This window comes from Chaetodon auriga, chromosome 11 (assembly GCF_051107435.1).
Source record: "Chaetodon auriga isolate fChaAug3 chromosome 11, fChaAug3.hap1, whole genome shotgun sequence".
NCBI lineage: Eukaryota > Metazoa > Chordata > Actinopteri > Chaetodontiformes > Chaetodontidae > Chaetodon > Chaetodon auriga.
In genome coordinates this window covers 9,372,621-9,502,247 of record NC_135084.1, presented here as the reverse complement: position 1 = coordinate 9,502,247, position 129,627 = coordinate 9,372,621, and the positions used below count along the sequence as shown (strand labels likewise).

The window sequence follows — 129,627 nt, the reverse complement described above, 5'->3', positions numbered from 1 at the left end:
CACGCCCACAGCTGACTCACATGTCCTTTCACCCATTCTGATCTGATCACCCTATGTAACTAGCTATTAATCTAGTTAGCCAGACATGCTAACATTTGCTCACTTTTGCTATTGCATTTTTGTGTTTGGACGGGGTAAGAACACATCAAAGTGTCACTTTCATACAGCGATAAACACACCACCTCACCACCACCATCAGACCTGCCGTGCCCTGTTATTGGTGCTAAGCTATGATTGGACAGTCGCTGTCTGCCGGTGGAGGGGTTTGGTAAATGGTCAGTTGGATAGTCTTTGGCAGTTATTTGTTCAGGCAGCGTGGAACTTTTCTACATTGAATAAATAACTCACTCAATAAATGGAGTGAAAGAAGATTTGCCAGCGAGCCGAGGCAAATTGGTTTGTTTCCAATACAAATTGATTCATTTTAAGATTTTTCATGTGTCACTTTGCTCACACAGGCAGGAGTCCGTCTGCCTCTGCCTTCAAAGTAATGAAGAAAATAAACAATAAAAGAAAGACAGAAAAATTCATTAAGCATCTGAAAATGACATGCAAATGCAAGTAATGCTGTTCCACTCCCTGTTTGAATTCTCTGGATTTATGAGGAATATTTCATGACTGAATATGAATGATTTCAGGAAAGTGTGTGTATCAGAGGATTGGGGTCTGGGATTGGGTTTGTTTATTTGATTCCCTGCTGAGCTGTTATGTTGTCTGACAGGTACATGTACAAACTCTCTGAACCATGGGAGAATCATGGATCGTGTTGCAGATTTCCCTCTTGCACAGACCGCTTCAACCAACACCACAGACACCACTAATGAATGCAAATTGAGCTTTTTTTTGTGTTCATGCTTTTCAAATCCACAGAGATTTCTGTGTGCGCCTCTGAAACTGACATGCTATGTGCGAGCGACTGCATATCAGTTCTGGTCATCGCGTCAGTGAAGTTAACCCTTCTGTCCAGTTTCTGTCCAGAGGAGCAAAACGGGACACTGAATTCACCGACGTCTGCAAGTGGCCTTTTATTCAACTCTTTCCAGTGGTTTTAGGAGCTCATTCAAATTCATTTTGCACATTACTCAACAGCTGAATAAATCCAACCAAGCAACAAAACTGGGAGGAAGTTCCGCTGGAATTAATAAGCATTTTAAATCATTTAATTGCAAGTCTCCCCACTTCAAAATCTGCATATTTCTCTGTCAAACCAGGAACAACAGAGCAGACTGTGCAGAGACAGGAGGAGACAGCCTGCCATATTCTTTTCCTGTGGTCTCATCCTGATGTTGAAAATCACACTTCATTACAAACACTGCCGGTGGGAGCTGCAGTCTCCTCAGAAACAGACCTATTTCCAGCACTTATGGCTGTATGAGAAATCATGGGAGGATTGGAGGAAATGCAGCCAGAGATGCAAGCACATGTCTGTTTTCATCCTTATTTAGATATGTGGCTGACATGCTGGCCCTTTCAGGAATTACACACGGAAAAACTGCGAGCTGCTCTGAAGAGACGGGAGTTTGAGAAGTGCAAGGTGTGTGTGCAACACGTGTCTGTGCAAGTGCAGAGAGAGATTTACTGATCCTGCAGGGACCCAGTCAGAAATATTACTCATTTACACATTTAATCATTCAGACTTAACTTGGAATAATTAGCCTGCATGCCATCTATTTGAGCACTAAGACCCCTGAGGAAAAAATAACAGAAAGCCACATTAGAATATATTTAAATCTCTGAAGATTCAAGCATCTGATATCTAATGTGCCTTAATAACGAGAGAGTCTGTAAGTACTGTGAACCACTGGGACCGGACTGATAGGGGAAGTTTTTTGATGACAATACAGTACTAAGTTGAAGGCCGCTGAAGAACAGGACTATTTAATAGCACCACTGTAACAAAGATAAGCTCTGACCACCACACTCCAACTGTGGAAGAACATACATCACAGCAGTGATTGAACCAGTCTGTGTTTCATGTCTCATTTTCTTGCAGCTCTCTCTCAGGACAATATGGCACACAGTAAGTCATGTATTTCTGAGTTTCAGTAGTTTGGAATAAACCAGGGAAGTATTGGGCAGTTAGCATAAAACAATGCTAGTGACCTCATTTGAACTGACCAAAACCAACAAACTCAAACAAAAGTGGCCATAAGAAGCTCTACACTGTAGTGTATCATGCAGACACGGCCATAGCTACCACTGAGGACACCGAGATCATGTCTTTGTAATTGAATTGTAATTTGTAATTTGTAACTGAAGATAGTGTAGGTCTTGATTTGCAGTTCAGCGTCTGATTTCACCTGCTGGTATCACCACTGCAACACTAAACCAACGTACTGCATGTGATCAGGCCATATGATGCTTTAAGTATATCCCCCATTCTAGCATTTTTACATGATTTCATGTACTTTCTGATACATATAGAGTGGCTGTGGGCTACATATGTACTTATAAAACAAACTGGCACAACATCCAGCTAACTTCCATTTACATTTGATAAGGAGTCCCAATTTACTCTGAGTGATCCACAGTGAACACATTTTAGATGGGTTTGATTAAAAGACAAATATTTCTGAATAAGGACACTGTGTATTTAATCCCAGTTAGAAGTATAACAAGTGCTCATGTCAGACTGCTCTAAAATGGTTTTCTCCAAGGCAATCTCTTTAAAAGCTTAAGCTTGCTTCTCTGCCCAAAAACCACCAGAGTAATAAGATCAAAGCCAAGAGGAACTCTGTGTGACACACCATCAAATCTCTTTAAGAAGATTTACAGTCCCCACGTTTCCCCGTGCAACGTCACTGTCAAGCCTTAAACAACACTTGTGACAGTGTTTTAGAAAACTGTTTTGTTTCGAGCAGAGAGATTCTTTGTGCTGCTATCTCAAGTGTATTATCAAGAGGAATGGGATACCCTTTTTTTTAGCAGCAGTGTAACCAGCAGCGGAAGCTACAGAGAATTGATTATTACTTCGATGTCCAAGCAGGAAAAACATATTGATAGTAATTCCTCCAGGGAGAGCTCCTCCATTTAGTGCACTTCCTCCATGAAACCCAGACACTGCTTCAACCTTGTAACATCCCCAAGGGACGTGGCTGTCACTGAAAAGCTGAAATATCATGCCAGCTCTGCCATCCTTCCCACTTAGTCTCAAAAACAGGCAGGTACCACACCAGAGGGAGACGGGATCAATAGATCTGATGGATGGAGCTGGCTGCTTTTAGGAGAGGGACTGGGGGATGGAGGGAAGGGGAGAGGAGTAATGAGAGCTCCTGTGAGCGATGGGGAGGGCTTTGCCAAGGGAGGCTGGGCGCGTGGCCCTCTTTCCTTTCACTTGAGCTGCCAGGCTGGCCTAATGAGACTTTGAGGAGCTCCTGTCCTGGGGAGGGAGGTGGCGATGTGAGATGCTGCTTCTCAGCAGCTGTCAGTCTGTCCAGACCAGCTTGCATCCACAGAGAGCGAGGAGCACAAGATACGACATGCCAATGCAGTATGTGAAGCTGTAGCCACTCGGTGCTTCAGGTGGAAAACAGCCCTGATTCATGTTTAAAGCAGCTGATAGTATCATGATTGGATATGAAAGGGGCATCCTCCAAAGGCTCAGTCGGTCACAAGCGAGGGTGGAGCGAGGTTCACCGCTTTGTGAACACATGATTGTGTAAAGGATGAAACTACATGGACTCAGGAACACTTTGTAAAACTGTGGTTGAACCAGTTAATATAAACTGAAGCAATGAGTTTGTGCGATCCTGTCCCTCAGTTGTTGTTAGTCCGCCTGCGTCCGTCTGCTTGCAGTCATATCTGATCAGGGCCCCACGAGTTTTACATTTTACATAACCAGCTGCTTTGCTATCATCTGAATTGAAAACTAAATCTAAATAGTTTTCTGTAGTTTTTATCTTTCTCAATAACAAATTTTATTTGACGTCCTCCATCCTGATCAAGGCTTCATGAATAGACTCTTTACTACCTGAAACAGCCTGTGTCTTGTGTTCATGCTTTTATTATGTAGATAACAAACCCGAACACTGAACACAGACAGTAGTTACTTCATTTTTATTTACTTTTACATTATATTTTCACTAAAGGAACCAGAAAGCACCATGTCTGGTAGGCTGGCCCAGCCAACATGATCGAATCCAAACATCATTTCAAAATCTTTGTCCAAGTATCAGCACCTAGCTGCTCTGCCTCCAAATGCCCAAAACAATTTACTAGTGCAGGTTTAAGGACTGGGATTTTGAACCACTTTATCATGTAGGAAGTAACCCATGGGGGGTTTTTGAGTGTCTATATTAATGCTGCTGTTTTTCATTGCAAACTGAATGCCCTAAAGATTTCTCTATTATCCCTCACAAATAAATATAAGTATTTTGTTCAGAATTTATTTGTAGTGAAACCGACTGTGGTCAGACAGCAGCGCCTTAAAGGGACACTCCACCCAAAATCAATCTGTAGTATCAAACATTAAAGTATCACTTTAAGGCTAGTTCACAGCTCACACTGCCGACTTTAAAAATAATGTATTATTATTATTATATATTATCATACAACTAAACAAACATGCCAAATTGAATGACAAATAAAATATCATTGCAGGTTTTACAGACTGCTTCTAAGGATTCAAGAAAGAAACTCCATCCCATCAGAGCTGGACCGCACTGATATATTGATGAATACATCATCAGCGTAATGGCCATTTTATTACATTGTGTAATAATACTCACATGTGACTATTCTGCCATATTGTCAGATAGCTGCTCTGCTGACCTCAGTGACCTGGTATTAATGTCATTAATGCGGTCTTTTTACATAACAGATTAGTGGGTTGACCCTTACTTGACACCTCATTCGATTTATGTTGCCTATCCAGCTGAAAGGGGTCAATGTCTGGGTCATACTGATCTGACACTGGAGAATGAAAATGCCTTCATGGTAACAGGACATAACACTGGTGTGAATGAAAGTATTCAGTTAAATTGTTACCAACGCACAGTTTTAAGTTTGTGTAATAAACACTTAACTCATGCACATATGCCATACCATATATACATATATATATACACACACACACACACACACACACACACACAGAAAATTCTGTATATTTGACAAGAGCCCAACACACTATTTATAGAAATTTAGCCTTGAGACGTGCAACATTTTAATAAATGTGTCAAGAGCAGCTATATGGGCCCTCTTAAACTTTCCATCCTTTTCAGCGCGAACACAGTAACGCAACAAGCAGATGATGAAGAGCAGCCCAAGGACATTAGTGCCATTTGGAATTTAAAATGGATGCAGGGTGAAAAAGAGAGGAAGAAATGGAGAATGACAGAGAAAACAGATAGCGACGTGAGTATTCCTGTAGGGCAGGATGTATATCTATAAAAGATGCAGGCTGTAACACACATCTGAGAATAGATGCCTGTTGGAATATGCAGCGCTGCTCCACCAACAGCACAAAGTAGTTCTGAAATGTTTTTCTGTTTCACAGGAACACTTGTTCCTGGATGTATTATTAATCATAGTGTACAGCTACAAATGTTTGGAATCACAGCTGCCCACATGTGCGTGACAATCATCCAGTATGAATTATCCAAATAAAACTGAAGTGCTAAACCTCGGTCAGCAGACTTACGGCTGCAGGAGATCAGATACCTTTAAATGGAAACATCAATATTCATCACACAGCTTGAGAGTGGATTAAAGCTGCATATTGTGTCATGACATCAAGAAAGGTGCAGCAATCAAGTTAAAAAAAATGTGTGTGTGTGTGTGTGTGTGTGTGTGTGTGTGTGTGTTTGTTCAGGATTGTCCGGGATGCTGGATTTCTCAAACTGACTTTAGATCTGTCTGATGTTTGGAGATTTGAGCTCACTGACACGAGGGCTCTGAATATTTACAGAAAAGTCTTTGCTCTGACTTTACCTCAGGCAGAAACTCTGTTTGACAAGGCGATCTCAGGCACTGAATTTAGTTTGGAGGTAGTTTTTTCTTTCCCTTTGGGATACAAGAAGAACTTTTAAATCTCAGTTTGTGTCTCAAAAACTGAATAAAGGACCTCAAATAGTATAAAACTAAAAGAAAATCATTGGAGGCATCAAACCAGGTTTATTTACCTAATTTAGTCAAGTTCAGTTGAATCATTAGGAGTGTTTTTTTTTTTTTTTTCCTGCAGTGGCTCCTCATCATGTATTAGTTTGCTCCAATAACTTCCACATGTATAAATAGCCACAGAGGCAATGAAATGAAAGAAAGACTGACTGCTATTATGATCTGTTAAAATTGTTGCAAGAGGTGGAAGCCTTGTGCCTGAAGGATATCAATTGATTAAAACAGCACTTAACATGTACAGATTACGTCTGATACATACATCCCAACTCATGTCATACACCCTAATGCACATCCTAAACCACCTTAATCTGAATCTACCCCAGTTTAACCTCGTGGTCACACACTGGATCGTAAACTGCTTACATGTCACAATTACAGATTAATCCAGGTGTTTATGGATATTTGATTGTAACACCAAGACCTTTATTACCCATCTTTTTTTTTATCCAGCTTTAAGCTCTGGGCACACTCATTAAGAAAAAGCAATAACATATTACATGCAGCATCCAAGAGAGACATTAAACAGAATTTGAATACACATCAAAAGGCGAACAACGAACAGAACAATAGAAGGGATGAAAAGAAAATGTGCAATTCATTGCAAACAGGACCATTTAAGACAAGATAACATTCACAACAACATGTTCATATGTTGTTATGAATGTTTGTCTGTAATTAACTAATCATTTTGTGCTATGTTTAGTATGAGGAAATTAACCACAAAAAATGTACTGTTTCACAGTTCAGATGAAATGGGCCTTTTATGATACATTCTCTAGTTTCAGTGTGGATCTCATCACTTGCCATTGAGCTGCTTGGCATCATAGCATGCATGTAAGAGATGCATGCCCATATACGGGAATGTTGTGTGTGTCTAGATGTAGTTTGTAGAGCAGCTTGAGGCTCTCTGGAGTCTAATATCGCTCTGTTGGTCAGTTCATGTTCTGCTCAGGATGATGAGGCTTTTCATCTACTGCCAGCATCCACTTCAACCAGTACTCTGGTTTGAGACCAAATACCTGCAAAACCAATGCCATTTCCATGAGCCTCAGCTATACTGCATATATTAGAATGGTACCACTCTACAGTAAGATGGTGAACAAGGTGAACATTGCACCTGATAAACATCAGCATGTTAGCATTTTCATTGTGGGCAGCTTAGCTTAGTGAGTTTAGCATTTAGCATCACAGCGCTGGCAGTGTGGCTGTACACTCTGTACACCTACTCCTGTAAAATGTTCACTACAAAATAAGAACAAAGTTTTGTGCCACAGTGGCAGAAGACATGACCAGACAACAGAATAACGATGTTTATGTCTAGAATTTAAAAAAAAAAAGAAAAAGAAGAGGAAGACAGTTCCTCAGCATTCCAGGGCTGTGTGCTTTCTTTTATTACTTCAAATTACATTTTTCTGTTCATACTACAATAGAGGTAACTAGGTTATGTTTATCCTTTTGAGAATCCCAAAACATAAATATTTCTGCCTCATCTATCTTCCAAAAAATGAATGGTTCATTGAAACAACTACAAAAGCTTGGATGAGCTCTTACTGGCTGAAAACAAAATCAAATGACCTCAGTTTGACCCTCCTCCAAATATCTGCACCAGCATGAAAAAATAAAAAAATACAAACTGCATTTTGTGCTCACTGACCTTGTCCGGTCTGGAACATCATGCAACATTATGAATTAAGACCACAGCAGTTTCAAGGGCAGAACAAGCAAACAGCCAACATGCAGTGGCACTATGAGTCCAGGTCTTTGAGGTTTATTAATATACTGCTGGCAGATTAATAATATACTGCTGCTGAGGGACAGTGGAGGGAGCCGCCATTTTCTGCTCTGCAGCCGGTCCTCTGCACAGCCATGAGGTCACTTTGTTGTGTCTCCCCAGGAGGTTTCCTGAAGCAGTCATTCCTCCTGCAGTGTAGGAAGTGAACTTGAGGAGCCCTTTGTAAACACCCAGGGGAATCTGTCTCTGTGTGACCCTGAGGTCGTCAACATGGTGGGAACGGCTATGACTGAACTCTTCCTCTGAAAAATCAGGCATCCTATTTTCATTTCATTTTATATTGTTGCTTGTATATCTTCCAGTGGGCTTAATTTGTTACAAAGTGAATGGGGAAAGGCATTTTTAATTGAAAATGTGTAAAAAACTATTTCAGGCAAAGACACACACACACACACACATGTGCCGTTCATTATTCAGACGGAATCTAATTAATTTCACACCCAAAAGAAGTTGTATCTGATTTGGGAATTATGTGCAATGGGAAAAATGGTCAAATTGCAGCTTCTGTGTTGTTTTTCTCATTTAGTCATGCAGCATATGTACAAATGCTGTATAGAAATCAATTGAACCCTCCAGCATTCATGACCTGTCAGCCCCAGTGAACATCTTGTTATTGGTGATAAGGAAATCCAGGAAAAGAGCATGAACAGTCGCCTTGGGAGTCTTCACTATGCTTCCTCTCCTTTGTTTTTGTTGCCATGGCGCTGGCTCATCCAGTCCTCACATTTCTCCCTGGTATTTCACAGTCCAGAAAGTGTTACTATTACTCATGCTCTTTAAGGCCTCCCCTCTGCATGTCCCTGTGCAGCCTCCAGTGTAGCAGCCCCATCAGCACCAGCATGCCATCTGCAGGCACAAGACTCAGAGCAAACCCACTGGGTTTATCTGTCACTGAGCAGACTGCAGGACAGGTGAGGTGGTGAGGTGAAAAATAACCTTCTGGCTGGTTGCTCTGAAGAGCCAGAAAAAGAGGAACCCCCTTGAGAAAAGAGACTGAATTGAAAAAGAGAGCAGTATCTTCTTTTTGATGGGTGCTCTCATTTCAATGGCCTGCTGCTCGTGTGTGTAATGTTTTTGACTAAACAATCAAGGAAGCTTTGATAGCTCATTGTGTGAAGGCTCCCTTACTGGGTCAACAATAAGACTCTGTGATCTCTGATACTGATGCCACGCATGCAGAGGAAATGATTCAGTGAAACAGTACATTTTTCAGTTCTAGCTATTTTTCCTCTCTATTCATGCATAAATGCATTAAATGCCGTAATGAGGAAATTAGATATGGGGTTTGGCAGCACCTGTAAGGTAAAATGTGATGAGAAAATGGTTTGCTGCTAAAAAGGTGTCCCGTTACTGCCATCCACAGCCGTGGCAGCTTTGCCAAAAATAGTCTTGTCGTCTCCTTCCATCCATCAGCGATGTGGTTGACTGCCTCGCTATAAGCAATTACCGCTCCAATTGGGCTTAATGACACTGGGAGGGAGGCAGATCTGCAGCTTGGGGAGCAGCTATGTGCTATTTATAAATCTTTTGAAAAGACACCTGACGCTGCTCCATCAAAGCTGTAGGGCTCCAGCGAGAGTACCTTGATCCTGTTTGCCAGCCAGTGATTGGCTCAGGTGTGTCTCTACCATACCATGACCTACTTCTGTAGCTGGTGGACCTGAACATGCATGGAGTCAACCAACAGGGGGACAGTATCGCTGTCATCATTTTTTTCTGCAGCATCACTCTGAAGATCATTTCTGTGTCATGCTGATGACACACTTCAGGGACGGGCACTCGCCTGCTGTTCCTCTGGGCTTGATCAGGTTTTTCACCAGTAGTCCGTGCAAACCGAATTTAAATTCATCCAGTGTTGAGTCCTGCTTAAATTGCATTCAGCTAATTATTCTCCTGTTAAGGATATTCCCTGTGTCGGGATGTGTCATCCATCTTTATCCGTCACAGCTTGCCCCAGTGTGGTAGCACATGACAGCTTCAGCATGAGAATCCACAGTCTGATTGATATCTCCATTGGCATTCCCACTCTGGCACAATGGAAATGAGTGACAGCACATGCAGAACGTCTCTCAGTGTTTCTGCATGCTACATTAGCTACTACCAGTGGAGGTTTGGCCAGATGCACAGAGCTTCTTCCTCTCCATGCACGGGGCGCATTTTGGCTGTTACACTACCTTTAGCATGACCATACTTGCACTTGTATTTTCAGGAATATGCTCTGTGACAGGAGGTGTGATGAATCAGCCAGCTGGGGTCTAAACAATGTGCTTCTTATGCTGTGGGTTTGAGTCCTTATCATCGCACTCTCTCTCTTCTTTCATGGTGCTGCAGTTCATTCAGTAGTGTAGAAACTGAGAGCAGCTGATTCAACTCGATGCTATTTTTTAAGGCTCAAAATTCTTTTTATGGTAATGGTCTATCATGTTGAATTAAAGCTGCAACAATCAGCTTTTTATTTTAACAAATGATCTGATTACTGTATGTATCTGGACGGGGTCAACTTTCAGTTCTTTGTTTTGGTTTTACAGGCTGCATCTTAAATGTTTTGGTTCACTCTCACCGACCTCATTCCCAGCAGCAGCAGCAGGCAGAAAGCTTTGATAAACCCACTGGAAGGAGGGTGAATATTGGAGTTGTGTTCATCAGGTGACCAGAAACACAACGCCTAATGAATGCTGATGTTACTCTGTATCTGCTGCATGTGTGCATAAGAGTTTGTTCACCATAAAAGGTTAATATGTCAATATTTTATATCATAGTTTGCATCTGCTGCCCTTGATTCAGTGACTGCACAATTCAGTGGTAAGATAAGTGTGTGCGTTGCAAAGATACTCTTCTGATGTTTTCCTTATACAGTATAACAATGATTTCATGGAAATCATATCATTAAAGAAAAAAAGCGCAAGAGTAGATGTACATTTTCACAATACTGTAATTCTATTGTAGCTATGTGACTTCTGTACTTGTAATTATTCAGTCAATCATCAAATCTAGTCAACTGCCAGCCATGACCTACCGTGTCCATGGAAACAGGAAAAATATTTGATAATGCAGTGAGAATTAATACTGTATAAAAAATTATTTCCCAGAGGCCTGCAGTAATTTAGCTCCCTCCAGTTTGGAGAGGCTAAGCTGTCAGCAGACAGTGATCCTTTAAACATCTGTAATTAGCTTGTAAGCATGAAAAACAGCAGAAGTACAGACGAGGTCGAGCTGGATCATCTATCATCATATGGAAATGATTATGAAACATGTCTAAAGAAACTGTCTCCCTTTGAAAACAGTGAGGCTGATGTTTCTTGCACATGTTAATCATTATCATATCAGGAAAATGCAGATTCTTGCCTGACCATTAAGACCACAACAGACCGCAGATTGCAGCTTTTCCAATATGCTCAGAGGACTGTTGCTTTTCTTTCACACTTCCAGTTCACACACTCCAATTCTCTTTGCCAATTACACATTGCATTTCACCCACACACTTTATCTGGAATCAACTGCCAACCGGCCACACTGCTACGTTATTATCAGTCCAGTGTATTTCATCTAAATGCAGTCACATTCAGTGGAAAGGCATGAGACACATGATTTGGAGGACCCGTTATGTGAAATACCAGCGCGATGACACTGTGGCATTTAGCTAGAAAGACGAGTGCAGCTGTGGAAAGCTTCTTACAGTAAGTCTTAGCTGGCTGCAGCCCCAGCCATCAGGGGAACAGGAGCCGTATCTGATTGGTCATAAAGACATTGAATCAAGGCAATAGGAAATAAAGAGACTGTTTACAAATGTCAGGCTGGTCCTGCCACACTTGTAAAAGATAACATTACGGAGCTCAAAGAACACCCGACTCCCACAAGTGGAAGATAATGGAAGGTGACTCTTACAAATGTGAAGAGGTGGCCTTTTCAGAAGGCATTTCATCAAGCGTGGCCGTGGCCGCGCTGATTGCCCAACTTGCTAGTTCATGCCAAATGTAATTTTTTGTCTATGTGGAGGTCAAATGGCACTGCCAGTAAACAATCCAGATATACATAAGACTGATATTCATTACACAGTGATTCTCTCCCTGTGCCAAAAGGAATGCTTGGAAATGTGGTTCTTTGTTGGACTAAAAATACACTCCACATTTAGGGGAGACGTAAGATGATGGATGTCTCAAGAACCAACACAGACAGCATTTTGCTCATATAGTCCCTGTCTCGCTGCAGTGCATTCACACACAGAACACAGAGTGAAATCCTCAGCACTTTTCAAGTCACTGGCAGGCTTTCACATGGACTTCATTTGAGCAATATGAAACATAACCATGTAATGCATTTACCAAATGTTGACATCTTATTTTTGACATTTGTAATCAGTCTATATTTTTTGCCACACAGCTCTTTTGGCTCGACATCATTGCTATTACTACCATAACGTGTGCAGGCTAATTACCTTAGAGTGAGGTCCTGACAGTGCTGCTGTATTGCCGCTCCAGACAACAAGCCAAGACTGCAAACTAGCCTGTGCCAGTGGAGCAGCGTCTTCGTGTTTTTGGGACTTCCCAGTCACAGTCATGCTGTAGCTTTAGATAGGTAAATAGGTAAGTAAATGCATGGGTGTCTTGTATTTGCTTGCAGTTCCAGACAAGGCCAACCAAGATGATTTTGGATTCTTGTCAAACTCTACTGAGCAAGTACCATGACAGACTCATGACTTGCTATAGTGACACTTTTTTTCATACCTGAATCAGTTGATATTTTGGCCACTTGATCGCAGTGCAATAAGCTGTAAACAGGATATGTTATCACCATATTATCCCCTTATAAGTTATTATGTATAGCAAAGACCGCCTTACTTACACGTCATGCAGATGTACTGTATACTTTTGGTCTTCATCATCTCCTGAGGGGAATATTTGGCTTTTTAGCTGCTAAATGCTAAGTTTGTCGCTGGTTTGGTGCTGGGCTGGTACAGCAGTTCCTGATATGTTTCTTACTCCTCCCTTGTAATTACCTCAAATGTGTCCATCATATAAAACACCACAAAATAAACCTTCAACATGACCATTCCTCCATCTCGCCTCATTCTTGTCTCTGTCTGTGTTGCAGACTCAGAGAATAACAGCTGCTAATGCACTGACCTCTCAACCTGTGCTCCTGCAGACCATTGAGAGAGGCCATCCGCCGCTCTGGCCCCCGGACAGAGCAGCGGATGGAACTCCATCCGACTCAGAAAAAAGCATTTTCTTTCAGTGGAGGAACATGACTACTCATAAGAGAGCTCACTTTTTTTGTAGCTGAGTGAATCATTTTCCATTTCCTCTGGGAGTTAGTCATTGTGGTGAGTGTGCAGTGTGGAGCTCACTGAATCAGGATGAAATTAGTTTCAGCATAAATTGGGAGTTAGTGCAACACCAGGTGCTAAAACCTGCTATAATCGGTGAAAAGGCAATTCGTTTGATTGACATGAATGCTTGGTATGTTCTTTCTGTCTCCTCTTGTCACGCTGTTTGTGGATTAGTCCTGAGGCAGAAACTGTACTCCCTGTGACCTGTTAACACAGCAGAAGGTCAGTGCAGCACTGGTGGCAATGGCAACACTTTTGTATTGTTGCTCAACACGTTCCCCAGGGCAGGTAGGCGTGAAGAAGGAAGCCGGTATGATATATAGTCTATCCTGATTCTGCTGACAACTCTTGGTGTTTGTCCCGTAATACAGTGTATACTGTATCTATGTTTGGTCCCACAAGGCAGTGTGTCAAGCATTTATTACAGTATAGTCTCTAGAGTGAGCTTCACTGTGTGGATTTAAAGCTGCCATGTACAAAATTGTCTTTGTCAAGTCCCCTCAGTACTATAAGTCTTTAATGTTATCGAAATGGCTAAATAAGCACCCACACTAGCCACTATCTGAATTTGAATTTACAAAAGCACATTATAATCCATATAATCCATTCTCACGACAGAGACTAACAAACATTTTGACAGTAAAAGAAAAATTAAAGTGACAGACAGCTCAAATGAACCAGCAAATGTCATGTCTTTTCCAGACGGGCAGAAGATTCCAGCAGATGGTCTCTTTATGTTCAGCATGTGCACAATCACTGCGACTTTCTTCTTGCTCAGTGGTTTCCCTGCTGAACACAACTTGCCTGATTCGAACATTGGGAAGTCAATGTGTATCATTCACATTCATCAGTGACAACGGCGGTTTGGAGGCGAGGTCAGCTCAGCGGCAATTTAAGCCAGTCCAAAGTCAATTTTCTTCACAATCCAAAGCTTTTGCCACAAAAACATTTTGTTCTTGTTCTGAAGACACATTGAGAAAGTGTGCTCTACTTTTGCTATGACAGACAGTTTAAATTCAAAAATTTGAATTGAATGAATGAACGGAAACTCACTTCACTTCAGCCCCTTTAAAGACCTTATCAGAATTACAGCAATTGGTACTTAAATGTAACAGGTGACAAAAAGGCCAAGCAGACAAGAAAAACCTCTCAGACAGCTTTAAGTTGCATATTATTGAACAGCTGTTTTTCATACTTTGCTGAATTTTCTTGAAGATCCAGCACTTGTTTGAATGTAGTGATCTGGAACATGGAGGGATACTTTGACTGCAGAGTATCGAATCCAACCTGAACCTCACATCATCGCGCTTGAATACCACAAATACTGTGTAAGTACTTTAAGTGGGTCAATGTGTGCGGGACAAAACATCAGGATATGCTTGAATGAACTATGTAGCACAAAGGATTGTTTAAGCACATTTGAAGGGGTGGAAATAGTCAAAAATTGGATGCAGACTTGTTAACATGTTTGTCAGCACATAAAGTTCATCTCATCCTAACTTTCGTGACTGCACAGTGAAATTTGCATCTTGTGAAACCTTGAGCTCAAGCAAAAGTGTTTATACCTTTTTCAAATGCTGGCTCAGTTCCTCTGGAAAGTGAAGTGTTGAGGGAGAGAACGTGAATGGAGGCAGGCGCAGGTGAAGAAAACAGAACAGAAAGTGGTTGAGTGCAATTAAAAAGAAAAATAGCTGACAGAGTTAGTTTAGTTTTATCGTGCTCTGTCAGGGTTTTTCTTGCAACGGTAGGTGCCCGGTCTTCTGGGTTTGGGGGCAGCCTTGTTTCTGGCTGAGGGACGGTGATGGAGGCAAGCAGATGGAGGATTATAGCTGGCCTAATTGCCTCTGCCCTGCAAACACAGCCCCATCTGCTGAAAGGGGATCCTTGAGGCTTTCTCCTCCTCAGCAGAAGCCAGAGTTCTCCAGCGCTGCCATTGTCTGGATATGACTGATGTGGCCGTCTCTGACCTTCACCTCTTACTGATCCAGCCAGTATCTCTTGATTCCAAACAATAGATTTGCTTACCACGGCAGAATGATTCATTGTGATATCATAATGGAGCACAAGAGATACAAAGTCAATGTAAATCTCTATCTAATATTAATTCTGCAGCTGTGCAATACGGCACATTACGAAAGGTAGATTTAGACACTGAATTCTTCAAGTGTTGCAGCTAAAACATTCAGAGTGACAGCAGATCTGCTGTCAGAACACGTCAACATATTAACTCACTGTTGCTGGAAGCATTTGTGGCTTCTAGGATACCGCATCTTGGCTCAAATCCAAAGATTAATACCGCTCTCATGTCTGTAGCATAAATATGTAGCCACCGCCAGCAGCTGGTTAGCTTAGCGTAAAGACTGGAACCGGTTCTGTCGGAAGGTAACAAAATCCTCCAACCAGCACCTCTAAAGGTGCAGTCACTTCCTGGAGTCTCTGCTGGTTGCCTGGCAACCTCATCATGATGATAAGACCTCAGGTGTATCAAATGTATTTCTCAAAATATCAAACTTTTTCTTTAAATAGCTCATGTTTGATCACTTTGCATGATGCAAAAGTCCAGTCAGCCAGCTGATTTGGATAGATTATTATGTAAATGCAGAATATTTACGGCGTTAATGTTTGTTGTCTGGGCGCTGACCTCAACACTTCATTTGCTGAAGGGGAAATATTGTCTGTGTTCACCTGCATGTAAGACATGTATGTGTGAGCATGACTTTGTGACATGGCAAAATAAGGAGATGGTGGGAGCTGTGTCTGTACAGTAATTCACCTTTTCAAAAGAACAATATTTGCACATTTACAGATTCTGGATATTCTAGTAAAATAGAATGGATGTGATTTTTAACTATGGAATTGAGCTTTTTTGTGGAAAAACCATTTCAGCCACAAATCATTCATTCGAACTGAATCTTTCTATGTCTTAAAACACGTCTGGAGGGAATGTTCTGAAGTTAACTTGAGTTGGTGAAGTATAATCTCATTTCGTGTAACTTCAGAGGGAGCACCACACCTGAACCATGAACATCCGGCTCGCCACTGTGAGCAGCAGTCTGTCCATGCTGGCCCAAGGCTCTGTGTTGTGCGTGTATACATCTATATATGTGTGTGTGTGTGTGTGTGTGTGTGTGTGTGTGTGTGTGTGTGAGACAGTGACACTTTGAGGGCTTTCATCAGTAAAGCCTGTCTGCTGAGCAAATCTAGGGCTTTCCTCCTCCCTGAGCCTTTTGGGCTTCGGTCTCTCTCCCTTTCTCCATTCTCCTTCTGTGTGTGTGTGTGTGTGTGTGTGTGTGTGTGTGTGTGTGTGTGTGTGCCCATATCAGGGAAAACTATTATCAAAAAACCCTTTGAGAAACATATGGTGCTCCAATTTTGCTACAGATACCTCCTGCTCTTGTTCCGTATGGTGATTTGCCTCAGGGTTGAACAGTGGCAATGCTATTGTCCTGTGAAATTGCTAAAGGCATCTGATTTAGAGGTGATTAGTGGTGCCTTGGGAGGGGAGGATTGCCTCGTGTTCTACCCTGTGGACATACAGGCTTCATGGGGAAAAGTAGCATAGAGGGAGGATTTGGGGCCACATTTTATTGAGTTTGAGATAAAGGCAACTGTGACCAAGACAGACAATTTTGTAGCCCTAAAGCATCCTGAGGAACAAAATCTAAACACAAAAGCGGTTTTAAAGGATTGTGTCGAATTAAAAAGCCGCTGACATATTCGTCTTAACCGTACTTTTGCTCCAGCGTGGACAGTAGATTTCCTGGGGGGAACGGAGGGGTCATGAGCTCATAGACTGATGCACAATGGACCACTTCACTAAAGGCCAGACCATAAAGAAGCACTCGGGTGTGGATGATGACGGAAGAGGAGAGGAGGAACAAGGGAGCTGTCCCACTGCAACGTACTTGAAGCCCTGGAGTCCTCCCGCTGCTGCATTTTCATATGAGGCAGCACTTTGACAAAACTGTACAAGAACAAGCAGACACGGACTGACCTACATACAAGAACCATTATCATCTGAGCAAACACTGTGACTCTCAACAAGGACGGATTTTTATCAAGTCTTGTAAAGCAAATGAACTCCGGTCCCTGGCACACTGATTGCATTTAAGTGAATGATAGAGGCGAATGCCCAACTGAAGAACATTTGAATAAAATGGCTGACATGTCCATGTGAGCCCCACATGTGATACTGATGTGCTGAATTCTGAGCCTGGGGGCCCATAGAAGTTTGTACATACAGTGTGTCTGACCATGTGGCTCACTAATGGGGCCAAGGTGGGCTACACGTGGGTCTTCCAGAGCCCTACATGGCCCCCCTCCTGTGACTTACTGAGCTTACTTTAGCAACAATGAGCCAGTTTTAAACAAGTTATTTACTCAATGTGGGTGGATTAAAACCTAGCATTGTCCAATCAAAAGCAATGAGTGATGTAAACAGGAATTCTCTCTGCAGTAGTATCAACAATAGCTGTGGGCAGGTTTCAAGTCAGATGTGTTGACGATACCTCCTCACTCTAAAGGGGTCATGCAGTCTATTGGCAAGCTAACGTTAGCTTTGTCATTTGTTTCAGTTATCTATGTAACGGTTGCAGCTGTTGTGTGGTGTAAATGTTCAGTAAAAACTGATCTTTATATAAGAGCTAGCTCATGTGGTGCAACCTACTTTAATTCAGTGTTGTCTAAATCTCCACTTAAATTACAACTTGGCAAAATTTGAAATTACAAGGACTTGGTTTGACCAATTTGAACATTTACGGGCCGCAAGTGGTTATGTCGTTTACTATATAGGTTAAACATGAATTGCTGCAGATTGCTGGGTCACTTGTGCCCCTAATCCCACCTCATGACATTTGGGCAACAAATTGGCCTCATTTGGGTCTCCAAAATGTCAAGGGGTGGTGGTTGTCTACTGTCTAACCAGACTCAGAAAACACTGCTGATTACTTATGATAAACTAGAAGTGCTTTTTCCTGTTTTTTTTTTTTTTTTTTTTTGTGTGTTTCAGTTTCTGCATTGCAACCTAATTCATAAGAGCTGCTATAGCTCTGGCTAGCCAGTAGGCATCATCAGAGAGAAAGGTTCTGGACTCAGATCAGCTTTGACACTCTGACACCAGGCTGCTAATCTCCATGTGTCGGAAGCATCAAAGGAGAATGTCCAAGGTTATTCTCACAGAGCTGTGCTTGACGCGGCTAAAGGCTATGGTTTATCTGGGGTGCTCTCCGCGATGACATACTGTGTTATGAAAGCGAGATCAAAAGAATTTGTCAATCTGAAGTGTCACTATTGTCCCCCGAGGATTAATGCCACACAAGGTCTGACACAGTTAACAAAATGTATTATACCACGTTCACCACAGACACACAAATAACACCCACAGATTTCTGCTGTTCTGCAGTAAAACCAGACAGGTCAGTCCTTGCTGATGAAAAGGAGATGATCACATGGTGCATTTAAACAGTGCCATGTGATGGAAAGATCAATGGAGCTGTGCCCACTAGAGTTGGATTTTTGCTGTGCATTAATGACGCTCGACAAGAAAGACAAAACCCACCAGAGGGCACAGTTTAATCAATTAAATCATTTTAGAAATCTTGAGACTTTTAAAATCGCAGCTCAGGTATCAGACGTCACATTGTCTGATATGAAACAATAAAAGTGTCACTTAGAAGTAACTGATTTCATTGAGGCGAAAGCTGCATTTAAACTGACACTGATCAAATCTTCTATATGTAAAATGCCTTGTAACACTTTTCCTTCTGAAATGTAAGCTTTGTGTTGAGTCAAAGAAAAGATAAGATAAGATAAAGCTTTATTAATCAGGCGTTACAGGCAGCAGCAGTTAATTGCATTTCACGTTTAGAGAGAATTAAGACCTAAAGATACAATACAAGACAGTGCAGTACAAACACAAACAGGGCCTGAGAATACTGACACAGCAGAATAAACCAGTGTGTCAGACTGGGAGCACTGGGCACAGTGTCCAAGGAGCAGATCAGACGGTGCTGGCCATCACACCAGAAGGGGTCACTCTGCCACCACCGCTGCTCTGTTACTTTGTGCGGACTGATTTGAAAACCACCATGTAGACACTGAACAAGCTTAAATTCATACTCATTCACATGAGGGCAGAATGGGTTTGGTGTGAGCGCTGTTAATGCTTTTACATCCAGGAGAACATTTTTCATTTTTCTACCAATCTGAGTTTTGATCAAAATGACTGAAGATTTCAAAATTCCAACATCTGTCCAGATGCTTAACCAAGACGTACAGCACAGATCTATATTAGCACAGGTGTCACTGGCAAAATGGAGCACCACATGTTTTTCCAAGGCTTTGAGATAATAGTTTTCTGTATCCTCTCTTCTTTTGATCTCTCTCTCTCTCTCTCTCTCTCTCTCTCTCTCTCTCTCTCTCTCACACACACACACACACACACACACACACACACACACATTGTCTCTCAAGCACAAAAGCACTCACTCACTGATATTCCAATCATTTCTCTTGCGATTGCTCTGCACTTGGCTGCACCTGCTCCATCGTCCTCTCTGCTTTTTCCTACCTGGGGGGAAGGTGAGTGACGAGGCTTGGGCAGAGAAGAAGGCTCTGATTTGTATTAATTTGTGGCCGATCTCTGGAGAGAGAACAGAGAGAAAGCAACCATGCGCCTCCTCACCCCACATCCCCCCCCCCCCCCCCCCCCCCCCCCACTCCGCCATCACAACCGCTGCTGCTCTAAAACAGAAACAGGAACCATCCAATCAATCCAGGTTTCCCCAAAGGCTTGTCCAATCAAACCAAGACCTGACACAGAAATTAATCACTTCACCATCTCTTAACAATTGATAGCACCAAGCTGTGCATGGAGCTGTCAAAGGAAGTGCATGTGGCGAGGCGCATGCATGAGTGCAATTGGACTCTTCACCCCTCAACCTCACCCACACACTCCCCCACTTCACACACACCAGTTGCGGACATTTTAAATTCTCTTTCATTTAAATGTTAATTCCCGTTTATCATGACTTTGTTAATATTCTGCTAACACGTTCTGTTAACACTGTACTCACCAAGTCAATATTGCTACAATCAAGCTTGAGAGGCTAAAAAACACAAGTGTTCAGATGATCAGATGCGAACAAACCAACAGGTTTCCAGATGATCTAAACCACTTTATGTGAAGATAAAACCATAAGCAAGCACCGAAACTTCAGTAAAAGTTCAAGTAAACCAGTTCAGCAAGCACCTTGGTTTGTAAATGCTGGGCAATAATTAGGGATCTCCTAAGCCCATCCTAAGGATTGGTATTGAGGTTTAGTACAAAAAACGCCACAAGTGATGACACATTTGGAACTTAAGGCTTGTAAGCCCGCCCCTGGTGTGCTGTCTATGCTCTACAATGAACTTGGTGAGTGCAGTGTTTATTTATCATACATTATTACTGAGTTAGATTTGATGGAACAGGTTCTGCTCTCAGGGGAAGGTTCATCAGGGACTCTTAAAGACTTAATGGTACAGTTTCAGAGAGAGCAGCAAACATACACAAACATTATGGCTTAGCAAGACAACACTACAGAGCCTCATATCACTCATGGTGGAGGAGACGGCAGTGTTGGCATTACAAATCAGCAGAGAACTGACCATTTTGAGGCCTCCTTGTACAATTGTATGAACGTGACTGGATGTAATGTGGTAGCCAGCAGGTGATGAATCAGTCAGCCAATGATACTGAGCATTAATGGATACCAAACAGCTGGCATGAGCTTGAGCGCTCTGCCTGAACTAACACAACCATTCAAAACTGATAATTGATAAACAGTAAGTTCAGTTCATAGTAAACCACAATTACCCTCATTTGGCAAAAATCCCTCTGCCATCCAAGCCTCATGGTAGATGGAGCTTACAAAGAATGAGCATAGTATATATTGTAAGTACAACAAGACTGTACAAGACAAGAGTCTACAGCCCTGCTGGCAGCTCTGTGATCTGTAAGCTACTTAGACACAGCACTTAAATGTTAATGGTATCACACATTTTTACACGCTGGTGCTTAGCATATAATGCTTACCATGTTCACCATTTTAATTTAGCATGTTCGCATGCATCGTTTGAGACATAGCACCAAAAGCACATCCAAGGCTGAGGCTTTGATCAGATTTCTGAAAAAAAAAAAAAAACCTAAAACAACAACAACAAAAAACTTAAATGCTTCCATTTTACCTTCATGAATGCAGATCTTCAAAGAGACTTTGATCACAGTGTGGTCTTTCCAAACAGGAGACAGGATAAAGGATAATGTTACAAACTAAACACTCCTCACCCCTCCACACACACACACACACACAAATCATCATCATCACTGACCATTCCATACATTATTGCAATACCATGTGTTGCTCTGCTAAGGAGCGAAGGTAATTGTGCTCGGGAACAGCTCAAAGGGTAATTGCGCGTGGTGTGCAGGGTGTCCACAGACAGCCCCGCAGGCACCAGAGGGGGTTTGGAGAGTTAGGGGAGGACTGATCAGAGCTTTGAGGCTGCTTCAGATCTCCTCTTCATCACCAACACACCCTGCTGGCATTTGACACCCTGTGAATCTGCAAGTTGACCTGCTCCAAATCTTCCTGATGCTCTTTGGTTGTGAGGAAGGAGCCTCCTGCGAGCGCTCGACTCATTAATCTGACGGTGGTCTTTCTCCTGTAACGGCAGCATCAGTTCGGTGCTGTTGCCGAGCAAGCGTGAAGCTGTTTGCTCTTAACATAACTCCGTCAGTAAGGGCAGCGGGCTCGATGACATCAGCTCTGGACTCAGATGAAAGCTTGATGAAACGCGGCAGCTAAATCTGTCCCTGTGAGGGATTAGCCTCCTGACAGGAGGACTCAGTTACACCTTCTCAGCATCAACATGGAGAGGGATCCGGGTGGAGGTGTCCCTATCCATAATCCAGTGGCACGCTGTTGCTGATGTTTTTCTGACCTACATGCATAGATAAGTTTATGATCTGCATTCATTTCAGCCTGACTGTGAAATGCTTTTGCCCTTGCTCCTCCTGACTGACAGTCTGATTACACCGGCCATCTTTGTGTGGGTGGACAGCACTCATTTTGATGTGAGCGCAGGTGAAATTACTGCCTGCCCGTCTGCTTTCTGTTCCTTTCCACCTTATGAGAAAATCTCTTGGCTCCGGGGAATGTGAATCTCCAAACCTCTTTAACGATCCGTCAGGAGCCGATCCTTTTGAGGGAAGCTGTTTATCACTTGTTTGTGTTTTGTTTGAAAAGATGGAGATGAATTGCAGGCTTACAGGAAGGCACATACCAGTCACAATTCAAAGAGACAAAACCCACTTACAAACTCACACAAGTAAGACTGACTACAATGCCAGGTGGCTCTCAAAAGGTAGTTGTTGGGGTTCTTTGATGGCCAGGTGCTGAAACAATAACAGCATACAGTGTATCTCATACAACCAAATCCAAAATTGAAGGTGCAAAATGGAAATAAAAACAGACTGGCACGATTCACAAGACAGTAAAACCACATATTTAATTGGAAATAGCACAAAGGCAACATATCAAATGTCGAAACTGAGGCATTTCATTTTTTTTATATCCTCATTTAGAGTTTGTTGCCAGCAACACTTTTCAAGAAAGTTGGGACAGGATCTTGTTTACCACTCTGTTGCATCACCTCTTTTTTTGACAACATTCTGTAAGCATTTGGGAACCGAGGAGGCAAATTGCTGTTAACTCTGAAAGTGGAATGTTTTTCCATTCTTGCTTGTTGTGCAATTTCAGCTGTTCAACAGTTTGAATGTTTTGGCGTTGTCTTGCTGAAATAAGAAAGACTTCCCTGAAAAAGGTGCTGTCTTTTTATGTGGTTCAGCATCAATGGAGCCTTCACAAATGTGCAGGTTAGCCATACCGTGTGCACTAATGCTCCCCCATACCATCTCAGATGCTGGCTTTTGAACTGTGCTCTGATAACAAGCCGGATGGTCCCTCTCCTCTTTTGCCTGGAGGATGCCATGTCCATGATTTCCTAAAAGAATGTAAAATTTTGACTCATTAGACCACAGGACAGTTTGCCTCAGTCCATCTGAAATGAGCTCCAGACCAGAGAAGGAGGATTTCTGGATCTGGTTAATATATATATACACGTATATACATGTATGTATGAATGTGTGCATGAATGTGCATATATATGTGTGTGTGTGTGTGTGTGTGTGTGTGTATACACACATATATATAGCTCATAGCTCATATATAGCTCATTTAAGATGGACTGAGGCAAAGTGGAAAGCTGTCCTGTGGTCTGACAAGTAAAAATTTTAAATTCTTTTTGGCAACTGGCAAAATCATAATTAATATCAATGTGACATTACATTATTTTTGGCGGACTTTGTCCAACTTACAGCAAGTGCATTCAAACTAAAGGGAATGTGTGATGAGACTCTGCAGTATCATGTAACCGGATAGTTAACGAACAGGTGCGTGTGGACACCTGGTAGAGCTGAAAGATCCTCTCTTAATACCTCAAGCTTTCTTAATTGCCTCAGATAAAGTCCTAGAAATTAAAGTGGCATTCTTTTCATAGTTGGTGTTGCTCAGAAAAGTAAACCTGCTCCACCTCCACAACAACCACTACTGGTCTTTGTCTTTTGTCACATTTAACTGTGTTTGATTGCATTTTTGTCAAGTGCCACATTTGGCTTTGATCACAGCAGTGAGCACAGTTTGGTGAGCTGAGATTTTTACTTTCACCCAAAACACTGTCACCTGTAAATGTCCAGCTAGGTCCTGTGATTGATGACACCTTTTATGTGTCCTCTGGGTCGTGTGCAGTAGTGTAATATATTTGTCATGGGCTCAGGTGCTAATTGTTTGGTAGGACCTTGGAATCACACCCAGACCTTCTACTTGGCACGGTGGATTACAGCTGACCCAAGAGGCCACAATCGACAGATTCCCTCCATCCCTCTCTGTCTCTGTGAAGGCAGCACACTCTGCCCTCATCCAGCTGAAGGACACACAGGTAAAACACATCAGTCAGGGAACAATGACACATATGGGTTAGAACTGGCAGAGCTTAAAACACCTTTATTTCACATGCTTTCTCTGTCACTGTCTTTCAGATGAGATCCATCAATAAACATTCACCCTTGCCAAAAATATCTGTCTCTTAAGCTGCTAAATACTCCACTGTGTTCACTGTGTGCAGCTCTAAAAACCCACTGAACACTGTCTGCCCAGCAGCAAACAGCCGGCAGACACAGTTATGAACTAGCTGCTGGAGGTGAGCATTTAGCAGCTAGAGAGCCAGACAGAGATTGGAAAAACCAGAGTTAAAAGAGAATGAATATTGGACTTGTATTGTCAGACGACCGGGAACATGACTCCAAATGAAGGAGAAAGTTGCTCCATAACTGCTGGATGTGCCAATAAGCAACCATTTGCCAACAAGTCAGCTTAAAAGGTGATGATATAAAAATCAGATATTGCAGGTCTAATAAATGTGTACATTCTATAAAATGAAACGAGTAAAGGAACTGTAGCTACGTCACATCACACTGTGCTACATGGCTTGTACAGAATGTGGGTGGATGATGGCCTTTGTCCTGTTTTTCCAGTCATTTCTTGAAGTTACATCCACTTTGCATTCCACACCTCAAGATTTACATCTGTTGCTTGTGTTCTGTGTCATCGTGTCATCAGGGAAAGCCACCTGACTAATGACACAAATGCAGGCGAGATTTCTTTACATATTTACCATGACAACTTTCCAGAGTTGTAAAATCCTGCCTGTGAGTATTAAAAATTGTTGTGCAGTGTTTTGCCGCCTTTAAAGACAATCTGTTACTCATCATCATTCATTTTCCATAAATATTAGCATTACCTGACCTTAATTATCCTGCCGTTGCCATGCCCAGATATTGTAGAAAGGGAGAATTATATTGTATTGGAGGAAAAACCTCTGTTTTCAAATATCAGTGTTCTTGTCTGCTGGGAACTGGACAACAGGGCAATGCAGGACATTAGGTTGCCTTGACACAGAACAAGTTCAGAAGCCTTCACTCTCACACAAACCAGCTATGGAGAAAACTTTGAAACAGCCAGCATGAATTTAAAAAAGTACCTTAGACCTTTGTTTCCCTCTGAAAGTCCAAACTCACAGTGACCAGCACATAAACATGAACATCCACCTACACCTGCTGCTCTGAGTTCAAGGTTAGTGACCTGATGTGCTGATTTTGAACCTTCCTGACCTAAATGCGATGTGACATAAAGGTGAGTGCTCATACCTGTGGGCGTCCTCAGCCATTTCTATCATCAAACCAGAACTCGACTGACAAAGCAGAAAAACAAGAGACAAAAGATTATACAAGAGAACATTTGTGACTGAAACATACTGACATGATGAATGCTCATCTTCTTCTCGTCCATCAGATACTGATCCGTTATGAGGCAATAGCTGTATTTTCAAACCTCTGTATTTATGAAACACAAGCTGGGATCACATTTTAATGAGTGGTAACTCTAAGTGATTATTCATCGGGGGCCTTGGCAGAACGTGTGCCATCCAGGAATGCACCATCACGTCAGAGCAGGAGTGCCTTTTACGATTCTCCGAACAGCTCATCCTCTTTCCATTCCTTCCATTACTGTTTTCTTTGCAGTTTTGTCTCTCTTTTCTGGTTCAAGAACACACAAGACCTGGGGTCATGGTGTTTGTGCAGACATCAGCTGATTTCTGCTCCGCCTCAGGCGGAGAGAGGAAGACAAAGAGAGGAAGAAATCTCCAGACAGACAGAGAGAGCAAAGTCATCCACTGAAACTGTAAATTGGCTCAGAGTATGAATGTTTCCTTCTATCCGGTGTCCTTGAGTGGATTGTCCGCTCCCTCCCTCCTCCGCTCCGCTCTCTCTGTCAGGCTCTTTGTGGATGTCGGCTGTAGAGGAGAAATGCCTGTGATGCCTCATCACAACATGACACTGGTGAACATGGACTGCTCTTTCCAACTGTCTTCATGAGTTACCCTCTCTCCTCCGGCCTCATTCAGCTGGCTCGGTGCTGGGGCTGCGTCTGCAGACTCTGCAGTCATTTAAAAATAGTTAGCAATGGGTGGACCCTTTTATTGGCTTCCTGCCTGCTATTTCTGACCTCATTAGATCACACTAACTACACTGTTATATAAACTCATTATGTCTTTACAGACATGAGAATGAGAATAGTAGTAGAAGCAAATCTTTAAACAAAATCTCTGCCGAACTGTGTTGTTATGGAAAGGAATAGTTCAACATTTTGGGAAATGCATGTATTTGCTGTCAGAGATCAATAGGCTACCACTGATCTTAGCACAAAAACTACAAACAGAGGAAAAAGCTAGCCTGGCTCTGTCCAGATGGAAAAAAAATCCACATTTCCAGTCTTTAAAACTCACTCACTATTGAATTATTACAGATATTGATTTAATTTCTTCAAAAAATGTGTTGTGTTAAGGCGGGATTTGGACCCAATAGCAGACATGCAGACAGGGAGTAAGGGTGAAATAGGAATTTATTGACTGGATAATGAAGGGGAGATATGGATTGAAGTCCAGAAAGCCTGGGGGGTCGAGGTTCGTGGATAGATGATCAACGGCTGTGGACTCAGGTATGCTGGAGACTGCAGGTATGCAGGAAACTCGTAGCTGAGAAGAGCATGTGAGGCATGAGGCACTGAGGTGGAGCGCACAGAGCTCAGGTGGTGTGAGTACAGCGTAGAAGACACATGGTGATAGAGGCACAGATGAAACTAGATGGTGATGGCTGTGGACTACAGGCTTGAGACAGGTGGAGGCAAGAGCCTGGGCAGCGTGGTGGCAGAGAGTCACCAAGCTCAAAGAGAAGACACAAGAGATTGAGTACTGGTAATCGACATGAAAGACTAAATATAAACTTCTACTCGCAGGTAGCAGCAAAAACAATCTGCCTATGAGTCCTCTGCAGTCCACAGTCTTTATGCTGTGCTTGATTGTGATGAGTGCCAGCTGTGTTGGAGCCAATTCCCAAGCCACCTGGTGAACCACACCCACCTCTCCACAGCACACAAGAAAATGCCAGAATTTCCCAAACCACCACAAAATGAAGTGTAAAAAACGACATATTGTGGTTGTAGCCTCACAATGATGACTCAAGCCAGAGGAAGTTACTGCGTCTGGAAAACAAATAGTCTGGCACAAACCACAACATGATGTTTTTACACTTATACACAAAAAGCTAACGCTTGGCTGCACTTCATAAATTAGTGAGCTGCAGGGGTGCAGATTTTGTTACCTTTGGACATAACCAGGCCAGCTGTTTCCCCCCAGTCTCCACTCTTTATGCTAAGCTGAGTTAGCTGCTTGCTGCACCTTCATATTAAGCGTAGATCTGAGAGTGGTATCAATCTTCTCATCCAACTCAGCAAGGAAACAATTTCAGCATATTTTCCAAAACGTTGAACTTTTCTTTCAAGCAATTTTAGTTCACTGTAGGAGGAGATTAAGCAGCAGTTATGACATGCCCTTCAGTTTGGTGCCCTTGTTTCTCATACAGACTGTCTTCAGAGCTCTGATGTCTTTCATCAAACCAACCAAAAGAATTCAACTTTCCCTGCAACTTTAATCTGCTTTATCTCATCATAGTCACCTGTAGTGACAAGCACAATAAAGCAGTGACCACACCGCTCTCAGATTGCTCCATGTGCCTTGATCTGAGAGGGAGGGAGAGAGCGAGAGAGAGAGAGAGAGAGAGAGAGAGAGAGAGAGAGAGAGGGAGAGAGGGAGAGAGGGAGAGAGAGAGAGAGAGAGAGAGGGAGAGAGTTTCCCCACTTGAAATCAGATCAGTTACACAGAATGCAGGCTAATTCTCTTACCTTCAACATACTTAAAGTGTAACAAAGCCCCCATGAGAAACCTCTAGCAAATAGATAGCAAGATATCATGTTAATCAGCCAACCAAAATTAAATCAGGATTATCCTGGCAGAGCTGTATCGCTCACACAGTAATGTTTTACTGAAGTATTTGGAAAAATGCCCAAATATGAGCAATTACGTATACACCCACTGCTCAGAAGTGACGTTAAGCCCGCAGAAGAATTTGCTAATAGGTCTGCGTGGAAGGGCTCAGACTCCGTGAAAAGCAGCTGGCAAAGACCAAGAAGTCAAGACAACTCAAGTAACCATGACCACATTTAATCAGCAGCAGGCTCTTACACAAAGACAATAAGCAGTTCATTAGAGTTACTGCTGAGCCGGTGGTTTGAAAAGGAAAACAGTCACACACCCAGGCAACAGAAAGTCAACAAGAGACTTCTGTTTGTTGGTACAGCGCTCTTTATTTTACAGTTGGTTTACCGTCAAACAGGTTACTCATGACAGTAAATCACAGATGTGTTCTGTATTTGTTATTCCAAGCAGATATAATGAAATGTACACAGACATGATAGACAGATTGATCTTTATCACAAGTCAGACCAAAGCTTGCAGGGCTTCAGACCCAACAGTGGAATGAAAATCAGTACAATAGCTGACAAAATCCTACCAATAATATAAAAAATTGTGATTTTTACGCTTGAATTCTGAATGGCTGCTCCAAAGTTGCTGCTCCCTCTCGCTGATGACCCTTCACCCTCCCATCTCTGCTTTGGAAAAATTCAAAATGGCCTGAGGAGCTCTGGGAGCTGAGCTGCACCATGTAGGAATTTGCAATATGTATGTGTGTGCCAGGCTGTATTGATTTGTATGTTGCTGCTAGCCAGACATGTCTGCCTGAATGGATAGAAAACAAAGAAATGAACCAGAATGGCCACTCATACTGTATGCCTGGCTGCCGGTTACATTTCACGCCTCTGCCGCTGTGTAAACCCAGCATCAGCTGAGCCTGGAGGGTGACAACAAGCCCCGTATCGGAGGAGAGAGTTCGTTTGCGCCCTGGCAGCAGGGTAGGTAGACAAAAAGAGACCTTTCCATTCTGCCATGACAAAAAAAAAAAAAAAAAACTCCCACTGCAGTAATTCTGCAGCTGACAGCTCTCTCACATGGAAGCAGTGTGAAAATCCAACTAAAACAAGCATGAACAGTCTGGATCAGAAGCTTATTTGCCTCTCTGCGTGTTTGCTTTCAATGAGAGATGCCATTCACACCTTTCAATTGCTATTCATTTCTGCTATCGCTCACATCTCGTCTGCACAATGCTCCGCCTTTGTGTGCTGAATTAGACCTATTGTACGTGCAAACCTTCATCCGCCTGTTTCGTGATCTCTCATCACTTTGCCTTTATGCAGACAGAGAAATTCATTTCAGCTCTTTTATTACAGTGCAACCACGCATTACCATTACCTGCCCTTTTTTATATAGCCAAATGGAATAAATGAGCACTTAGCAGCACCATAAACATGTTAACACAATGCTGACACATGGACAAACGTGAGCTCTTGATTAGAAACACTCCCGTCTTGAAGCTAACGAACACTGTTGATGTTTTAGCTCCCATACAAATAACTTGATACTAATTCTTCCATTATAACAATATTGAACGTATCCCTTTCAACCTGCGCCGGGTGCCAACATTCAAAACCTAACTCACATTTCCATTGTGAGTTTGTAATTTGGCGGTGAAGCCTCCTGGGAACTTGTTTCTGTGAGTTGCCCATGCAGGGCAGGCGCCCAGGTCTGCTGTAGTGCCAGATGGCGGTTCATTAGATCCTGTGTGTTGTGTGTTTGGTGTGAAGCGTAGGAGGAGCAGGGCGGATGTTTGTTCCCATCAACAGCCAGACTTTAAGTCTGGCTTCATCCCTTTATAATGCTTCCATGCCTCAGAGTGCCTGGCAAGCAAAGTGATACTAGAGTGGAGTGCGATTGGAGGATACGTCGCCTTTTGTTTTGCTCTCAGTTTAAGTTGTGCTCTTGCTCACTTCAAGAAGACTAGTGTTTATTTTAGCACTTCACGTGTCTTAATCCCGACATGTCAGGGGCGCAGAGAACCTCTCTGACAACAAAAACTGAGCAGTTAAACCTAAGCTGCAGGAGAACTTGAATGTAGATCACTTGAAATGTGTTGCTCATTGTTCTAGTTTAGATTTTTGACTTAAACATGAGCAAAACTCTGAGACCTGAATGAAATCATGGCGCATTTTCCTTTTGTTGATGAACTCACTGCAAATGTTTTGGAGAAAAGAGTAGTAACAACATATGGTGTTATCAATAGCAAAAGTGGAGTCATTTGGTGGACAGTGGAGAACAGTGGAGGTCTTCAAATCAAGACACAGTCATGGTTTTAAGTACAAACACACACGTATCGTTGCTGTGCAGTGCTGTGGTCTGTTGAGGCTCCAGATGATGCTTTACATCACTGGAATATTCTTTCAGTTCTTGGGAACACGCCACAGAACTAATTGGACCCAGAAAGACAAAGTAATGAACATCACCAACTGCATGACCTTGACAGTGACAACAACCCAAAAGAACACGAAGCTCAGCTGCAGAGGACAATGAGGGATGTTTTACGAGATGCATCGTAGGTGAAATAAGATACATTATTGAGCAGTTAATGATCTTTTATGTATTTTATCAGACTGTTTAGATAACAAGCACGCATGCAAGTTAAGTCAACAAGTTGTTTTCTGGGATTTAAAGAGTGGATATGAAGAGCGTGAGTGCCAATGCTCCCGAAGTGAAAATGTTTGCAGAAGTCTTGGAATATATTGAGGTGAAAGAACGTTCCTGGAAGCTGAATCTTGGCTTAAGCAGATCAATCTTTACACAACCACGGGACACACACACACACACACACACACATATATATATATAGGCATAAAATAAACACAATGATAGTTATGACAACTTTTTTTTCATTTATTCGCTGAATGGGGTAAAACCACAGCAAAACCACCTGTAAGGAGCATGTGTGGGCTGTTTGTTCATTGTCTGTGTTTGCTGTAGCTGCACAATGCACTAGCGGTGACTGACAGGAGGACGGTCGATGGCAAACAGTATGATGAGTCGTGCATGCACACACAGACGTGTCTGGCTGTCAGCCCAGGTGAATCATCTCAAACATTCAGCAAAACATATCACAAAAGCAAACTCAAAGTAATCTGAAATTTTAGAAAGCATATGCAACAACACACACGACAGTTTGGTTGAAATTTGGACGAACATCAACTCAAACAGTATTAGTGATCTGACGCTGGCTTGTTGCACACCTGGCCTGTTATATTTCAGCCTTTGGCCCTCCATGACTCTGGCAACACGCAGCTTTGCATTGTGGGTGGTGTGATAGAAACCTGACCTCGCTCCTTGCAGATGTTGTGGTTTGAGCTCCTCCAGCTGCTCGCAGACACACAGGCTGCCACAAGGCTTGCACTTGCACTTAACGCCACTCTTTCTCCTCTCCCCGGCCCATTTACGCTGTCACATGGTGTGCAGATAGATGTTGATGATTAGAGACTGCATGAGAAAGGGCACAATTACAGTAACCATGAGCTAGGGAAGAGCAGGTGCTACTATATGAAAAAAAAGAAGCATTTTTTCTGTCTGAGCGTGTGTCTGTTCTTGGCTGGAGTCTGCATCACATCCAGCTGCAGCAGAATATCCAGGCTAGAGGCCTTTTGACTGAGGAATGCAGTGGAAGGGAGGCAGATTGGTACCTGGCTTTGTTGATAAGCTGAACATTAGGAGGAGGAAAGGAACAAAAAAACCCTCTGTCTCCATCCTCAACCTCTCTGTCCTTGCATCATGTTGTCTTAGGGGCTTCCCCTCCTTCAAATCTTTATACAAAAGCTTCGTCTTACAACCACAAAACATCAAAAGCTCTGTTAGATCTCACATTTTACACATTTGTTTTTGTGCTTTGTGAAAGATACATGTTCAGCAGCCAATTCTGCTGCAAAATGTATTTTATATATTTTAATGTATTTATTTAGTGTCTTAATGGCACATTTAGACTTTATAAAAGCTTAATATACCGTGCTAATACACATACATCAGAAATATTGTCCAGATTTTCAGCAAAGGTTGACACACTTCATGTAATAATATGATTCACAGTGATGTAGAAAACTGCATTGAAACAACAGTCTACAGCCATGAGCTAAATGCTAATGCCAGCATGCTAACATCCTCAAAGCTACATTTCAAACATGCTGCATCCTTGGTAGGCTTTACTATATGTCTCACCATCTTAGTTTAGCATGTTACAATGCTAATGTTTGCTAATTGGCACTAAACCCAAAGTGCAGCTCAGGCTGATGTAAATATCTTTAGTTCTGCAGGCACTTGGTCATAAACTAAAGTATTGGTGAAATACTGACCTGGTGATGGCGCTAGAGGAAAAGATCCTGAGGGTGACATGAATGTCTGTTGCTTTTTTTCTTCTGCTAGCATTTTGATTTTAGTAATAAAGTAGCCACACCAATAACATGCAGATATAACAGGCACATTATTCAAATGACCTCCAAAGTCTTGAGCAAGATGATGTGCAGTGAGGAAGAAAGTTGCGCTAGAGAAGAGAAAAGCATGCTACTGACAGCACAGAGAGGCTGGGTGGAGGAGGGGGTGGCATGTTAAATGGAGGCATGGTAAAATTGATGGAGAAGAAGGAATCTCTCGTACCTCTGGGACCTGACAGACTGAAAGCTGACTACCTCGTCTTTGACATATGGACCACCACCAGAGCTTTGCACTTTAGTTATTACACATATAAATTACCGCGCAGCATGGTGAGCACTTGTCAAAGTGTTATGTCTCATTGGGGAACAAAGACAAATAAGTTGTGAGTAAGTAAGTAAGTAAATAACACACAAAGGCACGTCTGAGGACTGGAGCAGTGTGATTGCCAGAGATTAAAGGTCGTTCATTTTGAGATAGCTGTTGTATGTAAATACATTCAGCCTTATTGTGTTGTGCGTTATTGACTGCGTTTAATCAATACAGAATAATGGCTGGAGTCAGAGGTCAGCATTAAAATAATGTCAATAGATGAGCATGTGGAGCTGGAGTAATCTGTATGAATTTATTCTCACATGATTTTAGTCATAGTTTGTGTATCATACAGCGTGTGGGCATGATGGCATAGTGCATTTAAACCAGCTGACTTATTAGGTCAGTATTAAATTGGTAACTGTAGTTTTAAAGATGGTGTAAATAACACCTCTGCCGTTCAACAGGTTGATGAAACGAAGGTACTGAAGTTATAGAGATTGTGATAACACACTTCTTGAATGGGAGTCATATCAAAGCTACACATTCTTCTAATGGCAAATTCACTGGAGGAATCTGAGCCAAACTGATCCTTTGTCACAATGGGGTGTAATGGTGGAGCTCTGTTCCCACATTATCAACACTGAGCTGTCATTGGGAGAGGAAGAAGTGCACATTAATTTGCACTTATTGAACCAGTTAATGAACTATTCAGGAAAATACCAATATTCAGTGTTTGCTTCATTGCTCCTGGTGAACATAAAGTCCTGCCATCAAGCAGACTAATTAAAATCACAAATCAAAATCTTCTGGTTTTTATGTTTTATTAGGCTCCATAGATTAACGTTTATTACTTTTGTTGACATGCTGAATAAAGACATAAATGTCACCATCTGGCATGTGAAGCAGGAGCCTCTAATCCCTGACTCGCTTCTCTGTGAGAGACCGTGAGAAGACAGAAAAATACAGAAACCCCTCAGGTGGGGGCCATAAGAAGAAATTGTATATAAATACTGATCCAAGCAAATTTCAGACACTGGAAATACAATTACCTGATACAAAGGTCACTTCTAGCCAGGCTAGCACGGCGGCTCGGGGGGGGGGGGGGGGGGTCAGTTTTGGTTGGTTGATCAATCAACAGTTTTGGAATACAATGAAACTTTGCGTGTCTTTGGAGTCTTTGGAGGATAAAACCTCATTACTTTGGCTCTACTCTGACTTTTCATTGAGTGCCATCATCTGTACTGCCAACAAATGGCACTTTTCTGCAAACCATGGATATGTTGAATTTTTACATTTCTTTACCTTCTTGCATTCCAATTTTCAATTTTATGTTGTGACAGCAATGTGATTAGGGTCTGGGTAGGTTTAGGCACAAAACCCAACTTGGTTGTAGTTAGAAAAACATCGTTTTTTGGCTTAAACTTCCTGGTTTTGTCACCTCGAACAGCTCGAACAGAGGTCTGTTGCTTGGCAGTCGTCTCTGAAGTCTATCGGTTACCTGTTGTCGAAACATTGATATGATACAGATTTAATGTATCAGGTGGTTTTCAGAAACATGCAATGCCAGCATCTGATTCTTTAGTATTAATTTATTAATTTAATTCTAAGAGCTGCTAGCATTATACGACATTAGTATTGTTCGGTCATATGAAATTATTTAACGTACGGAAAAAGAGATCATGGACTTACTGTAAGGAACTGACCACCTGATGTGACATTTATTACTTTCTCACATCTGTTCCACAGCTCAAAAATAGAGACATCTGCTCTTTCGGATATATAACAACCCTGAGAATAAGGTGGAAAAAACTGGGAGTGCATTGAGGTATGGAACAGCCTGTAGCACTGCGCCTGAGTCCAATTTTTAGTCAAGTATTTGAAAAGGTTGCACATGCTTTTCTGCAGAGAATGAGCTTAAATCAACTCCAAATAACTGCAAATGATGACTGTGAAACCACCACAATGGGCAAGAAGCAGACTTTCAACAATACCTGCCTTCACATAATAATAGTTCTGTTCTAATTACTTGCACACGGCATGCACTCTATTTAACAGTTCGATGTGGACAGGCCAGGTTGAAGGTAAACAGAATCGCTCATTCCTGAGCTCAGCGCCGACGAGAAAGGCTCAGACACATTTTGCATTTGACCTTCCAGTGTCTCTGTATCTCCTCTCTCACACAGAGGATCAATTGCTTCTCCAGTTAAGCTTTTATTGCTGATGATGGATCAGTGGGGGTTGTTTGTTATTCGGTACTATACGCCCCCACCCTCACACCTACCACTCACCCTCCAGACATCAATATTCCCATGACCCTCTAAAACAATCCCTCCACTCAGCTGCACAGGCCAGGCCAGACTAATGCAACTTTGCATAATCAATATCTTTAAAAAAAGAAGGGATAGCCAGCCAAGAGATGTGCGTCTGAACACCTCCTAACCACCACCCACCACCCGCTCACCCACCTGAGCCTTGAGTGCCTCCGCACAGTCAGGGCTGCTTGCACTGGAAGCAGCCGATTGAGAATCGATGGCAGAACTCGCTGTTGCTCGGAGGCTGACAAGGACAACAGAAAGGACATCTTGGCAAATGAAGATAATTCAGCAGCCGTGTCTTATCTGTTTGTTCCTGTCTCTTTATCTAATTTGGCAGTGAGACAGCAGATGGAGAATACGAGGCATGAGCCTTTCTTTTATCCCCACACCAACAACACAGGAGGTTTTGACTCTCTGGGATGTGTGAGATTTCAAGCTTTGCTGCCAGCTATGACCTTTCTGCAGAATGATTTTTTCTTTTTTTTACCCTTTCTGATTTCTATTGAGGCCAGGCAGTCAGGCAAGTGCCTCATAAAATGTCGCCCTTCACTAGGTTCAGCTAAGACGGTGGTCACCTGTGACTTGACTGACAGGCAGTGACGGCCCGTGGGGACCTGGGAGGCATGTGGGGCAGAGAGACGGCTGCTTTCCCTTCCTGCCCCCCCCCCCCCCATGCCTTCCTTTTGTGTTGTGTGTGAGATGCAGCTCCCCTGTGAGTGAGAGGGAATTTCAAAGTGCCTGCTGAGGAGAGATGAGCTGCAAAGATAAGCAGTCCAGGTGAGAGAGCTAATCCTGCCGTTACGCCTCGCAGGCACACAACACAATTGAGATTTCCTAAGTGTCTGACAAGACCAAAACCAAGCCTATTGAATTTTCCTGTTTACCACCCTAAACGCTTAATACTCCAGCAGCGGTCAATAATTTATAAATTTAACTTTCTGGTAAAAATGGAAAACATGGTATCTTGATATTGAACCAAGGATTACATACAACATCTACTCTGAATAATGCATTGACAGAAAGTCTGATATTGATGAATAATTCCCTGCAATCCTTGAGGTGATTTTTTTTTTTTTACATGAATCCAACAGAAACACAAAATCTAATCCATCGTTGCCGGGAAGCTGATAGCTGAAGCCGATACTGATATTTGATATTTTGCAAGCGGTGACTGCAGGCTGACCTACACTCGCCGTCGATAGAGTCCCCCCTCCCTCTCAGCTGTGCCAGCTGTGCTCTGGGCACACTGAACCCTATTCTGGGTAACATGATCCCGACCAGGGTGGCACTCACAGCAGGGGAGCATCTGCTGTGGGACCGTGGAAGCAGGACAACTGTGTCCCAGTCACATGCTATTATGTATGATGAACACCAAATCTGTGCAGCGGTGGGTGACGGTCGCTCGAGAGCGGAGGAGAAACGCTAACGTTTATTTCTTTAAGTGCTGACACAGTCAAATATTAGAAATCAATACGGTTTACGTGACTGTGAGCGCTTCCATCTGGCTGAGTAGATTTTCAACCTACTGGATTGCATCTAACTTTACTGCATGTCAGCATATTTTGCGAGGCTAATAAAATGCCAGCATGTCATTTCAGTGTGAGACTTGTCCCATGCATATTTTTGCTGCAGCTCGTTTCCCATTTTCCTTCTCTGCTGCTGGCCCGGCCTCTGTCCACGGATATGTCTCCAGATTTCCCTGATGCCAAAGTCATTTGGCACCTCTCTTTAGTGGTCGAACTCCTGATCTTCCCCTTCACAACACACCCTGGAATCCTCCTCCATCTGAAACAGGCAACACTTTCGCCTTGTGCCAGTGTGAGCTCCCATCTGCCGTCCTGGCACCGTGCACACACATGTAGATTAACTACCTCATCTGACTGCACGCCGCTCCTGGCCAAACCCGGAGCCGGTCCACACAAGGCCGTCCAGGCATTTTTATAGGCCGCTCTAGTTTGGAATGGCCTAATGGAGAGGTCAGAACAGGCTGCCTGGTTATGTGACCTCTGGGTTCCTTCACGAAGTGGTCGGACTTTAATTGAAATTGCTTCGTAGCCTCAGATAAGCTTTGCTTGACACAGGGGTGGTGCAAAGGTTAAAAAAAAAAAATCCGGGAACTACAGCTGGCTCCATCTCCCTCAAAGGTGAGTTCAATGGGGAAAAAATATATATCCAAAAAAAGCTCTACCCACAGTTCACTGCAGCTGCATACCCACTAGCCCCTAGAGGACATGATAGATTTGACCACACTCCAGCAGCTGGGCTGGAGGTTTATGCAGGAAGTAGCAAACAAATTTAATTGTTTTTCTATCTGCACCCAAAAAAGGCTTATGATTAATTATTCAGCGAGTCCTTTAACGTCCCTGCGGTGAAAGCAACATCTGTCATTTATTTAAAGCACACCGACTCACTGAGAATCGAGTCACAAACACATTACGGTTGCATGTTTCCATCTGAAAGTCTTAGCACACCTGCCGTTCACAAAATAGGGAGCGAAAAAGTCTCTCAGAAAAGGTTGTCTTCGTGTTCACCTGCAGGAGCTCAACAGTGTTACTGTGCAAAATGAGGTCTTTGTCTTTTGTCTAAGGCTGGAGAACGGGCATCAGCTGGCTGGTGAGGACATGTACTCAACTCAGTCCATCTTCATGTTAGAGCTCACCTCTGAAATCTTTTAATGCCCACAGCTGTGGCTGTGGCCAGGTTGTCTGTTCGTCCATTCATCCATTCATCTGTCCGCCCGTCTGTCCCATTCTCTTGAAGGCAATATCTCAGGATCACCTGGAGGGAATTTCATATCTGGCACAAACGCCCGCTTGGACTCAGGGATGAACTGATCAGATTTTGGTGGCACATTGTGATCATATTTCACATTTAGTTGATACTGAACTGGTGACACTGATCTTTGGTGTCCACCTTGAAACTGTGCTGATTGTATAGATCTTATGTGCTGCTGGGTTGAAAGTGTGAGTGAAGCGTCCACGTTTTACAATTTGTAGCTTCAACATCCATATATGAAACATTATTTAATTCCTTCAAACTCTTGACAAGATATATCTGTGGACAGACATGGATATGAACTGCAACTTAACCAGTTGGTGGAGGTTACTTTTATTTCTTTCATTTGTCTGCTCAGTACATCTGAGGTCCCATGCTGACTCATTACATTTACAGTGTAATGCTTTTAATGGGCTTCCATAAGATTTGAGGACTTTCTGTTAACATATCAGGGACTTTTACAATTCTGTCATTTTGTTACTTGTTATTCAGATCCTGTTGTTGATGCACTTGGAAATTTGCTTATTAATTTTCTTACCAAGAGTTGGATGAGAAGATTCATACCACTCTCATGTCTGCACGAAAAATAGAAAGCTAGACTAAACAATTATCAGAGCATACGACTGGAAACTACCTCTGTAAAAGGTAAAACAAAGCACTTGCCAGCACCTTTTAAAAGATGTGTTATGTAAGAATTTCAGTTTGAAACATTAAAAAATTAACTAAGATTATCAACAGAATATGAAAAAAATAACTATTTTGACATTATGTCAAAGATGTCTGTGTATTGTGTTGCTGAGACATCTAGAAGTTAGCATGCTAACCAGTTAGCCCCAGCCCATCCTGTCCTGTAATAGCAGTTTGTACCTGAAGAGGCGATACTCTGATGGTATAGCTCGGGCCTCCAGAGGTGGCCGCTCACTGATGCCTGACCTCCCTCTCACTCCTCTCCCACGTCTTGCTCCCCTGTACCCTCCATCCTTCAGCAAAATCTAATATCACTGCTTTCCGTTAAGAATTCTGGTGATAAAAACATACCAAAAAACACAAACATCACTTATTTTTACAACTACATTTATTAAAAAACAAAACAAAAAAATAGAACAAAAAAACAATAAAGCAACCAGTGTCCCACCAGGGATGAGACAGTTTACGGAGAGAGACATTTTTAAAAGCATACAAACCAGCAAACTGTAATCTAGCAGCATCCAAATGTTGGAATCTCCAAAATCATCATTTATATATTTAAATATATAGTTGTTGTTGTTGTTGTTTTTTTTTGCCCTGGCAAGCTACACACTTTACAACATACACAGAGCTTTCTCTCTCCTTAGTGCAGAAAAAAAACAAAAAACAAATACCCTTAATAAAATAAACAACTTTAGGTTAAATAAGCTTAAATAATAGTGTTAAATACAAGACACTTCTGTGGCAGATATGTACAGAAATAAACACATTTGGCATTGTAAGTGTGGTTCACTGGCGCTTGCTCTAATGCTCTAGAAACCACTGCATAAGAACACGTTTTGCTGTGATAAACTACACAGACAGACACACACACACACATACACACACATTCATACATACACATAATTTCATATCAGTGAGCCACAGACAAGGCATGTGTTTATAAAAGAGAATTAAAAGCAAAGAGAAACAATCCATTTACAACCAAGAGTTTTAGGCACAGTCTCTTCCTGTTTTATAAATACATGTCAAGTACAACTGCTTCTCGACAGGAACTCTTCACGTTTGTGCTAACTTTTTTTTTTTTTTTTTTTAAACACAGTTTCGTAACTACCACTTTGTTATTGCTAAGACATTGTGACAGTGAATGGAAACTACTGACAAACGTGTGTAGGGAAAGCACCTTTAAACAACAAAATTACTGCCATGTGACCCTACATTACAACACTGAGGAAAAGAAAAAGTGGAATTCATTGAAAAGAAAAAATGGCCCAGAACACCAAACCTTGAAACTTTTGTGACTTTTGGAACCAGAAATAAAAGGGTCTCAGTTGAGCTACATTCATTTCCCCCCGACTGTACGTTTCAAGACCACCACATGTGGATTCCTCTTGGTGCAAGCAGACAGTAAGTACCACTTCATTATGTCCAGTACATTCCTCCCCTCCTCGCCTCACCCTCCCTACTTTCCTGTGTCCGTGAAGGCCGGCACAGAAACAGCTGTGTGACAGTGTGCGCAGTATGATACAGTACAGCTGAGTATACAGTACAGTAGACTGGCGGGACATACGTAGGTAGATTATATGTTGACTACAGTAAATGAGCTTTACATTCCACTACTGTAAGAAGATCCCAGGGACTCAGGCGGGGCCTTCGGGGGTTGCCTTTCTCAATTCCTCCCCAGCGCCGGAGATGGGGAGATTTCCCAAGAGTCTCGTTTGCCAGGATGGAGAAACCGTTAACGTTAGAAACAGCCCTGCGCTTCAGACAGAAGAGGATCCCAAAACTAAGGTCCAGATCAAGGTTTTAAGTCTCTCCACACAGGGCTGCACTACAGTCTCCTAAGCAGGGGCTTTTTAAAAGAGTCTTGATTACGCTGGGGGCCGGTAATGGTTTGTTTGAAAGTTTGTTTGCCTGTGGATCATCTGGGAGTCTTAAGTAGGAGTTGAGTGGGTGCCCAGGAGGAGTGAGGACCGTCTTGCTCTCTCGCCCTCTCTCTTTCTGCCGGTCTCTCTCAGGGTTTCTTGTCAATGGTGTGAAAGAACCACTCTGTGAACTTCCTGAGCTGAGCTGCCGCCGTCTGGCTCTCCTCCTGCAGTCGCATGTTATCCTGTCTCAGGTGTTGTACCTCCTCCTGCAACATCGCCTTATCCTCTTTCTCCTGAATGCACACACAAACACACACACACACATAATCAACAGCGGGCTATGAGGCAAAAATAAATGGATACACAAGAGGTTGATAAAAGCCCCGCTATTACAAGACCATCCGTCTTTCGTCAGCGCTGTGTAAATGGGAGGCATTAAGATGGCAAAGCAGCCTTTTCTCCGTTGTGATAAAAGTGCATTTCCGCTCTCCATTTTAAGCACATTAGTGGACGTGGGGAAATGCTGGGCTGGGAAACAATCAGGAAAGGAAGCAGGATATTGAATTAAGTGGATGAGTTTGTATTACATGGACCTCAGGGCCCCCATTACTCAATGTCTATTCTCCTGAGCTGAGTGACACGGACATGCACTGTTTGCCTACGTGAAAAAGGGAAGCAAAAAGGTGACGAAAACATAATCATGAATATGTAATGAGTTTGATGTGAGTGGACTTACCTTTCTGAGGTCATGCTGCAGCTGCCGAAGGATCACCTCCAACTGGTTGACTTTGCCAGTTAGTGTGGAGGGGGAGCTGCTGTTGGGGGACACAAAATAGGATATTGTTAAGACTCAATAAAGACTGATCTGTCACATAAGAAGCTGATAATGGACAATTAGCCAAGTCTGCCCCCCTTAGTTACTGCTGCTACGCATGTTGAGCTTTCTGTTCTCACATGGCAAGTGTGAAGTTTACATTGATCATGGTGGTAGATTTACCATCTAAATTGTAGGAATTTCTAAAACAATGTGTCCTTGATTTCAAACAGAAGCAGTGGACTGATTTCATCAGCTTTAGCTAGCTAGCGAATGGTAATGCTAATTCTAAAACTGTTGCCAGTTGACATTTAATGTTTCCGGTTGGTCTCTGTTAAACAGACAGGCCTATAAAACAGCAGTAAATGTGATGGTAATATACTTCACATGCTAACAGACTGAGGCTAAAGTCTGAGGGGATGTGGAAGTACAGGAGTGGCATTGTTCATGGACTGCAGTGCAGAGCTAGTTAGCCCTTGCCCCTGATCATATTTGGGCAAGCAACACAGTGGTTAGATTTACGCTGTAATGTTTGTATTGTTTCACTTTCACCAGATGAATAGATTTGAAGGTGAGAAACAACTGGCAAACGCTCTCTAACACTGTAACTCACGGTTAGATGGAGATTCTGGAGTGTAAACTTTTCCAAAGCACATAAAGAGCAGGACAAGAGGCTCAGTGTCATCTACACTCTCATATACTCTAAACAGCTTGGCTCCTTTTCTAACATTACCTATAACCTCACATAATAATATACAGTAGTTAGCTAATGACGTGCCCCTTGCCTTTGGATATAACACTCAGTCATTGTTGTACGTAGTACGCTGGCATGCAGCTTATGTTAGAGCAGATAAACATGTTGTTTATTTTATCCCTTTCAGTGTGGCTCATGAGTGTTTGGTAGAGGTTAGAAAAAAGACACCACCCTCAAAACTCTTGAGATGCTGAGTATCGCTCTTATTAGAACCTCATGCACGCCACTTCATCATGTGGAGAAATCCAAAGCTTGACAGGCCTGCTGTGCCTGGTTATGGTTGCTAAGCTACGATTGGCCAATCACTGCTGTCCAGGTTTGAGAAAACAGTCACTTTTTCACTTGCTACAGGAGCATTGGTGCTTGTGTGTCTGTGTTTGTCCGTAAAGCCTACTCTGCCTCCAGCGCTGCTCCCTCCGCCTCCACCACTCGTCTGGTCAGCTCTCTGGAGATCTGCAGAGCCTCTGCCCGCTGCATGTCCGTCATGGTACAGAAAGACGCCACGCGCTGGTCTGGAGACAGAACAGGTGACGTAACAGGTCATAATCTGGCCTTAATATCAAAAACAGGAAATGTGTTCAGCAATGCGCTTCATGGTGTCAACGTGCAACTAAAGCAGAGCAGAACAACACACTCGCATGCACACATTCCTGACAGGACAGGGTGATTCATTCATGCTTTGTATGAATGAGTGGTTCTGGTTTAAGCACTGCTGCAAAGCCACCAAAGGAGATCCTCCCATACTGAGAGATCTATAACCAGACAATAAGGAACAAGGTTTTAAACAGAGCATTTCTAGACTATCACAGATGAAGTCAGTCCCCTGGGTGTTGCTCCGGTGCCCTCGCCCCTCTGAGCTTCCTCTGACAGCTGTTTGGCTCATAATGGGCTGGATCCCAGAGAGCTGTAAGGCACCAGTCATGCTTGTTTTACCATATCAGGCCGTTAAGCTTGCTCAAAGCCCCATGGAAAACCCATACGTGGCATGTCACACTTGGGGACTGCTCAGTTTAAAAGTGCAATGCTCTTTTCATTTAGAAACCACTCTTCTCTCTCAAGCCCTTGGTCTGAGACTAAAGATAGGGGGATCTGCATATTCATAGCAAAGATTAAGGAAACCCTTCCATTAATTTAGCCACCCAAATGAAAGCTAATCCACTCAGAGACAAAAGCTGATCGAGCCTGGAGTTGGTTGTTCAGACGAGGCAGGAAAGAGAGACCAAGCTTCATTTACATATGAATGAAATTTTCCTCGTATTCGAAGGCTGCATCAGAAAGATTAAAGAGTTCTAGGAAAGCAGTGACGGGCGCAGAAAAGCAGCTTGTCATTTTTGTGTGACCCAGTGCCCAGATTTACTGGACCAACGGCTGAAAATCAAACAAAAACAGATTACACTGAAGAGAAAACACGGCAATCTATGTGAGTGACTGCACGGTGTTGTATTTATTTGTGATGGAATATTAAAAACATATCCAGTAGTTGAGCTGTCAGTGATGGCACCAAAAGCCTTTTGTTGCCGAGATTTACCAAAGCCCAATTTTTTTTCAATCTGTTTCTATTCTCAAAAGTCAGGAGGCCACAGTGTGTTTGTGGATGCCGCGAGCCAATTCAAACTGTCTTTTTGCATCATGAATACAAGCAGTCTCTCAGGATTTACACGACCATAGTCATGAATACTATAAACACTTTACATATCTGGCAACCTCTTTCTGCCCTGGCTCTAACCAGAGCTGGTTAAACATACATGGCACAGTGGCAGCCTGGTGCCGCTTTCTGCTCGGCAACAAGGTTCCAGTTTACACAGCTCTTTTCTGGGCCAGCCAGGCTGCCGTGACAACTGCCTTCTTGCTGCCAGTCAGACTTTGCATCATCTCCACTGATTCCACTCTCGTTAAATGTTATGCTGCAGGCAATGCAGCAGAAAACGTATCAAAGGAACTCTACACGGTATCCATTAATTATGACAAATGTATAGTCACATGCTACATTGCCTGCTCATTGGTCTCCGGGTCAGACGGAGTTCAAGTGGAAAAAAAAACTTACAGTTGGCATGTTACAGTTTCCATGACAAATGGGAGATAAACTGGTATGACAGCGGTCGAAAAAATACTTAAACTGGGGGAAGAAATGAAGAGGTGATGATGGAGTGGCTGAGGCGTGTCAATGCTAATTAACTGAAAAGGTCGTGACTGAGTGAAAAGACAGGTTTCAGTTTTGACAGGAACGAATCAGTCATGTTGTCTGGAAACACAACAGACTGTAAGTCCTACATTTATGGGAGCACTCAATCCCTAAATCACTTGTTCCACAGTCACTGGCCACCAAAACCCACAAACACTCTGAAGCAGCCATTCACACATTTTTTAAGAAACAACAGTCCACCTGAAAACTGCTGATTTCTAAGAAGAGAATCTGTCGCTTTAGGAAAAAATCCAACATCTTCCTGTGGACCAAATTCAGACTTAATGGACAAACGACCAAGAGAGGAGTTGAAATTACCCCAAACTATCAATCCAACACCTTAATGATACAAGGCATCGCTGTAAGAACTCTCCCTGAGTGACGACGGGCTGGTTAAAAATTTGGGTTTCAAAATTGCCCTGAGAAATGATGGCTTATTTTTCCAAGTGACAGTGTTTGATGGGAATCAAAAGCAAAAGGATTCCCACGAGTCACCCCCTACAGAACTTAGGAGACAGTAGAAGAAACGCAAACACAAAGCGCACACAAACCTGCACATGCAAGCGAGCTAGCACTTGCAGATTAAGGACACACAAACACATACACACATAAACACACGCTAAGCAGCCAGGAGGAGGGGGGAGGTTACACGAGGTGCCAGCAGCTTCAGCTAGGCTGGTTACCTTCAAAGGCTCGTGCTGCATCAACCAGGTGAGACCAGTCCAGGCCTGAGGCAGTGTCTGGGAGGGGCATGAGGCCCGGGTCGCTGAACTTGGACCTTTCCGCCAAGGAGCCGTCAGAGAACCAAAACTCATCTGCAGAGACAGGCAGGCACTCTGATCAGTGTCTAGGCCTGGCGTGAGTTTAGGGCTAATCTCTGACTCGCCCATCAGTTTGAATCAGAGCAGACAAGAGGGGTTGGGAGAGAAATGGGGGGGCGTAGAGGGGGGAAGGCAGGGGGTTAATTCAAACTAGTCATTGCTGACTAAAAGGGATGATATAACTCCAGCCTTGAATCTATGCTAAGTAGCTCCTATCCAGTCATGCGTACACCTGAGTGCAATTCTAACCTGGATGCACCAAACTAACAAATCCTCTTGAAGGTTCAAACAATTTAACTTTGAAAAAGAAAGTTCAGTAAATATATGACAGCAAACCGCCATCTCTGCATAGCACTCGCAAGGCGCTGTCTGAGGGGCGATAAATGACTTGTCAAAGTGAATGTCTTCATGTTTCAATCAATATCTCCTTTCCCTCCCCTCTGTCTCTCCCACCCTCCCTCCCCGTCAGCCCTGAAAGACAGGGAACGCAATAAACAAGGCCCCATTCTGCAGAGAGGCATTTAGAAAAGCATGAGTGGAGAAGCAGAGAAGAGACCGAGAGAGCTTGAGGTGATGCTGACACTCTCCTTTCAATTTACCCCGCATCTTGGAGCCCGAGTGATTCACTGTTTACAAAATTGGACTGTTTCAGTGAGGGAAAGAGAGAGCCCGTGTTCTCAACTATCCTTCAAAACAATCGCGAATCCATCAGGTTGACAGCAGAAGAGGCTAAAGAGAGAAACATCTTTCCAAAAGCCATTTTCTAGCTAACCGCGGCAGCCGGAGACGGATGAGGAATGGTATGGAAATGAGACAGGAGGGACGGAGAGGGAAGGCAGGCAGGGACTTATGAGTGAATGAAAAATAATGTATGACAGACACCGTGACACTCCTGATGGGAAAATAGGCATGTTCATGTCACAGATCTTAAGGACCTGCAGCAGTGCAGACAGGACACATCACACCTCTCATCACTAATGCATATTGAGTGGATGCTGGGTGAACAGTAGAAAAGGGAACGCCAGCCAGAAGTGACAGGTGTCTGCTTAATGCAGACGGAGCGGCAGGCCCCTTGCAAGTTGCATGCCGCCTCACCCAGTTCCAATTAGTTGGCTATATTCAGGAGTGTTGCTGGAGTGTGTACCAGTTGTGCTAATGATATTGGTAGGACACAAGTGGCTCTTCAAACAAGTATCTATATCCTGGCTCTTATCTGGTGCCAGAGAAGAAGAATGATAATCTAAGAGCAACATGCATGCATCTCCATCAGCCATCCTGTCTGTGAGGTATTTTAATAAGACACTGCAGAGTTATGTTGGTTTTCTTTAAAGCAGCTTTTCTGCAGTATCCTTGGTGAAGTATTACGCACATTTTTAAGAGTCTCACTGTCTGTACTTACTCCTTAGGTTGGATGCCCCCTGGTTGTGGATCATACGTGGAGGCAGCGTGCTGTGGTAAGGTGGGGTGGTGCTGAATAGGATGTCATTAGGCATGGCTTGGTCCAGCATGGAGCTGTGTGAGCTGGTGTAGGACGAACCCTTGCGGTTACTACACACACTCTCGTCTGATAGTGTCCGGTATAGGGACCGCCTTGGTGACAAACTTCCCACTGCTGACACCTGAGAACAAAAGGAGAACAATTTGTCAAGAGACAGTCAAAACAATGCAAATGTTTGAGCTGAATGACCTCCAAAACCCCACCGTTGGCCCCCTCTCTGCACCTTCCCTGTGCTTTAAATTTCCTCGGCACAGCAGGTTTACACGAGCGGGCAGCTGGGTGGGTAAGGAGGGAACACCGGAGCGCAGTGTCAGGAATCAATTACAGTCTTTGCTCTCAGGAAAATGCAGATGGATTGAACACAGCTGGAGAGTGTCTGGCAAGTGGGAAAACAGGGGACAGCGCTTGTGGAGGTGGTGACAGAGGTCACCGTGCTGAGGCAGCCAATAGTCACTGAGCCTAATGGTGAGAAACCACAGAAAGCAGAGAGGACTAAATATGGCCATTGTGACTCTTTAAGTCACAATAACTTTGCATTCACTGCCTCCATTTGGGCAAATGAGGCCTTTTGCAAAACAATGTACATTAGGGCAAGCTGCATGTTTGTCTCTGACTCCACCTAAAAGTAAACACAGCCCTCTAGAAGAGACATCTTCATCCAGGTCCACCCAAACCACCCTGTCATAAGTGTAAGGTTGACTGTCACTGCAGTTGTACGGTCGTCTAAAGAAGCTCAGAAAAAATGCAATGGCAGATTATTCTGTGGACTACGAGGACAATCATGAGTCATTTGACTTTGATGGCAGGCTGTGTTTAGACTTCAACTCTGTATTCCTTCCAATATTGTAATTAGTAGTATAATAGTGCAATTACTGCAGTTAGGTTAGCCAGCAAGTTGACCCAGATGTAGACCCCTATGCAGAAAGCCATAATGGCATTTTTGCGGAGAGGCTTGCACAGCCTTCCTTGATATACATTGTTTTGCATGATTCCCTGAATCTCTACAGCAGAGGTGGTGAGTGCAAACAGCATGGCCCATAGAGTCACAATGGCCACATCTACGGGGTATAGGCCAGGTTAAAAACAGCAGAATTTTGCTTTAATTAAACTCCAACATGAGCTACTATCCAGGGATTGGGATGAGTCCATTTAATGCAGGACTCTATTAAAAACTCTACACATCTTCTTTTGTGTGCTTGTTTACAAACCAGACAAAGACCCAATGAACACAGTTCAGTGAAGCGGTGGGTATAATGTACTTACATAAAGTGTGTCTGCTGCTTTCTGCGTGCTCTTTAGAATAGTCCTTGTATTACAAAGAATCTTATCACTTAAAGAGGCAAATGAAAGGCAATGCAGAGGTCAAAAGGCAACACAAGGTCAGGATGAATGATCACAAAGGCTGCGAGGGGTTGAAAAGCAAGGGCATCCCTGAGGGGATGTGCTCTGTGCACAGACAAGGAAGAGTACCACTGCTGGGATACTTGAGTTTCGTGACTGTGGCCAGAATTTTGTCAGAGGATCTCCTGTTTAAACACACAAAACCACAAAAGCCAATCCAATCCATCACTGTCCCTTTTAGCTTACATAAATATTGCAGGAGTGACATCAAAAGTAGCCACAAATGATATGCGGGGCAGTTGGCCAGATGGGTAAATGTCTGCCTTTGGCTTCCCAGCTGTAACCAACACTAGACAGATATCCCCACAAGCCAACACCCAGCCATCTCAATTTCAAAGACGGATTCCCCACAAATCCCATCGTGAGAATTTAACAAACATCTTGTGCGTCTTTAAATTTGAGATATATACTGGAATTCAAAGCAGCATACATACTGCCTCCGAAGAACATCTCAGAGGCTTTAACTTAACAAGGTTGTCTCTTATTGCAAGTTTTCCCACCCAACTTTACAAGATTAGACCCCATAAGGTTCTCGCTCATCAAAACAACTTTAAAAAGGATTTGCTGCTCTCTCGTATAAAGCAAAAATAGCACAGCTTTAGAACTCCAATAAATGGAGTCACGGCAAATGAAACCATTTGCAATAGGGCTTAATGTTTTTTCATAAGCCATCTATTTATTACATCTACAGCATCAAACCAGGCTCTCTGAACACATCTTGGCATTGGTTAGCTGAACCTGCTGCGCACAATATGCAGAAAATATTGTAGAAATCAAACCTGCAAGATTATGGACTATTTCAGTGTGTCTAAATCCACCTCAGCTGGCAACAGTCCTCACCTTGATTTGGGCTGCAATGTGTTTGAATTCTTTTGTACAGCAGCAACGTTCTTATCAGCCAAAGCAGCACTGAATCCACCTAGATTTTTCCTGATCTCGGTGACTTTTTTTTCCTCGGTGCCCACACTGAACAAAGACAACGACTGGCATTGTAAGCCTTTGACATGCCACTTGGGAGGATGTGTTGGACAACCACCTATTCAGATGCTTTTTTCTTTCCCACAGGAGGTTCAAAAGAGGAACGGTGTGGGAGAACAAGCTGTGAGCGGCCTTTCCTTTACGTCAGCCACACAATAGTCTGCCTGTCTGTGGAAGGGCGTCCCGGCGGACACGACGGCTGGCAAGGAAAATCTCTCTGCACCTGCTCACCCACACAATGGCATCGGGTGACTACCGGAAGTGACACATGAATTAACCTTTACCGTAGACTCTGTTTAATCACATTAGAAATTTAACAAGTCAGACTGTATGAAATTAGAAATACAACAATGATGTTTCCAACATTGTCATTATTGCAATTTGATTCCTTTACGTGCCAGCTTATGATTGAAAACATGCAGTCCCAGAGAAGCTGCTCCAAGAAAAGAACAGTATGTGTTCATTGGGATCAGATGTGCACAGTATATGGTTGGAGTGTTTGGCTCTGTGCCGTCCCTCATGCATATCTCTCCCAGATTGCTTTTCCACACACTGTATTATCACACTGAATCAGACTGGAGAGTGAGATTACAACAAAGACAGTACTTCTCTTTGAATCTGACAAGCAGCACTGTGCACCTTTACACTGGTTACTGTGCTTTCCATCTCTGTGGGAAACAAATCGCATCAAATGAAGTGAAATCGCAGTGCGGGCCTGATACACCTGCTTTCATTCTAGACAGGCACTAATGCTTCCTGGTTCTCTTTTCAGCACGACATTGTATACAGTGCAAGCCCAGTGTATGACAGGAAGACAAACTATTCACTGCACTGAGGTGCTTCATGTGAGGGACAAGGCCTGCCTGTGCCAGAGGACACGCCTGTCATTTCCGGGGATGAAGTGCATTTATATTAGAATTGAGCAGCATCCAAAAATAACTGATTTGTATGTCTCCAGGGTCTCTTCCTGGTAGATAATGGATGGGGGATGAGTGGTGGGGGATGGCGCAGGGGGAACTGAAGATGCAATTAATAGAGTCTGCAGGACCCAGGAACATCAAACATCGATGCACTCTCTGCAGCTCCCTGCCTTGAATCCATGACATCCCGACTGAGCAAACTCAGACTCCCGTTATAAATTAAATTAACCAAACACTCTGTGCTGCTCAACGGGGACTGAAAGGGCCTTGTGTCGGGAAAGACAAGCCCTATCAGCCGTGGTGCTCAGCAGCAGGGCAAGCTGATAGGCAGCACATGTTTGTCCTGCTTTTAGTTGCTTCCCAGCAAGAGGTTATCTGCTTTGATACTGGCCTTGAATGTACTATGCCTGTTGGTCAGCATGATAAGATAACTTTATGGTTTGCAGTAGATCCTTGGAACGTCATATAACCATGCTATCACCAATACTTCACAATTTCATGTTCAATTATCAAGTAATTTAGAGGTCAGTAGGTAAATCAGCCACAGTGACCTCACCTTCCGAGTCCTGTCTTCTCCTGGAGGGCTGTCGGGCAGCATCATTTTAAGGTATTCTTCTTTGGAAAGTCTCTGCAGTGATTTTCCATCCCGCTCCGCAGCCTGGAGCCGGCAGGCAGCCTCCTGTGCATACAGCTGCCTGTAGACGATACAGAGGGCACAGAAGAGCAGAGCTCATCAGACAGGGCACGAAAGCCACAAGCTGCAAGGGAGGCCTTGGGCCATTACAGCTTGGGTCCAGCTGTTTAGAAAATAAAGCCATATCATACACAGGGTTCAGGTGGATCTGTCTTTGCATGCCAACATCAGGTGCCTCCCTGCTACATGCTAGTGAGGTGAGGATAACGGCAGCTGAAGAGGGGAACTAGGGACAGAATTTATTTCCAATCCCGCCCTGTCCCATCTCACTCTGCCAACCCCATGATTAAAGAGACTGTGAAGACTGCAGCCAAGCACACTGAGAGGTAGAGGAAAGGAAAAAAGAGGGTTTTGGACAGAAATTACATCCAGAGACAAGTGCACGCCAGGGACTCAAAGGGAGTGTTCAGACAACAACAGAGGAAGACATGAGAGCAGTTAGACAGGGTTGGAGAAGGACCCAGAAGAGGTGACATGTTTTGTTTTGGTGGTGGCGGTTGTCAGTGGGGTAATCTCAGAAAACATTTACATGATTTTGGGGGTGCTTTGTGTTTAGAGTGGGGTGCAGCGAAGGGAGGAGGTGACCTGGCTAGGGAAGTTGTGTGGCTGTGAGACCTCCACTTTAAGTGAGCAGCCTGTGAGCATGACACACTGAGTGCTGTTGGCAGGGTGTTAAATGGCCGCAGGGGGATACGATACGCTACATGGCGAGACGTTGGGACAGCCTGGCTGTGATGGTTACCTAGAGACACTAGAGCTGAGAGCTGCCCTGTTTTAAGCTTTTGGCACCATGGCAACCAAGCCCTAAATACATAGACGGGTCTTGCAAACATCCGTGTGTGATTGCCAGATGCATTCCGACTGATCCATGACATCTCTGGTTCAAAAGCAACTGCCTTGTTCCAGGAAAAAGAAAAGCATTAATTGAGCTCAGTATACTGGGGGGTTTGGTGCTAAAACTACAGGAACAAATGCCTTCTTTTCCTTCTGTGTCCTGACTTAGATCTCAGCATTGATCCATGCAGACGGGAGTCCATGATCCATGATTAAAACACCACAGAGTAGATGTGGTTCAGGAGAGATAAATTAATTAATCTTGGGTGTGAAGTAGCACGAGTATCAGATATAACAGAGTTACACATGCTCAATTATATATGTGATTTTGTTAGATGTTCTTCAATATATTTTCCTCGAGGGAACTGACAGAAACATGGACTGATTCACATACTATTTTGCCAAAAATGAATGGAAACATAACTGCAGGAATTCAGAGAGTGTGCTGGATGAGGGTCTAACAGGAGGACGTGTTGGTGGACAGTACACAGCAATGGGATTCTGGAGGAGATACAGCAGAAATGTCACAGCCACTGGTGCACAGCTGGTTGTCCTCCATTCTCAGCGTGTGCCCCATGGCAGGACTCACATTTTAGATCTGCTGTGAGAGACAACTGGGACGGTGGTCTGGGACAAAGGCATGTGGGGATATGTGGGGGAGCCGGCTGGGTCAGACTGGGGCCACGGGGGTTGACTTTGACTGACTGTGTACCTTGAACGCTCAGAGAGAATGCTGAGAAGGAAGGCTAACAAGCCCTCCGCTCCTCTGGCACAAGAAGATGCAGAAGCAAGAGAGAAACAGCGCAGGGTTAGGAGCATTGTTACACATCCTGCATTACATACAGTGTTACAGCAAATGAGAAAACTTTTTAGAAAGGGGGAAGAGAAACTTCATTATGTTAGAACAATATCTGTGAGTAATATTAGCCCATTCATCATGAGGCACTGTTATGTAAGATGAAATAAAACTGCAGGAATATATAAACAAACAATGGGGAGGGTAACTGAATTACAGAGCTTTTTCATAAGTCGGCAGAAGATGACTTCAGTGCATGCGATCAATCACATGGCCCTTAAGTGGCAAATTTCACAGCCTAAATGAAATTACTTGGAAGAAAGAGCAGGGGGTTCCTTCCAGGGCAAATCTCACATTCTCTCCTCCAAAATATGCCCCGAGCCCACATGCAAACACCTTCAAACAAGCACACACACCCACACCTTCATATCCACTCACACTATCCAAGCTGTGTTTCAATTTCACCATCAATGGCTTTCTATTCTCTACGGCAAACCATTCAATTAGCAGACAGATACAGTCAGTCGTCACTGCTCATATGATGTCTGAAGAGAGTATGCGATCTCCACCTGGGTGAACGACTGCATACATTGCTCTTCCTTTGCCATATTTCTAAAGGCTATTCTGTGGCAGGTGTTCCCGGGTTACATGTGACAGCAGTGCGTTCAGTGTGGAGGGTTGTTTGGCTCCCAGCAGAGATGCTGATCTGGTAGACGCTCAGCCTGGCAGTCCACGGGGACCTGGCTTCATGGGAGCGATCAATAACCACAAGTGACATGTGCCAAGTGTATTATGTCCACAGCTTCATTGAGCTTATTTATTTTGTGGCTGTCGCCTTCAATCAAGGCCAGTTTATGCACACTGGGTGGGGGGTGGGCACTTGTATTGGAATGGGTCTGACTCTAGTGCAACAGTAAGTCTGGGGGAAACAGCTCTACAGTGAGGGAAGCAGTGCTGACAAGGCCTGTTAGTGTGATTAAAAAGTGTGTCATCTAGCTTTGCATGGTAGACAGTGCTAAACTTGAAGTGAACTAGAACTAGAAACTGCACTAACTGTGTTATGAGAGCAGTACAGGAGCGGAATATTTGGTGCTGTCATACATGTTCTCTCTTACTTTCTCTCTCTCACACACACACACACACTCACCCACACTCTGAAATGTTAGGAGGTCCCTCAGTGCTGTGGGCATCATCATCATCATCATCAGTTGTCTTCGTGCCCACTGGGCGTTTGCAATCGGACTGCGGCCGCGTCTGTCCACAGGCCTCTGAGCTGGGCCCTGGCCCCGGCTCTGGCCCTGAGCTGCTGGTCTGGGGGATGGTGTACACCTTGGAGGAGTCAGCGGACATACAGTATCTGGCACCACGGGCCAGGGGACTGCCAGAGTGGTGAGAGCCACTGACCAGACAGCAAAAAAAATATAAATAAATAAATAAAATGAAGCATAATGTAACTCAAAAGTGACAAAATGAATGACTTTCAAAAACAGATAAGGAACATGAAAGCAAAAACAAACATCAAGAATGAAGAAATGAGAGAAGCGCCAAGCAGGGTAACTCCGATGTGGTGATTTTTTAAAGCTTAAAATGATTCCTGAAAGCTCGGCTCTGCTGTCGTCTGAGACAGGATGACATCATTTCCTCTGCATTGAGTATAGTCACGCTAGTCACCCCTAACCCACATTGCAAGATGACTCACATGCAGTCTATCATGTGCGTACTCAAGCTGAACTTTGCCCTTTCAATATTTAGTCAAATATCAACTGACAAACCAGATTACAGGGTCAGTGCACTCAAATCACAAAGAAGCGTATTTTCCCACTTCCTCCAACTGGTATTTAGCCAGTTTTATTGTAGAAGAGATATCCACCACTGTGACTTCTGCTTATTTCTGGTTCTCAAAGCACAAAAAATACTTCAAAAATAAAGTGACTGCACGGCTGGATATCTTTTGGTAAGTGGGGAAATGTTTCTTATTTTGTTATCTGGGTTAACTGGTCCATGAAATGTGTTGAAATGGTCAAAGGAACGCTACATTTGCAGGGAAAAACAAGATATTTCTAAAGTTCTTAATATTTTGTTGACATTTCAGCTACAGTTTCTAAAAAAGCAGCTCGTGGATTTAAATGGGGTTAGGAGCCATTTACTTGCTTATGATTATCGTTTCAGCTTTGTGAAAATATCCTTATACTACATCCTCATTCACGTAATCTTAGATTGATGCAGGATGAATGTATCACATGTGACAGTGATGTGAAAATGAGCCACAGCACTCTGCCTGTCTTTGCTCCTTATGTTGCATCCTGTGCAGTTTTAAGAAGTCCCCTAGAACAGCATCTACTGTAGTTTCCAGTTCATCTCATCACGAATATGATGATGGACAGTTCTTGCCTTGTGTCACCTGCCTGGTTAGGATTCATCTGTTAGCTGCTCAAATGATCCATAACGCTGTCACATTTTGGTCCGAACATCTTGTTGTTTGCTGGAAAACTTTCAGCAAACACAAAACATTCTCCTAAACTACCCTGAGACATCAGAGTTGGCTTTGGCTGGAGCGACTACATACTCTGTTTCCATATTCATGACCATCTGGGCCACACCCTGCAAAGCGTGCTCCTGCTGCTTCTCTGTTTTTTCAGATGACACTGTGGTGTCAAAGACCATTACATAAAAGGTGGGAAGCATCGGAGTAGTCAAGGTGATGGCATGGGCTCTTTACTCATTTCTGAATGATATCCGGGAGTAGACAGCTCTGACGTCTCTCAAACAGGTCAATGATCTGAACAGATTGTGGTAACATAATCCTGCATGGCATAAACAAATAGATACCCATTCTATTTCATAGAGACAGACTGTGAGTAGCTCCAGGGCCAACCCTCTGTGACACCTCTCCTCTTTTCCAGATGGGGCCCAGTCTGGTGAGGGGGACTTGGACGATGGTGTGATGAAACCCCCCCATGTTGCTCCAGCCTGACAGCAGCCCCACCCACCAGCATCAGCACAGCTGGACGACTCAGGCTGTGGGTCAGGAGTGAGGGAGCACGGCTGGGTGAAAAGGTCAGCTAACAGCTAGCAACTATTCTTTTGTGCATGTGTCTTTCTCTGTGTGTGTTTAACAGAACAGATAATGGGCTGATGAGTGCAGCTGTGGTGGTGGTGTATGTGTGAATGTAAACCCACATGTTTGAACAAAGTGGATTGTGCTTCCAGCCACATACCATGAAAAGGGTGTGATTTTCAAATCAATGACCCAACACGCTAGAATTAGGCTACAGCAGAACTACTTAATTACCTTTAGAGAAGAAAGAACATCAGGGTCACCACTGACATTAGCTGAAGTACACAGTGTGGTGACTAATAAAAGGAAAAACAGCATTAAAGTTCCTGGCATTGATTAAACCCCTCAACGCATATCAGGCCATCAAAATTACATATTTAGAAGTTTGATGGGATTGGTTCCTTCGGTATGTGACGTCATGTATGAAACCCTGGCTGTCTGAATGCCCAGCCAAGGCGTTGCCTGCTGATTTCTCTCCTGACATTTCTTGCAGCATAGAAAAAAACATCCCGTGAACATGCTAACAAGGTTAAAAACTTGATTTTCACTGGAGCGGGTCTGTCATTCTTCCAAAGGATGTTCCCTCGTTTGGTGTTATGATGATGGCTTCCAACAAGTCACTCCAAAATCTCCCTTCGGTGTTAAATCGAGATCTGGTGACTAAGAAGGCCATAGAATATGATTCGTACCATGATTGATTTTCATACCATTCCCCTTGTAACCTGTATGGAAGCATTTCTTATGTTTCTCCTCTCAATCATTCATATTTTCCCTTTCATTTGTCATTCATCTCTGTCTTGACCAAAGGCAAAATTTTTGCCACCCCAAATACACCAAAACAGCAAATATGTGGAGCTACACATTTAAACTGTCTTTCAGTGAAAAGAAGTTAATAAAACACACATCCTGTACCTTGAATGGGATGAGATCTCGCTTAGGTCTCCGATGCTTCCCTCTGTCACATGACTAGACAAAATGGCGGAGGCGTAGCCCTGTGGCAGGTACAGTTTCCCATGATCGTCCTCTGACGCCCCATCCTCATGGTGCTCTGATACCCAAGGGTGTCCCTGCTCCCCCACCCTGCCCTGGATCAACACCCGGGCCCCAGGGGCCACGCAGGGATTAGTGTCGATGCCGCTGTCTGTGGATGCCCCTTTGATGTAAGTGAGGCCCAGCATCTCCGGGTCCATCAAGTCTCCAGAGCCAAAGTGCTTATCGTCGCTGTTGCTGGAGGCGTTGCTTGAGAGAGTGTTGCTACTTGAGTGGCTTGAGTTTTTATCGCCCGTCTGGTTGAAAGAGAGGGGTGAAGGAGACAGAAATACAGTCAGTCAGACAAGGTCAAACAGCAGGTGCAAATTATTCTTATGGCTGTTTTAACACGCTCGGAGCACCGGAGGGGGATGGGTTTACCCATCAGGCTGCATCACATGTTCATGTGTCCCTGACTGAGGCGACAGCTTGTTTTCTTGAGGCCCATGATACTGTTAATCTAGTTGACAGTAACAGGAAGGAATACAAACAGAATATGCAGACTGTTGCATACTGAAGTTTGGTAGTTATGTGAGAGATGTGCATGATCTGGCCCCTAAAAGACATGTGTCATATTTTTATCACCTATCAGCTGTTCATCATCAAGCTGAAAAAAACCCCACAATATATAAATAATCTTCAAACAGCCTTATAATTCAATTAGTTGACTCAAAAACTGTCCTCTAATGAAGATTAACAGCAATGTTCAATTAGAGAATTTTAAGTAAAACCTCAGGATTACGACCTGTCACGTTTTCTTCATTGTGCTATGCTTAACACTGCTAAATCATGGACACAGCTCAGATGACGTCACATTTAAAGCAGCTAGTCTGATCTGAAAAAACAAGCTGTGTGCATTAGGGAGGAGAATGGTTTAAATTTTTATCCACTGTCTGGGGTTAATGCATCATTGGCTGGAAGCACTGAAAAATGTTGTTAGTGTGCGCCAGCCTCCGGCATCAAAGGAGAAATAAAAGACAGAAGGAGAGATGGGCCAACGAAAAAAAGACAAGTGAGAGGGGAATGTAGAGAAAGGGGAAAATGAGAGGCTCAGGCACTTAATATATTCAACCTTCTAGGAAAATGTGTCCTAGAAAAGTGTGAGACAACCAGAAATGGTGATGAGATGAGACGCCCGTTAGCATGCTGATGAAGGGAAAGTGATAAGTGCAATGAGCGGAGAGAGGGGACGACATGAGGTTGAATACCCCAATTGAGCTGCCGGTTGCTGCAAAGCCCATAAACAAGGGCAATTTGACCTCGCCCCAATTCAAACACTGATGTGGGGAAAACCAGGTCTGACAGCGCAGAGTTGGAGTTAGAGCATCTACTCTAAACACAGCACAGACAGAAAACTGTTTTAAAGAGTTTTTGTGCCCTTCAAAACAAGTTGACAAGGAGTTTCTAAACACATCCATTAAATGTCACATGGGCAGCTTCTGTCAAATGGAAATTAAAGTAGGTCAGGTTTTTACCCTGGACAGCTTGTTGGGTGAGTCCTTTCCTCCTTCTCTTTGCTTCAGAGGATTCAGGATCTTTGTGGACGGGATGTGCCATTTGGCCTCTGTGGACCGAGAAGAAAAAGCTGAGTGTGGAGAAGTGCCGGCTATGAATAGACAGCATAAATCACCAGAAGCGCAGCTGATGAAAGCCCTGGGTCACATGCCTTTTAAAACATTACATTTCCAGACATTTTATGCACCTGAATCATGACTCACCTGCAGACCTGGTCCTCTCCAGGGTGGGCTCTCTCTCCCTGTGGATCTCTCCATCTACCCCCTGCATGTCCCCTGCCCGCTCATGGAGGATAGGGGAAGGACACCTGCAGAAAGAAAGAGGAGGAAAATGGGCTGTGAATTATTTTCTGCCCATAGAGTGAATTCTGTATTCTAGCCAGAGAAAGGCTTCAATAGATTCAACACAGATGTACAGCAATTAGCTCAAGATCATTTAAGGTCGAATCACTTGAGCTCATAATAGAATAAAGAAGCTGCCAGACAACGCTGACAAGAGACCTCCTTTCATTCGACTCGGCATACCAGGCATTCTCTCGCTCTTGACAAAGGGGAGAGAGCAGCAAATTTTTCAATGCGGGTCTTAATTAAACCTTAAAGAGCTAATAAAGGTTACGGCAGATGAACAGAGGCCACAGTGTCTTGTGATCTTTAGCAGTCTTGAGCTGGAGATCTGTTGGCCAGTCAGCGTGTCTGTTGTTCTGCACTGTGGCAGCTCTGACAGGGCACAGTGATCCCTGAGAGTTCAGTGCACTTTTGAGGCCTCTGACAGAAAAGCAGCAGCGTGGAGCCAAGCCTCTTGTCATGGTCCGTAACCACTTACAGACAGACATTGGTCTCTGATGGATTCTGCTCGTGTACAAGACTCAGACTGACAGATGTTAATGCGTGTGCAGTCTGAAGCCATGCTGCCCTGCGAACCGTCATATGAGAATATTGAACACTGAACGCACGAATCTACTCTGATTCATTCTGTGAAGAGGACGAAACACGTGAACTGGAAAATTATGATGACACAAAGAAATTGCTGTGGCTATAATCATGTTGACAGAAGCTACAAGCTCCTCTCACAGAATCTCAGTTTCTTTGAGGTAATTTTTGCCCCAAACTTTCTTTTCAATGGCTTTCTCCAAAATTACAGTGTAGTTTGCTAAAGAGGCACTTCAGTCGCAGTAAAATATACAAAAGGACAAGAAAGTATTCTTTATAATCACTTCCTATTATATTTAAGTGCTCATCTTTTTTTTTTAAATATTCTGAACAGATGACAGAAGATGTGCTCAAAGTTACAGCAAAGTAAAATACTGTACTAGGCTTGGATATTTAATGGCCAAATTTGCAGAGTGCCCATTTATGATTGAGGTAGTCTTTATGTTCTTCTGAATGAAATCATGAAACCAATGCTTTGGGATGACTGAATGGAAACTACAATAATAAACCTTAAATGGAAAAAATCCCCTACATGAAACTCATCATCCTCCATCATCTTCCCTCTTTTAAGCTCTGGATGTGGTATTAGACTGTGGCAGGCATAATTTTATTGTTTTGTTCAATCAAAAAAAAGAGTGACGACTGGCCAAAAGCGCACTGATGATTTGGTCATTTCATGTGGAAAAATTGCTGTCATTTTGCAAGTTCTCACAAAAAGTGCTGGGACTGATTGTAGCTGCATTCATGACTGAAAAAAACGCATATTGCTGGAGGGACTACTTAGAGGCTATTTAAAAAAAAAAAAAAAAGTAACAGTGCTGTGGTCCCGTACCCATCATATCCAGGCTGCTGGGACCAGGTGCTGCTGCCACAGGGTCCTGGATCACTGGAGGAGGACTGGTTACTGGGCGAGCTGCGGTAGTGCTGGTCTCCCTTGTTACATGAGGTGACCTGGGGGTTCTCCATATCCTGCACTGTCCTGCAGAAACAGAGAAACAGATACACAAGTGTAACACACACTGCCACGGTCAATCAGAGCAAGTGATAAATGACCACAATTTCCCAGAGGCCAGGATAACATCTCCAAACGGCTCTTTTTTCAGTCCGAAGCTGTTCATTTCAGTGAAATAAAACAAATAAAAACTGCAAATCCTCAATTATGATATGATGGTGGCTGCAAATTTTTGGCATTCTTGCTTGATAAATTAAGTTGCTCGTAAAAATAGTTAATTTTCCATCAATCCAGTAATTTCAGCACTTATCCACTGTACGGATTATTATTTGAAAACCTTTTATATTTGATGCTTAAATTAGATTTTTGACTCAAGAAGCTGAAATTTCATGACAAGCACTCCCCCCCCCACACTATTTCCCATATTAAGGACGATATTATTGGGTGTCACTCCTGTGATTGGTCCCTTGCATGTGAGCACCGTGGAAAATCTCTAAGAAAATGTGAGAACTGTCAGTAAGGGAGAAGGTGTCTTGTTCCACAAAGACAAACAGAAACAGGCATTAGTCATGGTAATAAGCCTGAGTGAGTTATCCAGATGGTGAAGCCCTGTGTGTACACAAGTAGCTTCTGAGTGTAAGAGACTACTTGAGATTTCCGCTTTGAAACACAAACTTGACTCTTCTCTTTTCACACATGACCTGTTAAAGGAAGTTTGCTCACTTACATATTTTGGCTTTGACCATTATTTTAGCCGAACCCATTCAAAGTGTATGTTGCTGCCCGACTTAATGTCAGACAAGAGGTTTCTCTGCTTACTTTTGCCTGGTCAGGAAAAACTACAGCCCAGAGGGAAAAGTAAACACTGGATTCAAGCTATGTCTGCTGCCCGGAGGCCTTCCTTTTAAACAACGCACCAAAGTAGGTTAGATGACCGGACGGAAATAAGGCTACAACAGCACAGGCAGGATGGCTTTCACATTAAGTCTCAAGCCGGTTCCAGCCAAATACACTATACTTTGATCTCTGTGTCTTCATTCTTATGTATGCCATCGTGAGTTTAGGTTTGGATCTGAAAATTCTGGTTTCAAAAGTGTGTAGTTAGATTTCACTAAACAAATCCATTAGAAGCATATCATTAAAAAAAAACACAATATGAATGTCCCTTTAGAAGGCAACAAATTGTTGGCATCAACCCTTTCTGCTTTGTCATCAGGTTTCCTTTGTCTAGACCTCCATGGGAAACTCACTAAACTGTCAGTAACTCTGTCGCAGCACACATCATGAACGCTTTGGCAGGATCGCTACATTTCCTCCACGGCTGAAGTGTTAGTCTCCTCAGCCAGGTCCAGGCACTTTAATGTGAAACAGCAGCAGCTGCTTTTTGTTCTCCTCTTCCTCCCTTCACATAATGTAAAGTTCTGGGGGGGGGGTACTGAACAAAATGTTTCTGTCTGCGCTGCAATAACAGTCGAGGCTACAGAGATTAGCAGCCGGTCTCAGTTGGCTGCAGAGTAGGTGTCATATTTTACAGTGTGAAGTCTGGATTCGGCTATATGTGTGAATGGGATGATGCTTTATCTAAGATATCAGGACTCATACGTGTCCTACAGACCAGCAGCTCTCAACCTTTTTTTTTTTGTGTCAGATGTCCACCCACAGCTCGATCAAATGAACTCAGACACCCCTTCACTGATACCACCTGTCATGTTCCAGACATTTTCATTTGAATTTACACTGGACGTTATTTAACACTATTAATTATATGGAACTGGATACTGTTTCACTTATGTTTAAGTAATAGCTAACCGTCAGTGTTTACATCAATTTGGTCAAGTCTGCATTCTTATCACTACCTCTTAAAGAGGAACTATGTTAACAGTTTATGCATTACTTTTATCAAACTATATTAATAGTATTAGCCATCATTCAGCTATCTAATTTAACCATATATCCCTTACTTTTTGCTAACTATTGCAATCTTTTATTAATTACTGAGCTGCGCCATGGTACAATCTTGCCAAGTACCCCTGGGGTACAAGCGCCCATACTGGGAATCACTGCTAGACTATATACATGTTCAATTTCTATTCTGCATGTCCACACAAGATGGAAAATATATAAATAAGTAAATAAATAAAAGCAGCTTCCTCTTTTCTAGAATATGATGCTGTATAATATTCTCCTCCTGTCTCTTTCTCCTTCCCTCTTCAGTCTATGACTCCTTCGTCCCCCTCCTCTACTCCCACTCCCTCTGGGGTGCTACATATCGTGGTCTGGGGAAGAGCTCTCTCTTTGTTTCTGCGGTAATTGGATGAGATGAGCTGAGCTGTGTCAGTGTCCCCATCACCTCCTCCTCGGCAGGGTGCAGGAAGAGGGAGGGAGCGGGGAGTAAGAGGGATACAGAGAGAGAAAGAAAGGAGCGAGGGAGAGAGGAGTGCTCATACTGCCAGGGACTCTGATTAGGCAGAGAAGGCGGCCATTATCCCAGTATAGTCAGAACAGGCAACACCAGGGGGGGTCGATGTGACACACTGGAAAGGTTATCATGACTGTAGGGGTTTCATTAGAATGAACAAATCACTGCTTTACATGGCTCAATGGAGATGTCCAAAAGAGACACAGCCTAGGACAGGAACAAAGTCTGACTGTGGCCTTATCATCTAAAGGGAGATGAAAGCGAAGCCGTGAATTCATTGGACTAAAATGCTCCAATTATATGTATGCAAATAACTGAACACAATAACAGCCCCTCAAAGTGTTACTGTGGCGCTTTTCCAAATGAGAAAGGCTGAGAGTTCAAAGATTTCATCTCAAAGGATCGGATCTTTTGAGCGTCATGATGTTTGATTGCAAGCTTTGCTCTGCCTGGCTTTCCGAAACACCTTGAGTAGAAAGCTTGACTTCCAAAAATGTCTTAAAAGCGTCACTTTGTTCATCCGTTTTGTTCCTTTTTGCACTCCCTCTTTTTTTTTTGCACCACTGTAAATAATGTTGCGGTGACTTCATCTTGATAACATTTTACTTTTTTTGCTGTCACAAAGGACAAAAGGTCAAACTTTTTAGTTCTTATCTGCACTTACTGCTTATGTGGTGAGAGTTTCCTGCTGAATAAGATGTCACTGATGCAAGCTGAGATTGTTAGCAGGTGGTCTGAACCTTTGTTTTTTGTATTTTTCTCTCTAGATTACATTCATGAAAAGTGAACATGTACAAACCCAAAAGTAGTTATTCAGGCAGATAATGGAAATCTCGCTAAAGTTCCTGCAGTGTTTCTTCATTGGTTATTGCTCAATATGATACATACAATATAATATGATATAATGATCACACTGTATTATTGTTGGCTATATTTTGATGCAACCTTGTTACCTTGCTGTCAGCTGATCACTCTATGCGTGATGCACCATCACCTTATTGCCTTTACCTACTAAACTGCTAAATGTCTCAAGACTTGATTTCAACCTGTTTGAAAAGGAGTGGGAGCTAATGACGGTTTACCTGGACCCATCTGGCAATTTCCTGTCAAAGGAGGTGCTTCGTGGGATAGCTGCCTGGTGCTGCTGGAGGATCTGCTGGCACTGCAGGCGGTCAGGACCCTGTGTGGGCGAGCCTCGGGATAGAGGCGCTCCAGCAGTTGCGGGCACCCGATGCCAGGTGGTGTTTCTCCTGAAGGGTGTCTTGTACTCGCAGGGTGTGCCCTCGCTGTCGACCTTGTACTCCACCATGGGTATGCGGTAGAGCTCGGAGCAGCCCCTGAAAGAAGGGGAGGATGGGGAAGGAAACAGAGAAGAAGGTTAAAGGTCAGACAGCCGTGATGAAAACGCGACACTAACATCGCAGTTGCACTGCAGGTTGCATTGCATACGATTATGCCTAAAATCTGAGCTCCCCTCTTCAGGCAGAACTAACTGATTTTTCCAGACATTTAGCTGCCATCGTGTTCAGCAGAGAGTTGATAACTTTGTCAGCGTCACGTTGGATGCTGCTGAGCAGGTTGTGTGCACTGGGTTCATCTGAGAAAAGCTGCACGTTGCTGCTGGAAGTGGAGTTGATGAGAGTGAGCCTAACCAATGAGCTAAAGGACGCAGAGGAGGGGAAAAGCAGAGTTGGGCGATAATTCCATGCGGATTCGTTGCCATTTGTGACCTCTTTTACCTCACGCACCTAATTTTTTCCACCAACAATATAAGAATATTGATTATTGCAGCTTTAATCTGATAAAAATCTTAAAAATGATTTAAAAGTTCCAGTAATTACTGTGGAGAACACAGCAGATTAATCCAAACCAAACTATTTTAATAACTTCCATTATTTCACAACATCATGATTTCACTTATTGTTGCGGTAGTGTGCATAAATCAACATCTGAAAATTACAATTCATTATTGATGATGTAGTGACCAATAATACTATGATTATTGCATCAGCCAATAAATCCACATTAAAATATTATAATGATTACTAGTAATTTGATAACATTATATTACACTTTTATTCAGTTTTTTGGCCATTGAAGAATCTAACAGTATTTGGCTACTGCATTATCGGCCAGGTATATTATTTTCATTTGCTACAGCAACTTATAGTGTACAACACAGCTAACCCTGATGTCCTCCGTAAAAACAGGGTGGAGGAGAAGTGTTCTTATTTTGTATTAGCATGACTACACCAAAACACACTGATGCTGTCAGAAAGATAGATAGATAGATATAGTGTGTCAACAACACACACACACGCACACACACACAGTTGCATGTGCACACCGAGGGCTTGCAGGCACATCAGAGACACTTCGAAAAACAGTGGAAAACACTTTTCCCATTTTAATAGAGCTGAAAATGTCAGCTTGCCACTTAATCAGATATGGATCTCCCCTGAGAAGTTTTTTGCTCCCTCCATCTCTATCCCATTACTGCTGACAACACTGAGGATCTCTGGGATGGACAATGCCTCTGAATGCCATTTCATGCAACATTAGTCTTTGGGTCTGGGCAGAGGCTTAGTGTGTATGTTTGGAAGGACGGGGGGGTTACAGGGTGGTGGGTCAGGGTTAAGCAGCCTGGGTGCTCTGCTAGCTCTCCGAAAGCACCTCAAGCATAACCCTAATGATTACACGGCCATCCCCCTCTAAAGTCCATTTTCCAGAATCCACTGTGGGGTGGAAAGCTGTGTATACTTTGCTGTGGTCATACATGTATACACAGTGGAGCTTGAGGAGGGTGCGATGGCTGATTGCAAAGGCTGCGGTGGAGGGGGCGAGTAATCCCTCTCAGAGACCTTTTCATCAAACTGGGCCATGGGTGGCTGGGCTGTTTACAGCTGGTCTCCCACTGGAGCTGTGGGTGTTATAAGATCTAACGAGAAGATCATCCTTCGCTTCCTCCTCCTCCACCATGTCACCCGTTCCTCACATCTGGTCGATGTCATCTGCAAGCCGGCCTCATCCATGATGAACGACTGTCGATGGTGTGCTCTACATCCTCCGTAGTTTACATTACTTATTTACTGTGTGTATGAAGCATGCATCACTGGTTTGATATATGGGACAGTGAGAGTAATGAGGGCACTACAGCATCAGAAGATCAGAAATGCCCATTAATGAAAAAGGAATGTATCTTGTTTGTTGAAGGTATGTATAAGAGGAGCTCATTGGTGGGTTAACAGATAAAATTATCATTCTACTTGCTGTCGTCGTGTAGCCTGAGCTAATTAAGTCAACGTTTTGTTCAAGTAAGAAAAAAAAAAGGATGCTAACAAGAGTGTTAAATCCTCCAGACTGTTGGTCAATTGGTTTTTTAACAGGGCTGCTAACCCACCCCTCTTTAACTCTGTTTGTGTGGTCATGCCAGGTTGCCACACATCTTTACTGCTAAATCTATCTAACAACTTGTAAACCGGAGAGGTCTCAGTGGTTGTCTCTTGCTCTGCTTTTTGCACCAGAATGACCAACTGACAAGGTAAATTTCTTGTATGATCCCAAGATTCTCCCTCAGCTCCTCTACGCTCTTGACGGGGAGTGGAAATTCCTGTCGTATTGGCCTGATGTGGAATGTGCTTCTTGTTTGTAATGTATAGGGGACTTGGACTCAATGTATATAAATCATGGAGAAACAGCAGGAAATGGGTGTTTGGTCGACAGTTAAACCTGAGCTGAAAGCTGGTGGTGGAGGAGAGGCTGTCTGACACATCCAGCCTGCCATAAGGAGAGGAGGAAGCCAAGACCTGGTGAGAAATAATACTGCTGTCTGCTTCCTCTTGATTCCACCAAGAGCTGCTGCTGCACTCTTCCAGATAAATGTGAGGGGCCATAAATTACACTAGATAAGCTTGTAGAGAAGGAGAACCCCTACAACTTAAAATAACATCCGGTTAACTTAAAATACAGCTGTGTCTCACTTACTGGTGGAAATAATTTTACAATGCATTTGCCACAACTTGATCTGACATTACCAAAATAACAGTGCTTATTTATAATATAAAGAGTTTATCTCAGTTTGGGGACAATTGGAGGTGAACAATCAGCTCCTTTAGTGACTGGTTCTTAAAGAATTACAATAGATCAGTGTGACAACAGGACCTTAGACCTCGGTCGGAGAGCTGTCACTCTAATGACATGGCCAGTGAGTGGGAGACATGCTAATCCATTCCCACTGTCAGGGGCCATGTCACAGCAAAGAGCCACAGGGGTGGTGACCTCCATCAGTCCTTTGCAGACCATTGTCAGGAGGTTCATTAAATAAAGCGTGCTGAAAAGTGTATATGATTGCAAAAAAGAGCGAGAAAAACACTTTTGCAGTGATTTCTTTGTAAACAGATCTAAAGCAAAGAACAGCTCCTGTGAAGAATGTGAGAGGATTAAGCCGAGCAATTTGTGATGCAGGTTCTCTGAGTTTTGGTTCAGTGGTGCTCTTTTTCACAGGGTGTCAGCATGGGAAGTGAGAAATCCGGCTTAACTTCAGTCCAGATGAAAATCCATGATGACAAGTCTGATGACACCTCAAAGGGAAGGTCACAAGTGGCCATCTGAGTGTCACAGGCGATACTCATTATCAGCAGGGGGGGCTGATGCAGGTTGAACCCACTTAAATTTGGGTTACTCACCATTTTAAACATAAATCTTTGTGTTTTAAACCTAAAGTGTACAAAATGTTATGATTGAAACCCCCCCACAAAGGGCTGATACTCTTACAACACAAATACTTTTTTGTTTCTGTTACTGTTTGTATGTCTAGTAGTAATCCATTTTAGTCCATTTTGTACTGATCCTTATGTTTACTCTTACATCTCTGATGACCGTATACCTAAACATACAATCACTGCCATGTTCTGTACATCGCATTCTTGTTCCAAAGAACTAATCTTTTTCATCTTTTTCTCATTAGTTTGATCCAAGGCTAACATGTTGAACTTGTTTAAAGCTTTTCAGAGTGATGATGGAAAAGCCTCTGGTATTGCACTGGACTAAAACCACATCCTTCCTCCAGTGTAAATAAATACAGCACTAGGTAAGGCTAATATTAGAGGCATATCTCCATTGGCTTAAGGCTGAGCGGGGTAAAACCGTTTAGGGCATAAACAGCTTTAGGATGTTTGTTGCAAAACAGTGCTGACACGGTGATCTAAATGTTCCTTTTTCTTCCAAAAAATAATCTTCACTAACCATATGACCTCATCAATCCTCAATGAGTCTGGAGGAATCTCAAAATCAAGACAGCTAAATGATATTATGACAATCTGAGAACAGTAGGGAGGAAACGCTCTCCTTCAAGCCCCAATATGTGCTTATGAAAACATTTTTCCTTGTCATAGTAGCAGTGTGGAGCCAGGGTGCATTGTCTGCAGGTCAGGGATTCTTGTCCATTGTTGTTAGACTAACCCCCATCTCTCTGGCCACAGGGGACTGACTGGGGCTTTTGGGCCCCTGCTGAATTCCTTTCCTTTGAGATAATAGTGAAGAAACTGGAGCACTTATTGTTGACTGCGACACTTTGGCAACTCAAAGACGCAGCAGCGAAAAGAGTCGAGGGCCCTTGAGATTCTTCACCTGACCTCTCACCTCTTGAGTTGTTGAAGCCTTGGGAGAAAATTCACAGGACCCAAGACGGAGCCTTTTGGTTCTCATGGGACGATGATGAGAAACTGTGTTTCAGTAAGACGGGGAAGTCTCCCAGTTCAGTTCAACAGCTCTGACCAGAAAAGTCTTCTACTTTAATACCTACTAATCTGCCAGATGCATCTGTTAGCAATGACATATATGGGTCAGGCTCAGTGCATTATGCATAATACTGCCCATTATGGACATGCAGCATGATATCATGCATACTTTTGGTCACAATGCAATGTAGCATGTGTATTTTTACAACCATTTTTTATTCGCCGTTTAAAGTACCTTCACAGGCTTCAGTGGTGTCAGTGAAACCAAGCCACTTTGTGCCAGATGCCACTGGCACAAATACAGTGTCAGAAGCCTCGTTTTACAGAATCTTCCATCCTGCAACCACAACCCCTGGGCACCGGACACGCGTTTGTCGGCACAGAAACAGTTTTGGAAGATGTTTGTTTTGTCTGCTTTCTGCTTCCCTGAACTGCGATTATGATTGTATCATCATGTATCATCATAGATCGTGGTAAGCGGATTAGACGTTGGTTCTGCCAGAGTGGCTGCTGTGTTGGATTCACAGACAAGGCGTGTTAGCTCACCATCTGGGGGAGCAAATATGTTACTGCTCTACTGCCAGACCAACAGAGTTGAAACACAGTTAAACACGCACCTACTTTGCAGGCTTTGACATAATGACACCCATACACACGCAGAGCTGTTTAAGAATGTTTGCCATTAATATCATTTTCCAAAAATACAGAATGCTTTCAGCAATCAACACTTTTATCGTTATTCACAGGTTTGAAATTTGAATCATTAGCAACATTAGCATTACCTGAAACGTCACAAACAGAAAACGGGATAAAGTGGAGGTATTGTCTCTGCACATAGAAGTCATTCTTCTGTGGTTATCTGCGACAAAGCGAGAACAGCCTTTGCTGGTACACAAATCTGTCAGCCTGAAGCACAACCAAAACAAAGATGTTGAAAATGCGAGTGTGAAAACATGATGGATGGTTTCACAGGACTGTCTGTCTTACACAGACAAAACAAGCAGATGTGCTTTCAGAACAAGCATTTTTCACAGACCTTCATCTCTTCCCATCACAAAAGATCATTTGAAATATGCTTCTCTCTTTTTATTACTGGAGCGATGGGCTCTCTCCATGGGTGTGTGTCTCTAAAAAGCCAAACACTCCCATCCTAATTGCTGAATAGAAGACAGGGCGAGGTTAGAAAAAAGCAATCTGCAAATGTGAGCTGTCAGACAATAGCAGCGAGAGATGAGCCATTAATCAAAATGCTCCTCTCATTATCATTAGTGAGAAGTGCTGACTGTCCGTGTCTGCGTGACTCTACAGCCCTGCTGGAGCTTTCCCTTGCAACAAAGCCACATCAATACAAAGAGAGTCTCCTCTCTAGAGAAATCAGTAGAGAACAACATCAAACCGTGTGCAACAAAAACAGTATGTAAGCATTTCTTTATGCTAATCATCTCAAACATGAGAGCAAATGTCAAGCTAATTTACCCCAGCTGCATGGAAGAACAAGGAAAAGAAACCACTCTTCTGTTATGACTTCATACATTCTTGAGGAGCACCTGCTTCTCTGTCTCACTAACCACAGCAGGACAGCCAACATTGAAAGACAACAGAAGTTTGCATACATGTTGTAAGCATCTTGGGTCTGCAGAGTTGCAAGAAAGTGTTGTTTTTTACGTAAAAATAAGAAAACAAAGTTGAGGAGTTACCTTCGTGGGGTACCGTCTTCATGAGGCTGGATTATAACCACTTTGACGCTGACAGATGTGCGCAGTAGGTCAATCATTTGTTCATGGGTGAGAGTAGCAACAGCCACCTTGCAGATCTCCACCAGTCGGCTGCCCTGCCTAAGCCCTGCCTTCCAAGCAAAGCCAAAGGGTTCCACATCGGCCACGATGCCTTCAAAGTTGACATGGAAACCGAGCTGGCCAAGGCCATTCCGACGCAAAGTCATCTCTGACGTCTCGCAACCTCTGGTGGTGATCTGGAAACAGAACCAGAATCAATTTGTTCATTACCTACAACAACATTTTGTCTTGACTGCATTGCTGAGTCATGAAAACAGCAGAATTTTGAGACATGTAAGCAGAAAAAGTTCAACACGTGAAATGGACAGTAGACTGTCAGGAATCCAAAGAACAAAACAGAAAACAAGCATGAGATGGCAGACAGAGAAAGACTGGAAATTGAGCTTAATAAGAGCCTTCTGAGCTAATACAGTATATTCTAACAGTAGCTGTCAACAGCGTACAATTTCCATCCTTCCTAATAGATGCGTGTGGGTTTTATTACAGAAGAAAAACACAAACAAGAATAATACTATTAGAGCAGAGTGAAAACGCTGTCCTGAGGCAGAGGTGCATGAGCATGTTTATTTGGCTAATTCATAAAACCTCTCCAAATGGAAGTTAATAGGAGAATACGTCTTTGAGCTAATTGATTTAGCCTCAGAGCTGCAGAGAAGCAGCCAAACCACACATGCACTGCACACACAAATACACCCCTGTCCCTGTGGACACTCTAAGTACAGTATGTCTGTGCGTAGGGAATGAGGGTCAAATTGGCCGATCAGACACGGACTTGTCCATAAAACTAAGTCTATTAACCAGAGTTAATTTCTGAAAGAGGACTTTGGAGCACAACATTTGTACATTAACACATAATCTGCATCAACTGGCAGCTGGTGAACATGCTTTATTCACATCCACAGTGAAAAAAATTATCACTCTTTTCTTGCAATTCTGGGGACTGCAGTCATACACTTGAGACTTCACCCATGAATACTTGCTGGACAGTCGCTGCTTGTCTAATTGTGTGCTTGGATGAAACTTAAAGTTGGTTCTTGTCCAATTATGTACTTGCATGCAAATTGAGTCGCTCACTGTGCTCAGCGGTGGCCTGCCTAAGCCTCTGCTTTAATGCAATTCAGGTTCAAGTGAAGTTCAAGCAACCGTCTTGCATTAGCAGCAATGTTTCAGTAAATCACGCAATGGCCAGACTGAGCAGAGAGGAAAACTTGCTACTCAGTCACTACGGTGATCTAAGTTCACCTTAGTGACTGAGCTTAAATATGTGTAGGTACAAAGTAGGACTGGATAGTTTCTTCCAGTTTTCTTGTGACACGACTGGAAAAAAAACCTCACACTACATCCCATGAGCTTTAATCACCCATCAGATTAGTCTTGGTTCAGCTGTGGGTGACTGCCTCCATTTGCCTCAGAGTGGCAGCTGGCTTCAGGGACACATTAACTCAGACTATGGCCTGTCAACACTCCACCAGATTCTCACACTGGCAGAAATCCTACCCCACTGTGTGACAGGGGACCCAAGACAACCATGATGGACCTCATAGCGAGACCCAATCCTCAAAGTTTATTAACTGAGGAGAGTACTCATCCTGTTGGTGACATTAGTTAAGTCACAATCTCTCTTTCTGCAATAAATACATGCCCGAAGACTCAGTTTTCAAAGACAGATAAAACTAGAGGAGCACTTTGGTAAGGTGACCCACAAACTAAACAATCACTTTGAATAAAACATCAAGGGCAAAAGAAATTGGGAATGTGAAGTCCAAATGTTCTCTGGGGACAAAGTCTGGAAGTAAATGGCCTGTGTACGCGGAAGGCATTGGCCTGGGTATTAGGGACCATGAATCAAACTGCCCTTTGTCAGAAATTCATTAGGCCTAAGTAATAGCTTTCTAAATGCCTTCATCAAGACCCTTTATTCAGTCCATCCTGAAAATTAATGTGCCCAGGTTCTGCTCCGAATGGCCCAAATCCATAACGGCTGAAGCTAACAGGACACTCATTATCTCATAGGAGGGATTTGTGGCCTGTAATGCTATTCTGATAAGGATGGTGACATGAAGCATGGCAAGTGAACATGTGTGTGTGTGTGTGCGTACACGTGCGCGCGCATGTTTCCATGCAGAGCCTAATGGAGTCCAACGACTGGTGACATAAAACTGCCCTGAGGAAACAACCAGTATCAGCCTCAAATCTGTTGTCAAGCAGTGTTGCTGGCGTTGATCCTCAGTGAGAGGTCTGACAGTCAGAAGCAGCTTTGACACTGATGACACCGTCTGGAGTAGCATGTTTCACAGACATGACAAAACCTTGTCATCCCATTGAACTTCAAACAACTGAGGCACAGATCAGTAAATCTAAAGCCACTCCATTCCTCTGGGATGTATGTTTGTAATCCTCATAGGATTCAATATCTGTATCCAGGGCAGTGATACAGCACAGTTTTGCTTAATGAGGCAAGAGTAGCCCTGAGCCATGGCATTACTGTCACCTGTCAATGAATCAACAACATATATAGCAATCTATTAATCATTGAAGTAGTTAAGTAAAAATGCAAAACATCGATTGAGATGTTGCTGACAAAAAAGGGATTTATTGTCATGGTATTTTGTCCTCATTTCAATTTGGGTACTTTGCCTCTTCTTCCACTCACATCTATAGCAGATGCGGCCATTTGCCCTTATTTGTAGTACAAAAAGAAACATCCAAGGTGTGCAAGACTGTATTTTGTTCAGGACACAACAACAACAAAAAAACAACAATGCATACATGGAAAAGATGGCTTGTCTAATAAAAGCTGAACACAAGGCCACCCAGCTCAGCAACACGCCGGAGAGCAGGACGTTATCACAAAGCTTTTAGCTGTGCTCCCACACTGGGCTCCTCTGTGTGTTACAGTGAGCAATCTGTTCACTCTGGTTCACATTACATCACAGGTCCGGCAGCCTGTAAATCCTCCCCATGAAACATGATTCGAGTCAACCTCTGGGACATCACAGACACCTTTGGGACAAAGTATGCACGGTCAGCTCATACCCAAATCTGCCTACTGCTGCTGCTCCACTGTCTGAGTGAGTAACACAAAGAGCCACCCACTTATTAATGCTTATTCTGAGCTTTCCCCTGCGAAATATCCCTCAGAAATCCCGTGGGTAAGTGGACAGTAAATGTGAAAGGATATTTGCATAGTGAATGAGAAAGCGATGTCCTCTGGCTAATCACAAATGCTAATATATCCTGCACTGTCCTTTCTTATGATGAGTTGAGTAGACGCTGAATGACATCCGTGTCCTTTTAAGATTAATTCTGGTAAATACTTCAGGATCGTGTGGTTATTGAGGTGATTGGGATATGCAAAACCTTGGTACTCCTGTTCACATTTACTTTAGTTCATTCGAATTTCTAATAGTTCACTGCAAAAGGTGATAATAAAAAAGGTGTAATTATCACTGCCTACTGTAATCCTAAGAAGAATGAGGTTCTTGTTCGTGTTTTTTTAGCAGGAAATGGCTTGTTACTCCCATGTTGTTGGCTGAACTGATGATATGCTGGCAAGAATCTGTAGAAAAATTTTGAAACTGTTGATGAGGTTACCAAAGGGATAAGTGGAAGAGAGTACACAGGCAGAAATAAGGTCATGCACAGCTCAGGTTTGGATTTTGGGATTCAACATCAATGTTATTTAAAGGAAACAAAGGGTTGCCTGATTCGAGGTTCGGTAAACAAATCATGGAAACCAGAAAAGGAAATGCAAGCTTACGCAGCAACACAAGGAGCGGAAACAAGGCATCGGATGCCAGACTCCAAGCTGGGGACCCAGGTGTTTTGACCTATTTTTTCTGCACTTGAAAGGTACCTAGACCCACCTGACCCCAAAAATCACACAATGTAACCAAGGCCGCCGAGTTGTGCAGATGGCTAAGGCAGAACTACAAAACGGGGATGAGAAAACTTGGCCTAAGTGGGTAGCTCTCTATAGGAGTGAAGTAGTCTGAGGCCAAGTGTCCTCTATTCTTAGTCTGTCAGACCCAAAAAATGTGTCTGTTTCCTCTCTTCCCCTTCAAAACTGGGTTGGTGTCCTGTTTAAGCTGCCTTCTCCTGCACCTGTGTCCAAATATCCGTAAAATCAAGAACGAGCAACAATCAAATCATCGCCAATCTTTCACTCCATTAAATTAACAGAGTGCTGCAGGGAGCGGCTTTGGCTTTATTTTTTTTAATGGTTTATCCAGACCAAGAGCAGGACATCATCTGTACTAGTGTGACCTTAACAGTTGACTGTACACCTCTGCTGATTCTTTGTGATGAGCCAAAGAAAGCGATCAACAGGAGGTCCATAATCCTCTCTAGACTCTATTGAATTCACTTTACGGTTTCACATTCAAGTGACACTCCCGTCTCTGTGCAACCCAAACAGGGGCAGGTAGACAGAAGAGGGGGAAGTCAGACAAACAACTAAGTTTTGGGTTCATTCTGTAAGCCACATTCTTACGATGCTGAGAAAAAAGGCAGCGAAAAAAACCACAAGGAAAGAAAATAAAAGACTGGAAGCTCAGCATATGTAGAGTTGTAACACATGAGACTTGACAGGATAGATATAGGTTAAACAAGCAACGTTTTCTGCTGACATAATGATGAAAATAAAATAAAAAGGTTTGTGGTAAGTAGTAAAGCTACAATGGCAAGAGCAATATTTGTAGAATGCATTGTTTCACCACAGAGGGACCACAAATATCTCAAAGTGAAATGCCTCACTGCACCATTTAAAGCAAAGGCAGCCATTTTCCTTCACATGCCATGCAGCTTATGTGTGAAACACAGTCAGAATAGATTTACTGGGTAATTTTGATGACAGTACTATTCCATGTTTTGTGGGAGTTGCTTATGTGTCACTTTCTAGGCACATTATACGGCTGAACTCCTTTTCAAAACATTATTAGGTACTGGGACTGAGAGTCTTACAAGAAAGTTCTCATAAGATAAGACAAGGCCATTCAATCAGTGGACAACAAAACTGCAATAGCAAGGAAATGTAAAAATCTTGTTAAAAACCTGCAAAATCCAGCACTGGGCCTAAGATAACAGCACTCAGACATCAAAAAGGAAGACACAGGGATATACGGATGCTACAAGGATCAGACGGTTCCTAATCCAGCAGATATTAAGACCACTTAAATGACAGAGACTAATACAGTTGAGTTGTTACGGATCTTACCTCTAGTCTTTGCACCATCTCCCTGATGTCTTCTCCGCAGTTGTCGTGGGCAGACAGCATGATACACTCCCCGCGCTCATAGAAGATCTTAATGCTCATAATCCCTGAGGTCCAGCCAATGACGTCACGACAAGAGCAGTTGAAGACCACATTTTTCGATTCTTCCTCGATGAGCACGATGAACTCGTTGGAAATGCCGAGCAAGCAGTCTACGTCCATCGACTGACCGAAGTCGCGGGCACGGACGCTCCAGGTGATGGCTCCCACGCTGAACAGATGTGCGTCCTTCCTGGGTTTCACCTTCTCCTTCTTCTTGGCGCCGAGGGTGATGAAGCTGAATTTGACAGCATTGTCAATAGTAGCTGTGCTGACAAAGTTCTCAGCCAGGTCCTTCAGGTACTCCTGTCGCGTACGAGTCGCCATGGCACGGAACTTCTCTGACTTGTGTGCAGCATTTTCTCCATTGATGACCTTGGCAAGCAGGAAGTCCCTGAAAACTGCTGACTTTGGGAAAGTTACAGACTTGGGAATAGGGGGGCCGAACGGAGGCACGTCTTTAGATCTGGACACAGCGACGCTGAAAAACAGGATGGAGTTAATTAATCTAATGTAGTGGTGACAGTAAAGAGGAACTAAAAGATGTGAAGAAATATTGAACTGTACGTATAATAAGCAGCCATTTGAAGAGCGTTTAAATTATATGGCTTTCAGGGAAATTATCTCTGGCGTGAAGACTGAGAGGAGCTCAGACTAATCTTGGTCTGTTCAACAAATGCTATGTTATTAACAAGAGTTGTCTTGACTTCAGAAACACTCAAGGAGAGAGTCGTAAGTCATAATTTCAAGGTGTCTCTGAAGATAATAACTGTATCATCACTGAACAGATGAAAAGAGCCTTGTGATTCCCGCACATTACTATGAAGTCATGACAGAAACCACAGAAAGCACTCAGCAGGCTATTATTATTATTTTTTTCAAATTAAGTGCTCTCAAAAGTTCATGTACAGCCATTTGGCATGAAGTCATTTATGTAAAGCACATCAAAAGATAAACACGTTCCTCCAAATTGTCTTGAGGATATGAGTGTGCTTCTTATGCCATGGTGAGGAGTGGAAACGCTTTGAGACAGCCTTGCAGGAGTGGTGCATGCTTGTTCTATTTACCTGTAGCAGACGTTATCAGTGCAGGGGTTGTGGACTTTGACGATAACAAACACATGTTGGAAATGGGAGCGGATGTTTTTTGGAGTGAAAGGAAGGGCCCCAGGCTCCTGGAATACTATGGTGACAATATCGTTGCCAATGTGCCTCTTCCTTAATAACTGTTCAAAAACAAGGGAGAAATGCAGTCAAATACATGGAGAAAAGGCATCATATGAAGGGTGAAATGTAGCAGAAGAGCTCAACAGGACACATATTTCGATTTATTTATAGGTTAGCTCTCCCTGGTTTGAAAGCATTTGAGTGGACAGGTCAAGAATATCCCCATAACATTTCAATGTCAAGTGACAAACTGCATATAATGTCTGTGCCAGCACCAGAAGCAGAACACCGAACAATTTACAGAGCTTTACACACAGCCTGCAGATGTACTGACTCATACAGCTTCATATTTTTCTTCTGAAATTTTTATGTTTGAAATCAAGATAAAGGGCTTTTTGAATGAGATAGATGCATTCGACTCGCACAATTTAAGATCTTTTGGGTGAAGGAAACATGTTCCCCCAAATACAATTTAAACTCTTTGTATCGTCGGCTTGTGTGGATTGTTAACTGCATTCTCTAGCTGCTATAGAGTTGTCAGTGAGGGTCAGCAAGAGCTTGAAACAAGCAGGATTAGAGGGTACAGAGGTGAATTGGAAAGGATGAAGGGATGAGTAGGGTCAGCTTGGTTTGGGCCTGCAGAAAGATTAACAACAGGGATTAAATTGAACTATCCCATTGCATGAAATACAATTGAAAGAGGAGAAAAGAGAAAGAACCCTGGCCAAAATCCTGCCAATCAGACGTTTTAGATGCACATGAGAGATTAGGTCTCTGCAGTGCTTCACTGTAAATCCTGCCCCTGACTTACTTACCAGCTCTGCCGGTATCTTCACTGTTATTATCTCTGCAGGGTTGTAGCTATAGCTTTTACTATGGGCTCAAAAAGTACTTCCGTACAAGGCGTGCAGAGATGGTGAACTTCTGTAATCATGGCTTTATCTGGCTGTCGTTCACCAGCGCACTACTACATCCACTTAATTCCACTTGTTAGTGCAGACAGACACAGAGGCCCATCTAATACCACGCCAGGTCCAGCCCCTGGGGATGCATTGATTAAAATCCTACTTTGGGGTATTGTTACCATGGCAATGCCCATGCTTTCAACAGATAGGTCATTACCGTGGCAAAATGGGCCTCTGGGGAAGATTGGAAGGGGCAGAGATTGAAGATATCCTAAAAGGAAGCTGCTCAGGGACCACCATTACAATCATTAGATGCTGGCTTACCACATAGAAAAGCAAACATGATGGTCTGCTAGAAGGGACAGAGTGAGTAGAATTTACTGACCTGCTGTCTGTTGTTGGGTGTGTAAGGGAGCATGGTGGACACATGAAACATCAGCTCATAGTCCTTGTAGGTGGTGTAGAGAGAGTGTGTGCCTGTGGAATCCGCTGTAACACAGACAGGACAGCGCAGGGCAGTCAAGATCTCAGGCCTCATTACAAAAGGCCATTGTATTAAATAAGCTGATGATGTAACTGGACAGAAATCAAGATTAAAGATATGTAGAGGCTGCACTCAGCAGGGTTAGAGGTGTGTGTGGGCTTGCACTTTGTAAATATTTAGTTCGATATGTGTTTTATCTTACTCTTGTTATCCAGCTGGGCTCTGTACTTGGTGAAGCCTTTGAGGCGCACCCTCTGGCCGAGCAGATCTAAAAACTCTTCCAATGCCGGTCCAGCACTCTCGTTGTTGTACATCTCTTCTTCTGTGCTCTGTCCCGCCTTGCAGTAAAGCACTCCCACCTTGTGCTGGAAGCTTAGCTGCAACAAGGAATATACACAGACACTCAGTGAGTAAGTATGATTTCCTGTCGCTGAAGTATCACACACCCCACTCACACATACTGTACATTATGCACTCAAAAGCATGCGAGAGCCCACTTTCCATCATGTCACAGCTAATGCAAAGGCCTTCATAACCCTTCTAGGAGAGAGCTTAAATCCCCTTTTGTGAAGCCAGGCTGTGAACTCTCAGGAGCTCTGAGCAGAGCATAAATCAAGCCGAGCTAATAGCTGCTACTTAAGAGCAGCTGCAGAGCAACAAGGGTGACATATAGCAGGATAGCTTTGGTTAATGGGAGACAGCTCTATAAGCTGCCAGCAATAGCGTTTTAATCCTTTCTAAAAACACTTCCTTAAGCAATACTTTCGCTTGGTAAAGTCCTCACTGTGGCAGTGAAACACAAGTAGCAGGCACTGAATGGCAGCAGCATTGATCTTTCCAACACCCCGCTTATAAAATACTTTTAATTCAGTCACTGCTCAACAAAGAGCACCTCAATGAAGATAAATGTCTTATTCACACAGAGGAGTATTCATAGACAAGCCGGTCAAATCTCACAGGTTTTCACTGCCAGCATTAATATTACACAGAAACTATAGGTCTGATACAAACTTGTCAGAGACAGAAGAAATAAAACATCCACAGTGATTCTTCTTGCACTGTGAGACAGACTGAGAGAGGCCTCTCCACCAACATGAATCTTTCATGGATTATAGCTCCCTGATGTTGGCCAAGAAAGAGAGTCACAGAGGGAAAAAATAGATGAAAAAATAGCCTCCTGCGTTCGGCACCTGTTGCCCAATATTTGCAGCTGAGGACAACATGATCTTGACCCAGGGTAAATGTGTCGATGTGGACAGAAGAGAGGGTTTCTCAGAATGTCAGAAGCCAACAAATAATCTATATGCTGAAACAAATTGGAATTGTCTTTTTCCTCCATTACAGGTTATCAGTTTCTGGTGAGCGCCCGACACTGTTGCAATGATGACTCCCTCCATCAGGCAGTCTGCTTTGAACTGAAGCTCCTGCGGTGGCGGAAAGCTATTATACCATCAAACCCAGTGGAAGTGGCATGATGTGCAATGATGTGGTCTCCTATTTTTTATCCTGCATTATATGGGCTCACTTAACCTCCTGCTCCTCTTAGCAGACTGCCTCATGGGAAGGACAATCATGTTGCCCTTTGGTACAAATTTCATGCTGCCTGAAAAAGTGCAAACCCATCGGGACACATAAAACATATACAGATGAGTAACGTTCCTCAGGTGAAGCTCATTGTGTAAACTCTGATATGTTTTTGGCGGCATCAGTTTCTGATAAGGTAGAGCAGCCATAGAAAAAAACTATAACCCATCTGACTGATCTGTGATAAGCTAAAATATTCAACTTGGTAAAAAATCTGTGTATAGGTTGCGAGAAAGCAGTAATTTGATCTCTCTTTATGTATGTTTTTCCCCTGTCCTTCTCTTGGGATCTGTCCGGAGTGGAGGGTGTCGAAAACTCTCCCCTCTCCTTCTCTTCGACAAAAAACCCCTTAAAAATGGAAAGATACTTAATGAACAGAGAGCGAAATGGGGACAACATTCCCTTATGAGAGCTCTGAGATGCACCTGAGGGATACAGCAGTGTCCTAACACAACACACACAACACTGTGACATCTGTCTGCACTGCAGTGTCCCGATGCGGCAATAATCCAAAATATGGCTGCCAAAACCTTGCTACAATCACGAGGTACCATTACACAGATATCTATCGCTGTTTTGGGTGCAGACAAGTTCAAGCCCCACAGCCGTGATATCTAAAAAGAGGAACATGGGATGTGGATGAGGGGGGAAATGAAGGGGGTAAATTCTGGTCACTACATAATGTCACCAAGTTAATCCTGAAGTTTCAATGTCATGACAAGGGACTGATTCATATAAGGGAGAGGTGATTTTTTTGGCACTGCAATAACAGCCTCAGCAGGTGGTAGATTACTCTCCTGAACTTGTGGAACAAATCTCACTTGATCCCAAATTATACTTCAGAGTTGAGCTGTCGCCGTGGGCATCGGGAGTGATTTACGGTCCTGCAAAGGCTTTACCTGTTGAATATTGGAGGGCTGCCGCAAAACTTGACTGGCAGAATGCAACTGGGCGGTGTCACATTACGATACGGAGCAGTGCGGTGAACATGTTTTTTCAGATTATGGAGGAGATAATTTGTTGAGCTTGAAATATTTAATTCTGATACAGCTTCAAGCAGTATCAGAATTAACTACGGGTACACATTTTACAGCAATGGCTTCCTTAGAAGAATGTATCATTTGTGATTTCTATCACCTAAAATCACATTTCAAATGCAGCCTAATGCTTTTCCCAGTCCATCCGCATACAGTCAGTTCACTCATCTAAAATGTGATCTAAAACACATTCACATATGCCTGCGCTCTTCTTACATCCAGGGCCATTACAGCATAGTCTGCAACACGCTTTCAGGGATATTCTTTCTGCAGAACTGATCATGAGGATATCGCAAAGGCTGCCCTGCTCCAGGATAATCTCACACACCGGGCGTCTGTTCACAGCAAAAAGAAGCCTTTTCACACACATACACACACTCAAAACACAAAAACAGAGGACTACCATCATCATCATCATCGTCCTCAGCAGTGTGCATACACATTAAACTTCTACAAATAAAGCCTTCTACATGCGGCAGAAGAAAATTATGCACTCAAACAAACAAAAACAGGCCTGTCAGACCACTCTATTTCTGAGCTGCAGTCCCTCCTTTCCAGTATTAGCTTCTTCACATAAACACATTAGAGGGGCGGTGAAAGTCCAGCTTGGTTAAAAAGAAGATTACGGGGTGCTTGACTGTTAAACATTTGCACGGCAAGCATAACATTAATGATTAAAACAGAGTGTACAAAAATACTGATGTCCAAATATAAAAAAACTGGCCTCCACTGGGCGTTTGGTTTGAGGTCTGTGAGGAAGAGTGCCAGTTGGAAGAGCTTTAAGCCCCACTTAGCCTGGGCTCTCCTCCTCTGAAAGTAGTTTCCTAGATGACTTTATTGCTTCTTTTCCCCTCAATGTGTCAGTTTCTGTCTTAAATCAAAGTCTGTATCTGCAGACAGTCTCTCACACCAAACCCAGGGGAAGCTGTACGGCAGGTGAACAAACTCCCACAGCAGCTCCTCGAGATCCGGCAGGAAGAACTTCCTGGAGCACTTACTTACAATGTTACTTTGCCATAATTGGATACACAAAGTCTGTCATCATCTTAAGTGCATTTAACTTGCTTTTCAAGAGCACACTACACTGCTCTTGTTTATGTGCGTAACACCGTCTTAATATACAAGAGGGACATAGCTGACACTTTCCATTATAAGAGCCTTTCCCCTGTCATTTGGAAGGATGGGCTCATGCTAATGAATGTAATTACACTAATAAGCTGCCCATTCTCTGATAGTAAGATAAGCAATACAGCACTTGCTAATCCCCCCACGCTCTCGCAGTTTTATTAGATGAGAAAATAAAGGCCTTAAGATCACACAATGAATCCATCTCTGACACCTGTAAATACAGAGAGCCCGTATCACTAATAGCCATTTTATTCAAACAGAGATAATGCAACATGACATCCCTTGCCATCCAGGCAGAATACCAAATTACCTGCTCTCAGATAAGTAAGTTGTCCAAGGTGAGTTACTTTAGCTTGAGTGTCCTATCAGCAGAAAATGTGTGTCAAAGCAGTCGATTCTGGCTACAGAGACAGCGGGATTCATATTGATTCTATTTAAGTGTGATATTGGCTGTCTTATGCCTCCACCCGGGAGCCTGTGTTCATCTATAATAAGCAACCCACATATGGGACAAAGGTTCGTGCTATTTGAAGTTAATCCCTCCCCTGTTTCCTTCTATAGCCGACGCAAATGTTAGAAACACAGACAGATATACCTTAAATGGAAAATCTATCATAATATCAACAGAGTCCATCATTCTCTAATTCCAAAGCATCATTCATAATACTGATATGTGGCACTAATGGCTTCAAAATGAAATGGTAAATAGAAAAAGAAAATATATGTGAGGGCAGCGAATGGGCTATGGCTTTAGCTTCAATAAACAAATGTGTGTAAAAAATGTTACACTGTTCCTTTAATAACTACTGTTCCCTATTTACAAATGTCCATGATTAAGGCACTCAACCGCAGATTGCTCCAGTGCTGCTTCATCATCATTGAGGGCACGTCAGTGTACTCACCCCCTGCTCATCCAGCTTCAGTAGCTGCTCCGGGACCTTGGGGGAGTTGAGGGCCAGCCTCAGACACTGGATATTCAGCTCAGGGATGACATATTCAAGCACTTCTTTCAGCGGCAGGCCGCGGGCCGTCCCGTGTCTCGCTGTGGATGGAATGGCATCCTCCAGGATGGCTCCACGGAGTGTGGTCAGCTGACAGAAGAGAGAGGTCAAAGTGTGTGAATCAGTGGTTGTATTCATTTGGATCTTACAGGCCACACTTTTCTTGAGCCATTATATTTTAACTTCAAAATGTTGCAAATGCAAACCAGACTTATATGCTAGCCGCTACCTGAACCAGGCATAACATGCCTTTATGTTTTATCGTGTTATTTAGAGCAGTGGCTTCAATACAGCTCCATTGAAAGGCACTGGTAGCTCATATTCTAAATAATTAAAATAGGCTAACTGAGCACTAGATGTTAAGTGGTATTTTACTATCAAGATCATTAATGTGTCGGTAAATGATAACCCAAACTGCTTCAGAACACCCACTCTGTAACCTTATGTTGTTGTTTGGAACAACACAGGCACATTTAAGCCCATAAATCACATTTCCATCTGCACAGCCTGTGGACGTGAATGTCAGCAGTCAACGGCTGTCCGACAGAGAGGCTTAAAAAGCGGTTTACTTGATAGACACAGAGAGGAAGGGAGAGTGGGCCAGAGAGGCAGAGAGCGCTCAGGCTAAATGACAAGAGTACATGCAAATAGACGCTCCAGTGGTTGGGGAGTTAAAACATTTTCTGCGTGCTACTTGCAGGGCTACCATGACCCAGATACATTGTTTTATCGTGGGAGTGGTGCTCTAAACCAAGAATGGCACTGGATATCAATGACATTTCCCTGCCTGACACATCTGTTGCACCTGAATTATTCAGTGGATGAGAACACCCAGCATCAGTCAAGGAGAGGGTTCTGTACCACCAGGGACAGTGAGACTGTGCATCTCACTTTGTGGATTAATCAGCCTGTGTGTACATGCATGCGCATATGGGTGCGTGCATGGGTGTGAGCAAGACAGGGTGGTAACACTGGCCAACTGAGTCACAACTGGCACAGGATTGCTGGACACATTAGGGTGCTAGGAGCAGATTTGGGAACGGAGAGCTGAAAGAAGCCACTTCTTGTTTTCAAGGGTACCGAGGCGTTCCTGCACTCTTGTACTGCTTGAATGAGCCCTGAGCTGAGTGACCATAACATGTTTTGCTGAATGCAATATATGAGAAATATCCTTTAAAAGCATGTTGCAGCTAGCAGACAGTTCTTTAACGATAGAAATCACGCAGGTTTCTCCTACCATGCATCCGTAATAGTTTCACGCTGATTTAAGACAAGTAGAGCAGAAAAAGTGCACATCTGTGTAGTTACCTGGCTGGTTCTGAACGTGACTCGATAGTTGAACTGCATTCCCTCTTTCTCCTTCCCATCATCCAGCTTCTCCCTGCGGATGCTGACTGCCACAGGTCCCAGATTGTCATCAAACCCAAAATAGTTCTGATGCTCTGGAGGTGAAGCAAGAAAGATTGGAAATAAACACACATTGAGAATCACAGTGCTCCGAGATGACATCGGCTTCACTGAACCAAAAAACTTGCAAAGTTGTGAAAATTGTTATTGCTACACAGAGACATGTTTTTCAGGATAACAATCTGTAACCTTCTTCCAATGTTTATCAAATCACTGCTTCAACAGAATGACGATTTCTATTATTGAGTTCAAATATTTATTCATTCATGCAAAAACTTTCTGCAGATTGATGATGTGTGAGCTGTGACCCCAATTACAGAAAGCAGCAGGGGTCCAGTGGAGATTTGAAACTGACTCACTTTGGATTAGAACCTGGCTTGTAGTGGCAGCACTAGGATTAGTTTAAGTAAATAAACAAATAGAAATACAGCCCTGAAAAGTTTGACCCACTCTGACCCATCACTGACCCAGATACTTCACACAGCGTCGTGCTTCTCACGATATAAACACACAGAGAACAAAGCATTATTGCAGGCAGGGCAGGTTTTTGTTCAGCGTGATTCAATATTAAAGGTGGATTTGGGACTAACTCAAAAAATAATAATCTTTTGCATTCTTTATTCTGAGGTGATGAATTAATGATCCTACCACATGCACACCTTTACAATGCAGACCCTCAGAACTACCAGAGAATATAGGACAGCTTGTGGGACTTTTTGTATCTGGACTCACACCAGTACAGATAAGACAGTCTGCTCCAGGGAAGCAAACACAGGCTTTGCAAACCATGCTGACAGTAAGGGATACATCACTCGCATTTCTCCTTTTGTTTTCATAGCATGTGCAGGTTGGAAGAATATATGGGGAGAGTTGATAATGTAGAGTATTTGCATCCTTTTGTGGAACATAAGCAGAAAAGTTAGTGACATTTCTGGTCATTTCTAATTTACTGACTTATTTATATGAGCTGATGGTCAAAACAAAACAAAGATTTATATCATTTAAAGAAAGGATTTTGGTGGCCGCGCCTGTTGATGTTGGTGTTCAGTTGTTTAGTACAGCCATCAATTGAACTATCTAAATCATGAATAAGCTATGTCAACGTGCACAGGAAATGTTATTTCCCCTTGTCCAACACTTTGATCTATGACAAGTTATCTCAAATACTGATGGCCAGATCTCTGGGACATTTCCTGGAGATTTTCATGGCGCTCAGACGGTCTCCTCTCCAGTGCACAATGACAAACTACAATGGGGAGATTTCCATTAAATTTCCTGGTCAGGATGCATATATCTTTGTGGACATGCAAGGAGTTTTCCTCTTCTGTCAAGATGTTAATGTGTGCAGCAAATAATAATTATTTAAATATATATATAGTAAATAATTTAATAAGCAGTTTGTCGTGAATTTATAGATTTAATAATAATAGCTTAATTTCTGGTGAGGCTTCAAGAAAAGCAGTTTTGTACTGTGGGGATTGTAATGAAAAATTTCATGGACACTAGGGGAGCTACTAGGAGGACTTCAGACTCAATTTGAAATTCATTATTACTGCCTGAATAAGACACTCAAAATATGTTGTACTTAATGAGAATTTTGTAAAGATATAGTATCATTGTAAAACATTTACTTAGTATTAGTCTAATAAAGGTCAGAGTATGTGTGTTAAAGACGTGTGTGTGTTTGCGTGTGTGTGTGTGGGCGCATGTGCACGTGTGCCTGTCTGTTTAGGACCTGGACAGGAGCAGAGCTTTGCACACAATATGCGGTGCCTTGAGCAAACACTCCCTAATCCAGACTAAAGACAGGGAGAAAGACCTGGATTCAGCCGACACCAAAAGAAAAACCTCAGCAGGGACTCAAAGCACTGACATTCGCTAACAGATTTCTGCAGACGTTTACATCTATGCCATGCAGAGCATACCATATAAAAACACTGATTCTTGTCATGGTGGCATTAACACTGGGGTATATCAGCATGAATAATGAATTAGCTGTATGTAGGTACTGCCGGGTTAACCGTCTGAGGAATGCATAGCTTCAGGGACAGTGGACTGAGGGGAAATGCTCTGTGAGGCATAAGGTCAAATGGTGGTATGAGGGCTGCCAACGCATATGAGGCCGCTAGGCAGTCGAATACCAACGGCACAGTGAGGGAGACAGTGTTGACTGTAGAGGAAAGGTTTTTGTCAACACATTTCTATAGCATGTCACTGGTACTCGTCACTTGGTGTTGACAATTTGCCAAAGGTTGAAAAATGGATGACTTTGATTGTCATATCAAATAACACCTCTTTTCCACCTTGCTGTCACTCCACTCTGCAGAAATACCTTCAAAGTTTTTGGAAAAGTTCTACACTTCATATCCTTAACTTTTACAGACTTCATTTCAGGTCACATATCTCCATGTAAAGAATGGTCTAAATAAGTCATTCTCAATGACAGGGCTGTGACCCGGTACCGGTCCGTGCAGTGCAGCGCTGGGTACTGGGCTGCAAAGATGTGATCTGACAAGAACCAATCATCCATCCATCCACAAGAGACTGGGTGAAGCAGAATAAAAGAGACATCCTCCATCTGTCGCTGATATAGATCATTCACGCTGTGACAGATAGATTGTGAATATGTGCAAATTTCTCATTGAGCGGTGAGTGTTATTTTCCATGACATTTAATAAACTTCACTTTCACACTTCTCTCCCTCTGTCAATAGCGTATTGGCACGCTCCCTGTCTCTCTCGCTCGCCCACACCAGAGCGCTTTCTGTCGCTCTCTCTCCTTCATCATGACAGATGCAAAGCTGCAAAAATACTGAGCTAATAAAGGAATGAGCTTACTTTTGAACTTTATCTTTTTATTTTGACAAGGTATTTTGCACTTGATGTTACAGTCCCTCTCCACTCCAAAATGTGTTTTTCTCGTTCATTCACTTTGATGTTTGAGCATCACTGTGTAGAATAATGTATGCAGAGTTAAAATTTAGTTAAAAGATATTCTAAGCAGATTATTTTTTATAAGTCTTAAAACTGGAGAGGATCTGTGAAACAAGACCACTCTTTGCTAGCCAGCTGCTCCCCACATCCAAAAAGGCTGAGAACTTCTGGTTTACATCAGCTGCTACTGTATATCTCAATGTTTACCCACATACGGTATGTAACCATGACCTGTGTGCAACAAAGCTTGGCCCATGCATGTGGATGAAACAGTGTGTCTATTAGGGCAGCCTGGGGAGAAAAACACATGTTGCTAAGGGAAGGAGGGCTTTAGGCAATCAATGGGCAATCGATGTTCAGCCCAGGTTGATAAAAGCTTGCCTCAAAGCGGTGACACGCGGGTATGTTTGTGAAACTGTGTGTAAGACTATGTGTCTGCTTTTATGTGTGTGTGTTTGTGGTGAAGCAGAGGCGACAACGGACTTGTCTCTCCGATAAAACACCTCATGAAAGAAGGGCAAGGGCCACATCACATACTGTGAAATAGGCATCTTCCGTAAAAGCTATAACATCCAAACGAAACTGACAGCAAGACTGGGCATTTCAATCCCACATTGGCCTGCATTACCACAGAAAGAGATTAAATAGATAAAACAACTACACCAGTTTTGGGATGAGCAGTGAGTGAGGCAACATTTCACAGTAAATGATTAACAGAGTAAGCTCAGCAGTACAGTCAAACACTGTAACAAGAGCAGACTCGTAATGGTCTCATTAACCTTGACTGGAGACATCGAGCCTCGATTGACTAATATTTTAATACAGGGAATCTTTTTGAGGAAGGTCAGGCATCCCTCAGTGTGAAAGGTGAAGCAGCTGTTTTCTGGGGAGGCTTAAGAATGGGTAACTCAATCTGCTGAGAGCAGTGAACACAGATGCACAGACAGTGGGAAAAACAGATATGTATAATGCAGTGATGGGTCAGGGTCAGCATGGTATTTCCAGCATCAGTCACATAGGTGTTTTAATGAGGGGACCTGGGACCTTGGCATAGCTTTGCTGACCCTAAAGTTTCAGAGGAGGTGTCCTGACACCCCTGCGGCCCCTGTGAGGAACAGCTGCAACACACCCTCTCGCTCACCTCTCTCTTCTCACATGACTAATCACAGCTTCTCCACAGGGTTCAGGACAATATCACAGAGAGGACATGACCGTTCCTCTCCCAAGGAAGTGAAACACACACCCTCGCACCCAACACAAGAGTGCTATTGTTCTGGCCCTTATTTCATCTGGTCCTACAAAAATAACTGGGCCGTTAAGATATCCGACCCCATGAGCAGAGGCTGTTCCATTTGGGAACTCTCACACGGCATTGTGAAAGTGTTGTTTCAAGGAAATGGATTTGGCCGGCAAAGTTTTGTAATGCTCAACACTGAGTCATTAAATCCCTCTGTATCATCATTGTTTGATCTCCTCTACTAAAAAAATCACACATTCATTGTTAGCATTCCTTACCTCTCCCATAGAAGTACTTGTGGTAGTAGTATGCTCCAAGGTCGATGTGTTCAATGATGTAGCGTTTGACTTTCTCTCTGTGGATTGGCTGGTTTTCTCGAGGCACCTCCAACACAGAGACTCCTGCATTGGTGCAGTGGGAACTTAGAGATGACTCAAAAGAGCAGCTCTCTGACACACCGCTGTAGTTGGCACTGTTGGCTCTGGAGAGCGAGATCCTCCTCTCGCCCTCACCACCAATCTCGTTGCGAAAATGTGGACAAGTCAGCACTAAGTTGTTGCTCTTCCCATCCCCCTCATCAACATCTAAGTTCTCCTTGGGGTTCAAGTCCTCCCTGCTGCCCAGTGGAGACTCAAACATGGGAACATTTCCACTGCTACATCCTGCTGCTCCACCATCTATACCTGGTCCGGGTCCAGGCCCAGCTCCACCTCCAGACAGTCCACCAGCTCCAGGCCCTATTCCAGCTGAGGCAGCTGAAGCCCCAGTTGTGGTGTTCTTCCTCTGGCTCAAGTTAGCTCTGCTTGCCACCGCCTCGCTGATGTTGAAAAGGACGCTCTGGACGTCATAGTGTGCAAAGCATTTTTGGAAGCTGAGTGGTCGTCGGTCATCCTCTATTGACAGCCTCAAGGCGTCACTCTCACTCTTTATGGTCCGCAGTTTCCTGAACAGAGACGTTTCAGATGATTCCGATTTTAGACGCCTCATGAAGGACTTCTCTCGCTCCCGGCTGTAGAGCAAGGAGCTGTCTATGTAGTCGTAGCCTGGAATGTGGACTATCTCACCCCTGGCAATCTGGGCTGCTGTCTGCAGGCTAGGGGAGAGGGAGGCATCACAGCGCAACAACTCAGGAAAACCCAGAGGCGGTATGCTACGGTGGTCCAGGGTGTCCACTCGGTAGCCCCTAAGCATGGTAAAGAAGCCATCTCCACTCAGGCCCTGACGGTCAATGGAGGACGTGCTGCCATATTCACGGTGCAGCGAGGCCCCAGTGTTTGGATTGACAGCGTTCTGGTCCATTATGTCCTCAGAGTCAATGTCACTAATGGTAACATCGCTGTTGCTGCGTTGACGGATAGGATGAAGACCCTTCAGTGGGGAGTGGCTGAGAAGATCACTCAATGTGTATTTGTCAGAGTAGTCTACCTCCAGACAGACTGCTTCGCCTTGCTCCAGTATTTCCACAGTATGCTCCTGCTGGCCATTCTGAAATACTGGTATCACACTTTGATAGTTTGGAGAAGGCCGTCCGTCCCACCCATCTTTCCTTGGTGGCCATTCTGTCACTCTGGCCCTGACGCCCATTTTAGGCATGGCTGGAGTACCATTTGTTTTGCCAGCACCTTCAGGTTTTCCCTGCATGTTGGAGGCTGGTGGTCCCATGCTACCATTTAGGGCTTTGAGTTTCCTGCCGAATAGCTCTTCTGACTGCATGGCTCTGGAGTATTCTTCTGGGCCTCCCACAATTCCCACAAGGTTTGATTTGTTATCCGTCACAGGGCTCAAAATACTCATATCCTGCTGGCAGACCCCTTGAAGAGCAGACTTTCAGGACCCTTCTTCATTACATCATGTGAGTGGAGGAGGAGCCTCTTTCCTGAGTCAATGAAGCAGGCGCCGTCATAACTCACTGAAGACGGCTGGCACGACGATCGACACACAACATTTGGATGTCAAGGACAAGTGCCTGAGGAGTGCTGAGGCACAGCGGAGTGGAGTCTTTTCTCACAGTGTGCCGCCAATGCAGAACGACAGCTGGAGGAGTCGAATCTGTAAGACAGAAACAAAAACACAGAAGAAAATGTTAGCACGCAGCAAGTGGGGTAGGGCACTTTAAAGCATTTAAAACATGGGAAGAAGCAGCCTGTATTCCTCAAAATGACTCCAAAACACGGCACATTCAGTTCAGCTATAAAAATGATCATACTGCTGACCTAAATTGTCTGTAGCCTGTTATCTTGTGATAAACTCCCACCAAGGTGTACTTAGAACTGTATTAGTTTTGGAACTATGTAGAGCACATCATTGAATATGGCTAATTAGTGTATTTGAGAGGAGCTGGTGCTATTATGGGTTTATAACAAGATAGAAGTATATCTTTGTTTCAGCCAATGCCTGACAGATGGTGGTTAACCAAATTACAGCAACAAGAGGCAGATGTTCAGCTAAAGGTTCGCATGTACCACTATCTGATCCAACCGCTCACAGCATTATCAAGCCAGCAAATTATACAGGGGGGGTACTTTTGTATATTTAATCCCAACGCCACTTTGCCTTTTTATCTGATGTCACTGGTTAGGAGCAAATTTGTCAAATGATGTACTTGGAGTGAGAGGATCATTTTTGCCAGCCTCCCACCTTGAGGGCAGACTATTTCTTATTCCTGACTGATTAAACCTCAGACACTTAGGTGACCTTTATTGGGAAAGATGTCTGGAATTGAAGGAAACAGTCATTTGCGAGAAACTCGGAGAACACACTCTCAAGCAAAAAAGTCACACTTGGCCTGCACTGAGGTTATCACAGATGACAACCGTGCCATTCGAGAAAAATTTTGCCAGCACTACTGACCAGAACAATTCTGAGAAGATTAGGGCTGTTATGGAGCAGAAGTCTGCTGATTTGAAGTCAACCTGGACAGACGGAGCAACCGCACTGAAGACAACATTAAAAGAATAACTGAAACACACAGCTGCATTTCTGAGGGTGAAGACCGCACAACCTCTCTGGAGGACAGGGTCACTGAACTTGAGCAAAGCAGGAAAATTAAAGAGGACCCAATGAGGTAAACTGGCTATGACACATATAAAACAGAAAAGTAACAATAGTCACTGAAATATGAGGTTGTACTCTACACCACGACTGTAACTTTAGAGGAGAAAGCTTGCAAGTTTACTCTTTCCCCTTGTTCAGTTTTGTTCAACCGTGGAAATAACAAACAAACAGCTGATATCAGCAGTTTTATTCATTAACCTGAACATCTGAGGACAGAGAGAAGGAGAGCGAAAACACTGTCCTTGAAAGGCAGCTTCATTCCCTCTTGGGTATTTCAGGTGTCAGATATACACACACACTGCAAACTCACATTTCCATTTTTACCCAGAAGTATTGTCCCGTTATATCAGCCATTTGTAGACTAGGCACCACAGTGGTCATATAACCTCCTTCAACTGTGCAAAACGATTTGACATGGACAATGTAATAAAGACACTAACAAACAAACACCATATTGTATACTGATGGTGAAAGCAAGCCTCCAAGAGGAAGTGAGCAACTCCAGGAAAGCCAAGCAGGCTGTTCTCCCATCGATCTCAGGCCATGCTATTAGGAGTGTTGTTGGTCCAGTGAGGGTAAGTGGCCATGGTGCTACACTGGATTCATCTCCTCAAACACTGACTTCCGATGATCACACCACACCATGTCATAACAGAGACTGTGAGTTCTCCTAAACTGACCTAAATGCTTTTTCTTGTTCTCTCAAGCTGGTGGTGTGCTTCATTTCTTCTAGTACTGCAATCATGTGAAAATCCCATGAGTTATCAAGTAAACCCTGCAGATCACAGAGAAAATGGCACTGAATTGCTAGTTTTTTTTTTTTGCTTCAGTGAAGATAAGCCCTGTTAGAACTACTCTCTTGTAAGGTTTCACTGTGGACATGATAGATAAAGTTAACCTCCGTCCACTGCCCTTTAACATGATAGCTTCTGTTTCCAGACAACTGTTTACATTTTTCTGTCATTTACCATTAAAGAGGAGGGTGAGCTATTTTGGGATGAAAATTTGGGCCACATCAAAATTAGCTACAACACACACTGGACCAAATACACATGGGATGAGTTGGGAACTTTGTGATAATAAAGTACGAGCTTTCTGCCTGGGCCAAATACAGGTTAAGGCACGCATGACCCAGATGTGTAGGAACAGACTGATAAGCATACCTTCTCAGTTAAATCTGCTGCCTAACTCATTCGCAAGCAGAAAACTGTAGTGTCACTGTATTCAACACAAGGTTTAGAGAGGACAGGAAGATACGGAGTAGTGTCATGTGAGTGCATAATGCAGCAACAAAACTGTTCTGGAAAATATGTTCATCAGTTACATTTGGGGAATGATGAATGAATATGCGCTGGGCTGGAGAGTGTTTCTTCATTGAAACAGGAACAAAGAATGACACTGAAAGCTTTTCTCCATGGAAAACATGTTTTCGGTCTTCCTGACTGGCTTGGGCAAGAGTTTCACTCTTGTAGTATGACCATGGTTAGTGGATCTGATTGGTTGAAGTTAGCCTCTGATAGACAGATGGTTCATCCAATCACCTGCCAAGTGTGTTTTTGAAAGTGCCTGCCCTTTTCCAAACAGTTTCCCTGGAAGACTTTACAGATGGTTCTGTGCAACAACCCATCTGGTGCTTCAAGTTACTACTAAGGTAGAATTCAATATATATTTTTAACAACATTAATATGATAAGCAAATGTGCAATGACATTAGAAGCATCCACTTTCGTACCATGGTATGAAACATGTATACCGCTGCAACCATAATATTCTGTCACCAAAGCAAACAAAAAGTCTTGAAAAAGTGACTGTAGGTGACTTGACATTTTCCCAGCAGCTTCTACTCTTGCTGCTGAAAATTAAATTTTGGTTTCTCCAGTCAACCAAAATCTACCTCAGGTTTCTTTCCCAGGCATGGCAGGGAGCAGAGGTGACAAAGGCAGTCTGCTGACCGACACCCAAATGTCACGCGTTGACTGAACAATTACAGCGAGTGACAGCAAAATGTGCCACCTGTGCAAACAGCTTTATCAATGGTGACACTCCAACAGAGGCTTTAACGGATGACTGAGAACAGGAAGAACAAAGAAACTGACATACTGTAATTTCAATGCATGACAACAAAACAGCATGAATGACTTTTCACAGTAGTCTGTGCTGAGCGGCTAAAAAAGATAGAGGGCTGTAATGCTGTCAACACAGCAGCGCTGTTATCACTGTCAGGAGAAAACAACATTATGTCATCGTGTGAAAAGAAGAAAAAAATGGACAAACATGAAGAAATAAAGACAACAAAAGACACCACCAGTACAAATATTCCCTATTTTAAAAGCAAAAGTCTTTTCAGTCCTGGCTGTGTTTCATAGATCGTCGCCAATCTCTTTCCCACTTGTAGTGAATTCATAGTTTAAAAAGAACAAAACAAAGCACAGAAGCAGGAGATTAGTCTGTTTATGTTCATACTGGCCAGCCTCTCCCTGTTTGCGCTGCTACACGGGGTCAGGAAAGGGTGAACTGGCTTCTATTTCACCTTGAGGACAGGACAGGATAAACCAGTGAACATGGTGGTCTGTGTTTCCCTTTCCTGCCTTCTATTAACTACTTTCCCTGCGACAGTGATTAATGAACTCAGTTGTAGCATGTCTCATTCCACATCCATCCCCCTGCACCCCCAACCAATAGAGTGCCACACACTACTTGGTCAGCAGAATCTATCTTCAGTGTGACCTGAAGGAGGCTGTTTTCTGTCCTTTCCTTTGTGGCTGTGTGTACAGGGGAGGCAGCAGATGGAGGGTGGGCGGTCTGCTTTGCTAACAGCCCTTTATTACTGGAGTAATGCATCGCCATTATGGGTGTTTAAGACACAAGGCCTGTTGAACGGGGGGAGGGATGGAGAAGGAGAGATGGGAGAAAGACAGGCCTAATTACAGTAATGAACTCATTTTCTGTCTCTGATGTTGGATAGTCTGTCTTTCATCTTGGTTCATCTAGAGAGGAGTGGCCCAGCAGTTCTCCCAGGTCTTAAAATAATCCTGACATTGTGGCCTGATTAAAGGCCCGGCAGATATTAATACGTTGTCAGAGAAGTGAACGCGATCTGTCCACCATCTTGAGATTAATAGTTATTATCACTGATAGGCCATTTCACCAGAGCCGGACACACGGCATGATGTCAGCCAAGTCTGACACTCACTTCTCATTTAGTCACTTCTATGTCTCCTACACAACTGTCACTACAATCAGAGAGGAAGTCCCTCTGGACAACACTGTGGATCATCTTTTTGTCAGAGTTTGGTTGTGGCTCTCTTGCAGTTCTCCAAATTATGCAAATGTTTACAATATTGGATGAATCAAACTGGGCAGTATGGCACTTTGCTGCTCAGCTACTTGAGTTAAGAGTGTAAAAAAATGTAAATTTGAAAAGAGATTTATGGAAATTAAGTCATAATGCAAGGATGTTCTACAAAACAGCACTGCATATATTAACACTGACACTGTATTTGATGCCAGTTGCAAACACATTTTGTGCACAACATTATTAAGATTACTCCAGTTAGAGCTGACAGCACTTATTAGGCACATAATGTATGCTCAAAAAGCAGGACCATGTCGTAAGGCCTTTAAAAAATACTCTTGAGAGGAATGTCAAATCATCTGCATGCCTGATACTAACATAAGGTTACCTTTCAAAATATCTTGTGCAGCATAAACTAGAGGAGTTGATGCTGCAAAGGTTTAGCGCGTTAAAATTGCAAAACTTCACCTAGAAGTCACAATTATGGAAGCAAAATATCAAGATTTGCATATGTTTGACCATCACAAGCACAATGTAGCTGTATGTTTCTGCCAGTGCACCCACTCTGTATGATTACAGACTATTACAATAACAGAGCAGTGTGTTATTATATTATTCAGTTCACTGGCAAAGCTGAAGCCAAAGCATCTTGTAGGTAAAAGAAGGCACATGGCCCTGAAGCGAAGCAACTGTATTCAAGCCATGTTTTTCCTTTCCTTGAATTTTCAAATTCTTCCAAAATGTGGTATCCACTACAATGCCCAGCCTAGTGCACCCCAGGCCAAAGTCAAGCATGTTTATTTAGCCCTCCAAAGCTGCAGGGTCACTCTGAGCCCTGGGGTGAACACAGACCTGTGATTATGGACAATTATCTTTAATAAACGCCGATGTAATTGAGCCACATTAATGCTCCTCTGTTCTCAGCAAGCAGGAAGTAGTAGCTGGCCTCGTCCCCAAGACACCTCGACCTCCAGAGCTGAGGCCAAGCCGTGATGCAGTCATCTCCTCCTGCAGCCAAATTAGGGTGCAATGTAGGTTAGAGGCCAAGATGATTACAGCAATTTTCCAGCTCATGGACTTCATCATATAGTGAGTCACGCAGCATTACTATGTGAAGCAAATTTACAAGTCCTGCTCTGTGCATTCACAACCCTTTTTATTTTAGTTGCTTGTCACCTGCCTTCTACTGTTTAATGTTGACAGGCTTCAGCCAGTCAGACATTTGGATGTGTCACACTGTGTTCATCATTAGCACAGAGGAAGGAAAAAATCCAAGCGGAAAGCAAACAGACCTGAAGGCACATTTGCTTATGCTTCACTGCCCGCCATTTGATTCCTCAATAAACTCACAATAAAAACAATGAATCACATTCCATGTCACATCACACTCAAATACAATCAAATTTGCGCTGCACACTGTGTTAGTGTTTCGCCCTCTGAGGAGTTGATTTAAAACAACGTGGGAGCTCTGTTTTCAATCCTCTATTGTGAGCAGCTGTTCCAACCTTGCGGTGGGAATGGGAGAGGGCTGTGCGCTTTGGTTTTGGGCAGGATAGATATTAAATTCATCACACTTGCAGTCAGAGAAGGAGGGGTGTATGACTGCAACCAGACACAGGCATCTCCAATTTGATGAAAACATTTCTGTTTCTGCTTCACTGGAGTGATTCTTTACCTTGACTGGGTTAAAGCACAGGAGAATGTGAGGTTAAGAAGAGAAATGAAAGTGCTGGAGCTGGAAGACAAAAAAAGAATGGGAGTTTTGCCAAATCTTGCTCAAAGAGATCTGTACAATTAAACCACAGACCCAATTAATTGGGCGATGGTGTCCTTGAGAGTTCATTACTGGGTCCTGGGAAAGCAGGCATACCATCTTCCCCAAGTGTCTCCATAACCAGAGAGGACACTGTGTGTGAGACTGTGTGTGTGCATGTGACCAAAGAAAACCAAATGCGTCATTCAACTTCTTCCTCTTTCATCTGCTGCTCCCACAATTCAACCTCACAACAGGGAGGAATCTCACACCAGCTGACACTCAAATTAGCACTGATGCTAAAGCCCTGCCATTAATGGCCTAAACCACCCCTTCCTGTACACAGCGATAACTCACTATAGCCTAAGAACCCAATCATCTAACTCCACCTTCTCTTATTGTGCTCAGACCACCAACTGAACACCCCGATGTGCCAATATTGCCTGCAGGGAGTAATGCTGAGATTTTAATGGCCAGTGTGAATGGAGGGTCACACCCTCAGTGGGAGGTAAGGAAACCAATGAAATGAGTTCCAGCCAGCCGCCTTATCGAGCCTGATGTGTAGAAACGAACAGCACACCATATCCAGCTTAGTTATCCTTAAAAGATTTTCACACGGATGGGAATTTAACAACCACAGATGCTAAGAATTATTTAGGTTAAGTGAGGTTGTGTAAGTAATAAGCTACAGAATTAAAAATAATACCTCGCTAGTGACGGGTGGCAATTTGACAGCATCTTCCATTAGAGAGGATATAGGGACTGTCAGTAACCATTTGCCCACTGCTCCCCCTGCATCGCACCCTCTCCTTCAGAGATTTCTATTATGAGCTCCAGTGTACTGGATTTGAAATCAGCTTTGGCCTGCCCTCAAAGGCTGCTGAATACGGCTCTGGGTGTGACTGGAGGTTTGTCCCTCTATGTAAAATTGTGGAATTTGCAGAGAAGTCACAAAGCCAGAAATCCTGATGGTGAAAGTTGAAATGAACAGATGCACAAGCTCCAGCTGCAGCTTAAAGTTACAGCTTATGTTACAAGAGGGACAAGATGATTTAGAAGCGGTCCTGCTGCTGCTTTGCAACAACAAAAAGCAGACAATGTGTTTGTTCCCTAAACCAAAGAAGGAGACAGAACAGAGAGCTTACTCCTTTCTGCCAGAGAAGGGGTGCAAATGAGGGGGCGAATGTGTGCCAGCCACTTTTATGATGTGCCAAAATGAGTGACCTATTTCAACAAAAGTAATAAACACTCCAAGTAAATAAACCTAATGTGATTTACTTCATTAACTGCATTAGAAGTGTCTTTCAAATTTTCTCAAACATTTCTATAAATACTAGACTACAGCACAGTGCCAGTAAAGCAACATGAAAGGTGAGAAGCACAGCCAAGGACCAGCTGCTTTCTACTAGTTTTGGTATAATATTTCAGTATTCAGTACAGTTTTAGCAGATCTTTGTGTGTTCATGGAACATATTCATAGGATGGATTCCTTTCAAAGTTGCCTTGAAATTATTCATCCTGGTTGTCAAATTTGCTCCATTTACCCAGTTTGGAAATAATATAAACAGCAGATTAACAAGGACCATGTGCCCCAAAGCTGGTACCTAAAATGTGGAACTGATCACACGACATCATTAACAATTTGGAGGCGCTTTAAGCATGAAAGTTATAATTGCAGGACTACACACTGCATTACAGCCCAATGAGGGCTTTTTATCGGTTGCAAACCTGCTTCATTGTTTGAGAGAACATGACATTTCTGTTTTTCAAAGTCCAGTCCCTCCATGTTTTACGACCCTGATTCCTAAAAGGTTGCGACAGAATGTGATCATCTGTTAATCCTTTTTGACATATACTCAATTGAAAACAGAACAAAGGCAATACATTTAATGTTTCACATCATCAGCTTCATTGATTTTTGTAAATATCTGCTTATTCTGAATTTGATGCAGCAACATGTTTCAAACAAGTTGGGAAAGGAGCAGCTGAAGACTGGGAGAGATGTGGAATGCTCCAAAAACACCTGTTTGGAACATTCCACAGGTAAACAGGTTCACTGGTAACAGGTGATAGTATCATGACTGGGTGTGAAAGGGGCATCCTCAAAAGGCTCAGTCGTTATATTCTGTTTCTTTTTACGTATTGCAGTGTCCTTGCTTGGAATCAGGGTTGAACTACTCATTTGTAACCTAATATCTCTTTGACGGTCTGCATATGTGCATTCTGTCCCGTTCAAGCTTAAATCTTTGAGTGAAAGCATAAAAGTGTCAAAATGACAATGGGAATGACAGCAGACCAAGAAAATACAGAAAGAACTACAAAGGAGCGGGGTGTGTGTACATTTGAGTGTGTGCTTGCGTAAAGGGAGAGGGGCCGAACGGAGGCAGTTTCTGCAGGAGAGAGAGACGATTAGAGGCCTTTTGTTTACATCTCAAAGCACACGGACCCGAGTTGACCTAACAGCAGAAGAACAATCAGCAGAAGAGATAAAAAAGGAGGTCAGACAGCAAAGAGTAAACATATACCCTCGTCGTCTCATCATTCCCTGGGTGCCAGGCCTCACTATGCACTGTGGGAAATGCCCACATTCACTAATGCCCAGTCAGTGCTCCAGGTGCACAGCCTTTTGGAGAACACAGCCTCTATCAAACAAGCACAGCAGTGTCTCCAGGAGTCTAACCTCTGGCATTAGAGCCGCTTCAAAAGAGACTCTTTTATACTCTGTCTGCATTTTGATCTATATAAAACTCAAGTAAAAATCCTTTCAGCTGTTTCACTTCTAGACTGAGAAGACCAGACGGGAATCTCTGCAGAAAGGAAGTTGCTTCATACCAGAATAATACTTCAGTACTTCCATAGCAGCCTCGGAAAACTGAATAGCTTTCCACAGATATAAGGCGGACAACAGCTGGAAGAAAAGAGGCCACAGATATATATTGTAACTGTGTGCTGAGGTTCACCGTCTGATATCTGCTCCTGTGGTCACAGAGCACACCCGAGGTCAGTGCCCTCCAACAGTAATCTCGCCACACCTCATCGGTCAACAGTGGTGCTCTCACGTGTAAAATTAAACAAAAGATAGCCGTTTGCTTTGCTGAGGACTTTGTGGTTAGGACTGCTGGTTATTTCTAGCCGTTGTCTTATCATGGAGGTAGCTTACATAGACATGAGGCTGTTTTCCTACAGCAGTACACCCCCAGAGTCTGTGCTCGCAGTAGCTCCATGTGGAATGTCTGAAGCACAGGGGTCACTCGAGATCTGACTCCACTTTACTTGGTTCAGGGAACAGTAAGTATTTACCCAACTGCAAATGGTAAACTCGTTTCATTTCCTGCACACATTCAAATCTCATAATATCTACCATATGCTACATTACAGACAAAGAAAGGGGGTCTGCCAGAAGAGTGGTTTGAAACACCATGATTGTGTATGGAAGCCAAGGAACTAGTCAAAGTAAATCTTATTATGTGTACATACCTTTCATCTCTATTTCTCTGCAAACATCAATTGGGTCTTTCAAAGTAATTGATTGCATTGTGAAGCACCACAGCATGTTTTGAAGCTCTGCATGCAAAAGCTTCAAACGCAACATTTATGTTCCTTCACTGAGGAGTGTTTTGACATGCTATATGATCACTAAATATCCACAACAGATGTTCTTTAAGTGCTTTAAAAGACCTGACTCTTATCACTTGGTTGCAACTGAGCTCATTCATCAAGTCATTTGTCACAGTATCTCTACCACAGACATAAAATGCACCTTGTGCTTCAGATATATTGTTTCTAAATTCCAATGGCAGATAATGCATTGAGATGACAGCCATCGATAAAATGAAATTACCGCTGCAGCTCTGGAATGACGACCTTTACGTGCCAAGATTAACATAATTACTAACGGCAATCCATCAACTGGGAGCTTAACAACAGCCACAGCACTGATGGTAGCTTCAAATAATCACACTGACAAGGTGTAGAGCCGAGCTATGTGGCAAAGTCACATTATGAAAAGAAAAGAATTGGAGTATCATATACTGTAAATCAGCACAATAGTGGTAGTGCTCGCTGTAGGTAGTGCAGGAGAGAGGCAGGCCTCCTCCTGGCTCCACTGAAAATGGGAGTCTCCCACCCTGATGCCCCGCCAGCTGGCTATCTGCCCAGCGCCTGCCAGGCAGCACACTGCCATTGTCCTTTAGTTGTTTCAGGGTGATCTGAGAATTAAAATAGACGGGACAACAGATTTTCCCTGTTTATATACACAGAACAGAGAACAACCACTGTGGTAAACAGAGACCCACAGCGTACCAAGTTAAAAGATTTAAGCAATGTTGTAAATCTGGCTAAGTATAACGAAGAGAGTCCCTGTTCTTATTCAAAATTGATGAATACTGACTAGTGGAATACCGTGTTATTGGAAATGCGACTAGCAGTGCTATCACGAAGCACTTAGTTGTATGTCAGCTGATATTATGTAACAACCCGCATTAATATCACACCCAAGGTACACATGCATAGTTTTAGATGTCGATCCCAGAGCCTACTGAGGTCTAGCGGACTGGAGCTCCTGTATGTTCCCAACAGAAGGAGACCGTGTTTGTTCTTGGCTGCTCCAGCGGAGCCCCACGAACAGAGAGCACTGTGCTATGGCCCTTTTCCAAAAGGGACCATCTGTCCCCCGAACTTGGCCTAGCCACACCAGCCTTCACTGCTATGGTGAGACAGAAAGAGACGTGCAGGGTTGATGTGGCCCAGCAGGCCTCCAGAATAAACCACCACCTATTTCCATCAGCACACATACCCCCTCTGCTGCTTCCCAGCAGCCCGCTGCTTGCCCCTCTACCTCCATACCAATGACAGCCTGTCAGCGGAGCACGTTCTCCCGGGAAAAGGAGAGAAAGAAAAGAGGTGGAGAGAAATGGTGAGAAGGGCGCTCTGATCTTGCAAAAAGGAAAGCTGTTAAAAGAGTTGTGAGGAGGCCAGATCGAAAGCTCTGAGAACATCCGTGCTTCTGCTCCTCTGCTGAGGTCAGTCAGAGTCCATATTGTCACATTATCACTGAGGAACAGTGCAGCAGAGGAGGGAAGAAGGTAAGCTGTGTGACACCGTGAAGACTGAGAACCTACACACTGACGTAGAGACACACACTCACGCACATCTTTCAAGGAGCAGCATTTATACACACTGACTGGCAGAATGACCTCAGAGTGTGTCAGGGCCATGGAGCATCTGTGCCTCCTCTTATTCACTTCAGCGTACTGATTTTCTTTTCAAAGTTTGTTTTTCACACTTGGCCTGGTGTCGCTGTCTGAAATCTGGGGTAAGAGAGGCCATTTGGACTCCTGGGCAGCAGCTGGAAGCCCCACAGCTGAGACTGAATAAGGTTTAATCAACTAGAGAATGTGAGGGGAACATAACTGTAGGGAGAGCAGGAGTAAGCACAGATACACAGATGAATCACTCATTTATTCACCTTGCAAGAACTTTCTGTGCAATGTCTGCCAGAGACACACACTCACAAATTCCTCTTCGTACACACCACAGGCTAGACGACTTAAGCATACTATTGTCTAAGACTTTGCTTGCTTTGTAGAATGCTTATTCTGCACAGAAATGCATCAATATGAGTTCAATATGCATTATTCAGCTGTTCCATTTTTTCCATTGCACATGGACATTACATGACAACCAGCATTAGAGATCAACAGTTGCCATGCTTACCTGATTAAGAGGGTCCTTTTTCATCAGAGCCATAAATCCTAAAGGCACAGGACACAAAGCCCTGTGAGCCACTGTGTTAATGAGCTCAATGTGTGGAAATGCTATCCAAGTGCATTAAATCCATCAGCCACTTGTTGAGAGGAAGCCGCCGCACTTCACAGCAGAAAGCCTCTACTATAAACAACTCTTCCTTCTGCTCCTTTATCCAATAACTAGTTTGGTGAGGAAATGGAGAAAGATTGAAGAAAAAGAAGAAGAGAGAGTAGAATAAGGACAAGTCTGGCAGCCATCGGGGAGTCAGTTTAACAAAATGCATACAGCTGCCCCCTAATGCACGCGGCCCTCTCCCTCCCCCTGTGACAAAGCCACCAACAGAATGAATAAGACTACAACATTAGCATATGTAAGGGAAGTAGGTGGCTGTGCTGGGTGGGGGGAGAAAGACTGCTTGGTGTTGGTGGTTGGGGGGAGGGGGTGGACCGTGACATTCAGAAGTTTTCTGGCTGACAGGAAGGACAAGGAAAAAGAGGGGGAAAGCTATTGTTCCCGGGAAAAGATGCCCAGGTCAAGCCTGTGACCTTCCAAGTTTCTTGCGATTGCTGACATTTGGAGCAGTGGAAGATGGAGGAATCCACTTATCCGTTCCCTGTCTTATGAACTACAGCCTGGTACAAAGGTCTGTCTGACAAACAGAGCCAGCAACAATGACCACCTTAAGCCCTGTGAGATAAGGGAAGAAAGACACAACCAGAGAGGGGAACTGCCCTTCTTTCAAAACTGATAATCCCTCTAGCCACATGCCATATGCTGAGCATGCATATTTTTACCTTCAGTAGAGGCCAGAGCAGCAGATAGGAGGGAGGTAGGGAGGGGAGAGGCTGCGATGGTCCTAAGAGCAGGGAAGAAAAATGCACGGAAAAGGTCCTCATCTCTGCAGGGCGCTACTCTCCGGTGCTTCACTGCAAACAGCTGTGGGTTTAAGGGCCTGCACACACCAAGCCAAAGAGCTAGCACCAACAAAGACTGACTGCAGTGTGTTTAAGTGCAGCTTTTATCAGAAGATGTGAGGGAATGCATCAAAGGCTACAGCTGACAGCAGGCTGACCACTAGCATTCATGAACGATCTGTGCCTGCATGGCAACAAATAACAAGTAAGAGGTCTATTCAAAAGTTGTGACGGGCAGTGTAAAGGTGTGCTTTGCTTTGCTATGTGTTGGCATTGTGCGTGGTCTTTTGCTCTCAGAAGACAAGAAGAGACAAAAGACAAAAAAAAAAAAAAAGACAAAAACACACGCACAGGAGAATCTGAAGGAAACTGGTGAAATCAACAACTTGAACAGCTAATGGGTGGTCAAATGTTACAGTTCCAGTTTCAACTTTTTGGCAAACATATTCTCAGTTAATTATTCTAACATTTATTGAGACTAAGGCTGTGTCCTTTTTTTGGATTACATACACATACTTCTGAGTAGCAATTTCCTCATATGCAAATGGAGGTCAGCTGACCGTCAGCTGTTTGTGGTGTTCAACTTCAGCTTTTAATGGAAGACGCCTGGGCTGTTGGGCAGTGTCAGCTGTTATTTGTTGCCGTTTGTTCATGCCACTTCTTTGAGGTCAGCTTGGTGTGCTTTGGCCCCAACACACAGATAGTGAAGCAGACTTGAGACATGTAAGGGTTTGTGGTTGAATTCTGTGAACCAGCAGGTTAAATGTGGGTGTGGAGACCAATAAAACCCTTCTAAACAACCAATGAAACAGTTGAGGAGTTGCGTAAAAAAAAACCACGTTATTCCAGAGAAGTCAACTGTCCTTGGACACATAAAGGCTAAATAAAGAACAACTTTGTACGGTAATTGAGTTTTGATGATATATCTCACAACATAATTGAGTTTCAGGGAGCTTAATTGGAAAAACACTAAACAGTGTCATTCTAACCACTTCCTGATGCTCTGTCTGTTTCTGGTTGGAGGTACGAGCATGTTAACAGCAGGAAATGACAGACTTTAATCAAGCTGAATGACTGGCAGCAAGTACAGGTCTGTGTGCCACAATCCGCTTTGATCTAGCCTCTGCAGGCAGGTTTGCAGCTTTGATTTGAGTTGAGGGGAAGGAAAGAGTTTTATTTGAAGAGTGGGAAGCCCCAGGAGGTAACACTTAGGAGTTCTTGTCACTGCATCCCAGCAAACAGACAAACTATTCATCAGCCTACACACATGTGCAGCAGGGCCTGTGGAGAAACACACAATCCCACAAGCGCTGCTCGTTTGCACATGGACGACCGGGTCTGATGGGTAATTTACATACCAAGGGTAGTCATTACACAAACGGATACACATGCAGAACGACCTACATTCACAAACACTAAAAAAAACATCTTTCACAGCTCATTTTTCAAACGCTGTGGAGAGTTTTGACTTCTTTAAAGAAACATACTGACTTCTGGGGACTCCATCATCTAACTCAATATGATAAAAGAGTTTCTTTTAATCATCTCCTGCATAATAATAAAATGAAATGAAATATACTTTTAGCGGCAGGAGATTGTTTTTCTTGTCACACTTGAGTCGTGATTTGTTTTACTCACATGGGAAGTTCCACAGAAAATGGCAATATTAAGCCAGGGACAAAGTTTCTGTTCATTCAAAGTGTTCATTTCTCTACCATTATATATTTATAGAAAAAAACTACCTTGGTTTAGAGAAAGGTTTAGCTTTATACTTGAGTTGGATATGGCTCTTGTAATTAACGTTTTGCATGCTTAAAGAAGCATATTTTGGACAATACACTTGTTTACTTAGAGTTAGATAAGATTGATGAAGAGCATATAACCGCCCTGTAGCAAGAGATGTGATAGTGAGACATAACACGTAAATTAGTGAGGCTTAGTGTCTTTAGACAGTGTCAGACTAGCTCTTTGCAGTTTCTGCTAAGCTAAGCTAACTGGCTGTAGCTTTGTATTAATTGTACAGACATGAAGGAGGTATCAATCTTCTCATCTGACTCCCTGTAAGAAAGTCAACAGGAATATTTTTCCAAATGTCCAACTGGTCATTTCAGCATTAGCATTAGGCAGAGCTTTTTACTGGGCTAACTATAAATGTGGACAAACTGTCAAAAACTGTGAAAAATATAATTCCTCACTTGCAAAGCCTGATCACAATACACGTACACTCACCATTATCCAGGAGATAGCCTGGTGTTAAATCACACGCTCTTGTATGATCTCTGCAGTGAAGCCTGTTCTTTCCAAACAGAATAGGCTTCTCTTGTCATTCTACAGTCAACCTGAAAAGACAACCAGACTCAGCATGGCAGTGTGAAAGCCACTGAGGCTTTCTTCATAATTACAGTACTAAACAAAGGAGCATAATGTGGTAAGGAACAAGGGCTTTTGCCTGATTACTTCCACCAGGGGACATTTAACAATCCACCAAGAATGAAAGGCACCTGCATCCGCTTAGATTGAGCCCTCTTTCGTGAGGGCGTGACGATAGCCAGGCATGTGATACATTTGCTGTCCAGTATTTTTAGTCCTGCTGATAATGGCATGCTGTGGTAAGACAAGTTTCTCCTTAGTTATGCAGAGAGGGAGAGAAGTTGTTTAGGGAAACGGCCTGTTCCTCCTGCAGAGAGGAAGGGAAGGAAAGCAGCTGGCAGGCAACAGGCAGACACTCCGAGTGTCACTTCTCTCCCATTCACCCCCTCCCTGTCCCCCGTCTCTCCCTCTCCCTCTCCCTCTCCCTCTCTCTCTATCTCTCTCTCTCGCTCCATCTCTGTCTCTCCGTCCATCTCTCTCTCTCTTTCTGTTTATTCTGTATCTGTTGTCTGAATTCATCAGAGAGCAAGACTCTGAGCTGCCTCCACTATCCTCCCATGCCACTCCATCAGGAGAAGAGTGAAAGAGAAGGGGGTAGTGGGCACATGAGGTGAGGGGGTGGAGAGTAAACAGTGGCTTCGCATCCCCTATGTTGTTGCTAGGCAACTTTTTTCTGCGTATGACAGCACTGAGTGACAGCAGACCTCCCTTCAGAACAAAGAGGGAGGGAGAGGAGAGGAGCAGAGAGCAGCACAGAGATGAGTGGTGATCTGGTGAATACAAGGACAGACACATTGTTGCTCAGTTTCAAGCAACACAAAGCATCATTATTAAACATTTTAGTCTTGAAAAAGGTGAACCAAGATGACGTCAGAAAAGATCTTGGAGTGAGGAACCAACAAGGGGTCGCAAGATAATCTGAGGGGTTATGAGGTAGTTGAACAGAATAAGGAAGCAGAAAAACATTTGTGCTTCTCATTTTTGCAGTTTTCTTTGAAAGAAATTGGAGAAAAAAATTATTCTTTCAAATACAAAATAGTCAAATGCAACTGGTGACAGTGGATTTTGCACTGCTTCAAGGCAGTCTGAAAAGGGTGGGTACCACAGCTTCAAAACATTGTCACTGGTGCAAACAACTTCATCTCTGCTCATAGAGAAGAGAACTTAATTTCTGCTGCTGTAATCACACTGCAGAGCAAACCGAAGAATTAATTTTTGAACACTACAGCATTGCCACTGGCACACTGAGGATGTCTTCAGTAATTAAGTGCTTATCCAAGTCTTGTTTCTATTTTGCAGCTTTGCACATGCTCTTTCATTAACTATGAACATATGATTAGGATCTGTCAGAAACTCCTGGGGCAGAGTACCAGCATCACCACCACAACCTACAAACTATACTTTGGCAAAAGTTGGCAGACACCAATAGTTCCGGCTCAGCACATTTTGTGTGCAGGACAGATGACGTGCTTCATCCACAGGGCACATAATGAGGGTTTCTGACGATTGCAGGGGCTAAAATTAGCACGTGAATAATAATCACTGGCCAGAGAGCTGCTTTTCATTGGAAGTTTGGCAGGGGAGAGTGCACTGGATGCCAGATCAGGGGTGCTGCTCTATGGATGTGTGCAGAGGGAGCAGGCAGTCAGGAAGCAAAGGAAAGTTGACACTGGAAACAATATTGTTAACAGCAGTATGGGCAGAGCTGCCAGTGTTTTTAGATGACCATGTAGGACTGCCAAATGCCTGCACCAAGGCTGGCAAGAGAAGTGGAAAACAACACAACAAACAAACAAACAAGCATTCTAACAACAGTTACCATTCATAAATGTACCAACCTGTTGACATACTGGAGGTGTGGCTAGGAAAAAGACTGTATTCAGAACACTGTACAGGATCTAGATACCAAAACAACAACAACAACAACAAGCCAAGTGAAGGCCATCTGGAGCATATGTTCCAGTGCAGCTACTTCCTGCTGTAATTAATGAAGATCTCCAAAGGGAACAGTCTGATTAAGTGAAAACTCTTCTTATTCTCCACAGGCCGTGTTTTCAGAGCTCAGAGAGAAACGGCTCCGACAGAATTCCTGAGAGCTCGGCGGCCCTGGTTTGTCATGCAGCTGGCATCTCTTTTATGGAGTCACTTTCAAAGCCCCCCACCCCCAGACACAAGTGGCATCAAAAACATCTGTTCCCTGGGCAGCTACCCACATGAGAGATTGCCCAGTCCTGACAGGATGGCCTGCAGATGTAGGCAACAACCGACATGCAAATGTACATGTAAAAGCCGAGACAGCCGCATTGTGACAGTTAAGACAACAATATAAGTTACAAAGGAGAGGAGAGAAAAAAAAAAGAAATGACAAATAGAGTGAAAGGATATGGACCGAGAAATGATGAAGAATGAAAGGAGGGAGAAAACCTGAATAACACGAGATGATATGTTATTATAGTGGAGGAAGAGGAGTGCAATAACTAGTAATTCTGAGTCATATGTCTCCTGGCTATAGTGAAGGATGTGCAGTGGTACTTTGAATCCCAGACAGAAGACCAATTTGACCCCCATCCTGTTCAAAGCAGTGCTGTTAGTAGAGGGGCCTGCAAAATGCCTGATGAAGTAGCAGTAGCACAGCTATATTAAGGCTGCTGTGTCCAGAATGTACGAGATGCCTTAAATGCCCACTCTGCTAGTGCTCAGCGCAGTGTAAAACACTATGCATCATTAAGGGAAGTACTATCCACGGCCCTGTAAAAAGAGTGCAAGTAGGGGGAGAGTGGATAGAGGGAGGCAATGGGAAATGGTCTGAGTTATTTCCATTCCCTCAGCCTGTTTATGGAAACATTACAAGAGCAAGGTTCAGTTCTCACGGAGGAGGAAAAGATTTGGGAAGTAAGAGTGAGAGACAGGGGAAAGTGAAGGAGGGAGTGGAAGAGAAAAAGGAGGAGGAACTGCTGCTTTTAGCTGTTTTCTCTGGAAAAGACCTTGCTCTGTGTGTGTCCTTCATTGTGTGATTCTCCCTCTGGCACAGGCCACAAAAGCCTCCATTTATCTATCCTGAGCATCTAGCCTTATTGAGAAAAGGCCCTGAATGGCGGGCCGCCATCACATGTGCCAGGTTGACATGGCTTTTCCCTTGTTAACACTTTAGTCTTGCACCCAGAGTGCACCCAGCACAATCTCCACCAGAGTGAGGGATTACTCCTGCCGACAAACGGGGGGTAAAAAAGAAATAGTACATCTGTTCTATATATTTGCATTTCTTTGGTCGAATCACAATGCACCACTTGACTCGATGGAAAGCGAACATTCTCAGTCAGGCGTGAGAAACCCACCCCATCAATGAGGCCTTTTTCCACCCTTTGGTTTTTTAACCGGGGCAACAGCACATCACAAGGAGCAGCTTGCACAAAACACAATCTGTCAACTTGGAGGCAGACGGAGGCCAGTTTATTCATGATTCGCACTCATCAGTTTCTATTTACTCAGTGTTCTTTGGAGTAGAAAGGGGACCAAGTGCAATTTTAGGACATTGCAATGTGCTCTATTCAGCGATCTGCAGCTCTAATTGCAGAGTGAGAGGAATTTTCTACATCTCTAGCATTGAGGCACAACAGCTGCAGCTGGCATGGCATGCGGTGGGTGTGTTTAAGGGAGGTGTGGCAGCTAAAAGGGTGTCAAAGACTAACCTCCCACTAAGAGCCACCCACACACGCGCACAGCTACGCATAAACACACACAAATGCACCCAGGGTTACATGCACAGACAGCCACATGTTCACAATCGCGAAGTATGCATTTGTCTCTATGTAAAGACGAATAATGTTAATGACATTCCAGAGCACTGGGGGAAATACTGCGCTCTAAAATTTGCTCCCCTCTCGACCGTCACTCATCAGCACATCCTTGATCTCACTGATTTAGAGAGGAGTCAGCTGCCTTAAAGAAAAAAAACACCAACACATACAGTACATACACGCATCCCAATCCTCCTGTCAGCTGGCCATCATCATCACCTGCTAAATATCATCTGTACACACACACACACACACACACACACACACACACACACACACACACACACACACACACAGAGTACATCAACCATTAAAGTGTGTTAAGGGACGAAGGGATACGAACGTCCTTTTTTTGGCTCCACATCTTCTCTCTCGTTTTATTCCCACCTCTTTACACCACCATCCTACCATCCCCCCTCCTGAATGTTAAATGGGGAAAAGTGTCCAGGGAGATGAGTGTGGACGAGAGGACCAAGAGCCAAGTGCACTGATCCAAGCTATCATTAGGGGCCCCAGTGATCGAGTGACCTTTGACCTTTAGAACTGATCAAGGCCAACGATCTGATGAGGTGCTCTTATGATGGGGCTGGGGTGGGGTGAAGAGAGAGCGCACAGAATGGGGGGTGGATGTAAAATGTCCTAACAGTCATATGGAGTGTGGTTGTAGTGCATCCTGCTGCATTTCCTCAGGGACCTCACTGGTGAATGCACACAGAAGTCCACTGACATCAATATTTATGCAATTCAGAATGACATTAAAAACCCTTTAAATGTACTTCCACCTCACTCAAGCAGAGATGAAGCAAAAGGAAGGTGTCTGTCCTTAATCACAGAGCTGGCCAGACTTTACAACAGAATACCAAATAAGCACAGATTTCCTTATACTTCACTTCCTTATCTCTAAACTGCAGCTGGCTCTGAAGAATGTCACCAAGATGGCAGCATTTAGGGAAAGCACCAGGCACTGGCAGCCGTACAGCATGCACTCAGGGTCAACAACCCAGCGAATCAAGAGGAAAGCCTTAGTTTAGGTAGACTGCAAACGCAGTGTTACTGTATATCCAGCTGGGTTTGGTAAGATGGACGACTCCCACAGGCTGTTGCTATAAATAAGATCTTAGTCAACCTGTCTTGTTAATGAGAGAGTCGAAGAGTTCTTTAGCACTTCGTCAGAGTCTGTTGGGTAATGCGTGCCTCTGACCTTGAAATACCACCTCAGAAATATGAAATACTTGAATCTTCACCATTTTTTATCGTCCCTAAGAAAGCACAGACAGGAAAGCCATTCAATTCTATATCAATAATGACCACAGTCTTCCAGTATGGGACTCCCTGGGGCAAAATCCTATCAAGGCTCATGGCTCATTGTGTGTCCTTTTCAGCATCTAGGGTGGGAAAGTGTTTGCAAACCCATGATATTCCACATTGTAAACCCACCCATGCGCATATGTTGTTGATTCTGCAGGGCAACAACAAAAACACTGAGGTGACAAAGCAATGGTGCAGCAACAGTCCATGAAGTCAACACACAGCAGCTTGGGCTAACCAGGGAACTAGCTCTGTTTGAGCAGAGGGAAACGCAAGAAGCCCCTCAGGGACTCCAGACTCAGACTGCCTTTCAGTGAAAACTAAACAAACTGGACAGGAAACAATTAACCTCCATTCATTTCACTCTTTACACTCTCCCAGAAAATGTCAAATGTCACCACCTGAGAGAAAGGATCTTCATGTGTGACCTGATGAGACTCTGTGTGTTTACATGCACTTAACTAACCTGATTATTGTTGGCTTTCTAACCTCATTTATTTAGAGTGGAGCAAATGAGAAACTGCTTCCTGGTTAGCTCAGCAGGATTTCTGCTGCAGAGACCGGACAGAAAAGAACTTGGAACTTTGAGTAAACATATTAAAGTAAATATGTTATAAAGCAAAGCCAGCAATAAGTTGGAAGCTTGCGTTGACCTCTGACCTTAGGTGTTTGTGTGCTCCGCCTAAATGCAGATTATCTTGAGACAGATGAGAACAGTGTAATTATACAGCTGCTCCTGTGGTTAGATACACAGCACCTGGCTGTGTATCCAGCAGTTGTGTCTTCATTGTGTTTTGGCTCGGGCCCACACAGCTCAGTGCTGAACTGTATGTGGCCCTGCAGTCCTGTTTACATTTCAGAGAGGTTCTGAGGGCTTCCAGTAAACATAGCCTGTGGAAGGTAAGCACTGAATGAACACAGTGTAGCTGCTAGGCACTGTAAGAATTGCTTGTACAGAGAGCTCTTGTTGGGATCCTAACACAATGTCTGGGACACTATGTTAGGGTCCTAACATAGTGTCTGGGACGCTGTTTGCTTGACTGTGTTATGTAATCTCCTTTTCCTTTGCTCCTTCTGCTTTTAAGGAAGTAAGTCCATATAAAGGCTAGCACTCAGTGTCAAATGTGCTGCCCCTCTAGCTCTGGAGCCCACAGCGTCTCACCCCCTGTGGCTAACCCCCAAACATCCACAGAAGCTTCCAATACACTTCAGTGGAGGGGAGTAGTTGATCTCCTCCATATTGACAGACAGCGCGATTATAAGAGCAAGAGGACAGAGAAAAAAATCAGGCCGCTGTCACTCTAGATCATTATCCTCCGTCAACAGCCTTTACAAACAGCATAAAAGGAAGGCTAGTCAAAATGATGTCGCAAAGAAAGAGGGGAAAAAACAAGCAAGATGGAATATACTACTCTAGCTTCGAATTAGCTCTGCTTGGCTGGGCTGCTGCTCCTTAAACACATCATGCCGCTGCTGCAGCAGCCCCAAGTACAAGGAAAGGCCAGGCTGACTGCCATCCCTGCACAGTTCAGCTCCTCTCAGCTTTAGCCTTCCCTTCCACTTTGTGTAAAAGGGTTTCCCATACACCCCAGTAACTCCAGTATCTCAAGCTTGTTTAAAATAGTCAAAGACTGCTATGCGTTTGCTCACAGAAAGTTATAAGAAAAGGCCAAAGGCAACATCATGTACAGGCATTTTTATGCTTCAGTAAGTGGATACAAGGCTACATTAATGGCTACAGTAATGTCCTGGTTTAATGGTGTGCATAATTCAAAAGTACAATCTGAAGTGAGCTACAAGACACAAAATCTTTATATTTCAAGTATATTGAAAGGAAGTAGAATGGTTATTTTAACCAAATGAAGCCCTAGAAAATGAAAAAAAAAAAAAAAAGCTTCTTGGAAGAATGCTATAATGCCTCTGATTTCTTCTAGCCCACACTTGAAAGATTTTTTACAGCTTGCTGCTGCTGTCAAAAGGAAGAATAACACAATCAGAATAATACGCTGAAGCACACAAATCTGAAATACACACTGCAATAGAAGTGCAAACGGCCAAACTTTTGTTATAGTTCTGGGATTCTCAGTATAAACCACAGATATTCTGTATACTAAACTCATTATCATCTGATTAATGGATCAGTGGAAACACAAACAAGAATAACGCCCCAATATGTTTCGTCAGCGCTTTTAAAAACACAATGACAGACTACAGACCGTGACTAGACTTTCTAATTTGTCTCATGTCAGTGGGCTGGCAACATGAAAGGAACCAACAAAAAACAGACACTTTGTCCCAACTGATGAAAGGGCTGTTTAGGAGAAAGTTCTTTCCTGTAAAAAGGCTGATAGCCAGAAAACTTGTACATTCTCATCAGCACTGTACACAGAGCAAAAAAGGCAATCTACCAACAACACAAAGCAGCCTCTGTCAAACAGCACAGAGTGGTATAATTCAATTCTCTTGTTCTTTGATCCTTATATTCTTTATAGCTTATGTAAATACTGCTTACGGAATCTGCCTTACAGTATACAGTGTAATCTCTATTGAAGCAATCCTGCTGGTCATTTAGGCTAAATTGAATTTCGACATAACCTCATGCTCATCAACAGTGTGGAAACACTGCAGTGCACTGGTGAGGTTAAGTGAAGGATACGGGCTCCAGCAGCAATGCCTCAGTGACTCACGCACGCGAACACTAAAGCTGAGCACTTTATGGCACATCTGTCATGGCTCTGCTCCATTTGACTTGTTAATTACTATCAACCTCCATCAGAAACAAGTCAGCGTACTTTTACGCTTCAAAACAACTCATCCGATGGCTATTTGCTCCTTGGCTTATGCAGGGTCAATTTGACAGCCAAGGGCACAGATGTTGGCACGGGGGGCATCGTGCAATATTGGCCTGCATTTTATGACTAGGTACCTTCAAGGACTACGTGGCTAATATTACTGATATAGATAATATGAAATACATAACCCTATGGCTGACAGGAAAATGCATAAATACACCAATAAAGGGTGAAATAAGCCCATTCATCTCATCAAACCATCAGACGCAACTCTATTTATTCATTATTTTACTGTTCTCATTGGCAGATGATTTGTTGGGGGGGGGGGGGGGGCAAGAAAGGAATTTACTGGTTAATGAACACATTGCTCTGTATTTACACATATGTTTATTGATTTCATACTACACTGGGCACCTTTACGACGGTAGTGTTCAATGAATGAATACACAGAGACACAAGAGGAAAAGTCTACAGAGGCCGTGGTGGCATGCGGTCTGGGTTCTGGCTGGATCACCCACACCCAGTCATGTCTGCCTATTCAGACAGGCCCTTTCTTTTTCGCTACAGTAGGAAGGAGGTATGCACACCAGCACTAAACCAAATCCCTTCTTATCTCCCATTGGAGGCTGGCTGCGACCACAGAGGTCAGCTGTCCCAATTGTCTGGGCCCACTGAGGGGAACACAGACTGAGTTAACCCCATGGGTCACGACTGGTCCTTGGACTCAGTGGCAATCAGGTTAATGACTGGTCAGCACTCATTCTCTCCATCGTGGCTCAGTGACAGACATGTAGACAAAACATGTAAGGAGGGTCAGCAACTTTCAGTGGCCTTTTCCCCAACATTCCTGATATGGACACTAATGAGTCCCCAAGGGAACATGAGGTGCAGACATAATTCATCTTGGCAAGACACATTTTCCTATATGCTTGACTACTGAAAATCCATAATGCATGACTATGCTGTTTTTGGAGTGGCAACGTTAAATGATTGGCTTGGTGAAACAAAGAATGATCCTGCGGTATTTGTATGTCGCCATGAATGGATAAGACATGGCTAAAATAAAGGTACTGTGCATTCACACCAGGAACAAGACTAATGGATTTAGAGCAAAGCCTGAAGGCTGTGGTTTGCCTCCATTTTGCTATTTAATGCAATGATCAAGCCGCAGGTATAAATGCACCATTATTTATTTTATCCCAATATGGATAACCGGTGGGGTGAAGCAGGCACATGGCAAAAGATAATCATTCTCAAAATCTTTGGTAATTATGACGATCACGGTTCTCAGTTATAAAATCAGATGACCCACATTTCACCATTGTGTCTGAAGATCAAAGAGATTATCTGGCGGATTAATGATTTTCTTTCAGATGGAAAACTATTTTCCAGTTACATCTATGTTGAGTGTGAGGGCTACATATGTAAGCCACTGTCATACAGTTAAGATTATATGTACCTCTGTCTGTCAATCCCGTGAGTATGATGGAGCTTAGTTCAGAAAAATAATGCAGGGTTTCAAAAGGTCATCATTAAAAGGCCCAAGCTGGTGTAAGCTGGTCATATGGTTTTGTTTTCATGACCAGAGATGCAGTAGTAATATCTAATGTGTGGACATAATTATACATCATTGTACATTCACCATCTGCACTGCAACAAAAGGGCTTCAAAACAGCTGTAATAAGGACATAGAGAAGCATACGGTCCATCATCCATGTCTCCTGATGACGTTATCAGATGCCTAATCTTTATCATAATTGGTCTAGCTACGCATGAGCCAGCAGTGATGGCACAGTCTGTGATCGCAGGGCTCAAACCTTTATTCTCCCCTCTGCCCCGGCATCCCACCTTCTCCTCAGTCCTTCAGCAGCTCGGCGAGGTTGACAGGGTCCTCACCAGCAATGACGCGGTCAGCGTTTGACTTCTGTCACTATACCATCTGCTCCATCCAGCAGCTTCCCCTCCAGCTATGACACTGCTTTTTCACTCACATGTGCCTGGCACGACAGCAAGCCGCTGGATGAGTGGCAAGAGGGTGGGATATGAAAGAGCAAAGCACATATAGCGTGTGCAAGACACAGAGGATAGGCTGGTGAAGCAGCTACTTAAACAAACAGAATTTACTAATACTATTAGCATCTACTTCTGAACAAGATAACTATGAACATGTTCAATGGATCCATTTCTTCTTTAAAACCATGTAAGATAGAATACAAGAATGTCTAAGTAAAATGCCTTTAAATTGCAAGCATAATGGTGTCTGCATCTAATCTATAGTGTCTACTACAAGGCTTGATCACACCAGTCCAGTCAGATTAACACACATCTACTAGACACAAATAAATAAACAAGCAAAGAGGCACACAAGGCCACCAATCCACATATGTCCTCAAGAAACACACCGCGGGCCATAACATCTCATTTGTGCATATCATGTGAAGAGTGGGACTATTGTGCAGTGGAGGGCTGCTGGCGTCTTCCTGCGTTTCCCTGGAATGGATGCTGACACACGCCAGTGCCTGAGCAAGCTGTTAAACATGCCGTCTTAATGCTATTACACTGATTACACATGAGAAGTTGTATCATGTGCAGTGCAGACCCTAAAATCACCTAACAAGATCCTTTGGTAACCATGTTTCAACCTTCTCCGGGGAATCATATGAAAGGTTTATTGTGACTTTTGTATCCTAGACTAATAGAAAGTATGACTGGAACTGATTGATTCTTAAGTGATCATCAATGCAATAAATCGAACTTATTGCCAAGTCTTATTTGTACCATACACATTATGAACATTGCTCAGAAAACCACCCACATCCATCACAAACAGACCCCTTGTGGAACATGGGATCAATTCATAAAAAACTTCAACCTAATGACAGCATCTGTGCTTTCCCTTACAGTGATGAGCGGGCTTAAATCCTTCCATAAATCCAGACTGCTATCAAAACAAAGGCTGATAGAAAGACGGAGAGAAAATCTGGCTCTCACAACAGGAGCAGGCAGCATGTGATCCCCTGTCTGCTGGTTGGTTGGTTTTGAAGCAACAGGATTTGGTTGGGAGGCCTAATGTGACTCCTGGCCAGCCAGTCAGCCAGCCGGCATAGACCAGACCAGGTTCCCTGATCCTTGTCACATGAATGGGGTGTGGGATCTGTTGGGAAGGGGGGCGCCACATGGTTTGGCACGCTGCTATGGTACAATGAGGAAAAATGTATCACCCCTAACAAATGTGGTCCGAACTTAAGTCCTTTGGCGTTTTTTTTTCCGTTCTACAGTCATCCAAATCATGGCTAGTCAGCACACCAGTAGCAAAGCACCGTGGGAATAACAGGGAAAGAGCAGGAGACAGTGTCAAGCACTCTGGGGGAGTGGTGTAACAAGACTGAAATCAGCCACTGCTGTTAAGCAATTACCCAAACATAAAGAAAGCCCACAAACAGCATGTGTTATGGTGGGTTATGTCTTATGGTAATATCTTTAACGGCTATTTCTGGTTCACAAACCCAACAAAACAGCTGTAACTCGAGAGGGGCGTCTCCGAGCCCACTAGGTCAGAAGACATCCTAACCAGCTCTGCAATGATAACATCTAGCTATGGCCTGTGGGCATGTCACAGGAAGCGGTTCCTCTGCCAATCCTGACAGGTGCCTTATTGTTCAGCTGAGCACACATTGTGCACATAACTTATTTTGAAAGACATATCTATCCAGCTCAATTACCCATTGTCTGGTTAGCCATGCAGAAGGCGCTGTTAGAAATAGATGAGAACATATTTCTTCTTCAGGGCCCACTCCATGCTCTATTGATGGCAGAATGCAACAGATCACCATTCAAGCCATGATTGAAAGACTTTCCCTGGCACTGTCATGATCATGGCTGCTGAACAGGTCTCCCTCAAGGAGTGCACTGCTGGCAGTGGGTGAGATGAGGTAGCAAGGCTGCGTCAGTGTCATCTACATGAGGGAAGGTCTTGTCTTTAATCTATCTTTTATATGTCTGGGGAAAAAAATAAAGACTGCCTTGTCATCTGTAATGTAACAAAATCAGAACTTCCAACAGAAAATTCAACAAGGCAGAAAGCAAAGAAAACACTCTAAATTAAAGATCATATAGGTTAGGTATTGAGTGCAACTACATAATGAGGAAAGGCACGAATCCAAACTCAACTGAAAAACAGGCTCACTAATAGAAATGTTTGCATGATGACAGAGAGAATGGGTAGATTAATGGGGTTGTTTTTCGCTTTTGTGCGCAATAATAGCAAATTATTCACACATCACTACAGATGTCTTTATGCTCATTCAGGAGAGTGGCCAACTGAAATATGGCCTCCCTGATGTGCAGAGCTCTGACAGCTGGAGTTAAGCCAAACATTTTAGGCATTAAAGGAAAATATGTTAAATGTTATACCAGGCCATCAACATAGTGCAGCCTTCTTAAAACACTCCTGTGCCTACTTAGCTCGGCACAGCCCCACAGAAAACTAATCTTTCCCAGACATAAAACGCTGTGAAAAATAATGGTGTCTTATTGATTTTAACGCTCCAGGAGCTGAGAACTCTTTATGCTTCATCTGTTCAGATGGGAGCTGTGCAGACAGGAGGACATTAATCCAGAGCACTGAAAATTAAACAATGGAAAGTTAGATTTACATTCATGAGCACCTTGTTGTTGTGTCTGCAGCTAGCTACGGGCAGAGGAATGGCCTTAATTGTTTCCCTTTATTGGGAAGTTGGTTATTGTGGAGGCTAAACTTCCTGCAGGAAGACAGCAAAGGACATGGTGCTGGAAGACAAACAACATTTGACAACAGTTTACTCTCCCAGAGGGGTATACAGTACACTGTATGTAGAATAGGCCACAGGAGCAGCCAGTTAGAAAACATGATTGTACATGCTGTGTACAAGCAGACTGCCAGATATTATTTACGGAGAATCCAAACAACTCTCATGTTTGGGGAAATAGTTCTTTGTCTGGACACACTGACAAGCTCCCACCGCTGCAGAAAGTCAAGATAAGCACATAATACAACAGCAGGGCCAAGTAGAGTGTGTTGTCTTTGCCCACTACTTACATAAAAAAAAAAACACATTCCTTCAACGGCTTCCCAAGGCCATTAAACACGGCCGGTAAGACTATAGCTGTGGACTTCACCTACATGGGGAGGCTTTCTCGCTCATGACCACTTGGACAATGATGCCTTTATCGCCCCCCACCGTTTTCATGGAGGCACTCCACTGTCCAAATTCATTCAAAAATATTTCTGCGCAAATCCAGTCAGTTTACCTCCACCCAGCACACGCCACCACCACCACCACCATCACCACCAAAAAAAAAAAAAAGAAAGAAAGAAAATGACGTCAACGTCTAATATCATTAGCAGCCAAACTGGTTTTAAAAAGCAGAGTGATATAACATGTTCTGCCTTCAGGAATATGAATGTTAAGTTGAGCGTGTTTTGCATTGAACTTGGTTTATATGTGAGGCTGCCATGCTCCTCAGTACATAAACAAACAAACGTGAGTTAAGTACAAGTCAACAGCAGCGAAGCGATAGCTCGTGTACTTCATGAACAGACACAAATATGGGCCATAGACAAGCCACTGCTGAAACATCATATCCCCTAGTTATTTTACGTTTGTCCGCTTAGGTGCCTGAAACTAACTTTATCCTTTGTGTTCACCATCACTAACGACATGCCAGTGAGTTTCTACGCCTTCCGCCGCTCTCGCTGCGTGCAGCGCTCCTCACTTTCAGCTACAGCCCTACTTTTCACTTTGTCCGTCGGTTCGGACGGACAAAAACGCAAACGGGTCTTACCTTCAAGTGTGAGCGGCGTCCTGTCCAGGTAGTGGAATTTTTGACGCTGTCAAGTATCCTTTAAGGGTGAAACAAGTTGAAGCTGTGGTGGTCGGTCTCACATCTCTTTCTCTGTCAGTCTCAGCCTCCAGACTGAAGTAGCACAGACCGCAGCGATATGCATCCAGCACCTCCGTCATGACAACGCGCAGCGAAAAAGACTCCGCCCACCCGACGCTCGCAGGAACGCCGGCGCGCGCGCACATCACCCTCAAACATGTACAGGCTGATACTAAAGACAGGCAGACAGACCAATGTCCACTACAGAAGAAAGGTGAATAATGAGCCTGCTATGTCAACCAAGCCCGGTGTCCTTGAAGTCTTTCACCACAAGACTATTTTAGTGTATAAGACCAGTAAGCCCTACAGTGGCACCATCTGGTGAACCGTAGAAAAGTTGCTCTCCCAAACTGCACCTGGATAAATTCCTAACTTCATATCCCCTTGGCCTGCGATTGTTATGTGTCGTGTTTACATTTAGAGTCCTGTAACATGTTATCCTGCATTTATAAAGCTTTTTCTTTTTCTATTTTCCCTTGTTTACATTTGGAAACAGACTTCCACAATTACACGTATTTATAAAAACAAATAATACACTGTTTAAGAAAATCTGACCAAAAGTAAGCAATATTATCGGTGCTTAATTCAATTTTCAATGCTATACGTAGAAGAACCCCTGAAACTGCATTTCCCAGGTATCGCTGGGCTTTATATGACGCAAAACGCTCGCGACTTGCTTGTTTCCATGGAGCCGATAGAAGCTAAACGCTCGAGTTGGCGGATTAGCTAACAGCTAGTTCACTAGCTGGCTGTTGTTTCGTGAGGTTTTACGGTTTTCAGGATGTCAGGAGGACAAAAAAGCGACAGTCTGGAGACTCTCTTTTCATTTGAGCTTTTGGTTGAATGTATCCGAATCCAGAAAGGAAGTAAAGTTTCCGATGAGCTGGCTCTCGGGGTACGGCTGCTGGATTTTCCAACGCTGCTCATTTATCAGCCTCAGCAGAGCAGCGGTGGCGTTAACCAACGAGAACTTCATGGAAAAGTTCAGCGGGGAGAACACGCCTTTAACAGGGGCAAGTCTTGTTTTTTCAAAATGAACCTGAACTCACTGCACACCCAGCTGTCGAACAGTCCCCTCTATGCTATGGTGTTGGACGTGAAAGAGGAGATCCCCAAGTTAGTTGGGACCTCGCTCATCTCACTGGCCACAGTGATGGACAAGATCAGACGGGATGCCACTGAACATGGTGCTTCTACTCCCTCGTCTCATGGTGAAAAGGGACTTGTTGGTATATGCAACCTGATGGGGGAGAAAATCGGATCAATTTCCCTGAGTTATAAACTGCTAAGTCTGGGAGCTAGTTTACTGCCACATATCACAGACAGTAGGGGGCTTAACAGCACCAGTGTCCATGGAGAACATTATGTACAAGTAAAGATCATGGAAAAGAAAAACGTATCTGCAGACGTGTTGCCTCTTGACCGTGACGATGTCTGTTCACCCACACTGCACAAGTGTGATGTGAGCAGAAATATCCCAAACAACAAGCCACCACATGAGAATGCCGAGCAGACTGAACACAGGCCAAGAAGCCAAACGCTTCAGACACTCAAAGAAACTGAAAACGGTTTAGAAGAAGAGTTATCTATATTTTGTCCACCGCATCTCTTCTACAGTAATTCTGCAGAGGAAAAAAGCAAAAATGAAAGGGCTGATTGCAACTTATTGAATCTGGATTCAGAGCTGTTTACGTTTGAAGACACATATTCAGAGGAAGAGATGGCTGACAGTAAAACTGAAGGTACAAGTCCTCCAATGATCAACCAGAGAGTCAGAGATTGTGTAAAAACGTCAAGAAGCCAAGAAACAAGTGGGGTGACTCCAAATGTGTTTGGGGAAGCTTTACAACAGTTGCCTCTGCTGAATGCTCTTCTTGTTGAGCTGTCGCAGTTGAGTGACCAGAACCCACACCGACCGTTGTCTATTCATCCCAATCTTGCTTGGATTTACGGGCCTGCTTCCACAGCTGGGCATGGAAACGCAGCAAGAAGGGCACAAAACAAATCGCAGCAGGCAACCAGACAGCGCACGAGTCCCCATTTAAAGCATTTACATCCTCCCAGAAACTGTTCTACACCAGCAGCTCGGCCTGCATCTGTAAAAATGAAAGACAAACAAGAAGAGGCTTTGATTGAGAGTAAAAGCTCCAGTATGTCTCCCAGGAAGAAGCTTGTATATGGTACAACAAAGACATTTAATCTAAGGCTAAAGCAAATTTCTTCCTTTAAAGTAAAACATCGTGAATGCAAGGAATTAATACAGAATGAAACACCGTCATTGATGACCAAAGGAAAGACAAAGTCAAGTGATAAGATCATGAAGTCCAGCAAAAGAAAATCATCAGTAAACCAGAGCTCCAGTCTCAATGAACATGTCGAGACAGTGATTCAAAACATCACAGTGGACTCTGCACTACAAGAAACAATCACACTAAAAAAGAAAAACCTGCATGAGAAGGTTTGTGGCAAACAAGACACACCCTGTCAGAGAATTTCAGAACAACCTAATCTCTCTGAAAGAGGCTTGAAATGTATTCACATTCCCGGTGTGCATGGCGTCGCCCAAAACAGAGACAAGAACGAGCATCACAGTGAATCAAATCAATCACAGTCTGAATCTGACAAGCACGGGGACAAAATTGAATGTTCAGGAAGCAGCAGACACAGCAGCTCGAGATCTTCATTTTCAGACTCTGGCGGGGAGGTAAACGAGGAAGCAGACTATGCTGATGACTTCAACAGTCTTGAGCCCAGTGATGCCTACTCTCCTGACCCCGCGAGTAGCCCTGAGCCCTCCAGAGCCAAGACTCCCAGGTCTCCCATCCGCCCCGACTTCTGCATCTCTGACTCTGGCTCTGAAGGTTTCCGGAGGAGAGCGGTCCTCCCCGTGCCCATCAAAGCCCCCAGCTCTCCACAGCACGCCCTGAGGGGTACACACATCATCCGACCTCGAACCCACGCCTCAGCCCTCAGCTTTTCCTCCGATGACTTTGAGAGAGACAGATCTGCTTCCTTACAAACCATACACTCCAGAAAACAGATGGCAGAGAGTGGTGGAACGGGAAGGAGCTCTGGTGCTGACAGTTTTATATCATCAAGAGGTCAAATGAGCGAGTCAACCAAGAACAGCGGCCCAGTTCGAGCGTTTTCTGCAGAATCAATATCCTCCTTTGAACCACAGGAGGCAGAGGAACTGGAAGATGAGCTTGGATCTCTGGATTTCAGAAAGGAGTATCAGCATATCTCTAAGCTAGTGGCCAACAAACTCCCTGGTTACACCATGTAAAAAAAAAACAAAACAGAATTTTATGGATCATGGAAACATTAAGGCAACATTATTTCCCTTAACCAAGTCTGACAGATGAGTAGCAATATTATACTGTGCACCTCTATCAAATGCATATATTTTAAATGTGTAATTGTACAAGTTTTCCTTTCACTTATGATGTCCAGCAACAATTTCAATAAAGACAAGCTTTCTGTGGAAATGATGTGATCATTTGACATCTTAATCACTCAGTCAATACTCAGCTACTGGACATTTGCATAAAGGGTTGGACCACGAGTCTTTTAGTAACACATAAGAGGATGGAAAATCTCTCTGCGCGCCATTTAGGATGCAAATCATTTAACTCATGAGCTATCATTTCCAGTTGCGTTGCCTCGAGCAGAGAATCTCCCAGTAGCTGGTAGGGCAGCTCCAGGTTTCAGGGTATTTCCTTTAAATTCCGCTTTGCATTTGCCCCTTGATGTTATTTGATAAGCAAAAGAGAAACAGGCATTCATTCATGATTAAGCTGGCAGGGGGTGTTTGTGTGACAGTTGTGTTTAGCAGTGTTTCCCAACCACTGTGCCGCGGCACATAAGTGCACCGTGAGAAATCATCAGGTGTGTCATGGAAGATTATCACCTGATTGGTGCTCTAAGGCTTACAGCACCAATCAGGTGAAATTTCCTGTGTGTCTTTCTTCAATTCCTACAGAATAACAGCTTTGTGTTCAACTAAACAGGCCCAGGTTTCACACTGAGTACGCAAATTGAGTAAATTGAGATTACATTTTCATTATATTTCAATAAATATACTTTTTGTGACATTTTGTTTGGTGGTGTGCCTTGTGATTTTTCAAATGTAAAATATGTGCTGTGGCTCAAAAAGGTTGGGAAAGACTGGTGTTGAGGATTTATAGCAGCTTTTGGGTTTCAGTAGGACAACTGAACTACAAATTTGCATTGGTGGAAATTTATTACTATTAAGTATATTTATTCAAGGACTGTAATTAAGTAGTATTCTAACATTTCATACTTTATGCTACTATACTTACTATATTTATTTGACTAATCTCAAGTTTAAGCTTCTGCTTACACTTGCAGAATGTACTCTGTAATAGTAATACTAGTCCAACCAAATAATGTACAACACTGACATCCTGCATGATGAGTAATTTTACTCTTGATAAACGTTTTAATGCAGGACTGCACCGAAATATTCACAACCCAGATAAGGTTATAAGTTAGGCCTTGTTTAACTAGTATTTTAAAGTTACTGCTATTGTTGAACAGGGTCATTAAAGAAAGTAAATGGTCGAGAACTGAGCTAATAAACGCTGCCTTTCACAAAATAAAGCTCAGGCGACTCGTGCCCACCGCGCATGCGTCAAGTTTGTGTACGGAAGCGCTGTAGCAGCGTGTTGAATGGCGGAACGGTACGAAGTGAAGTGAGATGTTCAAACACGTTTTTCTGACAGGCCCTCCAGGTAATACTTCACACCCTGGCGTCTCGGTGCTGTTGAAGTTAAAGTCGCTGTAAATCCAGAGCAGTCGGTCAGCTGTCTTAACCCAGAGTCCCGGTCAGCAAACGATAACCGTGGTTCTCATGAGAGTTAGCTTGTTTTAGCTGTTTATACACTGAATGCTCGCCCTTACAAGTGCTCAAGAGACGTTCATATAAGTAGTGCCTTTTCAAATACTATTTGACAGATGTTCAGTCAATATGACTCAGTAATTCCCATTCAAAGATATATTGATTTAACATATAGTTAAATTTAGTGGGCTGAGAGCATTGATAAGGATGCAGATGGCAGCATCACTGATGGATGGATTACACAGTATACAGTGAGGCTCTGTGACCTAGTCTTAAATTGTGATATAGTAGTTTAATAGTGCTGTTTTATCTACAGGTGTGGGGAAAACCACCCTGATCCAGAAGGCCTGTGAGGCCTTAGTGTCATCAGGAGTGGGAGTTGAAGGCTTTTACACAGAGGAGGTCAGGGACGGGGGCCGGAGAGTGGGCTTTGATGTCGTCACAGTGACCGGAGAGAGGGCCCACCTGTCCAGAATCAGGTAGCAGCGTTGTCATCCTACCCAAATCTCACTGCCTGCTCTCTTTCATCATGCTGTTTGTGGTAACATTTGCCTTGTTCTAACTTAAAGAGACGGTCCCGGTTCATCTCATGGCAGACGGGAATACACAGTCGGCCAGTATGTGGTTGACTTGCCCTCATTTGAAAACCTGGCTCTCCCCCTCTTCAGAAATGTAAGACAGCAACACATGCTTTTAAAACTCATCAATAGATCACAGTGAGCAAAACACTCCCCCCCCCCCCCCACTTAACAAATCATCCGACCTTTGATTTTCTCAGAATTGATGGAATAATTGGAAGCTTGCAAACACATAAATTCCAGAGTGACATTTTTAGTGTTTGTGGTGCCGTCTGGCTGTCACTGACCGTGATTAATCCGGCATGTAAAGTGAGCCTGGAGTGACGCCTACACATGCGCTGTAAAGGAAGGTGTCTATGCCTTGGCTGCACATATTCCGCTTTCATCTCGCTTAAATCATCTCTGTAATCATTGCAGATCACCCGTTGCGTGTAACATGCCAACACCGTGTCAGTGAGATTCACATACATGAGACGTTAACATGATGAGCTTTTCCCACATGTTAGATTAGCCACATTGCCACAGATGTTTCATCTTTTAATCAATAAATGTCCAAACTGTACTTTCATTTCTAAAGCTTATCAAGCATGTGCGTGTACATGCATTGATAGCGCTCAGGGGTAACGCTAACGTCCGTCTTCTCCAGGTAGGGTCAGCGGAAGGTGGCAGCAGGAAGGTGTTTGTCATTGACGAGATCGGCAAAATGGAGCTCTACAGCCAGTCGTTCATTAGATCGGTGAGACAGACTTTAGACAGCTCTTCCTGCTCCATCCTGGGCACCATTCCCATCCCCAAGGGTCGACCACTGGGTCTCGTTGAAGAGGTGCGGGGCAGGAGAGATGTCAGGGTCTTCACGGTGAGTGCAAACGCTAGCATGCTTTCCACAGGGAAAAGAATAGATATTTAGGTCAGTTCGGGAGCATTTAAGTCTCACAATAGCTATAGGACACTGTTTACATTGTATCCACTTGGTCTTAGAAGGACAGTCAGTCTGCTCACTAACGCAGAAGTGGCATGCCCTGCATTATCCCTCTCCTATAGCAGGATTAACTCTAAATCATGCGTGACTGATTCAACAACAAAGGGTGGTCTCAAATGTCAAAATGATTTATCACGGAAGACTCAGTTATAGATATTGTCATGCAAAATACTGGCTGTGCTCGAGTAGTTATTCTATCAAACAAGGTTATGCGGCAGTATGAACATTTTTGGCAAACATGTGATTTGTAATTTTACTTTGGAGACGGTGGGTCATAGATTTGTGGTGGTGGAGACATGTGGTAAGCGTCCACTCTGAGATTATCAGGAGTCTGTTCTGTGAGGCTTAGCTTTTTGATCCTGACCTACAGGAACAGACGTTTGTCACAGTTCTCATGTTATTTATCTTTGCCAGCTTAGGTTATATAATTTTACATTACCTGCAGACAATCTTCTGTACTTGCCATCATTTTTGATTTTTGTTTCCTTCTTTTCCCACTTCAGGTGTCAAAGGAGAACAGAAACGCTCTTCTGCAAGACATTTTGGCAGCACTACAAAATTGTCTTAAACAAACAGCCTAACATGGAGATTCAGAGCTGCTACATGGGAAAAAAAACTGCAGTGCGTGTGTATTTTTATGCTGACAGCAAGTTTTATTTGTGTCAATGCATATACAGCACACACAGCCAGACTATTGAGTGGATCCGCACGCACCTCATAACAGGGTTGTGACCTAACCTGAAGGGCATAGAAGCCGCTGAAAGAGTTAGTGTGTCACATGCATGTATTTATGTACACCGTTCATTTTTTTTCTTCTCATACAGCCTTAAAATGGATTGCATGCTGAATAATTGATTGTGAGATGGAAGACAGCGGGGGAATTGTTCAGTTACTGTGTAAATATCCCGCACTCTCACAGTCAAAGACTGCTAGTTCTCAAAGCAGCTGTTTTATTTTGCATTGGTCTTACAGAGACTCCAGCAGGCAGTTATTAATTAGGTTATAGTATTAATTTGTCCACAAGGACAAGTGGTGGTATTTTTTTATTGATGGTTTTTATAAAGGGCCAAACAAAGCAGCGTCCCTGTTCATTCATTTGGTTCCTTGCCATGTGCATCTCCTCTGTGTTTGTCTTGTCAACGTGAGGATGTGCTCATTGAAAATCAATCAGTACTTAAGGGTTCGACTGTGTTTAATCCTTTCATGGTTTATTCATCCTCCAGAATGAATAGAAAAATTGAGAAATAAACAGTTTTTGTCTTTGAACAGCCAAATTGTTTTTCTCTGGCGTTCCTTTCTTACATTTGAAGATGGAAAGTGTTCATTTGTCCATCAGTTACACATGTTTTCATACTGACTGAAGCTTCAATCTTGTTTTCATATTCAGCAGTACAAATAAACATGCTTCACTTAAGTGTGAGGGATTTCATGCTCCGTCCTGGGAGATGATGGGATTTCTACCCATGTGCAGTCCGATTGCATTAAAGGATAAATGCTGTGATATAGGATTTTTGAGTGTATTTATGATTTATGAAGGATTTAATCCGATGGTATCGCTCAGAAGAGTCCCTGAAGCGCTTTACAGCTGTAAAATGAGACATGTTGTCAAACTTGGAGTGAAGTCGTTGTGACTGTCAACAAACAGCTGAACCTTAAATCTAGCCCATTAATACTTTTTGTCTTATGTGCATATGTTTTAGACAAATGTTCTCCATAAGTGCATGTTGATTAGGAAAAGGTGACGTCGTTTTTCAGAGAGTTAAGTAGCTCAAGAACATTCAAGGTTCATGAGTGTGTTCGATCGCTGAGATCAGACATAGACCGCTGCAAGTGGAATTTCACAGACTCTGTGTGAGCTCTGGCAGTTGTGTCAAGGTTTTTAATAGAAACCCTCTGGCAAAGATATTTGTTTCAACACCAAAGCATCTTCAGGTCATTTCAAAGTGAAAATACATGCAAGGCTTTTTTGGCTTGTTTTTTAATACTGCTTGTATAACTGATGTAACCTGTCAGGTTGGCTGCAGAGAGAGCTGCCAGCTGTGATCTGCGTCAGACATGCTGCTGCGCCAGCATCTGTTCTGTGGCCTCCGCTGACGTACCTCTGGATCGACTGGCACTGACAGTCGCTGAATTGGCCTCAAAGTCAACATCGCAGTGGTCCTATTTTTGAGCTAACATGGAGATGTGACGTTGTATTGTTATTGTAGGCACAGACTTAAGTGGCAATTAGGGTTGATCGTACGGTTCATGGCAGGGCAAGCCAAACCACCCTGCTGAAGGGGACGGTTCCCCTGATTGGAAGGTGATCCTCTGCACCCTGCAGCAGGGTAGCAGATGGGTTATGTAACAGTGGCAAAGACCCTGCCAGTTTTACCAATTTAAGGGTGTATGTGTGTGTGTGTGTGCATTTGATGTAATGTAATTAGCAACAATATTGTTCATATAGTCACATTATGGGCGTATCATTCATAACAGTGATTCCCAGTCAGGGGTATTTTTGCAGTTGCCAGTGCATATGTGCAAAGATTGTGGAGTAGCTCAGTGAATAAAAAAAAAGAAAAAAGAAAAGAAAAAGACCAAATCAAACATCAAGTTTCTTTTATTTGGATAAATATCCTCATATTGAGTCGACACCTGAACACCTGTTGAGAGTGTGAAATTAGTTGTAACAGTTTAAAGCGTTAACAGTTGAAATAGTTATCTAAAAGTAATGGATACATGATGAAATAGACTGCTAAAATGGAAAGTAAACAGTTCAAATATTTTTTCTGATAATGATAGATAAATACAGTATATTGCTGATGTTGATATTTTTGATGTACTGTGGGGGTACTTGAGTTCATCTGACAGCACTGTGCGGGGGTGTGCCTGCCAGAACAACGCTGGTAACCACTGATTTATAGCATCATGATGTGTATGAAATGCTCCATCAGCATAATCAGAATCAGAACTAGCTTTATTGGCCAATATGTGTGCACATGCAAGGAATGTGACTCCAGTTTAAACAGACAAAAAAAAAGAAAAAAGAAATAAAATTAACACCAACATTTGATGCAGTAGCAAAGAATTTAAAGCCACAAAGAGGATTATTTTTCCTTTTTTTTCCATACTCCAAAAAACACTCATTGCTATATTTTATGGTAACGTCCATACATGTAGCCGTCGTGGGCTGCGCCGCGGGCTTGTTCATACATAACCATTGTGCAACTGTAACAATTGGATACACTGTCAGGGGACTTGAATGTGTTGATGCATCTTAAGCAGAGGGGGTTGCTGTGCTGAAAAGCCATATAGAATAGCTTGAATGAATATGAAGTACATTAATATCCTTATTGCAGAGATACATTTGCACCCTATCTGTGGGACAGATGTCTATATGGGACCCTGTACCCTTTATTCCCCCACACATGGACAACACAGAAATGCAAGGGGCTTACCAGCAATCCAGGACAAAAGGGAGTTTGCTGGGAGGGGGGGTGGGGGCGGGCTCTCTCCAGTTATTGCACTTTCTGGTACCAGGAGGCACAATGACAGCTGCAGAGGGTGGAGATATTGTGATATATTGTCCGAGAAGCCTTCGGCCAAAATGCCAAACACAACTGATGAAAATCTGACATATTGTTCAAAGACCATGTGGGGGATACACAGAAGCCCGTTCCAGCTCTCCCAAAGCCGGACTCCAAATTCACTGTTTATTTCCCAAGATGACCGTTTGATTTATTGAAAGAAGTGGAGCTAAAGCTTCTTAGCATCTGTGATGTCAGATTTCTCAGTGCCTGCGCATGGTAAGTACTTTGCAATGCCCCGTAAATCAAGGTAATTTCTCAGCATGTACTGGGTATGTGAGTTCTCACCATTGCTGCAACGAGGCTTTGCACGGCCCACAGGCATTATGATTTCAGATATGTTCCCAGAAAGCTATAATTGACCTTTAATTCTCCTCATTGTGCAAATGGGCATAACTGAGGTCCAGTGGTCTTGACAGGTGGGCAGTTAATGTCAAATGGGATCCGAAGGCTGTGGAAATTAAGCCATTTGATCTGGGCTCCTAACCGCTATTCCATCCTGCTGCCCACCGCTGATGATTCCTAAACCACTCTCCCCATTACATCACTTTCATGGGCTCCCCCGGGCTGCTGGAGGGAGACCGTGTTGGGTTTCAAAGCCTGTGTTCGGGCCACAAGCACACCCCTCCACAAGCCCACCTTTTGAGCTTGGGATCAAAGCTTGAAGAAGCATGAGAATGAAAAAGGAAAAATCTTTGTAAAATGTCAGCAGATTTCTTCCTTTTCTTCCTGCATTCATACAAAAAGCAGCATTTATTATTTTCC

General features: G+C 43.4%; 3 protein-coding genes across 10 annotated transcripts; 2 read left to right on the top strand and 1 right to left on the bottom strand.

Annotated features, from left to right (window-relative positions):
- Positions 1-39,107: 39,107 nt before the first annotated feature.
- LOC143327894 (signal-induced proliferation-associated 1-like protein 2) lies at positions 39,108-118,913 on the bottom strand. 8 transcript variants are annotated; one of them, XM_076742499.1, is made up of 22 exons: positions 118,780-118,913; positions 88,205-89,975; positions 83,658-83,791; positions 82,251-82,439; positions 77,802-77,976; positions 77,501-77,604; positions 76,112-76,269; positions 74,949-75,525; positions 69,635-69,909; positions 63,282-63,536; positions 59,661-59,807; positions 58,103-58,206; positions 57,860-57,948; positions 56,268-56,641; positions 53,445-53,696; positions 52,214-52,267; positions 50,530-50,668; positions 46,576-46,795; positions 45,039-45,170; positions 42,568-42,685; positions 41,342-41,420; positions 39,108-40,898 (listed from the first exon to the last, which is right to left on the bottom strand). In XM_076742499.1, the coding sequence occupies exons 2-22, from the start codon at positions 89,718-89,720 to the stop codon at positions 40,752-40,754; spliced, it is 5,238 nt and encodes a 1,745-aa protein (XP_076598614.1). In that variant the 5' UTR covers positions 89,721-89,975; positions 118,780-118,913; the 3' UTR covers positions 39,108-40,751. The 8 variants fall into 8 exon arrangements, with proteins under 8 accessions (XP_076598614.1, XP_076598616.1, XP_076598618.1 ...); XM_076742500.1 differs by having other exon boundaries at positions 39,837-40,898; positions 41,342-41,417; XM_076742501.1 differs by lacking the exon at positions 52,214-52,267.
- Positions 118,914-119,559: 646 nt separating this feature from the next.
- map10 (microtubule associated protein 10) lies at positions 119,560-122,342 on the top strand. The gene has a single exon (XM_076743334.1). The coding sequence runs from the start codon at positions 119,660-119,662 to the stop codon at positions 122,162-122,164; it is 2,505 nt and encodes an 834-aa protein (XP_076599449.1). The 5' UTR covers positions 119,560-119,659; the 3' UTR covers positions 122,165-122,342.
- A 1,195-nt stretch (positions 122,343-123,537) lies between these two features.
- ntpcr (nucleoside-triphosphatase, cancer-related) lies at positions 123,538-126,797 on the top strand. Its single transcript, XM_076743173.1, has 5 exons — positions 123,538-123,632; positions 124,056-124,218; positions 124,309-124,411; positions 124,964-125,173; positions 125,800-126,797. The coding sequence occupies exons 1-5, from the start codon at positions 123,599-123,601 to the stop codon at positions 125,875-125,877; spliced, it is 588 nt and encodes a 195-aa protein (XP_076599288.1). The 5' UTR covers positions 123,538-123,598; the 3' UTR covers positions 125,878-126,797.
- The last annotated feature ends 2,830 nt before the right edge of the window (positions 126,798-129,627 follow it).

Bases quoted from the DNA above. Each gene is read 5' to 3' on its own strand.
- map10 (XM_076743334.1), top strand. From the start codon at position 119,660: ATGTCAGGAGGACAAAAAAGCGACAGTCTGGAGACTCTCTTTTCATTT.
- ntpcr (XM_076743173.1), top strand. From the start codon at position 123,599: ATGTTCAAACACGTTTTTCTGACAGGCCCTCCAG. The intron at 124,219-124,308 runs GTAGCAGCGTTG...TCTAACTTAAAG, and splicing joins GCCCACCTGTCCAGAATCAG to AGACGGTCCCGGTTCATCTC. The intron at 125,174-125,799 runs GTGAGTGCAAAC...TTCCCACTTCAG, and splicing joins GAGATGTCAGGGTCTTCACG to GTGTCAAAGGAGAACAGAAA.
- LOC143327894 (XM_076742499.1), bottom strand. From the start codon at position 89,720: ATGAGTATTTTGAGCCCTGTGACGGATAACAAATCAAACCTTGTGGGA. The intron at 76,270-77,500 runs GTCAGTAAATTC...GTTTTTGAACAG, and splicing joins CACCCAACAACAGACAGCAG to TTATTAAGGAAGAGGCACAT. The intron at 42,686-45,038 runs GTAACCAGCCTA...TTCTGTCTCCAG, and splicing joins TGCAGCACGAGCCTTTGAAG to ACCAGCGCGTGGCGTCTTTC.